Here is a 144,179-nt window from a genome sequence, read left to right on the forward strand (position 1 = left end):
AATAAAAAATGTGGCATTGGATTGAATTTTATATTGAGCCCCTCTGTGATTTTCTGGTAAGAAGCCTCTCTCGCTTGTAATATTTTCTTTATCTTTTGCTTCACTCCTTCACCTGCAAGGTTCTGAAGTATTTGATTATCTTTTTGTTATCTCCTTCTTCCAGTGCATCAATGAAATCATCAAACGTTTCAATGCAGGCAGTCCACAATGAGTCAATATTTTGTTTCTTGGCTGTATGAAATGGAAGCGGTGGTTTTAGGAATGCATATGCTGTTCAGTGTAATGTGGGACTGCCGGATAAACTAATAATAAGCGTTGAGGTTGGAGGTAGACGGATATGGAACCAAGATGATGAAAACCACACAAGTTATGTTATGTTAAAATGGGTTTTATATAGCGCTCAGCTACTCTGAGGAGTGTCCCGGCGCTTCAAAACCCAAATACGGAAGCAGGAAACAGACAAACAAGTGGCAAATCTATTGGACAAATAACCAGGACTTCAGATCCTTCCTGAAAGCTAACAGAGTACCATTCCTTCTCAAGAGAACTGTCAAGGCGTTCTACAGTAGGGGGGCCAGACATCGGAAAGAGCGACCTCCAATGCGTGACCGTTTAAAGACCGGGACCGACGCCAAAGCCAGGGAGGCTGACCGCAGCGATCTGGATGGTTGGTAAAAAGCCAGCCGTTTCCTAATGGATTTGGCACCGGACCCATGGAGCGCTTTAAATGCCAGTTAAGCGCCTTAAAAACAATCCGTTTACGGATAGGGAGCCAGTGAAGAGTTTTCAGGGAATCAGTGGCACTGGCTCTCCGATGGGGACCAAGAATGGCTCGGGCAGCCGAATTTTGAACAATTTGCAGCCGCTCAAGAAGATATTTCGGCAGCCTGAGATAGAGCACATTAGCATAGTCTAAACGGGAGCTAATTAAAGCCTGCACGGTGGTTTTCCTATGATCAAGGGAGAGCAAAGGGAAAAACTTTCAAGGCATTTTAAGCAGGCCGAAACACTTCCCCCCTAGGCCAAGGATCTGAGGCTTCATAGTGAGGCTGCTATCAATCTGCACCCCAAGATTCTTAGCCTTGGAAGAGGCCGCTGACGGAGGGAACATGGCTGCCGGCCACCACGACTGCCACCTGGGGACAGCAGAACAGCCGAAAAATAACACCTCCGATTTATCTGAGTTGCACTTGAGGCTATTGAGCTGAAACCAATCAAACAAAGCCCCAAGACAGCGTCTGATACTCTCACCATTAAAGTCAGAGCCCTTCTTGCAGGTAAAAAGGAGCTGGGTGTCGTCCGCGTATGAAACGATCTGGGCACCAAACGACTCTGCCAGTGCCGCCAGAGGGGCCATATAGATGTTAAAAAGAGTTGGGCTCAAAATTGAGCCCTGAGGAACTCCTACCTCCAGAGGCGGCACCTCGGCAGAGAACGGGGGGGCCCAGACCGTTTGGCGGCGGCCTGCTAGAAAGGACTTAAACCAGCTGAACTCCGTTCCCCGAAGCCCGATCTCCCAGTCTTAAAAGGAGACCGCCGTGGGGAACGGTGTCAAAGGCCGCCGACAGATCCAACATCACCAGCATCACCTTACCTCCCAGATCGAGAACCTCCTTAATAGCCTCGGTGACCTCCAACAGCGCGGTCTCCGTGCTCATATTGGCACGGAAGCCCTACTGAGTGTCATGCAAGATGTTATGGCTTTCAAAGAAAATGGAGAGGGAGGAGTGTACATGCTTCTCCACCACCTTGGCAAACGCTGGGATGAGAGAAATTGGCCTGTAATTAGCATGTATCAGAGGGTCCAAATTTGGCTTTTTCAATAGCGGCAAAATGAGAGCTTGCTTCCAGGCCGAAGGGACCCCTCCCACCCTGAGTGAAAGATTCAGCACCGGGTTGACTAGGGGGTTATTTACTGGAGCCATTTTTCCAAGAAATTTGGCTGGGCATGGATCCAAAGAAGAACCAGATTTTAATGTAGTGAGAAGGTCCAGCGAAGTAGAGCTGGAAAGAAAAGGAAAGGTAGAAAGGTTTGAGCCCTCACGAATCAGGGACGAAGGCAAAGAGGAGCTAATGCAGGGGGCTGGCCCCGAGCCAGATGCCCGAAAGGAGTCTTGAATGGATGTAATTTTGCTGGCAAAGAAATCAGCAAGTTGGGTGACCCAGGGTTCAGATTTAGAGTGTGTGAACGAGCTCGCAATCGGAGAGGTGAATTCTTTAACAATTGTGAATATTTCTTTACTGATATTCACAGAGGCCTCAATTCTTTTTGCAAAATAGGCTTTCTTTCCTATCAGAATACAACCATGGTATAGTTTAATCGATTCCCTGTAAGCTACTTTGTCTGAGTGGTCATAGTGGCGACGCCAGGCCCTTTCGGCCTTTTTACACGTCCGCCGCATCTCAGACAGAGCGGCAGTAAACCATGGGGCAGAGGCACGACTGATGAATTTGCGGGAGAAAGTCACCGGGGCTAGTTCATCGAGTCTCTCCGCGAACCAGGTTTGTAGGAGGTAGAGATCCGCCTCTAAACTACCTGACAGCTGGCATGGGTGAGAGGATAATGCCTGGGCCATCATATCTGGGGACACACTATGATAGGCTTGAGAGGTCTTCCGAGGACGACCCTGCGTCCTAGATGAAAGTTTACCAAAGAGAGGGATCTGAAAATTTACCAAATAGTGATCTGACCACAGAACAGGAACCGGGGGAGAAATGCCAATTGAAATAGTGGAGAAAACTTGGTCAAGTGTGTGGCCTTTGTTGTGCGTGGGACCAGAGAGGTAGGGGGAAAGACCCAGAGGGGAAGTAGTGTCCAAGATCTTAATAGCATCAACATCATTTCTCATGTCCATGTGAATATTAAAATCTCCCAAAAGCAGGCAGTGATCTGTTTTCATACAAAGTGCTGAAACTACGGCATGAAGCTCTTCATAAAAGGAGCCCATAGGACGGGGGGTCTGTAGATTAGTAGCCCTGTACAGGATTGCTGGGGGGACAGGGATAGGGAAAACCCAAGGGCCTCACACCCATGAATGTCTTCCGTTGGAATGATGGAACAAGTGAAACGCTTGTCCACCACCAGCGCAATGCCACTACCTCTTCCGTTATTCCTATCCTTCCTAAAGATGACATAATTAGATGGAATAGCGGCAGCTATGTCGGGGCCGGAGCACTCTACCAGCCACGTCTCGGTTAGAAAGAGACAGATGGGGTAAGCCTCAGATAGAAGGTTGTGAATGTCCAAGGCATGTTTACCTAAGGACCTAGTGTTCAAAAGTAAACAGGAACCATTTTCAGGCAGGTCACAGGGAGTAGAAACGGGGGCGTTGCCCGGAAGCCAACCACAACCGGGGCATCACCTTTTATTACTAGGTCTGCAAGGAAACACTATACAACAGTTGGCCGCATTGCCCCAGGCAGAGGGGTGAGAGAAGGCACAGGCAAAGGTAGGCAGAGAGCAAGATGTCACCCGGCATCCGCCTCAGGTGACGAAAATTGAAAAGAGAGTGAAAGGGCACACAGTAAAAATGAAAGCAGCACAAATGACAATTTTTAAAAAGCGTTAGCAATCAGCGCGAATCACACAGCTAAAAGTAGTTTTTTATCAGCAAGTTATAACCCGCTCGTCAGTACCCTGCATCCGCTTCAGGTATAGCGGAAGGGTTCGAGTTCGAGTAACAGTCAAAATGACAATGTATGGTCGTGGTTACCAAACAACTTAAATGGACACATACATGAAAAGACTGCCAAGCTTGCTTTTTAGCAACAGCTCCACTATCGTCTTGTGGAACATAGCGGGTTTAAACCTTGATAAAATACCTTGGTTGCTAGGTATCCAACCTTCAATAGTATGCCTACAGGAAACTTGGTTAGTCCTACTTTGTCTTCAAAACTCCAGCCACAAGGACCAGACGAGGACATTCAAAGGGAGGCCTGGTTATCCTGTTATCAGAAGAATTAAGCTGGGACCTTGAAATAATTCACCTAACTAGCCCTAATGTACAATGTCTTTACCTAAAGCACTTAGATAAAAATGCTCATGCTAAGTCAATATTTCTGTTTAACATTTTTGTTCCTCCTGGGTTTGAACACGATACAATACTCTTATACATATTCGACCAAATAAATATCACCCTAGGTTCAAAAGAGAATGCACAGATACTCCTATTGGGTGATTTTAATGCAAACATTTCTAATTCTTTACTTTTGGCATTTCGGAATTCTGTCCTGCTGTAACCCAGCACCAGTTTTACCAGACCATGTCAAAACTAATAAAAGAGGGAAAATCATATTGGAACATATCAAGGAAATCAACTGGATAATTTTAAACGGAAGAAAGAGAGGAGATGTGCCAGGTTCATATATGCAGAAGGGTCCATCAGGGTCATCTAGACTGGACTATATTATCAGCAGTTATGACTTATTCAATACATTTCGCAGTTTATCTACGCAATCTGTCCAAAGCAGTCCCCACGCAATAATTCGTCTGGAACTAGACCTCCATCTTCAGCTAGTTTCTATATGGTCTCTATCACAAGGTAGAGGAGAGGTATTAGTCAAAGCCAGCTCAAATATTTTGGAGTGGCGAAAATTTATTGGCTTTTTTAAAAACAAATACATTCATTGGTAGCAGTTCAAGCGTTGTAATTAGGGAAATTCGATCACATACATTCGGCAAACAGTGCAGTCGGCCCAGTTGGACTGGATGTGGCAATTCCAAAACACTAGACACGTACAAGTGCAGTTGGACCCTCACACAGGCACCATATTGAACCATTTACCCCACACCTAACCGAATAGTTCAGGGCATCCCTGGGCCTCGAAGAGAGGCTCCTCCTGCGCTCCACCCCAATCCACCCCCCTCCTCCACCTCCTCACAGTCGGCGCCTTAGCCTGGGACCGGAGCGTGGCTATATCCTTCTTCTCCACCACCACCGCTGTCCCCAGGAACGCAACACTCCCAACAGCAATCGCTTCGTGTCATGGGGAACCTCCCATCCGAGGGCCTGTGTAAGTTCGAGTTCTACCCCTCTCCAGAACGGCGCCAGGGCACTGCCATACCATGTGATAGAAATCTGCTGGAACAGACTCGCAGCGCGCGTAGGTTGGGGAGGGCCGCATACGGACCCGGAAAAGGCGTGCCGGAGTGAGGTATGCTGCATGGAGGAAGTAAAGTTGGACCAGGCGTAACTTGGAGGATGTTGTCAAGGTTTTGGGTGCCATAAGGGCATCCCGCCAATCCGCCTTCCCCAAGGGGCCCACCCATCCCTCCCAGCGATCCCGAAGCCGGTCCAGGGACAAAGGAACTTTGTTCACCAGTGACCGGTATATTCGGGAGACCCCCCCTTCCCCAGGTTCCCCATCATCACCTGGGCCTCCAAGGGACTGAATTCTGGGAGAGAGGTGGGGGATGGAATGTGAGTGTGGAGGGCGTGTCGGAGTTGGAGGTACATATAGTATTGGGAAGGAAGAAGGGCGTGACATTGTTGTAGGTCAGTAAAGGACCGAATGTGATCTCCCACCCACACATCTCCCAGTAGCGAGATCCCAACTAGGTCCCATTTACGGAAATACGCCAGGCCGTGAGCACCGTCCTGTGACAGGGGGAAGAGCCTGCGGCACCGGGCTACCATATAGAAATGCCTGGATCTGCGTGGAGTCCATTGCCCTGAGTTCCACCCGGTATGCTGGGTCAGACCAGCCGCCCGCAACCCAGTTGTGGATCACGATACGTTTTGTGGCCAGGTAGCAGAGGTGGAGATTGGTCACCCCCATGCCCCTGTTTAAGGGGGGATACGACAGTGTGCCAGGGACATTCGCGGCCTTCCTCCTCCTCACAAGAACCGGGTAAGAGCACCGTCCAATTCTCGGAACCAGCTACCTGGGAGGTGGATGGTGACATTTTGTAGAACGTAGAGAAAGCGGGGGAGGATCATCATTTTAAAGAGCGCACTCCTACCCTGGGGGTTAAGGGGAAGGGTCTGCCATTTCTTAAGGTCTGCCTTCATCCTAGTGCCCAATGGTGTAATGTTCAGGGCCCACTCGAGCTCCGGCAGGAGGGTAACCCATAAACCTAGGTATTTAAAGGATTGCCTTCAGAGCGGGATAATCGTCTGCCAGTCAAAGCATGTCCGAGAGGGATGCAATGGGACCAGGGTTGATTTTTCCAGGTTAAGTCGCAGCTCAGAAACCCGCTCGAAGGCAGAAAGGGCCTCTAGGCATCTGGGGCCATAACGGTCCGGGTCGGCCAGAAAAATCAGGACTTTGTCCGCATAGAGGACCATCTTGTCAATCTGACTCTGATCCCAGGCCCAGCCTCGGATAAGAGGGTCTTGGCGGATGAGTGCTGCCAGGGGCTCCATCGCCAGCGCAAATAAGAGCGGCGAGAGCGGGCACCCCTGAGGACACGGGCAATGGGGTTGCTGTAGAGGACTCTGATCAGGCTGCGGAAGGGACAACCAAATCCCATCAGTTCCAGCACCTCCTCAAGGTAGCTCCAGTCCACCGTATCAAAGGCTTTTTCAAAGTCGATGAAAAGGAGCGCCAGATATGGGGTCAGGTGGTGACGGTGAGCCATAGCCAGATGGAGGCGCCAAATGCAATGCGGGTACCCCTGGCGGGCATGAACCCACACTGATCAGGGTGGACCAAGTCTTGTAGGAGTGGGCGGAGCCGCTGGGCTATCGCGGTGGCAAAAATCTTGACCTTTGTATTGATCAATGAGATCGGGCTGTAGTCCGCATATTCCAGGGAGGGCGGTTGCGTCTTTGGGATGACCACAATAGTGGCCACGTCGGTTTCAGGTGGTGTGGTTCCATGAATTCGGGAACCGTGTCATAAACATTGTCGAATCATGACGATTTTGGTATCAATAGACCGAGAATGACGAGCATACTATATACGAGTGTTTTCGTCAGGTTCGAGTGACGTGATCACCCTGAAATCAGAGATTCCGTCCTGAACCCTCGGGTTCCATTTTGTGCATGACAGCCATTTTGTGGTTGCCCTCACATAGGCCGATGACTAAGGCCAAAACGAGTCTTAGGGACACGTACACCTTTGCTGACTTTTGTGTGACCTGGGCAAGCTGACTCCACTGCCCGAAGCCAAACCTGTTCGGCCAGTTCCTTTCCCTGTGGCCGCTCGAGATTAGAATCAAGGCACAGCATACCATAAATCCCTCATTGCACACAACTATGTCTATTCTTACTCACACCTGTCTGTGTTCTTTCTTTATGGCCTGCTTTACGATGAGGAGGTGCCCATTTTTATTAGGGGTCCGTCCGATATCTGATGAAAAATGTTGGGCCTTGCCGGGTAATTGATTGTGGGCTGGACAAACTGAAAATGGGCTTGTCATCATGAATCTGCTTTTCTTTGTCGTGAAAATATGTGAATGGTCAACTGTAAAATAAGGAATGTTTGCCTGAAGCGTAATATTTCGTATAAAAAGGGTTGACTGACTTTGTAAATTTGAGCAGTCTCCTACGAATACACAGCCATTGTACTTCGTGGACCTCTGTTACTGGTTGCAGCCAATAAATTTGTACTTTGACGTCACCAAGAAGTTGCCGCGTTTCTGTAACTCTGAGACAGGTGAATCTAGGAGATTTCAGGTGTTTTCTCCTGGCACTACTGGGTCCATAAAAACCCGGTTCTCCATTTGGCACCCAACGTGGGGCGATTTCAGCGGTACCGGTCCAAGCCAGAGGTTCGTGAGGAACTTCGTGTGAAAATTCTGGAGGAAGGCCGCCACTTCATCGATCCCTGTATGTCGACGTGGTCCGAAAGTCTTTGGTGCGAGGTTCCCCGCTTCCCGACGGCTACGAAGGACTGCTGCCCTGACTATCGCCCTGTCTTGGAGCTTTAGACGAGATGCAAGATGCAGCGAAGGAACTCGAGAAAGATCCTTTAATGTCGCATTTGTTGAGTTCGCCACCCCCTTATGCGCAGAGTGCTACAGCACCTCCGCTACCTATAGTTGCGCAACCACCGGTTGTGTTGCCTCCTGATCCTCCACAACCGCTAGCTCCAATTCAGTTGGCTCCTACTACTCTGGTCCTGCCTCCTCAAGGGCCACTGACTTTGCTACCTGCTTCACTACTTGCTCCGCCTTTAATTTCTGCATCTTTTTCGCCTGTTCTTGCTACATCCCCTACTACTGCTCCTACGTTGACTTATTCTCAGTCTGCTTTATCTCCTGACCTGTCGACCTCTCCTTCTGTTCGACAGAGAATGACCAACACTGTTACTAGTCTTTTCTCTCCTTTCTTTGGGTCACATAGTACGACCCCTGAATCGGAACGTAAACAGTTGCGTAGCCAACTGCCTGATTCACGAGAGAAAGAAATATTGGATCGTTTGGCGCGTAAATGGGTCATTCGCCCTTTAAGATATGATGTAGAATCTGTTATGGATGTCTTCCATCAATGGGAAACACCGAAGCAGATATATGTTTTCGATAAAATGTGTACTTTCCTTCGTGAAGAATGGGAAGATGATGATGTGGGACAGGCTCCTTCTGAGTTGTTCGAGATACAGTCAGAGTTCGCGAAAGGTACAATTGTGGGTTCCGATGTTGAAAAAGCAGTTGCGACGTTGTTGTCATTTAGTCGTTGTTTGAGCCTGATCCTTCTGTTAGGAGAAAAGTGAGACAATATCCAATGAGAGAGGTTCCTCCTGTATGGAAGGAAGCAGTTCAGGCCGATGTAGGTCTTGGTATTGTAGCTGCACCAGCCCATTTTCGGCGTGTTTAGGTACATGTTCCATGGAAGCGAGCTGAAGTTTTAGCTCTTAAGCAAACTTTACCTGACCCCCGTAAAAATCCTGCAGGGTATTATAAGGAATTATCACAGACTGCAGACTCCTGTATTATGAATTTAGCAGATATCGATATGTTGTTTGGGAATGTTGTTCCACAGCCTTTATGGGGATTGATTCGTCATACGGATCATGCGCAAGAGTTAGGTGACACATGGGCTAATATTAGTGCTGCAAATGATAGACAAGTTGGTGGTGCTAAGCCTGTACCCTTGGTAGCAGAACTCCCTGGTAAGATTGTTACGTACATGAAGACTTTAATGCCTGCTATGCGAGTGAATTGGGATAAATTGTCTGCATGTAAACAGAAGAAAGAGGAAACCGTGTCTGATTTCTTCACTAGGTTTGAAGAGACGTTTATCGACCACAGTGGTCAAGACATGAGTACAGAAGGTGGTCAACGGTTGTTTGTTGACAAGTTCGTACACAATTTGCTTCCCGAATTATGTAAGAAGTTGAAAGATTCAGAGAGTTCTTGGGCCGTTTCCTCTTCAGCGCAAATACTGGCTACTGCGCAGTATTACGAAAATAGAGATAAGGATGAGAAGGATAGAGCAGACAAGAAGACTAAAGAGTTGAAGACGAAAGTGCTTTTACAGCAAGCGTATCCGCCCCGTAATAACCAGCGTGATTATCAGCAGCCTCAGCAGCCTCAGCAGCCTCAGTTTCAGAAAAACTCGCAAAGGTTTGAGTCCCCTCAGCAGCGTTTTCTGGTAGGCCCAAATCAGTGTTCATATTGTAAGGAAGAGGGCCATTCAAATATAGTTGTCCTATTTTGTTACAGCGTATGAATGGTGTTTCTGGCGCTAGAGGTCGTGGTTTTCAGCAAGCTCCTAGAGGTAGGGGACGTGGAGGTTTACCCCAGAACGCGTGTTCCCTTCCCGCACAAAATTCAATGAATAGTTTTGATCAGCAGAATGGTGCATTTGGTAGGATGACTCAGTATTATGCTGACGACTACTATGTTGAAGGTGAGAATGCAGAAGGTAATGATTGCTAGGACAGCCATGGACAAAGAGAGGGAGTTGTTTCAGTTCCAGTAGATCAGAGTGGACCTTATGTTGAAGTGATTACATCAGGTGTGTCAGAGCCTTTTCTGTTGGATACTGGTGCTACGAAGAGTTCTATTATGCACTCTAAACTCCCTGGCGCACCTTTGTCTGGCTTACCGAATGTTTCAGTAGGTTTTTCTGGTGCCCCAGTTAGAAACCCGATTTCTAATCCTTTGTCCCTTTCTGTTGGACCTCGTGAATTCGAAGCACCCCTTATTCTGACGACAGGTTGTGGTGAGAACTTGTTGGGATTGGATCTGTTGAAAAGATTGTATGCAACATTGTATTGTTCTCCTTCGGGAGTACAACTTACACTGGGTAAGAAAGTGGTCTCTCCAATGTATTTATCAAAGGATAAACTTCCAACGTAATTTTCCTCTCTTCCTGATATTCTTTGGGCAACTGGTCCTAATGATGTAGGTCTCCTGGAGATACCACCATATGTTGTGACGTTAAAAGCGAACGTTAAAATGCCACGCATTCTCCAGTATAGGATCTCTAGCGATGGTGAAAGAGCGTTACTAGCGATCATTTATGATCTAATTGAGAAAGATGTAATTGAAGAGACAAGAGGTAACATTTGTAATAGTCCTGTTCTGCCTGTTTTGAAACGTACTGACCCTTCTCAGCCACCTGTTTACAGGTTTGTGATTGATCTTAGAGAGGTAAATAAGATTGTTGTGCCACAGTTTCCAGTTGTCCCTGACATCACTGCTTTATTGACAATGATTCCAGCTTCGGCGACTTGATTCTCGGTGATTGACTTGAAGAATGCTTTCTTCAGCATCCCGATTGCCGAGGAGAGTAGGGATATTTTTGGTTTCAGTTTAGGAGGACGGAGCTTCCGGTTCAAACGCGCTCCCCAAGGCTACTGTGAAAGTCCATCGATATATAGTCAGCCTTTGAAAACACAACTTGATGCAATCGTTTTACCCGATGGCGCTACACTTCTTCAGTACGTCAACGATTTGTTAGTTGCCGCCGATACAGAGGAAATCTGTAAGAAAGCTACTTTATCATTGCTACGTCATTTGTCTGATTTTCATCACAAGGTGTCTCTTTCGAAGTTGCAATATTGTCGACAAGAAGTGACCTACGAAGAAGATTGACTCCAGAAAGAATCCAAGCGATTGCAAAAATGAGTGTGCCAATTACACAGAGAGAAGTACGTGCTTTTCTGGGTTTTACATCATATTGCAGACAATGGATAGCAAATTTTTCTCTGCTGGCCAAACCACTGGTGGCATTGACCTGTAAAGACACACCGAATCCCCTCCCGTGGTCCGAAGATTGTCAGAAAAGTTTTTCCGAATTGCGTAATGCATTGTGTTCGGCTCCTGTGTTGGGTACCCCCGACTACAGTAAGCCCTTTACGCTGTATGTCCACGAGAGAGAGGGATGTGCGTTGTCAGTGTTGACACAATCTTTTGGGGACAAGCAGCGTCCATGTGCATATTTTTCGTCGACTTTGGATCCGGTAGCTAAGGCGTTACCGAGTTGTTTGAGAGCTACAGCGGCAGCAGCTGTTTCTATTCGGCAGTCTGCTGGTTTGGTGATGAATAACACGTTGATCGTGATGGTTCCACATGCAGTGGACACTTTGTTAAACAGGACCAAGACACAGCACTTAACTAGTGCTCGATTGTCAGGTTACGAGTTGACACTCCTAGCGAGTCATGTACACATAAAGAGATGCAATACGTTGAATCCAGCCACGTTATTACCGATTTCAGTAGAGACAGATGATGTTGAACAGCATGATTGTTTTCTCAGGACAGAGGAAGAAACAAAAGGGAGAATAGATCTTAAGGACACTCCTCTTGTGAAGTGTGATGGTACCTTATGGGTGGATGGTTCATGCTTCAAGCTTCCGAATGGTGATACGACTGCAGCATATGCTGTTACGACTTTGCATACGATTGTTGAAGCTGCACGTATCCCACATAATTCAGCCCAAGCAACAGCATGTGTGTTGTCGAAAGGAAAGAAAGTGACCATATATACCGACAGCCAGTATGCGTTTGGTGTGGCCCATAGTTTTGGGCGTTTGTGGAAGGAACGTGCGTTCCTCACGTCTCATGGTACGAAGATACAGCATGGTCAATTGGTGAATGAGCTCCTGGAGTCACTCACCTTGCCGTTGCAAGTTGCGATTGTGAAATGTAGTGCACACAAGAAGGTTACTGATGATGTTGGTCGTGGCAATGCATTTGCTGATGAAGTTGCAAAAGAAACAGCAAGGGATGTGATGAGTTGAATGTATGTTGCGGGCCCGGCGAGATGGATTCTGGATAGAGGAATGTGTGAGGATACGATAGAAAGTGTGAAGTCAATTCAAGCTGAAGCTACCGAAAAAGAATTGAGTGTGTGGAGAGAGAGTACGGGTAAATTGGATGCAAATGGTTGTTGGGTTGAATTGTCAGAGCATCAACGATGGTTGTTACCCGATGCGTACGTGCTTGCAGTGGTTACGATGGCACATGGAATGGCTCATATCAGTGTGAAAGGGATTTGTAAGTTCTTGGCTCCAGTATGGCAAAATGCTGGAATTCCTAAGTGTGCAGAGAATGTGGTCAAGAATTGTATGGTGTGTCTGAAATACAATCCTGGTAAGGGAACTCCAACTCCAGCTGGTCATTTTGCGCCTCCAACGTATCCGTTCGAGGTTTTGCAGCTAGATTTCATCCACATGGAAAGGTGCAACAACTTGAAATACGTACTCGTCGTTGTTTGTGCCTTTTCAAGATGGGTAGAAGCATACCCCCTGAAAGATAACACTGCCCTGTCCACAGCTAAAGCCCTTGTCAAAGAATTCCTCCCTAGGTTCGGTTTGCCGAGAATGGTCTGGAGTGATAATGGGAGTGAATTTGTGGGTCAAGTGATGAAGAAAGTATGTGAGGGCCTAGGAATCCGGCAAAAATTCCACGCTGCAAATCACCCCCAATCAGCTGGACTAGTAGAGTGCTATAATGGCACGTTAAAACTGAAACTGGCCAAGATACAAGCGAGCTCTGGTCTTAAATGGGCCGATGCTTTACCATTAGCACTTTTATCGACAAGAATGACTGTGCATTCGCGAGTGGGACTTAGTCCATACGAGATTGTGTTTGGTCGCCCGGCCAACATATGGGGAGTGCCGAGGCCGACAAAATACAGCGAGATTGAACATCCTGTACTGCTTGATTACTTATATGATTTGACGGCTAAATTGCGTGTTTTACACCAACAGGTTCACGATACTCTGCCTCAGGCTTCTACAGATCCAGGTCACATCATCGATCCTGGCTCATGGGTCTTAGTGAAAAACTTCCAGCGGACAAAGAATGATCAGCCCCGATGGACAGGCCCCTACCTAGTCCTTTTGTCAACGAGATCCGCTGTGCGAGTGGAAGGAAAGAAGTACTGGATCCACGGTGTACACTGCAAGAGGGTTCCTTTGCCTCTGCCGTACGACCGGTGGGTCCAGGAGGGTATTGCTGACTCTGAGACTGAGATTGTGCCTCGTTTTCTGCCCTTCAGCGATGCACGTTTAAAGGGGACAAGTTCAGAACGTGAAAGTGACAATCTTTTGCAAGAAGCTGTGCCACCGTCAATTCGATTGGACACTACAGAGCCTGAACTTTTGTTCCAAGACCAGACATTATCTGGAAAAAGCCGTTATAATCTGAGGCCGAGAACTATGGACAAATAAAATCCTTTTCTTTGCTATTTTTTTGAAAGTGCAGCTCTCTCATCTGAGAAACTTTTTTATTTTTGTTTTTCGAACCACCATCCGGGTTCAGCTGTAGGGTCGCGGGCGACAAGTCTTTGGAGTGCAAGCAGAAGACACAAGGTCGACGGTTCTGGTTGGTCCTTGGGAGTTCCCTGGACTGACAGGCGCATTCCTTAGCACGGAACACCCTACCTCCGCGAGCAGCAAGGCTAGAGGATGGAGTTTTTCGAGATGGAGAGACCTGCCAAAGAAATGAACTTTAAAGCCAAAATGTGTACAGTGATGACTAGAAAATGTTTTCTGATATTATGCCTTTTGATACTGTTTAGCGTAATGATGTTTTTTATAGGATATGTTTTATTCTCTTTTCGAGTGACATTTGCACCCACTACACAGCCCATACCTCCTTCTACTGTTTCCTCACATTCCTTTCACCCTTTTACTGAACAGGAGTCCGTTAGAAGATTAGAGTTTGTCAATAACTCCTTCGTTCAGCTTCTGCACCAACACCAATTAGTAGTGAACACGACTAACTGTTGGGTGTGTGGTCTTATGCCTCATACTACTGATAAAGGTATTCCCTACTTAGTCCTGCCATTCAGCCATAATGGTTCTGTGTGGGCATACAGAACGATGTTCATCTATGCTCGTGAAGTCCACCCCTTATGTTCTGTGAAAGACAATCCAAAGAATAGTGCTCTAGTTAAGGGTATAGTAGACGTGATTAGAGGAGCTATTTCCTATGAGACTATCCCGAGAGATGAGACACTAGCGTACATTGGATGGAACGTAACTGGATATGGAGTTAGTCTGAGTGAGAACCAGCGAGCAAAACGATCCTCCCCGATCTGGGTTTGTGAGGAGGTGCGGGTACTTACTCCAAGGAAGGGTATCCCACTGTGGTTGCCAGCGCAGCGTCAACCTCCCGGACTACGGCATCCATGTCCTTCTGCTATTTCCCTACAGGAGCGTGACCCGGAAGTACCGCCTTTGCACACAGGAAGGAAAGCACAAGAGCCAATGAAAAAAGGGCCAATGGTTTGCAGGGGGAGAGGAGTAGGAGAAGAAGACACGGGACCCGAGTGCAGGGAAGAAGACGCGGGACCCGAGTGCAGGGAAGAAGACGCGGGACCCGAGTGCAGGAAAGAAGACGCGGGACCCGAGTGCAAGGAAGAAGACGCGGGACCCGACTACAGCCGTGGAACAGGACCGGAGGTCGGAACAGCTGAGAGTCCAGACGACGAGGAGGAACGCTGGTTCGAGGACTGGTGGTGTCCGGAGGTGGCTGGGGAGCGGCCGTGACTCAGGAGAGTTACGGCGGGTGCATTGAGGGCGAGAAGGAGGGTTATTGTTGTTCCTGACACGGGGAGGAGGGTGGAATGGGCACGGTACCTTCATTATTTCTGTCACATGCCGTATCTTTGGTTATTGCAATACCTCACAATCGCCCTTCCTATCTAAACATAGATCCTGTTGCAGGACCCTATTCATGCCCTTTTTCTATCCATGCCCTTTTGTTCCTCTACTATGCGGGCACCCGACATTCATTGAGCACGAAGGTGTGGTGATGGTGTAAAACGACCACATTAATACTGGAATATATTCTTACGGTTCCCTTTGTTTTTTTTTTCTTTACTCCTATGAGCCTCCGTGGTACTCACCCCGGTCCAGAGGAAACAGGAAGCAAAACTCCTTTTCCCACGTTCAGCCCTTCCAGCTCACAGGAATCATCTGAAGAAGACGAGGAAACCCAAGGACAGACACCTCGCCCTATCACAACTTCATCCGTTGTTAATAAACCTTTTTCTAAGGGTCACTACTATCTGCAGGGTAATGGCAAGAATCCGAGAGCTCAGCTAGGGAAGAGTATCTGCAATGAGACAAATGTCTTTGCGTCTCAGACTTCCCCTTCGTTCGCTAAGGGTACCTACTTCATATGCTACGATAGAGCATACACATGGTTGCCCCCTGATTTCTCGGGCACATGTTTTGTCTCGTTCCTGCTGCCTCCCACCTATACAGCTGCGGCAGATTACCACAAGACAAGAATTGTTAGAGGTGTCTTCAGTCAGGAAGATACTACAGGACAAGAATTGGGAGATTTTCTGAAAGGTTTTCTGCCGTTCTGGGGACCTATGGTTAACAGCAGAAACATACGACAGTTAACGAGAGTAGTGGAGTCCACTGTAGTTGAAACTGCCGGTGCCCTTAGTAATTTGACTGCTGAGCTCCAGTCGGGTCGTCTTATGACTCTTCAGAACAGAGTTGCGTTAGACGTCATACTTGCAGATCGAGGTGGGGTATGTAAAGTGATCCAATCTAGTTGCTGTGTTTTCATTCCAGACAACGCTCCGACAGTGTACCAGGCCATTTCCAAGCTACATAAGATCTCTGAATCTATACACGTGGATAAAGGAGATTGGTCGTTGATGGGATGGTTCTGGGAACTGTTATCCGCCTGGGGATGGACGATTCTGATGGTCATTGGGATGATCTTAGCCATTCTTTTCCTGTTCTGTCTTTGTGTACAGTGTGCTACTGCTATGTGTGGCCTCTGTGCTACATCGTGTGTAAGGAAACCTGTATCGAGGGACGAGCTAAGTAATAGGGTGATGCTACAGCAACATCTCAATGATTTTATGAATATAGACCTGGACTCAGATTAGCATGAGTGTAGGTAATTGCCTATGTAAGGGCAAAAGGAGGGTCTGTGGTTCAGTGAATTCGGGAACCATGTCATAAACATCGTCGAATCATGACGATTTTGGTATCAATAGACCGAGAATGACGAGCATACTATATACCAGTGTTTTTGTCAGGTTCGAGTGACGTGATCACCCTGAAATCAGAGATTCCGTCCTGGAGGGGGAGAAGGAGGGTTATTGTTGTTCCTGACACGGGGAGGAGGGTGGAACGGGCACGGTACCTTCATTATTTCTGTCACATGCCGTATCTTTGGTTATTGCAATACCTCACAATCGCCCTTCCTATCTAAACATAGATCCTGGTGCAGGACCCTATTCATGCCCTTTTTCTATCCATGCCCTTTTGTTCCTCTACTATGCGGGCACCCGACATTCATTGAGCACGAAGGTGTGGTGATGGTGTAAAACAACCACATTAATACTGGAATACATTCTTATGGTTCCCTTTGGTTTTTTTTTCTTTACTCCTATGAGCCTCCGGGGTACTCACCCCGGTCCAGAGAAAACAGGAAGCAAAACTCCTTTTCCCACGTCCAGCCCTTCCAGCTCACAGGAATCATCTGAAGAAGACGAGGAAACCCAAGGACAGACACCTCGCCCTATCACAACTTCATCCGTTGTTAATAAACCTTTTTCTAAACCCTTACTGCAGCCGCCACGCCTGTTTATCAAACCTGCCCTCCCACAAGTGGTGTCAGAAGTGGGATTTGAAGGCGAAATGGAGGCTGCCCTAGAAAAAATGGCTGAAAACCAAGAACATTTAGGCAAAGTCATGGAAAGGTTTTTGACTGTAGTCGAGGAAGATCGGAGTAAGTTACAACAGGTACTTACCGGACAAGGACAGACCCATGGAGCTGCAATGGACAAGCTCACTGAAGCTCTAGGTCAACAACGAGGCCCTACCACCTTGCCATCTGTAGTGCTACAGCGATATGTAGCCGGGGAGGATCCAGATTTCTTTTTCAGCAACTTTGAGCGAATGGCGACTGCCGCCTCGTGGCCAGCCGATAAATGGGGCCAATATTTGGGACCTCTTCTGTCTGGGGACTTGCAAGCAGCCTATCAGGCGGCCACCCTACAAGGAGCAGTCCCATACGCAGAAATAAAAAAATGCATATTAGAAAGACTAGGAATCGATACGAGACTTATCGAATTAAGTTAAGACAAATGAAAGAAGGTCCTCAGGAGACTCCTCGCGCCTTGTATTTCAGGGTGAAGGACATGGCTGATCGTTGGCTTAAACCGTCGTCCACTGATAAGGACGGAATCATGGCCAAGATTTATATTGAACAATTTCTGACTTCTCTTCATCCACCCATCCAACGTTGGGTCCGACAACAAGCCAATCTTACTTTAGAAACGGCGGTTGAAATAGCAAGTGCTTATAACAGGGCACAAGAGTTCCAAAAGGGAAGAGAAGAGGTTATGGGGAAGACAGGGGGACATGTGACCCATCGACCAACCAGACCCCCGTTACCAAAGAAACCCGAACCTTTAGCTCTGATTCCCAGTAACCCTTTGCCTAGTGTCCCGTTTATTCGGCCTCCTACAACAGGACCCCAGTGTTTCCAATGTGGCGGGATGGGACATATAGCTAGATTCTGTCCACAAAAAGAGGAGCCCATGGAAATAGGATGGCCCGTAATTACTACTGTTCTCCCCCTGAAAGAAAACTGCCTCCTTATAAATGTTCAGTCTCCGTAAATGGACAAACTGTTACCGCTTTAGCTGACACGGGGTGTTTACACAGTGTAGTCAGACCACAAGACCTTGGCAATAGTATAGGTCCCATAGAGGGAATGGTGGCTATCAAATGTGTACATGGCGACACCAAACCATACCCCACTGCCCGTGTACTTATACAACACACTCAAGATACAGGGACCTCACTTACTGTGGGATTAATACCCCGCTTACCAGAACAAGCTATTCTAGGCCATGATTATGAGAAACTGCCTCTATTATTACAAGAGTTAATTTTATTTTAAATGTGGTTTTATCTGTAATTAATTTTAATCATTTGTAAATATTATGAAACAATGAGATTAATAATTTATTGTCATAACTGGTAATCAAATTCACTGATGTTTTAAAAAATGTGTTCTGTATTGTATCTTGCCTTTTATGATTTTAACAAAAATCGAATAAAGTGTATTTTGACTGACTGACTGACTGTCTACAAGAGTCACCCAAACGGGAAGAGGAGTGGTTAGCTTCCGCCCCTTCTCCAATGTCACAGAGAGAGAATGGCCACCTTCCAAACCCAGAAAAAGCAGGAAACAGAGGAGATCCGAGAAAGGGAGGGATCTCCTAATAATGCCAGTTATTCCAGTAGAAAACCCATGGGAAACCGATAGGAATTTCCACGCAGCCCAGCGAGAGGACCCTGTATTGCAGGAAGCATGGGACAAAGCACTTAAGGAAGAGGATCCACAGCACGTAGGTCCTTATTTTTTTGTTAAGAATGGCTTGTTATACAGAAAAAGTAATCCTGATCAGAAAGCACAGTTATTAGTTCCAGAACCTTTCAGAGAAAAAGTGTTATATTTGGCTCACAGCCATTTGTTAGGGGGTCGTTTTGGAACCGAAAAGACTGAGAGAACCATTTTGGATAATTTCTATTGGCCAGGCATATATAATCAGGTGAAAAGGTATTGTAAAGAATGTCATGTGTGCCAAAGGAATAGTCGATATCACCCCCCAAGAGCACCGTTACTACCTCTTCCCATTATCGAGGAGCCTTTTTGCAGAGTAGGTATGGATATCATTGGACCCTTACTTCCCTCTAGAAGCGGCTGTAGATATGTACTAGTCATAGTAGACTATGCTACCAGATTCCCTGAGGCCATACCTCTCCGGAGACCGGACACTGCGAATATAGCCAAAGCCACGATCGGTGTTTTTTCTCGGGTGGGTTTTCCGAAGGAAATATTGACCGACCAGGGGACCCCCTTTGTGTCAAAAATGATGAAGGACATATGTACACAGTTAGGGGTTAAACAAATCCGTACAGCGGCCTACCACCCTCAAACAGATGGGTTGGTTGAGAGGTACAATGCCACTATTAAGACCACCTTGAAGAAATTGTTAGACCTCGAAGCCCAGAAATGGGAAGAGATCTTACCCTTGGCATTATTTGCTATTAGATGCAAGGAGCAGAAAAGCACAGGTTATTCTCCCTTCGAATTGTTGTATGGGCACCAACCACGTACCTTACAGGACATGGCCCAGGAACAATGGGAGACTGAACCCAACAACATAAAACCCCTACATGCTTATGTCTCTACCCTAAAAACCCATTTGAGACAGATCAGAGACATTGTACGAAATAACCTTGAGAATGCACAAGAGGCGCAGAAGAAACAATATAATAAAGGGGCGAAATTGAGAACTTTTCTAGTAGGTGATCAGGTGTTACTTATGATGGCTTCCTCAGACCAGAAGTTATTAGGACAATGGCAAGGACCTTACAAGGTTCTTCAACAGGTCACTCCAGTAACATATCGAATTGAAACAGACAGCAACAAGAAAATATCCCAGATCTATCATGTGAATTTGCTTAAAAAATGGGACGGTCCCCTTCCGATAGCGGTACACCACGCGGAAACCCAGAGTCCCTTGTTTTCGCAATGCATAGACTCTGAACTGCCCCCTTCGTTAAAAATCGACTTGAGCAGAGCCTTAAGCAAGTCCGCCAGGGGAGTACACGGAGGGCGAGCTTCATATAGGGTTGCGTAGTAGCCAGCAAAGGTCTGCGCAATGGCAGCGGATGTCACCTGGTGAACCCCAGCGTCCGTCCGAATCTCAGGAATAATGCTGTTAACTTTGGGATAGGACACTAGGTTATGGAGAAGCTTGACATTTCTATCGCCCCATCCATAAATACATGCCACCGAAGAGCGCCAGAGCATTTTAGCGGACTCCATCGAGATCCGGCGAATCTCTTCGCGGACCATTGGAAGTTGTCGAGAGGAGCCATCGCCGTCATCGGTCAATTGGAGTCTTTCCAACCGCTCTGCCTGAGCCTCCAGCTGCGCGAGCTGGGCGGAGTGCTCCACACGTTTCACGTGAACCAGCCCTCTGGCAACACCCCGCACGACTGCCAATTTGAACCAAATTAACAAAGAAATTAATAGGATAATTGAGTTCCTGTCGCTTGAGGAAACCAACAAAGGAGCTAATCTAGTCTCCTAGTTTGAAAGTACTAAAATGTTGATATCAATACTATGCGGAGGAAGTCTCTTCCCATTAAAAATTGTTCCTTAAAAAAGAACAACTTGATAATTAACCTCCTTTCTAGGAAATTAAATAAGCTAACCAGTCTGCAATTTACAAACTTCTCTCTGGCTAGGAAAGCCGAAATTTCCACCCTGAAGAAAAGACAAAAAAGGTTCTGCTTGAAAGAAAATAGAAGAATGGACAGATACTGGGTAGATCTGCCAGAAGCAATGTGACAAAAAACACCAAGCCCTTCTGGGGCATAATTGCAGAAGCCAGTGTAAATAAAATATCCGACTGTAACTCCAGTCGCACAAAAAGAATGGATTGCTAACTTATCCAAACTGTATGGAAAAAATCTATCTACTATCCACATAGGGAAATCTCTATGGGATGGAACCTGTAGCAAGAACGATCAGCGGTTAAAGTTGCCACTGAAGACCAAATTGCCGTATATATAAAGAAAGCGAGAGATACAGCAGCAATGGGACCAGTCAGGATCCTGGGGAATATCCTAAAGGAAAACATCGAAGGATGGAGTCAATTCTTGTCCCCTCTATTTATGTACCGCAAATATGCCCCCTGAGCCTCGTGGGCTCGAACAAATGTGGCCCTCAACGTTGGAGTCCCGCTCGGCGGACTCAGATCAACAATTGCCCCCTGAGCCTCTCATGGGCTTAGATTACAATGTGCCTGTCCTTGGAGCCTCTTGGGCTCTGTGCAAGCATGCCCCCGGAGCCCTCGTGGGCTAAGTAAAGATTGCCCCCTAAAGTCTGGAGTCCCGCCCGGGGGACTCGTTAAGAAAAGGGCCCCCAACTGCAGCAGCACCACTGTGGGGGAGGAGGGGACCGGCAATGTGCCCCGACGCCCTCCCTCTTCCCGAAATCAATAACACGGGCCCCCACATACCAGGACCTGGGGCGGGGGCTCCTCCTCGGCGCCGCTCCTCTGCTGATCACTAAGGGGCTCTCCCCGGCTCTCGGGAGCCCCGTGGGAGACGCCGGCTTCTGTGGTGACGGGCCAGGGGATCCAATCCCTGCTCTTCTTCCGGTCTCCTGGCGGCCCCGCCCACGTCCTCGGCGGGGCTGCCTGACTTCCTGCGGGCCGGCCGGGGAGACTCTTGTTCACCCGGTCCTTCCTCTGGGACCGGGACTTAAAAGGGGAGTAGGCGAGACTTCGGGCAGCGTCTTGTGGAGGCGGGGTGGGAAGCGGTACTCCTCCCAGCCTGTAGTCTCACCCAGCGGTCGGCGGGGCTCTCCCTGACCGGAGCCTCTCTGGCAGGGAACGTTTCTTGCTGACGCCGGAGTGTGTATTAGTTCGTGCTTTAGTAGATGCGCCTTTTGATTGAAGCTCTTCTCGCACACAGTGCAGCGAAAAGGCTTTTCTCCTGTGTGTATGAGTTGACGCTCCTGAAGAACTTTCTTTCGAGTGAAGCTCTTTGCACATACAGAGCAGTGATAAGGCCTCTCTCCACTGTTTATTTATTTATTTTAAAAGTGTTATACAGCACTGGCAAGTCCCAGAGGTATCAGAGCGCTTTACATGTGTGTGTTCTTTGATGATGTACAAGGCTTCCCTTATAAGTAAAGCGCTGTGAACACACAGTGCAGTGATAAGGTTTCTCTCCGGTGTGTTTTCTTTGGTGCTGTTGTAGATTTGCCTTTTGATTGAAGCTCTTCTCGCACACAGTGCAGCGAAAAGGCTTTTCTCCTGTGTGTATGTGTTGATGCTCCTGAAGAACTTTCTTTCGAGTGAAGCTCTTTGCACATACAGAGCAGTGATGAGGCCTCTCTCCACTGTGTGTTCTTTGATGCTGTACAAGGCTTCCCTTATAAGCAAAGCGCTTGGAACACACAGTGCAGTGATAAGGTCTCTCTCCACTGTGTGTTCTTTGATGCTGTACAAGGGTCGACTTACGAGAAAAGTGCTTTGAACACACAGTGCAGTGATAAGGCTGCTCTCCTGTGTGTGTTCTATGATGCCGCACAAGGGTTGTCCTTTGAGAAAAGCACTTCTCACACACAGGGCAATGATAAGGTCTCTCTCCGGTGTGTTTTCTTTGGTGCTGTAGTAGATACTCCTTTTGATTGAAGGTCTTCTCACACATGGTGCAGTGATATGGTCTCTCTCCGGTGTGTATTAGTTCGTGCTTTAGTAAAGTTGCCTTATGGTTGAAGCTCTTCTCACACAAGGTGCAGTGAAAAGGCTTTTCTTCTGTGTGTATGCGTTGATGCTGAAGAAGAATTTTCATTTGAGTGAAACTCTTGGCACATACAGTACAGTGATGAGGCCTCTCTCCTGTGTGTACGCTTTGATGGGGCCTCTCTCCTGTGTGTACGCTTTGATGAGGTCTCTCTCCTGTGTGTACGCTTTGATGAGGCCTCTCTCCTGTGTGTACGCTTTGATGAGGCCTCTCTCCTGTGTGTACACTTTGATGAGGCCTCTCTCCTGTGTGAACGCTTTGATGAGGCCTCTCTCCTGTGTGTACGCTTTGATGCCGTACAAGGCCTTTCTTATAAGCAAAGCGCTTGGAACACACTGTGCAGTGATAAGGCCTCTCTCCAGTTGGTGTTCTTTGATGCTGTAAAAAAGTTGCCTTTTGAGTGAAACACTTTTTACATGTTTCGCAGGGATATTGCCTGAGGCTGGTGTGTCCTTTTTTGTGCCTCACAAGAAGTGTCTCATTGATAAATCCTTTGTCACACACATTACAAGCAAAGGGTCTCTCCCTCATGTGCATTCTGCGCTGTTTTTTAAAGTAGATATTTTGAGTAAAATTCATCTTGCCTCCGGAAACTTTATGGCTTTCTTTCCCATTCATACTTTCTAGATGTGATTGCTGTGCTGCAAAATAGAAAAAACATTGACAGTTACACATGGAAAATATTTCTTGAAAAAGCTGCATTGATATAATATGGAGAGGTGAACAGTTACAATTCAGGGAAAAAAACTAATATTCTAAGAAAAAGAGTCATACTTCCCTTTGAGACACAAATGGTGGCTAGTCCTACGCAAAGTGCGGTGACTTAGTTCTGCAGCAGGAGCATGCTGGGAAATCAAGTGATTCACAAGAACCACTGTTGGACTTGGGGTTTCTGGTTGGCTAGGGTAGGCAGCTAAGCCAGGCAGAATCCACCACTCTTGTCAGGGTAAACCAGATACACACCTGAGATAACCTGCGCTCACCATCTGGTAGCTTGGCGCAGAGCAGTCAGACTAGTTTAAAGAGGCAATGTGCAGAGCATTTGTGCAACACACTAACGCAGCAACGCAGTGGGTAAACCACAAAAGGGAATCCACGCAGGATTATGTAAAAATAAATTCTATATTGTACATCAAACAAGACCAAAATTACTTAAATCACACCGTTCGCGCAAATAATGCAGGTTTGACAGAGAAAAACACAAATTACTATGAAAACATAGGTCACAGTGCACCTGCGCTCCTATTACACTTCATACGGTAACTATAGTGAACGTGGTTGAAGTGTTTGCATTTAGAAACAAAAGGTAGGGCGCAGGAGCACCTACTAAACAGTAATTGAGCTTGAGTCTTCCAGCAGTTCTCCTCTATGGACGGCCCAGCGCCATTCTTGAGGTAATCTCCAGAGCAGAGACAATGCTGAACAAGAAATGCCCCTCACGCTCTTGCGAATTTGGAGCCCCTCAGGACGCTTGAATCGCGTCTCTTTGCCCAATGGAAACCAAGCCACCAGTGAAGGAGAGCCAACCTCACAGTACCTCGGTAGGTGCAGGGTCACTGTCCTCAGGGCATCTGTAACTTGCTAACAATGTTGTCATGTCTCAGGAGTGGGACCCGACATTGAGAGCTTCGTGCAGTATATGCGTTAAACCCAGAGGGCAAGGCTGGCTGGAATGAGCCTCAGAATGCTGGCCCGCCACATGTTACAGAACAACGTGTCATCCAAAGGCCTGCCTTGAAGGCTTTGTGCTGCTCATGTAGCTCTGCAGCCTTAGTCGCTGCACAGTACCACCTCAGAGCAGTACAAGTCTTCAGGGGGCTGTTCCTTGAGTCTCACGACCAGAGGGGCCAAACCAGTTTGTTCTTGGTGTCATCTGATGGTGGCGATATCTTGCCAGACTCTGGGGGTGAGGTTCACAATACGATTCAGCTGCATTGAGCACGTTGGCTCAAGGACGTGTTTGTTTCTCTGGTAACAACTCCAGGCGAAACAACACTGTTCTCACTGGAGAAAGCATTGTGGGGGTGATAGATAAATAGAGTAGGGGTGATAGATAAATAGAGTGAGGGTGATAGAAAAATAGAGTGAGGGCGATAGATAGAGTGAGGGCGATAGATAGAGTGAGGGCGATAGATAGAGTGAGGGCGATAGAGTGAGGGCGATAGACAGGGTGAGGGCGATAGACAGGGTGAGGGCGATAGATAGAGTGAGGGCGATAGATAGAGTGAGGGCGATAGATATAGTGAGGGCGATAGATAGAGTGAGGGCGATAGATAGAGTGAGGGCGATAGATAGAGTGAGGGTGATAGATAAAGTGAGGGCGATAGATAAAGTGAGGGCGATAGATAGAGTGAGGGCAATAGATAGAGTGAGGGCAATAGATAGAGTGAGGGCAATAGATAGAGTGAGGGCGATAGAGTGAGGGCGATAGAGTGAGGGCGATAGAGTGAGGGCGATAGAGTGAGGGCGATAGAGTGAGGGCGATCGAGTGAGGGCCACCGAGTGAGGGCGACCGAGTGAGGGCGATAGATAGATAGAGTGAGGGCGATAGATAGATAGAGTGAGGGGTGTACAGAGAGAGGGTGTAGAGAGAGGGGGTGTAGAGAGAGGGGGCGTAGAGAGAGAGGGGCGTAGAGAGAGGGGTGTAGAGAGAGAGGGGTGTAGAGAGAGAGGGGTGTAGAGAGAGAGAGGGGTGTAGAGAGAGAGGGGGGCAGAGAGAGAGGGGTGTAGAGAGAGAGGGGTGTAGAGAGAGGGGTGTAGAGAGAGAGGGGTGTAGAGAGAGAGGGGTGTAGAGAGAGAGGAGTGTAGAGAGAGAGGGTAGAGAGAGAGAGGGGTAGAGAGAGAGAGGGGTGTAGAGAGAGAGGGGTGTAGAGAGAGGGGTGTAGAGAGAGAGAGGGGAGCAGAGAGAGAGGGGTGTAGAGAGAGAGGGGTGTAGAGAGAGAGGTGTAGAGAGAGAGGGGTGTAGAGAGAGAGGGGTAGAGAGAGAGGGGTGTAGAGAGAGAGGGGTGTAGAGAGAGAGGGGTGTAGAGAGAGAGGGTCTAGAGAGAGAGGGGGCGTAGAGAGAGAGGGGTGTAGAGAGAGAGGTGTAGAGACAGGGGTGTAGAGAGAGAGGGGTGTAGAGAGAGAGGGGTGTAGAGAGAGAGGGTAGAGAGAGAGGGGTAGAGAGAGAGAGGGGTGTAGAGAGAGAGGGGTGTAGAGAGAGGGGTGTAGAGAGAGAGAGGGGAGCAGAGAGAGAGGGGTGTAGAGAGAGAGGTGTAGAGAGAGAGGGGTGTAGAGAGAGAGGGGTAGAGAGAGAGGGGTGTAGAGAGAGAGGGGTGTAGACAGAGAGGGGTGTAGAGAGAGAGGGGTGTAGAGAGAGAGGGGCTAGAGAGAGAGGGGTGTAGAGAGAGAGGGTAGAGAGAGAGGGGTAGAGAGAGAGAGGGGTGTAGAGAGAGGGGTGTAGAGAGAGAGAGGGGAGCAGAGAGAGAGGGGTGTAGAGAGAGAGGTGTAGAGAGAGAGGGGTGTAGAGAGAGAGGGGTAGAGAGAGAGGGGTGTAGAGAGAGAGGGGTGTAGAGAGAGAGGGGTGTAGAGAGAGAGGGGTGTAGAGAGAGAGGGGTGTAGAGAGAGAGGGGCTAGAGAGAGAGGGGGCGTAGAGAGAGAGGGGTGTAGAGAGAGAGGTGTAGAGACAGGGGTGTAGAGAGAGAGGGGTGTAGAGAGAGAGGGGTGTAGAGAGAAAGGGGGCTAGAGAGAGAGGGGTGTAGAGAGAGAGGGGGCTAGAGAGAGAGAGGGGTGTAGAGAGAGAGGGGTAAGGATATGCCTTCTCCAGAATAGTCCAGGGAAAAAGCGTTTGATTATCAATGTGCATTGGTTGTTGCGCTTACAGTTTCATGGCAGTCCCACTAGTGCAACACCCATCTCTCTATAGGAGAATTCCACACACGAAAATATTGCTGCAAATCTTTCTTGAGTGTAGAACACACTTTTTGAATGTCAAGTGGCAGTCCGGCTATCTTCACCTGTACACTAAACAAAGAGCTACATTGTTTTGCACTTAAACTGAGAATTGTTTCAAGTTGTGAAAGGAGGCCTAAGCAGATTCAACATGGAGAGTTCTGCTATATCTAGTACATCGATCCATTTATTAAATACATGATGCCGAGAAGGGGAGGGGGAGGCAGAAACTCCAGAGGACATGGACATAAAAGAGAATGAAGAGCTAGTTACCCTGCAGCCCCATATGTGCATGCCTTTTAGAAGTAAACTTCAATATTGCACAATTGTCATTGTCCCTTTCATTGTAAACAGCCACGGAGGAATCCTTTCTCGATGATTTAGACGATGATCAACTTAATTTGGTGTTGATTTGCCTCATTTGGTGTGACCGCTTAGCCTTGTGGGAGTACGTCGAATGTCACTGATGTAGCGTTTGGTCAGCCATTTTGTCTTCACACTGCAAAGCACTTACTTTTCTCTTCGGGTTGCAAGTTGTCACAAAATGATTCGCTTTACCACAGTCAATGCAAATCTGTCCAATGGTTGGACATTTACCTTAGTGTGGAAATGACAGTCCGTATCTGTAACACGTTTTCTCTTTCTGTGGAGACAGGACAGTGTGCCCCTCTGCCTTGGACTTTGGCTTACTTTTGTTGGTCATGACCGATGCACTTTGGGCGCCTACGGCCTCCATGTCAGTCATTTGGCGATAAGCACGCTTGTCAGCGCAAGCAGCCATGAGGACTTGATACAAGCTCAGTTTCCATCAGCATTCGTCGTTGAAATGCATACGACAGTCTTCCAATGATTACTCTGAGGAGGGTGCCCTCCTCATCATAAATTAATTGAATTTACAGTGCTTTAACAAACATCCAGTCTTTCAACAAACTCATCAATGGTCTTACCTGGTCTCTGGCATTCTTGGATGAATATGTATCTTTTATAATTCACATTTGTCACTGGCTTAAACTTGACATTAAAGGCCTTTTCGATTTGATCATATGTCTTTTCACTTTCTTGTAAATTCTTTTTCATGTCTTCTTTCCTCCTTCACCTGTCATATTTCTCAAGATACTTTCTACTCTTTTTCATCTATTGCATCTATGAACTCTTCAAAAGTCTCTTTCCATCCTTCTATCGCCAATATTGTGTTTTTTTGCGATATCAACCGCAGTTGGCGGTTTTAAGAATGCAGCAGCCGTATATACATTGAAGGACAGTAGTGCTCTCTCAGGCACTTCCTGTTGAACTTGATCAGACAGAGCTTCTCTAGCGCCTTGTGATGTGCTGGCTTCGGGGGCAGCCCCAATGCCTTTTGGAGCTTGGATCTCGTCCTGGCTCTCCATCGGAGCTCTGTATGTTATGGCTGTCTAAGGAGTTGTTCTGGGCCCCTTATGCAGCAGCTTTGGTGGTGGGCCGCTTCGTCTGGGGAAACTTGTAAAACCCAACCCGACCCGCTTTCTAGGACTGCTCTCCAACATGTTGTGAGATGAGGATTTGTTGATGGTTTAGAGAAGGAGATACATCTTTGTACACTACAAGTACATGAAAGCAGATAACACTGGTCGATTTTGTGCTTAAATGTTTCTTCACAAACACCTGGTTATTCTCTGCTTCATAGGTAGCTAGGGACGGGTTTTAGTATTCAGGAAGAATGGCGCACAAGCAGTATTAACGTAATGTATGGGTAGTATTGCTTAATGTAATGGTGCAGTAGGAAGGAGACACCCTCACAAACCCCTTAATCTGTATAGGAAACTACACAATTCGTGATAAAAATGGAACCTGCGCACACATATATAGTCATTGATCCAATGATCACAGTTATTCTAGGAAACAATTAATACAGTCCAGGCGGTGGAATCGTTGTTCTTAGTCTTGTCTGTTTTTAATAAAGCGGATGGTATAATTATTTGTACAGACAGCCAGCCGACACGTGTTTCGTTGTGGAAAACAGTGTTCAACTCCGCCTTCCTCCGGTGAGAATTCCAACCCGGCAGGGTAACCAAAAGGACTTCAAGCGTAGGTAGTATTGAAGGTAAGTACACCCACTATATGATGGCAGTTTGGATTATGGACGCCGAGTAATCCAAACGTGTAGGGTAATATGCAGGAACTGTAAATCCGACGTAAAATCAAAGACAGCGACACTGAAAGTCTACATGTCGCTGGACAGGAACTGAAGGAAACAGCTTGTAATAGAATATATGGCGCCATTACGCACATTAATACCATTACGCTATGCGGAGTAAGCAAACTAAAGGTGGACAAGGAAAGCAGTAATTCAGTACACATTACACTGAAATTCATATGCTATGAAGCAGAGAATAATAAAAATGTCCTCCTGAACGAACTGCCTCTTATTGTTAAGTTGCTTTCCCCTCGGCGTCCAAGGGGAAAGCAAATTAACAGTAAGAGGCAGTTCGTTCAGGAGGGCACGTACCCGTGTTACACCAGGACTCTACCGGTTGTTTCCTGCCACTTTGATATCGTGATTGGAATACTCGGCGTCCATAATTTAAACTGCCATCATATAGCGGGAAGAGTTGTTGAACACTGTTTTCCACAACGAAACACGTGTCGGCTGGCTGTCTGTACAAATTATACCATCCGCTTGATTAAAAACAGACAAGACTAAGAACAACGATTCCACCGCCTGGACTGTATTAATTGTTTCCTAGAATAACTGTGATCATTGGATCAATGACTATATATGTGTGCGCAGGTTCCATTGTTATTATTCTCTGCTTCATAGTATATGAATTTCAGTGTAATGTGTACTGAATTACTGCTTTCCTTGTCCACCTTTAGTTTGCTTACTCCGCATAGTGTAATGGTATTAATGTGCGTAATGGCGCCATATATTCTATTACAAGCTGTTTCGTTCAGTTCCTGTCCAGCGACATGTAGACTTTCAGTGTCGCTGTCTTTATCTTTAAGCATTTTATGCAGGCTGGCACTGTGCTTAGACTCCACCAGCGCCAGCATCGATTCTCCACTTCAACTGAGGCACATGTGGCACGCACGAGCAGTGTGCTGGACAACGGCAAACTCTCTGGAAGAGCGCTTTCAGTGTACGGGCTTCGTATCCCCTATCTTGTCACCAGTTATAGTGTCCTGCCAGCCCAGGTACTCGCCAATTACCAAGCTACACACTTAGAGTAGTTGAACACGTCTTGATTACACTGCGTGTATGTCAGAACTCAACATTCTACACGGCCTTTATCTCATCTCTCCAGCGCTTACGTCCTTACCGATGATATACCTTGGTAGTCACTTATGAACAGACCCTCCAGGATTTAGCAGTTTTTCGCGAAATCGGCACTTTAGTAAAAATGCAGCGATTTTTACAAAAGTGCCCGCGAAATCGGCACTTTTGTAAAAATGCCGCGATTTTTACTTGAAGTGCCAGCGAAAATTAAGGAGGTGGGGAGTGATGTGGGTCATTTTAAACGTTCAAGAATGTCAAGTTCAGTTGGCTTAAATACCAGACCTGTTTGAGGGTCTCAAACATGGCATGACCATTTTTCAGCTGTGCATATGGTGGAAAATGAAAAAGGAATGTGTATTTCTTATTTATTTTCACAATCATCTCATAATTCTTTTTGATTTCTTGCTTAAAATTTTTCTTTGCTTGTTCGATTTTGAACAAAGAAATGCGTTTCTTAAATAATTATTTTGTGTTAACTGTTCCGTCAGACTTTTTCCTGGCATGCATTTGTATTTCGGTGCAGGCACATGGGTCCCTTGTAATATGCGTTCAGGCAATACTCTGTGTGGGTCAATTAATTTCCTTGATCCCTGTTTTTCTCACTAACAATGTCCCAATTAAAAAAAAAATGTCATTTGGTGAAAGAGTAAAATTCTAATTCAAAAACTAGGTGCGCTGAGTAAGGGTGGGCGTAGTTCGCGAAGTAGCGCTACGCGAAGCTACACGAAGTGCACTTCGCACTACGCGAACTTCACGTAGCACTACGCGAGCTGCGTAGTAGCATGTTCGCACTGTGCAAGATGCATTTTCAATGATTGCACAGTGCGAACAAGCATCCGGCACTGTGCAATCATTGAAAACGGCATCTTGCACAGTGCGAGCTGTAGTTTTCTGCCACTTGAGTAGATTTTTACTCGAGCGGCAGCTTTCTCAACGCGAACTGGTAGTTTCTCATTGCGAGCGGTCACGAGCATGCACGACCACTCGCAATGAGAAACCTGACCTCTCGCATTGAAAGAGTCTCGCCGGGATGTCATTTTGCTTGCTCGCGGTCGCGAACATGACTTTGAGGAAAGCGAACAAGCAAAAAATTAACGCTGCACTACGCTACGCGTGTTTGCACTGTGCTACGTGCAGCTCGCGTAGTGCGGAGTTGCGCAAACTTCGCAAACTACGCGAGTGTAGCCCAGTGCTTCGCCCAGGGTTAGCGCTGAGTTCATTCTCGCTCATTAAGCAGTCCTACATAATGTCCGCGGGTCTCTCATTCTTAAAACAGCTCCAAAAGAATTTGGCATATGATCCCGCAAGCCAGGCGGCAAGAAATGAGCTAGTAAAATGGAGAATCTGCGAATCGAGGCTTCTGCCTGGGTTCATGGGTGAGGTCTCGTTATAAAGGGTCCATCGATGGATGGGTAAGTCAGACCCTCCAGGAGTTAGCGATTTCGTGTTTTGCAGCGAAATCGGCACTTTAGTAAAAATGCCGCGATTTTTACTTAAGTGCCCGCGAAAATGGAGGTGGGGAGTGATGTGGGTCAGTTCTTTCTCAATTTCTCAGGGTCTCAGTTACTCTTCACTGTTTGTAATGCAGAGGGTGGCAGATGATAGGCAAGGGAGAAAGCTGTACCCATTTAAAAAGACGGAGGATGGCAGTGTGACCTATTGGCAGAAAGAGCAAGAGTACAAGTATCGGCACGCGGGCAGGCACAGTGCGGGAGAGAGCACACCCTGGTAGCAAGCCACGCCGGAATCTGGTTGGGCCGCATCAGCAACCAGGGACTCTCTCAAATGCTGTGGGGCCTAAGTCCACTGCGCCCAGAGCTGCAGCCTCGGCAAACCGCCACCGGACACCCGGCCGTACTGGAACTACTGTCCTTAAGTGTGAGGGCGATGGCAGAATATGCCTGATATGGAGGGCTCCATTTTCGCCTAGACACCTGCTGCCTGTCGTCTCATGACCCATGGAGCCTGGGAGGGGTGAGCGGTGAACAGCAATGGATGGGCACGGGGGCAAGGCGGTGTGAGGTTGGGGTTTTCCGTAGCTTCAGCATCTCCTGCAGCTCGCGTCCATGTAGCTTCTCCTCCTATGCCGTGTGTCTTTCCATCCAACTGGTAAGTCTTCGGTTTGCAAATCACATAAGTTACTCATTCCATTCCAATTATAATCAACAGGAGCTAGTTCCTCCTTCTGTAGCACAAAGAGATAATCCCTGATGCATACTCTTAATTCGATGTATGTTTCTCTTTCTTTACAGTGTGCAATATTTTAGGTGAAGTTCCCTTTACATAACATATTTAGCATGTACACAATTAAATAAAGCATGTATTTTTGCCTATAGAGGGACATTCTAAATATATGATTATGAACTGGTTCAAAATACCAGTGAGAGAGAGGCTTAATAACCAGAACACTTACAAAGAGTTTTATTTTTTTAACACAACTATTTAACATACACTAAAGGTTTTCCAGTTTTTGTTTTTATATAAAAATCACATTGCTGCCCTATACATCACAGGAAATTACATCACATCAGGGCCTATTTCAAAGTGGAATACTCTGCTAAAACAGTTTCCATTGTTTTAAAGCTGAAAATGAATGATTATGAGTAAAATAACGTGCCGCAAAAATGCAGCTAAATTTCCATATTTGTGCTGCTAAATTTCCATATTTGTGCCGCTAAATTTGCTAATCCATGCCGCTATATCTTGGGTGATCTGTATGTAGGATCGATGCTACTTCTGCAAGAATAAGCTTGTTAGTTGCACTTGAAGAAAACAGCTATTGAATTTGTTAGACATGGCCCTCTCTACAGGGTAACCCCAAACTGGTGCCTTCACCATTCCTATTTTTGCTGAATTTGTTTCTGTTGGCCTTAGGACCTCCTGTTCTACGCCACTGTGAACCCATGTGGAACCCTTTGTAAAAGCTCTCAGGACCAACTAGGCTACCCCACTGGTACTTCCTAGCTGTCCGCGGCCAGGACCAGGCCCTTGGCCACCCAGATGCCACTGGTCCTTGCCCATCCACAGAGTGGGGGACGTTACCCCTAGCACATAGTAGCCATTCTCCACTCTTCACCCTCATCAGGGCAGTTGTAGACTGCCACTGATCCTCCAGCCTAGGGTCGGCACCCTCAGGCTGACCAGAAGTCACGGGCAAGGCTTTCCTCCTCCTACCTCCCCTCCTAGGGTTCCGCACTCTCGTCCATTTAAAGGCCCCCCTCAACACAACACAACACAACTCTCCCACCAGTTCAGGACCTCTCTACAGCAACTGGTCTCCCAACCTAAGGTCTAAACCCTCAGGTTACACCGGGGTCAGAGGTGAGGGCTCCCTCCCTCTACACCCCCTTCCAGAGTTCTGCACCCTCCCAACTAAAGCAGTACCCCTGGAAGCCAAACTGCTCAGGACACTGGTTACAGATGTCCCTCCTTCCAGGTCAGCAGATCCTGAACATGTCCTCCCAACCCAGGGACCAACCCCTGCCATTGAACACTTGCCTGGTATGCCAGAACGTCTGGGGGCGCACATAGCCTGAACCCCATGAGGGTAACACATGACTCATGTGTCGTGTGAAAGTCTGCCTGGCGCAGATCCCCCGACCCCTGTTTATCTGACAGCACGCGAAGATCCCCCAGGACAGAAGTGGTGGCACCATTGCCATTCATCAGTGACTCAGCCCTTCTGGCTGGCCCCTGACCCACTGGTTCTTTCACTGGGGAACACATCCCCCATTCACCCCTCACTTCGGACGTCTGTGCCCTCCCAACTGGAGCGATACTGCCAGACACTAGGAGATCCCCCTCAAATGGCTTCCTAGTAAAGCCTAGGCCCTCAACCTGGTGTTCCCTTAGGGAACCCTCCAGGCCCTGAGACTGGGTTTCGGGCACCTGGAGACACACAGCCCCACACTCATTCCTACTCCACTGAGACAGGACGTGAGCCCCTACACTCCTCCCACTACACTGGGCCCTAGCTGGGCTACACTGAACCTCTTCCCCCACACAGGACGGGAAGATACCCAAGCCACTACTATTGGAATCACTCTCCAATGCTTTGGCAGAACTTCGGGCACTTACCCAGAAGTGTGCCTCCTATGCAAGTTCCAAAGGATTAAAGGACTCACACTCCAACAGGTGTTGGCACAACCCTGGAAAATAACAACTGAGCATGTGCTCTCAGATCACCATATTGATCAGTCCCTCAAAATTATGTTCCGGGTTAACTGTCACACAATCAACTAGTGCATCATAACATTCATCTGCAAACTCCCCCCAAGACTGGTGAGACAGTTTCTTACTGTCCCTGAACTTCAACCTGTACTCCTCTTCTTGGGAACAAGGTACCATACTTTGGGAACTGGGAATGGGACTTCCAACAATGGAGTCCATACTGCTGCCAACACTGGACCCCACCCTCACTGGTGAATCCAGAAAACCACAACTGCACTCAGGGGATAATCTACCCTCCAGAGCTAATTTTTCCCTGGTTGAAGGCCCTCTCAGCCTCCGCCATCTTCTCCTACGCTGAGACCCTTTCGGTCTCTAGCATTTTCTCCTCTACCCTCAGCTCGCTATCTCCTTGGCATGCTCTAACCTGAGCTTCTCCAAAGCCACATGATGCTCCCTTTCTTCCCTCCTATCTACCCACTCCTCTGGGAATAGGGAAAGGGATGGGGCACTGCCCCCAACACTGGACCCAGCTAGAGACTCCCTATCTGTGGGGTCCTCACTATCTACTAGCGTTCCTGTCCTGTCATTTTCTTCCTCCCCTTCAGACTCCACAGGGCCCCCCTCAGACCCACCATGCTCTTGGCGTGCATCTAGGGCCCTCATCTCCTCATTGCGCTCACGTTCTCATTTGTCCTTTTTCCATTGGATCAGATTTTCCCGAAGTTTTGACGTGGTGTCTGACCCACTCACTGCTATGTCTCTCTCCTCACAGAACCCCACCAACCCCCACATACTGTATCTAAACAGACCATAGAAATTAAAGAGAGACTCCATTTTGGCAGGACGCTCAGAGACACGTGCAACACAGGAGACCTAGGTGCAAGAGCTGCAACAGGTGAACGTAATTCAAAAATTACACAGGGGAAGTGTGGCTCACTGGTTAGAGCAGGCAGACCCTGAAGCAGAGGTCAGACCCGGGACCAGGGTTCAATTCCCGACGCGGCAGGCTCTTGAGCTGAAATGTCAACGGACTCGATAATTCTCGCTTCGGTGCCTGCCCTAATCATGGGTTCACACTCTGCAACTCTGGGCATTAACTTGCTTAATCTCCACAACGGCCCCCCGCGGCGGGATGCCTGGCTTTCACCTTGGGGATGCCCTGTAGGGGCTATCACACAGGGAAAAGCCAGGACGGGTTCCCAAGGCAAGCGCCGAGATGCCTCCCGGTGATTCAAACGCTATATAAGAACATACAAAAAAAAAAAAAAACTTTTAGGAGAAAAAAAATAAAATAAAACTCGGAAACAATAATCCCCAAACATGTGATTATCTAAATGCAGGGTTTGTAGTGCAACCAGTTGTTGCTGTGGTACTGCGTAAACGCACATCCTATCCTCACCACTGACCACCAATGTTAGAAATGGGATCTCTGGTTGGCTAAGGCTTGCGCCAAAGCCAGGCAGAGACCACCACTCTAGTCAGGGCAAGGGAGTTACACCCCAAAGATAACCCCTGCTCACCCCCTTGGTAGCTTGGCACGAGCAGTCAGGCTTATCCCGGATGCAATGTGTAAAGCGTTTGCGCAACACACACACATAAAGCAGCAACACCCTAGGCACACCACAAAAGGAGCTCCACACAAGGTTATATAAAAAATATCCTTTGTAATGTCATAAACACATTAGAAACATAATCACATAACATACACTGTGCCAACTGGCACTAGGCAATATTCATATGGGATTATATACAGGACCAGGCCAATCGGGCCCTGGTCATAACCATCAGAACAGGCAAGTAAAACACAAGTAATGAAATAACCAGAAACTACTGATACCATAATGACCTCAGCATTATCACCTGCAATAAACACATTATGTCTGCATCACTTTGGGCATACACACATTACATTATCTCATTAAGCATAAACACATTAGGATAGACCTCATACTCATCACCTTTTAGCCTGGCGCCCTACAAACCTATTAGTCCCCCTGGCCAACTGGCCTTCTCAAATGGCTCAAATGCCCTATGTCCCAAATGTCAGGGCTGCTGCCAATGCAGCAGAATTCGCAGTGCGCAATTGCGCTGGGCAGAGAAGTGCATCTCACTCCTACCTCACTCAGAAATGCCCCCAAAGGAATGCTGGCCTAAACGTGGCAGCTGCCCACTACTTGCTGGGCAGCTGTGAAATCCAAAAAGATGGGTACTGGCACCCTCTGTCCCCCACTGGGACTCTAACAAAATAAATGGGCCCAAACGTTGCAGCTGCCTGCGCTTCGCTGGGCAGCTGTGGGAATGCACTGGCAGTCCTGGCACTCACTGTGCCTCTGGCGCCCAAAACAATGCCCCACAAGCAATGAGGATGGGCACTAAGCACATGGAAGTCCCGCCCTGGAACTCTGAAAACAAACTCTGCCCCAAAGGATGCGGTTGCTCACTGTCACACGGGGCAACTGTAACAAAATCTTGCCAACACGGGGAAGAGCACAGGCCTCTCGTTGGAGAATAGACTGGAGAAGGGCCCAAAACGTTGCAGCTGCCCGCTTCTGCGGCGCAGCTGAGAAAATGCCACAAGCACTGACAATGTGGAGTGGAGTGGTGTGGCTCACTGGTTAGAGGCGGCAGACCCGGGAGCAGAGGACGGCCCGGGACCAGGGTTCAATTCCCGATGCGGCAGGGTCTTGGACCAGGGTCAACGGACTCGATAATTCTCGCCTCGGTGCCTACTCTAACTAGGGATCACACTCGGCAACTCTGGGCATTAGCTTGCCTCATCTCGACAACGGCCCCCCACATACGCCGGGGATGCCTGGTTTCACCTTGGAGATACCCAGTAGGGACCATCTCACAGGGAAAGCCAGGACGGGTTCCCCAGGGGTCTACAGCGCAGAGATACTCCTTCGGGAGTCGATTCTAGCGCTTTAGAAACCCACAATCAATCAATGTGCCTCGAGCGGTGAATTCAGCACCCACTCACTCACTGGGGGTGCACTGGCAGATTTCTCTGGGTTCCGGTGGGTGGGGGCAGGCACTGACAACGTGCCTCGTCTCTCTCCCACCCCTGGGCCCCGCCTCACCTGGTCGGGCGGTCTCTCTCTTCTTTTGGTCCAAGGAGTGCGGGGTAGGCTCCTGTCTGCTTCTGGCTTCTTTCAGAGCGGCCCACCCACAACCAGGCCTCTCTGCCTGGCTTCCGGGTCACCGCGGGAAGCGCGGCGGCCCCTCTTGTAGATCCTCTGTGTACTCGGCGGCGGTCTCACGTGGTGGGCTAGAACAGGCGGGGTGGGCTCCGGTTTAGTTTTTTTTTTAAAGTACTAATACGTGTAAACAGTGGCAATGCGGGGTGGGCACCCGCTCTTTCAATAAAGATGATTGCGGGTGGGCACCCGCCGGCAGCACACACAAATGCGGGGTGGGCTCCCACTTCAATAAGGAGCTCAGGGGGGAATTCCACATGCAGGGATTCCCTCGCGCTGCAGCAGGGCCTGCTCCTCCCCCTTAGGCAATCCAAATATAGCGCTCACTAGGCGCTAGGCCACAAAAGTCCTCAAAAAGGCAGAAATAAGAGTCCTTGGTGCTGGGGAGACCCCAGCAAAGTGCAGACAGGCAGGTCAGCACCCAGCGGCGGTTCCTCCTGGCAGAGTGTCCTCCCAAAGTAAGAACAAGCACAACACTTTCATGGGGTCACAGCCCTACATTTATAGGACAATTTCCTTTATGTTACAGCACTGGGCTTGGGAAACCAGATACAACTGGTTTTGGAGCACTCTGTTTACCAGGCTCCTCTTCCCTATTGTTAGGTGGGGGCTCAGTGATCAGACGCACCACAGGGGGCTTTGTGGAGGGAAGGTACAGCCCTATTCAGGTCCCAGGTGCAACACCTCCCTCCCATCTGCATGCAGCTCTCTCTATTCATCACTGGGGTGACTCACCCTGTCTCCTGGAGCCACCCACACCATCCAGTCCCTGTCACTCACAAGCCAGACATGCAATTCACATCAGGCAGGCAGACACACAGCAATGCCAACTTCGAAAAGTGGCATTTCTCCACAAGTCACCATAAATCTGTGCACACCATTGCGCAGCATTTATTCTCAAGAGTTCATACATATTAAACTCGCCCCTGCACTCCTCTCATACCAGGAATTACCATGGACACACATATCCCCATGTATTCCAATGGGAGGGCAGGCCAATCTCACCACACGTACTCAGAGAGCGCACAAACTCTACACTGGGCCACAGCGCTAAAGTGCCAAGAGGACTAAAATCACTACCACCATGTCAGAGCTTAAGGCAAAAAGTTCAGGGGTGAACCTGCCAAAAGGACAAGCCCAGCACAGATTAAAAGTGGGTGGAGTCTAGGGAAGAGCGAGCGCCAAACTCAGCTTTAAAGTTACAAAATAAACCTTAAATGGCATGGCTGAAGGGGCGAAAGGAGAGGGGGTTGTTTGTAGTGTAGCCTCTGGTGTATGCGGCAGAAGGGGGTAGGGTTGATGAAGCAATAAGAAAAAAATGTAGGCTAACAGCAACATACTGGTTACCTTGGACTTCTGCGCATTATATACTAGTATCCCCAAATCTGGGGGATTGCCGCCTTACAGCATTTTTGGGAAATCGGAGACGCCACTCTACTTGAGCATTCTGAAATGCTAATAGATTTCATTACTGTTGTTTTGGCGAACAATGACTTTATCCGGAGAGTAGTATGACTTTACTGCAAGTTGCAATAACTTAGCATGGCCAGATTATCAGGCACAATCTGTTTTAGGATTTCACTCTATGCACTTTGCTCTTCACAGGGTATCCTTCAGGATCACAACAGTGTTCTTCTTTTTCTATCTGGTGGTGGTGACTTAACAGCTGCATTTCTTATCCCTATGTCGTCGTTCTAATTGTGTAAGATACTTTGTATATCCTCTTGCAGCCTTGAAAAAGTCTCTATGACAAAACGCCAGACGGCTGCCTGTCTGTCTGTAATGGATTTTATGTCTCAGACGCAAGAAAGGTGAATAATTGTGAAAACAATAAATCACAACAAACACCTCTGATCTTGCAGTACTTCTTTACAGGCCAGAAGGCATGGCCATTGGACTTCACGGAGTGCTTCAGTATTCCTCTGCTCATTTGAAAGCGAGGTGCTGGCAGGATAGGCCTCTTTGACTTAACGAGGGGGAGCAGCTGTCACTTATCACAGTTGCACATTACAAAGGCTCTGCACGAGCACTCGCACAAAGCAGTTATCACTGGTCTTTTGTGACTCCAGACAAGCTGGATCCAGGGCAAGGAGGAAGCGGATGCCTGACACGTCATGGCGGTGGAAGCCTCTAGAAACTCCTACTAGTGGGCTCCAGGTATAAATATTGGACTCCAGACTGCAAGAGAATACATGAGGTCCCAGTGCCACCTACTGTCCCTTCTGATACTTCATACCAGTAAAAACAGCTCTCAACAAAGTCCCACAAAATGATTGTGTCAGAGGCAATTTAATTCAATGACACCTAGTGACCCCTCCTAACATATCTCACCATTAAAATGAACTCTCAACCAAGTTCCACAATGCGAAAGTGCAAGATGTTCTCTTGCAAGTATACTGTGTCTTTAGATCTACACTGTTATTCTAAGCCTACATGGGGATTGTTTTGCCCATCTTATTCCAATATTATCTCGTGCATATACTGTCATCTCAAGTTGATGCTGCTTCCGATCCTACCATGTGCCTATAGCAGTGACCCATCCTTTGTGATGTCTACTAGTCTATGCTGATATTGATATACTACCTATGATGTGGGTGTATAACTTGCATATATGCCCTCGAATATAAAGGACGTTTCTGCAGACTTGACCAATAAACTCCATCACAACCACCAGCTCCTAGATACCGTGGCCACTAAGAACCCAGTCACATCAACAGACCCTAGGCGCTTTTCGGCATTCAAGGCCCCCTTTTCCTCAAAGGGATCCTACCAGATCGCCTTAGTGACCTTTTTCACACGCCTCTGACACTGGCATCCCACTCTTCCAAAGAAGTGCCCACCAACCGTCCACTGAAGGCCCAATGTTACAATCAGGCAGCCATCTCAGCTGTCGGAGGCTGCCTCTTGACCACTATGCACAGCTCTGAATGCTTCTCCTGAAGTCTAACTTTGGTTATCCCCAGAAACAACTTCTGAGTATCACTTCAACTTCGGGAGGGTGGAAAGATACGCTCCCATCTCATTTCTGCAAAACCTCTCCAAACATGCTGCTAAAAAGTACAAACACAAAATGCTTAAAGAACACCCAGAGACACTAATAACAGACATCTTCTACAATCCAAAGGGTTGCACCAACACTGGATGTGCGAGTGTCTCTTGGGGCACAGGTGTATGCTGTGATGCTACAGCGAAAGTTCTCTTAAGTTAAGATATAACACAATGTAATGTGTATCCTCAAAGTATTTTATTCATACTTCATAAATGCGACTTGCTTTTGATTTTATATAAAGTTCCATTCCATATATAAGGTTATATTTCGTATACATCATTCCATAATTTCATCATTCCAATGCATTTCGGCATAAAATGCCTTCATCGGGGAAATCTGCAGAAAAATAGAATAAGATTCCTGAACTTCTACCTCTAATTGTATAATGTGCCAACACATATTCACATGATTTACATGTAAAATCTAAACCTAATACCATCATTGTATACCATCTCTTCAAATAAACATTTCAAAAACTTTACATTCTAGTGTATTCCAGCGTCATGATTATATACAACAGTACTCAATTTATATAGAAGCACACTGTGGTTTAACCATCTAATTTGACATAGGGGGTAATCTTAGACAATGCCGCTATCAAGTATACTAGAACTCTCGGGTGAAATTCTCAACTCTTGCATCAAGTATTCATTTCTAGTTTACTGGATATTAGTCTGTTGAGACTACCTATCTGTATCAAAGAATCTTAGTTCTTTGGAATACGGTCTTATTTTCGTGATGGTATAGAGAGCGCGTGTTATGCTTCTAACGTTCAACATGATTAATAATGCGCTTATGTGTTACTTATAAACATTATGTATCTATAACATATGTTCAAATTTGATGTTTTAGAACAACTGACGTGTAGTGCAGACGTTGTAGTTTAACTCAAGGACACATCCCCCATTTTTCCTTTACTCCCTCAGTGATTAATTTTCTGTTTCTCTGAGAGTTTCTTAATTTACTTTTGTTTTATTTACATGAATTTTGATGCCAATTGTATAATACCGTGGTTAATATTGAATCAGGTACCCCGAGGGGAACACTTAGTTTTCATACCGCCTCATTCACTATCAGGAGCGCATTAACTTATACTCTGTGATATCACAGACCAGCATGTTTATATACCTAGCCGCATTTTGTCGTCTATAACTTTATTGTTAACATACGGGGAACACTCAGCTCGCGTAGGCAGACGGCCCCTTTAACAAATCCTGGCGCGTAAACCCATTCCCTAAACCCCACCCCCTATACAGCATCACAAGCCGATTAAACCCGGCGAGGTAACTTTGTGGCGGTCATCCTGCCATTCTGTTTGGATTCTAGCTGGTAAAGGATACAATATTACAACACGGTAAGCGCATTATTAAGCATGTCGAACGTTAGAAGCATAACACGCGCTCTCTATACCATCGCAAAAATAAGACCGTATTCCAAAGAACTAAGATTCTTTGATACAGATAGGTAGTCTCAACAGACTAATATCCAGTAAACTAGAAATTAATACTTGATACAAGAGTTGAGAATTTCACCAGAGAGTTCTAGTATACTTGATAGCGGCATTGTCTAAGATTACCCCCCTATGTCAAATTAGATGGTTAAACCACAGTGTGCTTCTATATGAATTGAGTACTGTTGTATATAATCATGACGCTGGAATACACTAGAATGTAAAGTTTTTGAAATGTTTATTTGAAGAGATGGTATACAATGATGGTATTAGGTTTAGATTTTACATGTAAATCATGTGAATATGTGTTGGTACATTATTCAATTAGAGGTAGAAGTTCAGGAATCTTACTCTATTTTTCTGCAGATTTCCCTGATGAAGGCATTTTGTGCCGAAATGCATTGGAATGATGAAATTATGGAATGATGTATAAGAAATATAACCTTATATATGGAATGGAACTTAATATAAAATCAAAAGCAAGTCGCATTCATGAAGTATGATTAAAATACTTTGAGGATGCACATTACAGTGTGTTATATCTTAACTTGAGAGAACTTTCGCTGTAGCATTACAGCATACACCTGTGCCCCAAGAGACACTCGCACATCCAGTGTTGGTGCAACCCTTTGTATTTTGATATTACTCTATCGCAGGGAGTAAACTTGGGAGCACGGACTAAGTGAAGAAAAAAACTGTTTCTTAACAAGTAGCAGTGCGCAGTCACATCATAATATCTTCTACAATCCAACACACGGAAGTCTTAAAATGGACTTCATCTTCTACACCACGAAACCCGCCAAATGGAGAGAAAACGTCATTCAACACCTTTATGTAACTAATGCTACCAATGTCCCTTATGGATCTAAACAAACTATATCCATATCCCAGACCTTTAGCGGAGATCTGTCCATAACTATATACAGAAATGGGAACATCCTAATCCAAGCCACTTAACAAAATTATCAATTTTCCACTTTCCGGCTCTCTGCGCCGCCATGCCATTCGCTCCCACCACCACCCCTCTACCCTCTCCCATTAATGCCCTCATCTACTAGCTGAACCATCTACTCCCAAACCCCCTCGCACTGCCCCCACCTCTACCTCCCCTACAGCCTCTCTGATCCCCAGAAACACTGAAGCTTCTGTTCCGATACCAAAACTACTTGCCCCTTCTGCATGGCTCACCTCCACTGCCCAGCTTGACTTATCTATCCCACCGGAATCCTCTCAGTCCTCCAACCACAGCAGGCTGGATACTACATTAGCCCAGGAGCGGCCTGTGCAGGTAAGAGCAGAGGGGGGCCGGGGAAAGCGACAGACAACGACAAGTGAAAATTAAATAAATCATTTCCTCCTCGTTATCGTCTTTTGAATCCCCCGCCCACCCGGTCCCACTGCTTTTACCTGCACCGGCCGCTCCTGCATTAGCCTCCGCCCCAAACTCTGCCGAGCTCCATCACACTCCACTTCCTACCACTGACCCAACCACCACTCAACTGATCCCTACAACAGCCCAGCCTGAACTCACTATCAACACTATTCTGGATGAAATCTCGTAAGAACGCAAAGATTACCTCCTTCCTGCCCCAGCTTCAAGCATCTATAACGAACACTGATCCTGCCATAACATACACTCTGATCCCCTATCCTTTACCCCTAGACAAACTATCCCCTATATCCATCACCAACTCAATCATAGATGCACCACGACTGAAATCACGCAACGGGATAGCTGAAATGCTGAGCAACACGTATGACAATGCCCCGAGCAAGCCTAGTCGCCGCCAGATCCCGGTCATCCTTGGCACGAGTAGAACCCCGAACACCACTCGTCCTCCCAGGCGGCCTACCCAAATAACAACCATCCAACCCTGTCAGCCTGGTCCAAGATCACTACCTACGCGTTGCTGCTTGCTACTAAACTGTCAGTCAGCAGTCAAGCATGCCACTCAAATAGCTGAAACCATCCTAGGACACAAAATTGACTTCTGCTTTCCAACTGAAACCCGGCTGAACGACCACTCATCCTCTTTTATCAATTTCCTCAACCCATAGGGCTTCTCAATCATCCGTACGACCGTTAGGATCGTATTGGCGGTGGATTAACCATCATACACAAAAACTTTCTGTGCTTAACTCCATTCCTCAACACGACATACCCTACCTTTGAATATGTAGGAGTTAAACTCTCATCCTAAGGCCCCAACTCTATCAAAATTCATGTCATCTATCACCCTCCTGGTGAAAAATGACAAATCTTTGAGGACTTAACAAAGCTGTTAACGCAAAACTACCTTAAAGGCAGTGCAGACGTTCTGCTAGGAGACCTGAACCTGCACTTGAACAACGCCGATGATCCCACAGTACAAGCCCCCTCCACCCTCCTGGAAGCGAACGATCTCACCCAACACTCAATAAACAAACTCATACCAAGGGCTCTACCCTTGATGCAATCATCTCTAAGCAGAACACCTTATCCCTCCGCTCTATCCTACCCACTGACTGGACTCACCACCACCTAATTCTTTTTAATCTCAATGCCTTCCAACCAAAGGCCCAACCCCAAAGTACCCGGCACAAGCACTGAGCGAGGAACATACATTGAATCTCCCAGGCAGAGTTAGAAGCTCATTAGTCAGTTCCCAAATTCCAAGGTGATGATCTCACCGCCCACTACAACAGAAAAATGGGAGAACTGCTTTACAGATGCCCCTTTGAAACTCAAGAAATCAAGAAGTATCCCTTCCAGATCTTGGTTTAACAAAGACCTTAACAAAGAGGCAACAACGCCAATTAGCTGAAAGAAACTGGAGACAACAACCCTTGTTAACACATCTTGCGATACCGGGAGCTAAACGCATAAAATACAAAACACACATCTTCAGAGAAAAATCCCCCTTCTTCTGAGTCCAACTTGACTGTAGGAGAGTAGGGTCTGCTTCCTATGGTCACCCCCACTTTTTGCTGTGATTCTCTGTTTTTTCGACTTTAGTGTGGCTGTGGGCCTGCTAATCAGACCCACAGCCCAGCTGTTACCTCTCTAAATTGATACCATGTACTTTAGGTACATACCTGATTGGGTACTGGGTCCCCTTTGTGAGCCCCTATATAGTGTACCATAGGTACCCAGGGCATAGGTGCATCCAAGGCCTACCAGGGGCTGCAGCATGTATTATGCCACCCCTGGCTGGCCATCCAAACTGACACCACAGGCTGATCACTCAGCTTGGGTAAGGTGGTGTAATCACCCCTTACTTAGATATAGTATATCTATATCTACCTTATATATAGACACATAGTAACCTATAAGTCACTCCTATGGCAGGCCTTAACAATCCTGGAGGCAGAGCGCTTGGTTCTATGTGAGAGGGTGCCCTAGCATGAGCTGAGTCCCTCTGCAGCTTTCGGAACCATGTCCTTATAGCTGTTCTATACTATAGCCATACCATATACTTTTAAGTGCATTATAATCCTCGCGGTTAATGCTAACTTTGGTTTGGCTTTATCAAAACATGTCGTGTATGGTGTCAAACACTTTGGAATACTACCCCCGCCAATTCTGGCGGTGGTGGTAGCATTCCACCCTTCTAGAGGAAAAAGACATGTATACTACTGCTTTACCCGGTTAAAGTTAAACAGAGCCTCAGCATCACAAAATGAATGCTGCTGCTACAGACACGAGTCTGACCTCCTGCAGCTGGGGGAAACTCCAGCAAGAGAGGCCTGGACAATAGGGTTCCTGTCGAGGGAGGTGCTAGCACCTCCCCAGACAGCCTGTAGTGTATTGGGGCAGCGTGGGTTGAATGGAAAGATGCTTTTCCATTCACTGCATGGGGCCCACAAGGTGCTCCATGCATAGCCCGTTTCAAACCAGTTGCTGGGGCACTCCAGCTGAGACTCGTGGCGGACACGAAAGACGTGGGACCGGACACCCTGGAGATCCTGCATTTTGCTAACTACATCGACTCCTGAGGTAACTCGCAGTTGTGCATTGGGGTACGAGAAGCCCCAGACCCGAGCACCATGGCCCGCTCGTGCCTTTCAGCTCAACGCGTCTTCCCGGTTGCTAGCCCGTTGGCTAGTGAGCCCTCTGAAGACGAACATTTGAAACTAAACTGCTTCCCTGGTTCCTCCAGGCTTGCTCTATCTTCCCTACAAAGGAGAAGCTCCCCAGACCTTGCTGGTCTGACCTGAAGCCCATCTTCACTTCCTGCGTGGATTGCGTTTGCCAAGGCTTGTTGGGTCCAATCCGGATACCAACACCGCAGTCAACTAGATCCTTCGTGGGACAGCTCGAATCCAGCTCCTGGTTGTCGTCGACACCTCCTGGTACTCGTGGCAGCAGAAACAAACTTCACCTCTTCACCTGATTGCATCACAACATCGCCTGGTTCCTTCCTGGTTCCTTCCTGGTCACTGGCTAGTGACCCAGACTCTGTCCCCTCTGCTTTCAGGTTCTTCAGTTCTTCGATCCACCCTTGGATCCACCCGGACACTCTTCCTTTGGCCGCCTGCAGCACTTCTTTTGCAGATCTCCATTGAAAGCATCGATGAAATCCGACACGAAAAGACACCTATGCAACCGGCTTCCCTGGGTGAGGTAACTCGAGTACTCCAGTACTCCCGTGGGTATTGACTCTCCAAGTGTCCTAGTTTAAAGGGGTTTTGTCGTAGTCCATCTGGAAGTGCCCTAAAACAGTAACTTTGTAACTTCTTCGTTCTCCATTATAAGTCAATGGTAACTCGTGACTGTGTTCCCACACTGCACGCGTCTCCTGTGGGTCTCCTACTTCCTAACCTTTCTTTGTTTAGTGTAGCCCCAGCGATTTCCTAGGCCCTAGGTCTATTCACTATTCCTGTAGTGGTCCTTATACCACTTACTTAGTATATGGTTTGTGAGGCCCCCAGGGCAAAACTGTATTTGTGCAACTTATTGTATGCTAATTGAGTAACTTGTGATGTACTTCGATCTCTGACCTCATAAAGAGTGTAGAGGGGTTGTGTTAGAAATAAATGCATATATATTTGATATATACCTTGTGTGGTGTCCTTTCATTTGGTATTCAAGGGATTATAATTGGTAAAACAGCTTGCTTTACATGCTCTCTGAAGTCTTAGCCTATGACTGCTGGCCCATGTTACCACTAGGATATCTTGTCTATAAGGTTGACTTTACAACCACCATCAATTAGGGTCGTTTAGACTGGTGCAAGGTGCCCACTAGAATAGTGGACATCATATGCCAGGCTAACTTCTCACATTGACCGTTCTAGGAACAGACCTCAAGAGCTTCTCAACATCATCAAACAGCAAACCTCCTCTTTCCCTCAACACTCAATAAATGACTCCACCATGCGCAGTGAAGAGTTTGCAACATTCTTCTCTGAAAAAATATCTAACATTGAATCTCTCTTGACCCACCCATCTCTCCGTCCTACACCAAAGTTGTCCCCCCTTACAAAGAGGGTCTACCCAAGGCCCTACCTCCAACTAATGGTCATCTCACCAAACGCACCCTATGCGCTCGCTCAGGCGCTCGCCCTTGGATCTGAGGAACCGGGTTAGAGTCTCGGTAATGTCGCTAAACCTCCTGTGATTCTGGGCAAATCACTTAATCTAACAAAAAAATTAATGTGTGTCCTCATATAACATAACTGGTGCTATGTAAAGCGCTCTGATACCCGGTTTGGTTGGGGTCAAGTTTGCGCTATATAGAACTTTGCAACAAAAAAAAAAGAAGTGCTCAAATTACTCGCTTGCATGAAACCAACATCGCACATTTCCGATCCCCTCCCTCCTGAGCGTGTCAATAATCACAGTCACATCATATCTCGACTGCATGAACCAAAATCTTCAACTCCTCCTTTTTGAGAAGCTCCATGCAAACCTCCCTCAAACTCGGCCAAGTTACCCCCTCATCAAACAACACAGACGCCGATTAGACCAACCTTAACAATTACAGACCTATATCTATTCACATTTACCTTCAGAAGTAAGTCTCATCAAAGCACAAGAGTGCCTGATGAACTTAGTAGTCCATACGCTGGTACTTTTCAGACTGGATTATTGGAACTCTTTCCTGTCTGGCCTTTCCAGAGAAAATTAGCATCACTAAGAGAAACGCTTCATACAGTTATCCACTTTGAGACAGGTCACAACATTTTTTAATCACATTTCTTCTATACTTCGCATCCTACAATGGCTTCCAATTGAAGCAACAGACCAATGTAACACTGGATGCATCATCCACGAAGCCCACCACAAATCCACACCCTCCTACGTGGTTGAAAAACTCAAAATCTCTGGATCTGAACAAGGATCGAGAATTCGTAAAGTCATCCTGCTGGAACAAGCGACATTCAGGCAAGAACGCTTTATAAAGCCCGCCTTCTCTGCCAGCGCTACAAGCATCTGAAACTCCCTTCCACAACCTCCTTGAAGAACCACAAGTCTTGCCACAGTTATCAAGCATTGGCATAGCCAATGGGTCTCGCTTTTGGGAGCTTATAAGTGTTTAGCCATGCAACAGTTGATGTTGTTGCACCAAGGATCTTGTGCTGCATAATTAAATACTTATAAGGTCCCAAAAGCGAGACCTATTGGCTATGTCAATGCTTGTTAAGGTATGTTGTAGAGAAAAGTAGCTGCTGTGTTCAAAACTGTAAATTTTGTGTGCAAGTTATGCTTAGTGTAGTAACGTTAGGACAGTGGCATGGTGTGGAATGTAGTGGTGAGTTGTGATATGATGTGTGCTGGGGGTACCGACAACGTGCCCCGTCTCTCTCCCACCCCTGGGCCCCGCCACACCTGGTCGGGCGTCTCTCTCTTATTTTGGTCCAAGGAGTGTGGGGTAGGCTCAAGTCTGCTTCCTTTCTCTTTTTTCCACCGGAATGCGGGGTAGGCTCCCATCTGCTTCCGGCTTCTTGCGGAGCGGCCCACCCACAACCAGGCCGCTCTGCCTGGCTTCCGGCTCACCGCGGGCAGCGTGGCGGCCCCTCTTGTAGATCCTCTGTGTACTCGGCGGCGGCCTCACGTGGTGGGCTAGAACAGGCGGGGTGGGCTCCGCTTTCGTTTTTTTTTTTTTTTTTAAGTACTAATACGTGGAAACAGTGGCAATGTGCGGTGGGGACCCGCTCTTTCAATAAAGATGATTGCAGGTGGGCACCCGCCGGCAGCACACACAAATGTGGGGTGGGCTCCCGCTTCAATAAGGAGCTCAGGGGGGAATCCCACATGCAGGAATTCCCTCGCAGCCTCTCACTGCAGCAGGGCCTGCTCCTCCCCCTTAGGCGATCCAAATATAGAGCTCAAGAGGCCCTAGGCCACAAAAGTCCTCAAAAAGGCAGAAATAAGAGAGTCCTTGGTGCTGGGGAGACCCAAGCAAAGTGCAGACAGGCAGGCCAGCACCCAGCGGTGGGTCCTCCTGGCAGAGTGTCCTCCCAAAGTAAGAACAAGCACAACACTTTCATGGGGTCACAGCCCTACATTTATAGGGCAATTTCCTTTATGTTATAGCTTTGGGAAACCAGATACAACTGGTTTTGGAGCACTCTGTTTACCAGGCTCCTCTTCCCTATCGTTAGGTGGGGGCTCAGTGATCAGACGCACCACAGGGGGCATTGTGGAGGGAAGGCACAGCCCTATTCAGGTCCCAGGTGAGATTCCTACCTCCCATCTGCATGCAGCTCTCTCTATTCATCCCTGGGCTGACTCGCCCTGTCTCCTGGAGCCACCCACACCATCCTGCCACTGTTACTCACAAGCCAGACATGCCATTCACATCAGGCAGGCAGACACACAGTAATGCCAACTTCTAAAAGTGGCATTTCTCCACAAGTCACCATAAATCTGTGCACTCCATTGCTCAGCATTTATTCTCAAGAGTTCATACAAACTAAACTCGCCCCTGCACTCCTCTCATACCAGGAATTACCATGGACACACATATCCCCATGTATTCCTATGGGAGGGCAGGCCAATCTCACCACACGTACTCAGAGAGTGCACAAACTCTACACTGGGCCACAGTGCTAAAGAGCCAAGAGGACTAAAATCACTACCACCATGTCAGAGCTTAAGGCAAAAAGTTCAGGGGTGAACCTGCCAAAAGGACAAGTCCAACACAGATGAAAAGAGGAAGAGCGAGCGCCGAACTCAGCTTTAAAGTTACAAAATAAACCTTAAATGGCATGGCTGAAGGGGCGAAAGGAGAGGGGGTTGTTTGTAGTGTAGCCTCTGGTGTATGCGGCAGAAGGGGGTAGGGTTGATGAAGCAATAAGAAAACAAGCATTTGCAATGCAATATGTCTCGCATTAGGAAAGTTTGAGATATTGGTATTGTAAATGAGCAATTTTGTATTTAAGTGTTGGTTTTGAAAATAGCTAAATTAATAGCTTTGTCATTTACAATTCCAATAGTTTTAACTTTCGCAAATGTGACACCTAGAACATTTGTAATGCAATATATGTTGTCTTTACGTGACTTAGATGTATTGATATTACAAATAACAATGGCTTTTATTTTTTTAATAATTAATACTTAAATAAAAGTTATTGTAATTTATATTGGCAATAGCTTAAACTTTTGTAAATAACTTTTGTGAAGATTATGTTCAGTGTATTTTATTGTGACGAAAATCTAAGAACAGAAGTGAAATATTAACATCTTTTTGTGACATTTGTAATAAAGCTTGAAACATTGAGAGAACATATTCGAACCAGCTGTTGTTGAATGGTTGCATAGATTGATGCTGTGGTGGCGACGAGTGATGCTGTGGCATTGAGTGATGCTGTAGTAGCGCATAGTGATGTTGTGGTGCCCCTGAGTGATGCCGTGGTGGTTCTGAGTGATGCTGTGGTGATGCGATAGATAGAGGGAGGGAGGGCGATAGATAGATAGAGGGAGGGCGATAGATAGATGGAGGGCGCTAGATAGATAGCAGTATGCCTGGTGGATAATGATTTTTACCACTGGTGTTTCAAAGCTTAAGACTAATTAAATCCATGTGAACACCAGGTTTGTTATTCTAAGCTGTCGCTCAGATGTTGCATAGAGAGCAGTCAGGACTTACTCCAGGGGGTGGTAAGGGAATTGGAGCTCGCATTCAGTGACAATCGTGTGATCACACTCAAACTCACTCAGTGTGCGGCTGATAAATATCTTTTCAGGTGCACTGATTCAAAGGGGGTTTAGGATAAAACCCCTAAAATGTCTTCAAATGTCTCTGGGCATGCAAAGTGTCACACAAATGTGATAATGGAGAGCTGCCCGCCCTCATCACAAACGTGGGAGGGCTGGCTCTGCACAAGTGGTTCACAAAGAAGGCCACATAAAATCAAACCTGTGGAAGGATGTGGAGTAATGGTCAGAGCCTCAAACTTTGGACCTGGGGAACTAGGTTCGAGTCTGAGTGTGGGCTCAACATCCTGTAATTCTGGGCAAATCACTTTATCTCCCCGTACCTACTAAAATTATAATGTATACTAATGTAGATGGTGCTCATATAAAGCGCTCCAATACCTTTGGGTCCAGTTCGCGCTATATAAAATCGCAAAAAAAAAGCATTTGTGCGCCCTCCAAAGCAGTAAGTGCACGAGTTTCAAGCTGGCTAGGGCAGCGCCTCCTTTCACCCGTAAGTGGTTGATAGAATGCGTGCCACTAAGCGCGGTGTGTAAGCGCCGATCAGGTACCATGTAGGGGGGCGTGCGTGGCTGTGTGTGTGCGCGTGAGCCCGTGGGGGGGCTCTGTGTGTGCGCACGTGCGCTTGTATGTGCCTGCTTCTGTGTGTGTGCCTGCCTGCGTGTTTATGTGGGAATCTGAGGCAGGGGGTGTGCACGGCACCGGCCTGGACGTGCGCGTCCACAGACACCAATCGCAGCGCGTGCCCGACCCCTGTCTCAGATTCCCAGGAGACGGGAAACTATAGTTGTCGAGCTGGACAAAGCTTCGCATTGTTCTCCAGCTCGACCTAAAAATGTGGACTGACAGCAACATACTGATTACCTTGGACTTCTGTGCATTATATACTAGTATCCCCAAATTTGGGAGGACGGCACAAGAGCATTGAGAGGTGCCTGCCGGGGATACACGCACCACTCAAGATATATAAGGTGGCTACGTAGTTCGCTGATCTTGCGGTGTTAAGCTGAAACCCATGGGAGGACTGTGGGCTGAGACAAACCACACCTTTAAAACAGATGGAAATATTGATGATAGGTCTGCTTGAGCATGGCAGCGCCAAATTACTGAATCTCCACAGCTATATGTACATGCCAGTCCCACAGACAGGAGATGCCTTCAATGGATTGGCTGGCGATCATGAAATACATACAAGTCCAGGATAAACTTAAATAACAAATCACTAATAGGAGGGAGGGGACCGCACCCACACGGTTCCACAGCATACATCCACCTAATAGCACTAGCAATACGCTGAAAGAGTCCTTTTTCTAGGAGTAAGGGTGAGAAGGAGGGAGTTCAATGTTCAAAGCGTTATTGTTCCATGCATGACAATACCAATTGCACAAGGAAACGGCCCCAGCGCTATAAAACACTGACGGGATGTCACAGGTAAACAAAAAAAATGGAACATAAAGAAATTGTTAGAGTTTTACGGCGCGGGCCGCGTCGAAGACATTGACGTGTGGTTAGCGTTGGTCTCCCCAGGTCCATCCACACGCTCCCTTGAATTGCAGAACCTCACGAGGTGGTTATTTTAAGACGCTCCCTTAGTTACGTAAAGGGACGCATTTCCGTGTAAACCATTGCTTGGCTTACTGTTCCGGTACCACGCCCCTTCCTTGCCTCCTTGTTTCAGAACAGCAGCTCTTTTCCAGCGTCGCTGCCCCGTTCCTGCTCGTTCTCATTGCCCGCCTCTATTCCAGCTCCAGGCAGATTTAGGTTCCTTTCCCTGCTTTCCGATTTCAACCCCCATTTGGAAAGCGCTGTGGAACCTCTCGGCAGTTACTACCTAAAAGCCTTTTCTTTCCCTCGCACTCCCGGCCCCCCGCCAGAGTCCCCGACATAGTTGGCGTTCACGGTCTCCTATCTCTCCCTCCTCACAGGGGGCTCTATTGGTCCGCCCTTAAGTACCTTGGAGGGTATCCCGGGTTATTGACTCGGCTCGTCTCGTTCCTTACAGTTTTAACCCTTGTGTTGACCGGATGGTCATTGCTGCTTAGCGTGTTATTTTCTACCTGGTTGAGAGTGTGCGCGCTCCACCTAGGGACTCCCTTCCTGGGCCGGGCGGCACTCCTCTTGAGAGTGTGGCTGCTCCGCTCTTCTTCCCCCTGGAGAGCCGGCCAGCACACCTCAAATCCAATCCCCTTTTTATTTGAGTTTGAGTGTATGGTGTGTATGTGCGTCCTTTGAAGGTCCTGCCCTGTTTTACCTGGCACCAGCATTCACAGGTGCATCTTGCCTGCTAAAGACTTCCATTAAGGCACCATTGGACTTCACTGGGGTTAGTGAGATTAATTATTAAGCACATGTCAATGTAAACTAAAGAGTTGAGTTACAGATTGGTTATTAGTCTATCACATGCCCTATTTTCTTGCAGCGTGATCCTACTGACATATCATCGTCCTCCTGTCTGTCCCCCCCCCGCCCCCCCCCCCCTCTTCGTATGGGGAGAGTGGTGGACACTCCTTGGGTTTTTCCCCCCATACTTTTAGAGAACAGCTGACAGAAGTGTTTTTCTCTGGGCATTCCTGTTACTGTTTTTTGGAAGTTAGGAGGATTTATCTTCGCTCCAGTGGAATCTCGCTTGTATCCTTTTCAAACCTGACAGAAATGAGTGAACGTTAAGTGGTTGAAGAATAATTAATACTATTTCCACGACATAAAATGTAAACTGTACAAATACGAAAATTACAATAAAGTTATTTATTAAAAGAATCACCATGTGCCCTAAACGGGTCTCTTTTGGCTCAAGCTTCCGCCGGGGAAGGGAGTTAGTTCAAAGGTCGGGTGAGGGGTGGGGGGAAGATGTGGCGCTACAGAGAGGCCGACTTCAGAACTGGGGGACAAGGTTCGACTCTCAAGTCAACATCCTATAGTTCATGGCAAATTACTATCTCCCCTAACAAAAAAAAAAATATTCTGTTAACGTGTGTATTGTAAAGCACCCCAATATATTACAGTCGGAACCTTCTATTTAAAAATGCAGGTTAGGATAGGAAAGTCTACAAAATCACATATCGGCCTGTTTTGTTGGGAAAATGGTGGCTACCGCCAAACTCTGCGTAACATGCTCCACCAGCGTGGCACTGTGAAACAACGCTTCCAAACACAGTAAACACCAAAGGCAAGGATGAGGAGGAGCACAAAGACACAACACGGGAGACAGAAATGATGGCGGCTGAAAGGAGAGGAAGGGAGAAGGAGCATGAGGGGAACAGAAAGTCACAACAAAGCCACACAGATAAACTTTACACTTATCTGCGCGTCTGTCTGGATAGCACCGGCTTTAAACCTAGACCCTAGGGCAGTTTTCAGACATTAAAGCGACGGGGGCACCCACGGGCGAGTAAAATAAGAACAAAAGAAATAAATGCTCAAACAGAAGTTGTGAGACTGAAGGGGAGAGGGCGCAAGAGACAGAGGTCGAATCAGGTGCAGTTTCAAGGGTAAAGAATGCCTCAAAGCACAAGAACCAGCCAGAGCCGCCAGTATTCACAAGCGAATCATAAACCACACACAGGAAGTTGTACATTTTGCCACAAACCTGGAGAAGATACCTACAACTTTACACGATCAGGGAGCTTTAACAAAACAGAACAAGTGGAAATGGAGTTGGAAAAACAAAGGGGTAGGGGAAAGGATCCAAGCATTGGGCGCGCGGCAGCGAAAGTTAAAGTGATCGCGATCAAGGGGCAAACGGCAGTTGTGTGTGGATCAAAGAAGCCGCATGCCCGCTGAGGGTAGGAGAAAGCTTTCACGAGCGCAAGAAGCCGCGACAGCTGTGCACGTCGAGCACGCTCTTGTGTGCAACTGGCCAACACCTCCACCCACTACGCCAGCCACACGCTTGATCCCGTCTTCTATTCCAGCAAGCACATCACCTTCAGCCACGCCACCGGACTCCACTCGACCGACCACAGCTGCGTACACTTCAGCTTCAGAAGAACCACGACCCACCACCACCCGCAACAGGTTCCTCACAGGAGCTGGAGCAAGATCACCGCCGAGCAGCTCACCACCTCCCTCAGCCAGAACCCACCCGCCAGCACAACGGACCCCAGCGAAGCAGCCCGCAACTTCACACAGTGGCTGTCCGCCTGCGCCGACGACCTCCCAGCAGACACAGAAGCAAGAAGGCCTCCTGGTTCACCGACGAACTCAAGGACTCCAAGAAGAACTGCTGCACCCTCGAGAAAGCCTGGCTCTGGGACCAGACCAAAGACAACATGACCGCCCTCAAACACGCCACCCGCAAGCACCACCAGCTTATCCGCACCACCAAGAAGGAATCTCTGAAGGAACGACTGGACAACAACACCCACGACAGCAAGGAACTCTTTAACATCGTCAAGGAGTTCTCCAACCCCAGCACCGGCAACAACGACATCACTCCTTCACAAGATCTCTGCGACTCTCTCGCCTCGTTTAGTCATCAATGGAGCACACACCGCTAGCCCCTCCTCCGGATCGCCCCACGGGACTCTGGTGCTTGTAGTTCTTTAGTGGATCACCCAGGTGGGTGCAAGTCGGTACTTGTTGGACTGATGAATCTCTAGACCCGATACATGTCCCGGGTTTTAGGATATCGCCCGAGACATGTCTCGGGTTTCGGGATAACTTCCCTCATCAGTAGAGAAAGATCGTTAGGGGTGGAAGAGAAGGCCGCCACACAACAGTCAAAGGCCTCGATGCCAGAACCGGCACGCAGGTGCGTCGTCCAAGAGCCCGTCGGCCCAAAGCTCAAGGGAGCCATATTGTGTTTAGTCATCAATGGAGCGCACACCGCTAGCCCCTCCTCCGGATCGCCCCTCGGGACTCTGGTGCTTGTAGTTCTTTAGTGGATCACCCAGGTGGGTGCAAGTCGGTACTTGTTGGACTGATGAATCTCTAGACCCGATACATGTCACCAGAGACCCCGACGCCGCCGGAACTAGCCTACACGAAGGGATGAAAGACATCGCCGAATGGATGAAGAACAGCCGCCTGAAACTGAACTCAGACAAGACGAAAGTCCTCATCCTGGGTTCATCGCCTGACGTGCACGCGATGCCATTGAAGGCAATGGAATGCGTGCATGTGTTGGCTGAAAAGCCAAAGCGATCGGAAAAGGTATTTTTGCCTTTGCAGCGCATGCGCGCTGCGAAGACGAGACCTAAAAAGAAAATCAAAATCTTCCTATTTGAGAGACGCTTTGAATAATAAATCTGTGATCGCTTTTCTGCATCCACTTTTCCAATGTATCCAGATAATAACTGTTTGAACTTTCTCCCCTGACGTGATCTGTGGGATTAGTCTATTGCTTATCTGTTATTTTATGGCACATCTAATCTGCATTTTGGTCTTTCTTTTTTAGAAAAGTGCTTCAATGCCCTTCAGCCAAGATTGTACTATATAAAACCACAAAAATAAACACATTTGGTATAATAAAGAGAAACAAGAAAAAACATCTTTTTGAAAAGTTTGTGCAGATTTGTCAAAAGATTCCAAAGTTATTAGCAAATAAATAATTGCTTTTCAATAGAAACTCCTATAACCACAAACTACGTGGGAGGGAAGGAAGGAAGAGGGAGAGAGGGAAAGAGAGAGAGAGTGAGAGAGAAAGATAGAAAGAAAGAAAAACAGAGAGAGGAAGAGACAAAGAGGGAGAGAGAGAGAGAGAGAGAGAGAGTGAGAGACTATTGTGTAAGTGAGTTTCAAATAATTTTTAAACATAAATTAAGATGTTAAAAGCAATCCCAATAATAACCTCTTGTGACCTTTGTGTTTTAGATCCAAGACTGCCAGACAGCGCTAAAGACATCTTGGGGATATTCAGAAAGCATCCCTGGGAATACATTCCCCCCATTCCTTACCATTGGATTTGTGGTTTGTAACTCACATCCGTCTCTCCCGCTGCCAAAACGTTGTTTACCGTATTCTTCCACTAGCATGCTTTCTGTAAAAAGGCCTTTAAATCTTGTTTTTATCTTGTCGCATTTGCTGTGCATTCAAAGACAGAGGTCCAATGTCAAGCTCTCTCTTTGAGAAAGCTTGGTGTTTACTTTTCTTCCTAGGACTTCAAAATTATAGAATTGATGTGTCATTTCTGCTGAGTACCCATACAAGAGGAGAAGGTGGAAGATTTTTTTCCTAGCACACAACAAAAAAACAAGCACTGGCAAAGCCGATTGGTCTTGCGAACCTACTGACTTTGCAAATGACTTTTAGCAGTGTCCCACCCCATCAGTCGAAAAAGAAATATCCTACTGCATTTTGCCGGGTTACAAAGATTGCCAAGTAGTTACAGAGGCCTACCCTTTGAATTTCAATCAAATGTGGTGGATATGATAAATGAAAATAGAATGCCGGGAACTGAGAGTTATTACTGGGCCATCAATAAACTCCTCAGGTGCTGCACCTAAAAATGCTGATATTATATTTATTTTCTGAACGCCGGGAAAGGGGACTATTGGTCTGCTCTCTGTTGCATGGAATCCCAGGCCACAATCAGAGCCTGAGATGTCTCTCCCCAGTGTGAGTATGTTATTTTTGAAAAGTAGTTTGGCCACGCCGCCGTACTTTACTTGACTATTTTCCTCAAGATACCACTAGCAAAGCGCCCAATAATTTCCAAATCAGCCTAAGGGCTTGCCGTCTTTCATGGTATTGGGTGTAAATGCCTGAGATGTCCTGATGGTTTTCTGCTTTAATATGGCCACTACGCAGGCAGCAGGAGCCCTCACACACCTTCTTCACAGCAGGCACCAGGTGTGTGTGGGGGGGGTCTCCCCGCACTCAGGTGTGTTATTCATTTATTATTTCAGTGTTTTATATAGCGCAAACATGACCATTCTGGGTACCAGAGTGCTTCACAATTCTATAGCATTGTACTTCTGACATTTGGTTTGATTAGTCCTTTAAACAAACTACCAAGTACATATATTCAATTTAAGTGGAAAGCATTTCTACTTTACAAATAATACATGGCCTGAACATTACAAAAGATCAACTTGCAATACAATACTGCTTTCTGCCCGGAAACGTTGTACAGTTGTGGCAGGATCGCGTCATGATGCTGCTGGAGAGAGTTGCCAGAAGATGCTTCAATGGCACGGCCCTCTGTACATGCCGATGTCCCCTCCACCCCAAGCCGACCTTCCAGTACCTTAGGTGCCAAGTTTACAGTTAACAGTGAAGTTTCTGGTCGGCAGCAGTAGACATGAGCACTTTAGTCGAAACGGCTGCTACCATTATGCGAAGGGGAGGTGGTGAAGGCAAGAAAATGAAGTAATTTGCTTTTGTAAATAACAAACAAGAAGAAGCAAGCAGCGATGAGTGAGACGGTGAGGAACTGGCTCTCTTTGAAGCCAGAGAAAGAACAGGCTGTTTAGGGTAAACATCATCTGACATTTGATCTCGGTCTGTGAATGAACAGCCAATGTGACGAGATATGAACAAGAATTACAGACGTTTACAAAAAAGCTTGGAGCGAGTGAAAAAAGTGAGCATATGAAGTGCTCTTATAAGCAAAAAATGGTTAGGGGTTCTGCCCACTTAACCCTCCCGTACCTGAGCAGGAGACATCCAAGGATGAAAAAGTAGCAAAAAAAGGTACTGAAGGGATTATTCCTTTTTTAATTTTCCAACAAGAAACATCTAATTATCTTGTGAAACACAAATAGAACATTAGAAACATATGTAGGTAAATTCATATACACACATATGAGCGGACATCTAGGGAGGGACGACAATCAACAATCTATATACAAAATATCACATATACATCATATACAAATATACAAAAACATTTACAATATCAACAAACATTTTATCTGTACCCTGAATTCAAAAGATATATACAAATATATATACACCAATTTAAGTAAATGCCTCCTCCTAATTTGCAATGGAGTGCACAACAAAGTGGTAGTCCCAAAAAGAAAGCACCAGGGGGTTAGAACATCAACCCAATCTCAAATTGTATAGGTGCAAAACAGAGATGAATCAAATCTTTTTAAGTTGTAAAAGGGGACTCCTTTCAAACAAAAGGTGTCGACGCAGTCGCGGTCGCGTTTCAGCCAGAAGATGTAGGCTTCATCAGGACATGGGTACTCTAATCTTGACGGTCCTGGCCGCGTCTAGGGACGGTATACCCGGTGAGACCACAGGGCCACCCACACGGATGGGGTGGGAGCCACTATCTTAGCCCAGGTACTATAAAAAATACCTTATATATATAATATGTCCGCTTGAAAAAGGGGTAGACTCCAAACATGCGTGGCTTAAATCACACGGTCTCTCTCAATTATTCGGGTGACACGAACAAACAGTGTTCACCTCGGCGTTATTCACTCTACCGGGAAGTGCTCTTAGGCAAAGAAAAAAAAAAAGTGCCTAAAGCAGTTGATATATGGGACCATTGCAAGGATACAAGTAACGGGACGGTGCTTCGTGGGAGGGAACAATCTACGAAAAGGAGGGACAAGTAGGAAAGATTAGCCATTTGGAAGCAAGGCTGTTTAAAGGAGATTCAAAGAAACAAATAAAAAGCAATGGGTGGGCAGTAAGCCCACAAAGTTAAGCGCTGTTGCGGCAAGACCTAAAAAAAAAAACCGGGCTGATGTTTCAGAATATATCAGAATTAGTACAAATGAAGCACATTTGTTTTGTATTACTGAAGTGTGGAGAAAAATATTTGAATATGATTGAAACACATTAATACACTAGGGGATGACATTTGCAAACATTATCATTTATGTGCAGTAAAACCATATTTCGGTGTAAATATAATGATCATTTCAATTGAAAATGTGTTGTCTGTAATGGCAGTGCGCTACCACACCAAGTATACTCCACACTACGCCACTCAACTCCACACCACTCCACTCCAATCTATGCCACTCACCCCATGAAACAACACTCCACACCCCTCTACTCCACACCACTTACCCCACACCAATCCACCCCACTCCACTCCAATCCACCCCACTCCACTAAAAAGTACCCAAATCCATCCCGCTCCAATTCACACCGTTCCAATATATCCAGTCCCAATTTACCCACCGCAATCTACCCCACTCTAACTCAATCTACCCCATTCTACTCCAATCTACCCTAATACACTCGATCTAACCCAATCTACCCGACTCCACCCCAATCTACCGCACTTCACTCATATTTACACCACTCTGCTCCAATATACCCGTCTACCCCATTCAACTCCAATCCACTCCACTCAAATTTATCCCACTCTACTCCAAAGTACCCCAATCCATCCACCTCCAATTCAACCCATTCCAATCTATCCATTACCAATTTACCCACCGCAATCTACCCCACTCTAACTCAATCTACCCCATCCCGCTCAAAACTACCCCACTCCACTCAGATTTACCCCACTCTGCTCAAATATACCCCAGTCTACCCCACTCCACTTCAATCTACCCCAACTCTAATCTACTCCAATCTAACTGACTTCACCCCAATCTACCTCACTCTACTTCAGTCCGATTTACCCAACTCCATTTCAATTTATCCAACTGCAATCTATTCAACTCATCTACACTGGAGAAGTGTGGCTCAGGGGTTAGAGGCGGCAGACCCGGAAGCTGAGATCGGCCCTGGACCAGGGTTCAATTCCCCGCCTCGGCGGGTCTTGGGCTCAAAAATTCCACGGACTCGATAATTCTCGCTCCGGTGCCTTCTCGACTCACGGGTTCACACTCTGCGACTCTGGGCAATAGCTTGCTTAATCTCCACAACGGCCCCTCGCGGCGGGATGCCTGGCTTTCACCTTGTGGATACCCTGCCAGGGTTATCTCACAGGGGAATACCAGGACGGGTTCCCTAAGCAAGCGCCAGGAAACCCTTTGTGGGTAGCTGTGCGCTATATAAGCTCAAATACATTTACATTCACACTCCTACCACAATCTACCCACTCCAAACTACCACAATCTATCCAACTCCAATCTACCATAATCTACTGCACTCCACTGTAATCTATCCCACTCCATCCTAATCTACCCCACTCCAATCTAACCAATTCTACTCCACCCAACTCTACCCAAACCTTCCTCATTCCAGTCGAATCTAATCCACTCCACCCTACTCCAATCTACCCTACACCACTCCATCCCAAACTTACCTATCCAATCTACCCCATCCAATCTACCCCACTCAAATCTACTCCCATCAATTCCACCACACTCTACCCCACCCCAACCCAATCTACCCTAAACCATTCTATATAACTCCACTCCATTCTACTCCAGTCAAATGTACCGCAATCCAAACTACCCCAATATACTGCACTCTAACCTACTCCACTCCAGTCTTCCCCACTCTACTCCAATCTACCTCATTCCACCCCACTCTTTCCCAATCTATCCCACTCCAATCCACCCCGATCCATCCTACTCCACCTCAATCTACTCCACTCCACCCAAATCTACCTTAATTCAATCTACCCCACTTGACTCCAATCTACCCCATTCCACTCTACCCCAATCTATCACCCTTCTATCTACCCCACCAACCTCATGCCACTAACTTTTAGCCATTTCGAACAGCAGTCACACAGGTGTACATAATGGCTAAAACTTGTTGCCAAAGCCAATAGCTTTCGGATAGGAGACACCTATTTGTTTTGCCAATGCTTGTTTTCAGTGTTTTTGTTTTCATCATATACACACGCAACAGTTCCCTGCAGCCAACACCAAGCAGGCACAGGTGTTCAACGGTGCCTGGGCACAGCAGGGCATTCCCTAAAGGGCCTGGCTTATGTTTCTTTATTTTTTATTTTGAAGGGTTCCCGGACACTTTCTTGGGGTTCTCGGACCCTTGCAAACTTGTGTATCCTTATTGGACATCGATAGGGTTTCAGACCGAGCAGCAGGTCTCCGAACATCACAAATGTCCACTAGCGTACAAGGCCAATTACTGTGCCTGCGCAGACACCTGCCTAAGGTTTGCGGACCTCAAGGGTCATGATGTGGAATCCAACCTCTGCTCAAAATCAGCAATTTCTTTCTACATTTTAACATTAGGCAGCCCCTGTGCCAGGGAGAGACAGGATGGCACCACAGCTCTTTATGGCTTCTTTAGTATTTTTACAGGATGCGGGGAACAAGTCTCTTCGTCATGTAATGGTTCAAGATGTAGTCAGCCAATCAGGGAGCTTCAGGTCCGCAGACCCAACTTTGGGTTTACGTATCCGAAATGGATGGGCGAAAAAGCTCCCTCATCCAATCGGATCCAATATATTTTTACAATTGGGTCCACGAGTCCAGATGCACGGACCATTCATGGGCTAAAGGTCCCGCTAGCTCTATCTTAAATGACTAGTGGCTTAATTTGAAGACCACAAAAAAACACTGCATGAAACTAGTCATGCCAATCCCAAATAGTTTTGTGCAGATTCATTGAACTGTTCCAATGTTATTATATGTCTATATATAATTATATTACATGGGATTCTGTAATCCCTGTATAAATGGCAGCCTCTAATTTCTTTATAATCAGGAATTTGTGATGCACCAAGTCAGTGATTATGAAGAAGAGATGTCAGAACTCGGCTTTTATAAGTTATTACAGCCGAGTTCTGAGGGCACAATGCCTGCTGCCAGCGCCAGCAGCTGATGTGAAAAGAAGGTCAAGTAACGAAGCATAATTGAAGCAGCTGTTTAAAGCAACAAACAGAACTTTGCTTTTATTACTTCTGCTGTATGTTACTAGCTTACAATGAGAAGAAGAGGGAATATGTTTATTAGTTTCCTTAGATAAAGAAAGGGTGGAATCTTTCTGCATGTTTCTACACGTTCCGAGCTACTGCAGCTTTTTTTTTTCAATGGACATTTATTGAACTGTTTCTAACATCTTTTTGCAACAAATATCTAACAGTTTTTATTTTTACTTTTGCACAAGAGGTTTTAAGTTCATTCTTCATGTTTGCTGCATATATAGGAGCTACGCACCAAAGTTTGAGGGAAGGTGATGGTGTGACCATGTATTATACGGGATAAAGTACCACCTGGTGCATATAATAAGATTATTGCAAGTCACCTCAGAGTTCCAAAACCTATTGCAAGTCACCTCAGAGTTCCAAAACCTTTGTGTATCTGTCTATCACGAGATGGTATGCACTCCTGGAGAACTCTGCAGTGACAACAACATCCCTGGTCAGCCCTGCTGTTGAGGCTGGGGGTCAGTATCGCTCAGTGGGTTCATTCCAAACCATAATCATCCCTTCAGAGACTTTCTAAAATCTGCCAACACGCATTTTGAAGAGGTTACTTGTGTTAGTATGCACTTCGAGAGACCATTTATAGTGAAACACATACCTGGGGTAGCTTCGAACAGCAATAAATGTGATTTTGTATTTCCTCTCTCCATTGATTCTTCATCTGCAGTATTTGTATCCAGTCCTAGGAATGATGGAGGCACACACTGACCCCGCTCATCAGGACAGAGCAGTTCTGCCTTGCAGTTCTGATGTTGATGCTGTGATTCAGGGTGCAGTGGTTCGAGTATGTAGTTCTGATCTGAACCCTCTGCATCAGTACAGGGAGGTTCTAGCTTGTACTTCTGATCTGAACGGCGTGCATCTGTACAGGCCGGTTCTAGATTGTCATTTTTATCTGGTTCCTGTGCTTCAGGAATCACTGACTCTAGCTCTCGGTCCTGTGCCGCAGTGTGCAGTGGTTCTAGCTTGTAATTCTGATCTGAACCATGTGCATCCGTATAGGCCGGTTCTAGATTGTCATGGTTGTCTGGTTCCTGTGCTTCAGGGCGCATAGATTCCAGCTCATAGTTCACGATTGGATCCTGCGCAAAAGGAAGTTCCTGCTTCAAGAATAGGTGTTGCTGTAGGCACTGGGTTTGTTGTGACCCCAAATCATCAAAGGACAATAGCCCAGACTCTAAGTGTTCGTCTGATAACTTCCCATCAGGTGACACGGGTTGTAGGCACTGGTTCGCCTGGCGATCTTGGAAATCAGAACACATCAATTCTTCCTCCAAGGGTTCATCAGGTCCATTCCCATCTGGCAGCGCAAGTTGTATACGGTGGTTTTGCTGTGGTTCGTGTCCATCAGGAAATAGTGGGTGTGGGCAGAGGTTCTGTTGCTGGTCCCAGTTATTATCACACAATGGAGATGGTTCTTGCTTCAGGGGCTCATCTGGCTCCAACTCTTCTGGGAACGCCGTCTGTACGCTCTGTTCTTGCTCTGGTCTCTGCCCATCAACAAATCCCGAGTGAAGACACAGCTTTGCCTCCTGTGAACTGCATGGAGGATCTGTCTGAGGGCACCGGGATAGAGGACAATCCTGCTGTACTCCATTTCTATCTGGAAACCCAGGTTGCATGCACTGGTCCTGCTGTGGGTGACGTCGATCAGGAAACATTGGCTGTAGACAAAGGTTTGGCTCCTCTGGACGCACTTGAACCTCAGTTGGCGAGGAGAGCGTACACTCCTGCTTTGGTGCATGCCCATCAGAGAACACCGGCTGAAGACACAAGTTCGGTTCCTCTGACCTGTCCAGTTGAGGTGTCGCAGGAGACCGGCTAACAGCACAATCTCTAATGCTCGCCGGACAGACCACCTCCAAAGACACTGCACCATTATCTAGATAACCTTGATCCTTTTCTACCCAGATTTTCTTAATCAGCCCAGCGACTCTAGAAGGTACGTCCTCCACAGTATTCATCAAGTTATCCAGTTTTGCTTCCAACTCCTCCAGCATGGATAGAAGGATAATGTGGGGCAGGTTCTCCGAAAGCGGTTCCAACTCATTGTCCCTCTGAGTATCTTTTCGAGATCTTGAATTTGAGACGTCATGAAGACATAAAGATGGGACTGTGGCTCTTGCGGATTCACGTGAACACTGCGCTGTCACTTTCTTTCCTGGAGCCCGTCTTCTCCCCATTCCGGTAAATTGATGTTCAAGTCTCAAGTGTCTGCAGAGGAGAGGAAAAGGAAAAAGACAACACGTTATCACAGGACAGTTGGGTCAAAATACTCCTTCCTGTCTCACCAACCCCAGTGTGATCAGAGAACATCGCTCATTTCTAAAACCAGAAAAGAATGAATCATTAAAATGTCACAATACCCGCAACGTAGTTCATATATTATGAAAGGCAAGGATTTGAAATGTGTTGTCAACCCTATGTCTGTTCCTTGGTCTGCTCAAATTGTGCACTGTGCAACCACAAAAAAAGAGAATATTCTAACAGCCTTGCAGCAATGAAAGGTTTATAGCACCCTAGCAGACCAGAGTGCACTCTCATTCTCACTTGCACTGTACTGCTCTCCTTTGCAATATTCAGTTCAGTGACTGAAGCACGCGCCAACATACCAAACCTCTACAGGATCTACAAAACGCTTGTTATGTCATTGCATATATAGAGAGCATGTTCAACCTGTGGTTTCTTGGAACTGAATCAGAAATACATTAAAGAGGAGATAACAAATCAGACCAGGAAAGAATCTAGTCTGAATAGGCTTGTGGGTTGTCAGCTTTCTGGATGAAAGGAGCATGTACCAAAGCTGCGTCCACCTGATCTGATCCTCTGTAATTTTGGAATAGAAAGTAAATTCAAGCTAGGAGATCTCTGCTTTTGTTCGGGTGTATGCATTTCCACCTGGTTTGCAATGAAGTGAGGAGCTTGACCTCTCACCCCTTTAGGGCTGAGGCAGAGGTTCTTAGAGGGGATTTGTTATTTCAATATAGGTGTGGCGCGTGCCCACCTCTGAAGATGATGTAGTACACAAGCTGTGTCGCTGTGAATTACTTGTAGTCCATGAATGGTGATAGTGGGTATTCTTACATATACACGGTTGGCATTATGCGATCTAAATAGGACTACAGCCACCGCTATTGACAAATACTAAATCTGGAGTGTTTAAGGATTACTCTATGTATAGATTTTATACTGGAATGGTGTGTTTCCAGTACGAATCCTATGCTAGACAGCACACACGCCTATGGTGTAAAGGTTTTGTGTGGCCCTAGGTAGATTGTGTACTAGTGCCGGGGCAGTGTGCAGCAGCGTGCTGTATTTCATAAATCTTGCTCAGCGCGGCTCTCTCCCCCTCGCACATCACAGTGCTGCACCTAACTGCTGAACTATGTTGCACTAAAAAATAATAAATATGCCCCGTAGTGTGCATGCGTGGTCTGCCCAGCCTCAACCCTCACATTCTCTTGTGCACACTTGGTCTGCCCAGCTTCAACCCTCACATTCAACTGTGCATGCGTGGTCTGCCCAGCCTCAACCCTCACATTCTCTAGTACATGCTTGGTGTGCCCAGTCTCAACCCTCACATTCAACTGTGCATGCGTGGTCTGCCCAGCCTCAACCCTCACATTCTCTTGTGCATGCTTGATCTGTGCAGCCTCAACCCTCACATTCTCCTGTGTATGCGTGGTCTACCCAGCCTCACCTCAGAGTTGAGTTCTGTGTGATTATAAGATAAACCACGTCATCTGTAATTCTACGCACTTGGTCACCAGCATTAATGATTGAATGTGTTTTACACCAAGCGCGTAGAATTACAGATGGCGTGGTTTATCTTATAATCATAGTGAACTTTCGCCAGCACTTATTTGGTTGGAAATGACAAGGTGCCGCACGTGACTATGCAAAATTAATGCTTTTCGCAAAAGCACGTAAAAAACTCAAGAAAAATGTTTAGGTTAACAGCAATGACGTAATGTTTAATTTACATACTGCATGATGATTTTAATGCAATGTCTCATGATGTATCTCCCAACATTGACTAAACAAGTCTGTTTTTCCAGCTCCGAGGACTGTCAAGCACCTTCAATCTGTTGTCACTGTCTATTACGTAGAGGTGTGTCACATGATATTGTATAAACACTGTGATTTGCATTGCACTCGTACTCGTGAACCAGGAGGTTTCCTCCGAAATGAGCAGAGTGACTTTGCTTGAAATAAAAACACGCTGAAAAGGAATACTTGTGGCCCTGGCATCGTTTGTGGGAAACCGGCGAAACGATTGTTGAGATTTGGGGTTCGCGACCCCGCCAAGGCCCGCCACTGAAAGCGGCTCGGGTTTAGCTGTAGGTTTGGGAAACATCCTTTACAACGCAACTTTTACCACGCAGTGTCTTTACGACGCAACTTTTACAACGCAAACCATTACAACGCATTGTGCTGGGGGGCGCTCTAGGATAGGCAATAGGTTTAATTTACTATCCAACACCTTCCCTACTATCCACGGGGACTGGAGTTGGAATAGTAAATTAAACTATTCACTATCCAGCGCCCCAAAGCACTATGCGTTGTAAAGGCATGCGTTGTAAAAACAGCGTTGTAGAGGCATGCGATGTAAAAGCATGCGTTGTAATGTCATACATCCGTAGGTTTACACATATATAGAAGTAGAGATGGACAAGGCAGGGAAAGAGAAATAAAGAGAAAGTTATTCGATTTTCACTAATGCGATGGCGAAAATCCTGAGATCGGTGCTTTAAAATTTGCTGCTGGAGTAGGAATGCCTATTGTGAAAGGGGATTTATTTGTAATTACAAATATTAAGCAACTAAAGCTACACTTTCAAGTGCTATATGTATAAGTCTTTTTATTGTAATGTTATGCACTAGTCCACTAAACTTAGAACACATAACCAATAACAGGATTTCCTGCAATAGGAGTAACAAGCTGACTGGACAGCCACATAAAACCTTTTTGCAAGAAAAAATATAGACTCAAACGCAAAAAGAAATATCTTCAGCAGTGTCTGTTCAAGCTTCTTTTGATAGTACTTGGCTGGTGGACTCTAGTCAGCTTGGGCTTTTAGATGCTTTTGCCGGCCCCGGGTTCTGAAGGTTTAACACAATTAAATATTTTTGGGGCATCACACGGACTTCAATGACCCTAAAAGCTGTAATAAATTCAAATGTATTCCAAATAGGGAGACCCAAATATGTGTTGCCCGGGCCCCACAAATTATTAGTATATCAATGAACTAGAAGTCAGCTTCATATGCTAGTTATGAATAAAACAACTACCATACTTTATGGAACAAAGTCCGGATATCAAAGGGTTCAACGTACAGAACTGTGGACAAAGGTGCCTAATAAAGACATGCATTCTGAGAGAAGAAACTAATACGGTTCTGTAAAAATATGCTTTTGTTTCCTCCTAGCATACCTCTTAATCCATTGCAGAGACAACCTCCCACTGAGTACAAACATCAAAAAACAAGGTCTGAGCAGGTATTCATGAAAATGAGTAACAACTCCACACGGACCCATTCTGGACGAATGTATGACGTTACAACGCATACATTTACAACGCATGCACTTACAACTTAGTTTTTACATCACAACATCCACTACAACGCATTCCATTAGATCGCATGAAACTACATCGCATTTTAAAAAACTACCTTTACAATGCATTCCATTACATCGCATACTACCTTTACAACGCAAACCATTACAACGCATATCATTACATTGCATTTAAGGTAAGGATTGGATAGTATGGGGATACAAATTACTATTCTAACTCCAGGGGGTGCAACAGTAGGGTAAGTTTGGACAGTGTAGTGGTAAACATTACTATTCTAACTCCGGGGGGTGCAACAGTAGAATAAGTGTTGGATAGTGTAGTGGTAAAAAATATTATTCTAACTCCAATGGCATGCGTTGTAATGGTATGCGTTGTAATGCCTGCGTAGTAGTGAATTGCGATGTAGTATCATGCGTTGTAATGCCTGCGTAGTAGTGAATTGCGATATAGTATCATGCGTTGTAATGCCTGCGTTGTAAGTGTAGTGCGATGTAATGGTTGCGTTGTAAAGGTTGTTTCCCATTGTGGATATAAAGGAGTTAAGACCACACACTGAGGCCACACTAAATCTTTGATGTATTATAACAAGGTCACAAAGTGACCCCCTTGTACAGTACACCTCAAGTCCTGAATTTCAGCAAGGATACATAGCATTCTGGGACATGTAGCTTGGATCTAAACACTGACATCGCCATCGCTATCCCTGATGACTATAAGATCACACGCAAGGACCGCACCGACCATACAGGAGGTGGAATCGCTATCGTCCATAAGAAATCTATCCGCATTTCTACCAGCTCCGACGCCAACCTCGCTAACTCCGAACACCTTCACTTCAAGATCCACATCGACCCCAAGACAACTCTTAGAGGCACCCTCCTCTACAGACCTCCAGGACCCCGCGCAAAATTCAGTGAAGACATCACGGACTTCATCACCCCACACGCGCTCCCCTCCAAAGACTACATCCTTCTGGGAGACCTCAACTTCCACCTTGAAAAGATCAACGACCGCAACACCGCCACCCTCTTAGACAACCTCGCCAACCTCGGACTTAAACAACTGGTCACTTCCCCCACCCACATCGCAGATCACACACTCGACCCCATCTTCACCTCCAGCAACCATGTCTCCTTCAGCCACACTACGGATCTCCTCTGGACTGACCACAGCTGCGTTCACTTCACCTACAACAAGCCGAAACCCATCATCCACCTCCAACCAACTCTACAAAGAAACTGGAACAAAACCACCACGGAGCAGATCTCCACATCGCTCCTTCGAACCTCCCCAGCCCTCTCTTCTAACGCCAACGAAGCCGCCTCCAACCTCACCCTTTGGTTATCCAACACCGCCGACACCTTAGCACCACTGAAAAAACGTCAACACAAACTTGGCAACAAGAAGGCCTCATGGTTCAACGATGACCTCAAGAAGTCCAAGAAACTGTGCCGCTCCCTTGAAAAGGACTGGAAAAAAGACCCATCCACCAGCAACAAGGACGCCTTCAAAAGCGCCATCCGTACTCACCACCAACTGATCCGAAAAGCCAAGGAAACAGCATTCAAGGATCGACTTGACAACAACGCCCACAACAGCAAGGAACTTTTCAACATCGTCAAGGAATTTTCCAACCCCTCGGCCAACTCCAACGACATCACCCCTTCTCAAACCCTCTGCGACTCCCTAGCCTCTTTTTTCCACAACAAGATTGCTGACATCCACAACAGCTTTGACAACCAACCCGGAAGCCAACCCACCCTACCATCTGCTGACCATCTTCCCCCCGTTAACACCCTTAACGCCTGGAACCCAATCTCCACTGAGGACACCATCCGCCTGATGAATTCCATCCACTCTGGATCCCCCACAGACCCTTGCCCTCACCACATCTTCAACAAAGCAGACTCCGTCATAGCTCCGCACCTCCGAGACGTCATCAACTGCTCCTTCAACTCCGCTACCTTCCCAGAAGACTGGAAACACGCTGAACTCACCGCCCTTCTGAAAAAACCAACAGCAGACCCCACCGAACTCAAAAACTACCGCCCCATCTCGCTTCTTCCATTCCCGGCCAAAGTCATCGAGAAAGCTGTCAACAACCAGCTGGCCGCCTTCCTCGAAGCCAACAAATCACTCGACCCCTCACAATCTGGCTTCCGAGCCAAACACAGCACTGAGACCGCCCTCATCGCAGCAACAGACGACATTCGAACTCTACTGGACAATGGAGACACAGTCGCCCTCATCCTCCTCGACCTCTCTGCAGCCTTCGACACAGTCTGCCACAGCACCCTTTTACAACGCCTCAGAAACATCGGAATACAAGGATAAGCACTGGAATGGATCACCTCGTTCCACACCGGAAGAACCCAGAGAGTCCGCCTCCCACCATTCAAGTCCGAGGCCTCTGAAATCATCTGCGGCGTACCACAAGGATCCTCACTCAGCCCCACCCTCTTCAACGTATACATGAGCCCCCTCGCGGCCATCGCCCGCCAACACAACCTCAACATCATCTCTTACGCGGATGACACTCAACTGATCCTTTCTCTCACCAAGGACCCCAGCACCGCCAAAACTAACCTACACGAAGGAATGAAAGAAGTCGCCGAATGGATGAAACAAAGCCGTCTGAAACTGAACTCAGACAAAACAGAAGTCCTCATCTTAGGTAAATCCCCCTCTGCATGGGACGACTCCTGGTGGCCGGAAGCCCTCGGAAAAGCACCCATCCCGACAGACCACGCACGGAACCTTGGCGTCATCCTGGATTCTTCACTCTCAATGAACAGACAAGTCAGCGCCGTATCCTCTTCCTGCTTTAACATTCTTCGCATGCTCAGAAAAACATTTCGCTGGATCCCCTCCGAAACAAGGAAAACAGTCACCCACGCTCTAGTCACGAGCCGACTGGACTACGGAAACACCCTCTACGCAGGTACCACCGCTAAACTCCAGAAGAAACTACAACGAATCCAAAACACCTCAGCCAGGCTCATATTAGACATCCCACGCAACGAACACATCTCTGGTCACCTTAAAGACCTCCACTGGCTACCCGTCAATAAGAGGATCACTTTCCGACTGCTTACCCACGCACACAAATCACTCTACGACATCGGACCAGATTGCCTCAACTCTCGACTGTCCTTCTACACCCCCTCCCGCCAACTTCGCTCTTCCAGCCAAGCCTTCGCCACTGTACCTCGCATCAACAAGACCACCATGGGAGGCAGATCCTTTTCATACCTAGCTGCCAAAACATGGAACTCACTACCCGCTTACCTTCGCCTCACCCAGAATCACCTAGCGTTCAGAAAGCAGCTTAAAACGTGGATATTTGACAAATAATCCTCCTCCCCTTCCTAAGCGCCTTGAAACCCTCTGGGTATGTAGTGCGCTATACAAATTTTATGACTTGACTTGTGTTTAAATATCATAATGCAATGTTCTTTAAAGAGCCATGGCTAAATGAAGGGATTCATATATGACAGTGGGCCATGTCGTCTCACAATTAAACATTACACATACACCTGCAGGCTGCATCCCCTGATGATGGTGTGAGGTCAGTACACCTGCCCCATGCACCCCCTGATGATGATGTGAGGTCAGTACACCTGCCCCCTGCGCCCCTTGATGATGGTGTGAGGTCAGTACACCTGCCCCCTGCGCCCCCTGATGATGGTGTGAGGTCAGTACACCTGCCCCCTGCACTCCTGATGATGGTGTGAGGTCAGTACACCTTCCCCCTGCACTCCTGATGATGGTGTGAGGTCAGTAAACCTGCCCCCTCCCCCCCAGATGATGGCGTGAGGTCAGTACAACTGCCCCTACCCCCCTGATGATGGTGTGAGGTCAGTACACCTGCCCACTGCACCCCTGATGATGGTGTGAGGTCAGTACACCTGCACCCCTCCCCCCTGATGATGGTGTGGGGTCAGTACACCTGCACCCCTCGCCCCTGATGATGGTGTGAGGTCAGTACACCTGCCCCCTGCACCCCTGATGATGGTGTGAGGTCAGTACACCTTCCCCCTGCACTCCTGATGATGGTGTGAGGTCAGTACACCTTCCCCCTGCACTCTGATGATGGTGTGAGGTCAGTACACCTTCCCCCCTCCCTCCTGATGATGGTGTGAGGTCAGTACTCCCCCAGGCTGTATTCACACCTCTTAGGTTGCCGATGGTTGCGAGAGGCTCACTTACCCCTGATGTGTCTACCATTGAAACTGAAGGTAACTGCAGCCAGGCTCCTCCTTCCACTGGACAGACAGACAGGCCCTCAGGGCTCCTCCTTCCACTGGACGGACAGACAGACAGACCCTCAGGGCTCCTCCTTCCACTGGACAGACAGACAGACCCTCAGGCTCCTCCTTCCCCTCGACAGACAGACAGACCCTCAGGGCTCCTCCTTCCTCTGGACAGACAGACAGACCCTCAGGGCTCCTCTCCTCTGCAGGAGGCTGGGGCTCGCTGCTGAAGCTGACTCTGCCCCCCGTGACCCAGACATTATCACACTCACAGGCCTGAGGAGAGCTCGTCAACATCCGGTACTGACGCTGACTCTGCCGCTGCTGACCCGGAAGCAGACATTACTGAGAGGGAGGGGGCGGGGCTATGGTATCCTGAGAGGAGGCTTCTTTCCACCTCCTCTGCTGATGCTGACGCTGCCCCCCTGACCCGGACACTGTTCCCCTCTCAGGCCTGAGGAGAGTCCATCTGCTCCGCTGCTTCTGCCCCGGGTGACCCGGAAGAGAAACTGATCATGCGTTTCCCACAGTGAAGAAGATGAAAAGTAAGGTAAACTCAACTGACAATACGGCAAAACATATTTAGAATTATCGTTGTTTTTACCTATTTGTTTAAAAAATGCATTATTTTCGAAAAAAATAAATATTTACAAGCATTTATTTCAAGGTAATATCTTTTAGTCCTAATGCTTTGGGTATGTAATTTTACTTGGCTCCTTACAACTGCACTCTGTTTCCACGGTAGTGGTAGCTCTGCAGATGTATAAGAAAGGCCAGGCTCTCTTTTCTGTCATAACAAATACATACTACACAAACCCTCCTAATGAGGTGACATTTGTGTAAGAAGATGGCTTTCTTTGAGTGTCACTTGGTACAGGAGGTGGATACACTCTTTGAGTTGTTTGGATTGGTGCTGGGGCTTCTCAGCACAGTTTGATCAGTTCATACAGAGGTGTCATTTCCGGTATATATATATATGTTTCCCTTGTCTTCATTGCTTGATTTTGCTTGTGAGAAAGTGTCACTCATAGCCATTAAAATGTCACTCGTAATTACACTGAAATTATCAAAATGTCACACATAGCAATCTGAAACCTTGACAGCTATGGGTTTGTAGGAAAGGTGATGGTGTGACCATGTATTATACGGGATAAAGTACCACCTGGTGCATATAATAAGATTATTGCAAGTCACCTTAGAGTTCCGTAACCTTATAAAGGAACTCTGCCTTCCTCGTTCCTCTACATGGTTATGGAACACCTTGTTGACTTGCAATATCCTTAGAAGGTGCAGCAGGGGGTACTTTATCTCTAATATATTTCCACTGAATATGGTTTGAGTGAAGTTATAGTTGGCTCTGTTAAAACGCCTGAATGGGTCTTTAAAAAAAATCAGAAATTCACTTAAAAACAAGGGTAAAATGTATATAGAGCCTTCAGAGCTCTCCCTAGTCGGGAGTACTAGGGCTGCGAGCATACTTGCGTGTATCATCCAATTCCTGTCGCTTTACTGATTAGAAAGTAGCGTTTTTATGCAATTAAACTTTTATGTGCAAAATAATTTGGGGGGACTTTTAAACACAGTGTTTTAATTGGGAATTGAGAGCAGGCACACTGACACCTACTCACGCTGTACTAGCTTTCTCTTGCCTCGCCTTACCGCTTTTGTTTTGTGGAAGGCGGCGGCGGGCGCCATCTTGGGTGTGGGCTGGGGCTGCGCTCTAGTCGCGCTGGCCTCCCGCCCTCCCCGGACTATTTAGCTGTGATCTTATCGCCGCTCGCTGCCTTCAGAGCTCTCCCTAGTCGGGAGTACTAGGGCTGCGAGCATACTTGCGTGTATCATCCAATTCCTGTCGCTTTACTGATTAGAAAGTAGCGTTTTTATGCAATTAAACTTTTATGTGCAAAATAATTTGGGGGGACTTTTAAACACAGTGTTTTAATTGGGAATTGAGAGCAGGCACACTGACACCTACTCACGCTGTACTAGCTTTCTCTTGCCTCGCCTTACCGCTTTTGTTTTGTGGAAGGCGGCGGCGGGCGCCATCTTGGGTGTGGGCTGGGGCTGCGCTCTAGTCGCGCTGGCCTCCCGCCCTCCCCGGACTATTTAGCTGTGATCTTATCGCCGCTCGCTGCCTTCAGAGCTCTCCCTAGTCGGGAGTACTAGGGCTGCGAGCATACTTGCGTGTATCATCCAATTCCTGTCGCTTTACTGATTAGAAAGTAGCGTTTTTATGCAATTAAACTTTTATGTGCAAAATAATTTGGGGGGACTTTTAAACACAGTGTTTTAATTGGGAATTGAGAGCAGGCACACTGACACCTACTCACGCTGTACTAGCTTTCTCTTGCCTCGCCTTACCGCTTTTGTTTTGTGGAAGGCGGCGGCGGGCGCCATCTTGGGTGTGGGCTGGGGCTGCGCTCTAGTCGCGCTGGCCTCCCGCCCTCCCCGGACTATTTAGCTGTGATCTTATCGCCGCTCGCTGCCTTCAGAGCTCTCCCTAGTCGGGAGTACTAGGGCTGCGAGCATACTTGCGTGTATCATCCAATTCCTGTCGCTTTACTGATTAGAAAGTAGCGTTTTTATGCAATTAAACTTTTATGTGCAAAATAATTTGGGGGGACTTTTAAACACAGTGTTTTAATTGGGAATTGAGAGCAGGCACACTGACACCTACTCACGCTGTACTAGCTTTCTCTTGCCTCGCCTTACCGCTTTTGTTTTGTGGAAGGCGGCGGCGGGCGCCATCTTGGGTGTGGGCTGGGGCTGCGCTCTAGTCGCGCTGGCCTCCCGCCCTCCCCGGACTATTTAGCTGTGATCTTATCGCCGCTCGCTGCCTTCAGAGCTCTCCCTAGTCGGGAGTACTAGGGCTGCGAGCATACTTGCGTGTATCATCCAATTCCTGTCGCTTTACTGATTAGAAAGTAGCGTTTTTATGCAATTAAACTTTTATGTGCAAAATAATTTGGGGGGACTTTTAAACACAGTGTTTTAATTGGGAATTGAGAGCAGGCACACTGACACCTACTCACGCTGTACTAGCTTTCTCTTGCCTCGCCTTACCGCTTTTGTTTTGTGGAAGGCGGCGGCGGGCGCCATCTTGGGTGTGGGCTGGGGCTGCGCTCTAGTCGCGCTGGCCTCCCGCCCTCCTCGCGTCCCATATATTAAGTAGCATGTCCAGACGGCGCAGCGGGCTGGCGCAGCGGGCGCGCGCCGAAGCCGCGCCAAAGCCAAGCCCGTCTGCGCCCGTCCGCGGCCGGACACGGCCCAGGGCCATAACCCTTGCCCCCCGATTGATGTACTCTTCCCGGCACTTAAAAGAGTTGAATGTTGGTAAGATTTGTCCGACCTGTACTATTGCCCCCCTGAAAGATGCGACGGTCACTCGATTATTTGTGTGTCCAGGCTGTGGATATCTTCTTCCCCAATCCAGTAGCCCTGCCCATTCTGGGATACAGGATGGCAGGTCCAATGTTGTAGTGAACAGAGCTTCGCATGGATGTGGAGCTGCGCTCATCAATACGCGCTCACTTCCATGTCATAGCTTTTATATCAATGAATTTATCGTCACTCATGATCTGGATCTACTGTTTGCCACTGAGACCTGGGCAGATGCCGGGTCTGGTCCGGATTTCTGTAATGCTACTCCGGTTGGGTACAGTGTAGTCAGACATGATAGGCCTGTAGGAAGAGGTGGCGGCCTTGCTATTATCTTTAAGGATAAATATCGTACCACACTCGATCCTATAAACTCGGCTAACTGTGAATCAGCCGCTTTTGCTATCAGCATTACCCCCAAGCAGGCACTAAAGGGTGTCATACTTTATCGTCCCCCTGGCCCCCGTAATTCTTTTCTTTCCTCCCTTTCTGACCTAAGTGACAATATTATATGTTCTGATACATGCACTATATTGGGAGATTTTAATTTTCACTTGGAAGAGCAGGACAACTCCGACACTGCCCAACTTACAACTGATTTTTCCAATTTAGGGTTGCATCAACTAGTCAAGGGCATTACGCATCAAGCTGGACATTCCCTTGATGGTCTGTTCACGAATGACCCTGGCATATCTGTATTAGATATCATCCCAATTACTTGGTCTGACCACAGGGCCATCATCTTTCAAATAGACATACGACCAGTTGCCCCTTTAGTCTCCAGGCCTGGAACCAGAATGGGCACTCGTGCCTGGAAAACTGCAGATATGCCTCAGATGCTACATTCCCTGGCTTCCTCCCGTCCTCAGGGTGGAAATACTCCGGCACTTTCGGCCTCAGCTTTTCAAGACTGGATCAGAAGTGCTGCTGACCTAGTGGCCCCAGAGAAAATCATGAAGCCCAACAGAGTATCCCCCTCAGCCCTCTGGTACAATGAAGATCTTCGACTTCATCGTCAACACTGCAGAAATCTAGAAAGGCGCATGTAGGAGAGTAGGGTCTGCAATCCTATGATCACCCAGATTTTTTGCTTTTGTTTCACTGGTTTACGACTTTCTCTGGCTGTGGGCCTGCTAATCAGACCCACAGCCTGGCTGTTCTCTTTCTAAATTACGATATGTACCCTAGGTGCATTTACCAATTGGTACTGGGCCACCTTATCAGACCCCGTAACGCAGGGCATAGGTGTACCCAGGGCCGCCAGGGGCTGCAGCATGTATTATGCCACCCCTGGCTGGCCTCTTAAATTTGACACAACTGGCTGCACGACAGCTGGGGCGAAGACGTGTAACCACCCTTCGCTTTAGGTATAGTAGCCCTATATCTAACCATACAATGGACACCCGAGTCCCTATCAGTCACTCCTATGGCAGGCCTTATCAATCCTGAAGGCAGAGTGCGTGGGCTCGTGTGAGCTAGGTTCAGGCCCGAGCCGAGCCCGGCTGCAGCTTGCGGAATCAAGACCCAATAGCTGTTCCATGATAACGCGTACCATATCGGTAACTCCGGTATCGCGTTATCAAAGCATGTCGAGTAAGGTGTCATACGAATCGGGGTGCTGCCCTCTCACCAATTCTGGCGATGAGGTTAGTATCCCACCCTTCTAGAGGGACACGACATGTACGTAACTGTGAACCCCGGTTAAAGTTAACTGAAGCCTCAGCTCCACAAAATGGATGCTGCCACCACAGACACAAGTCTGACCTCCTGCTGCTGGGAGTCCTTCCAGCGAGGAACACTTGGACAAAGGGTTTCCTGTCGAGGGCGCTGTTCGCACCGTCCCAGACAGGGTTTGTGTATTCTGGGTAGGTAGGGCTTTGGCGAGAAGGTGACTGCGGAGTGGCACCCCGGTGCTCACTACGCATCTGCCGGTTAGAACCAGTTCCAGGGGCGACAGCCCTGGCCTGGGGAAAGCCCGGCAGGGGAGAGGGGCGTAACTACCCCCCTTCCTGGTCCCACCCTTAGGGCAGGACCTAGTCATGTACCCACCCCTTTCTTTAGGATAAAGACCGGAGCGGGGACCCTTCCAAATTAGATCATCTTTGAATCAAGAACTACTTTCTACGAAAGGACACTCAAGACTCTTCTCAAGATTTCTCCCTTGTGGCTAAGGAGTAGTCACCCTGCGTCAGCGGGCACCAACTAAGAACTCTGCGGTTTGCTGCAAGTCCTTCCTCAAGGATCCGACGGCCCAGCTCGACGAGAACCGGCTTCCCTGGCACCTCTGACCTCTACCCACGTCATCAGCTCAGCTGTGATCTGTGGGTGCGACGAGACCTCGAGGGACCGGCCATCATCAGAACCTGCACGCTCTTAAAAACCAGCACGACCATCGAGGTAACTCTCTGGTGAGTGCTCTGGGGTCCGAGAAGCCCCGATCCTGAGCCGCTCTAGCACCGAAGTGCAGTCTCCCAGCATCTCCACGATCTGCGTGGGGCCCTTCTGCTCACTGCTCAGCACGTTGTCTGGTCACTCGCCGCTGGCTTGTGCCCTTCTGTGACGACATCCGAGAATCATCACTGCTGGTCTGGTTGCTCCAGACTGGCCCTTGCTTCCATCTTTGCGAGAAGCACCCCGGACCCTCCTGGTCCACTCAAGACGCCATCTTAGGCCCACCCCGTGGCCCTGAGATCTGCCAAGGCTTGTTGCCCCATCCTGGGCCCAGCGACGCCGACAGCATCATCCTTCGTGGGACAGCTCGCACCTCCACCGTGGTCGCCGACAACGCCTCCTGGTCCGTGAGACTGCAGAGCCTAGCGTCGCCCACTCACCTAGTCGAGGTGACGGCCAACCGGTGCCTTCCTGGTACCCTCTGACTACTGGCTAGTAGTACGAACTTGGTCCCCTCTGCTTTCAGGTTTCATCAATCTCCGATCCAGGCTTGGATCTCTACGAACTATTCAGCACTGGTCGCCGGCCAGCAACTCCTTTCTTCCGGCTCCTGGCTCGTCAGCGAAGACCCCGACGCCTGTAAGACTTGTGCAGCCGCAGCCCTCGTGGCTAGGTAACTCGGCATTTCGGTGCCTGCATAGCCTCCTTACTCTAGGGTCCCGAGTCCCTCGCTTCCGACTTGCCTTATCGGGTCCGCCCGAGACCTTAACCTTTCCGTGTCCTCGGACACTTGTTTTAATTGTGCACTTGAAGTATTTGCTAAAGAGATTTGGTTTGTGCTTAGTACCCTGTCCTCATAAAGAGTGCAGGGCTGTTGTGATTCTTAATAAATATCCTGTTTATTTTCATAACACTTGTGTGGTGTCCTTTCACTGGGTGTTCAAGGGGTACATGTGTGGTAAACAGCTGGCTTAACACGCCCTCTCGAGTCTTTAGCCTTAGACTGCTCGTATCCACGCTACTAGGATAGCTGATCTATAGGTTGACTTACAACCAAACACCATAAGGGTCGTTGGAACGATACATAGCGGTCGCTAGAATAGCGAACGTTGCATATCGGGCCAACTTCTCACATTGGTGAGCAGCGGTTGGGATTTGAGCTTGCTGTTGTTTTACCACACGTATCCTAAGAATATCTTGTTGAAAGATCGCACAAGTACTGTTAGTACATATAACTAAAAGCTTAGAATACTCTGAGTTCTACTGAACCAGCTGTTGTAGCTCCTCAAGGCTTAGCACACCTTGGCTACAACTCTTAGCAAGGGAACAGTAGGTAAACACATAGTGTAGGTAGGTGCATCACTTACACCACACTAGAAACAGTATGTCGGACAAAGGAGGAAACTCTGGGTCTCCCCTTGTATCAGTTGACCCTCCACAGGTCATCCCTTCAGGATATACTGTGCTGAGCTTCAAGGAGTTGAGACGGTTGTGTCACTCCAGGAAGATTCAGCAGGGGTCTAACCCCACAACATCCTTTCTGATTGGTCTCTTGGAGACTTATGATGCCAGGAGAGCTGAGAAACTTCGTAGCTCTTCTAATCCAGAAGGAGACATGCCTCCCCTCGAGGGAACCCGAGACGATCCTGACCTCATTCACCTCGCAACCGAGAACGAGGATGTGGAGGAGGATGAGGATGAGGATCTCTCTGGGGATGAGGCAGATAAGGGACAGGTAGAAGTCGTCAGACTTAGCAGGTCCAACTTAAGCAAACATGATAGCGGTACTGGGGGACCCCTGGGGCCACTATCAGGTCAGCTTAACATTGGGAACGGACGAGCCAGATCTCTGTCAAGAGGCTCTGGCAGATCCCTTCAAACCAATGGCTCTCACAACTCGTCTCAGAGAGGGATGACGTCCCCCCAGAGGAGAGTGTACGAAGCTAAGGAAAGGGCAGCTAAACTAAGGATTGAAAGGGAAGAACTTGCCCTGGCCAAGGAGAGGCTTGCCTTTGCAAGAGAGCAACAGTTAAGTGGGGTAGTCCCCACTGGTGGCAGCAATGTACCTAGTAATAGGGAAAAGAGTTTCGATACGAAACACCTTGGTAAGATAGTGCCCCCCTTTAAACAAGGGGACGACATCCACAAATGGATTACTGCTTTGGAGAGGGCCTGCACTGTGCAGGGCGTTCCCCAGAGTCAGTGGGCAGCTATCTTGTGGCTCTCCTTTGAAGGAAAAGGAAGAGACAAGCTCCTCACCACAAGGGTAGAGGATGCTAACAATTACCAAATCTTGAAAAATACGCTCGTTGAAGGGTTCGGCCTAACCACTGAACAGTACAGGGTGCTGTTCAGGGATACCCAGAAAACGCAGTCTCAAGATTGGTCTGATTTTGTCGATTGTGCCACTAAGGCTTTTGAGGGCTGGTTGCTGGGCAGTAAGGTTACTGATTACGAAGGATTGTATAATTTGATGATGAGAGAACAAATTTTAAACAATTGTCAGAACCAGTTGTTGCATCAGCATCTTGTCGACTCGGATCTGACCTCTCCCCAAGAATTGGGAAAGAAGGCAGACAGATGGGTTCGTACAAGAGTTAAACAGAACCAGGGCCAGAATCAAGGTGGTCAGAAGAAAGCAGACCAGAAGGGTAAAGATTCTAAAGGGGAACAAAGTGACCAGAAGTCTTCGACAGGTCCCCAATAACCCAAAGAGGGTGGGGGTCAGGCTCCCCAAAAGAAGAAAGAAGGCCAATCCAAAAGATGGTGCCAGTACTGTAAAAGTAAATCTCACTGGTTTAGTGAGTGCACCAAGAAAGGAGGAGGGCAGACTCCTGCCACTGCAGCCCCTAAGGCACCTGTGCCCCCTAGTACAGTCAGCAGTGGTAGTGCGCCTCCCAAGGGTTTAGTAGGGTTAACCCTGGGTTCTGAGGGGCGTGACAACTTAGTTGGCACACTCACTCAGGCTGTCCTTGTCAGTACAGGGGACGTGGACGTGTCCCCTGACGTAAGCCCCAATTCTTTGGGCAAATACCGACAGACGCCTTTCATAAATGGAAAGATGGCTCAGGCCTATAGGGACACTTGTGCCAGCGTCACCATGGTGACGCCTAACTTTGTGGACCCTGGACAGATCATGCCAGGTACAGAATTCCTGGTGACCAATGCAAGCAATGTCACTACCAATCACAGTATGGCAATTGTAGCTTTCTCCTGGGGAGGGGTAACTGGCCAAAAGAAGGTTGTAGTTAGTCCAGACCTCCCAGTGGATTGTTTGTTGGGCAATGATTTGGAGTCGTCACAATGGTCAGAAGTGGAGCACCGGACTCACATGGAAATGTTAGGTTTGCCAGCACATGTGTTCGCCGTGACTAGGTCACAGGTCAGGAAATGCCCCACTGAACAGGTGCTGGATCCTGGAACAAAGGACCAGACACCTCCCAAGAAAAAGAGCAGTAGGGTTAAGGCTGCGCCTTCCCCCTTGCCCCAGGTCGAGGATCAAGTCTCGGAGGAGGCTGACCTACAGGAATTGCGGGAAACTGAGCCTAGGGAATTCGAACTTGATCAAGTTGAATTCTTGGGTTCAGGGGGACCCTCAAGGGAAGACCTGGGGAAGGACCAGTTAGACTGCCCTTCTCTTGAACCCCTCAGACAGCAGGCTGCTGCTGAGGCTGCTGGGAACGCCACAGGTACCCACAAGGTATACTGGGAAGATGGACTCCTGTACACTGAGTCAAGAGACCCCAAGCCTGGCATGACCAGGAGGCTGGTTGTACCCTTGTCTCAGCGTGGTTTCCTACTTACCTTGGCCCACGAGATTCCCTTAGCAGGTCACTTGGGCCAGACGAAAACGTGGGACAGGCTCGTCTCACACTTTCACTGGCCTCACATGAACGAAGATACCAAGGAGTTTTGCCGCTCCTGTGTCACTTGCCAAGCCAGTGGTAAGTCAGGTGGCACGACAAAGGCCCCCCTTATACCACTGCCTGTGGTGGGGGTACCCTTTGAACGGGTGGGGATCGACATTGTCGGTCCCATGGAACCACCTACAGCATCAGGGCACAAGTTTATACTGGTGGTAGTGGATCATGCCACCAGGTATCCTGAAGCTATTCCCCTTAGGACCACTACAGCCCCTGTTGTGGCAAGAGCCCTAGTTGGAGTGTTCTCCAGAGTGGGCTTCCCTAAGGAGGTCGTCTCCGACAGAGGTGCAAACTTTATGTCGAGCTACTTAACTGCTATGTGGAAGGAATGTGGTGTTAACTACAAGTTCACTACACCCTATCACCCACAATGCAATGGGCTTGTTGAGAGATTCAACAGGACCCTAAAAGGGATGATTCATGGACTACCGGAAAAGCTTCGGCGTAGATGGGACGTCCTGATCCCCTGCCTCTTGTTCGCCTACAGAGAAGTCCCACAGAAGGGGGTTGGCTACAGCCCTTTTGAACTTTTGTACGGGCATCCTGTAAGGGGACCCCTGTGTTTGGTGAAGGAAGGATGGGAGAGACCTCTCAAAAAGCCTGCAACCAACATAGTGGACTATGTGCTTGGCCTCCGCTCGCGGATGGCTGAATACATGGAAAAGGCATCTGAAAACCTTAAGGCCAGCCAAGAACTCCAAAAAGCTTGGCATGACCAAAAGGCTGTCTTGACTGTTTACCAGCCCGGACAGAAGGTGTGGGTGTTGGAGCCAGTGGCCCCAGCAGCACTCAAGGACAAGTGGTCCGGGCCCTACACCATCCTGGAGAAAAAGGGAGAGGTCACCTACCTGGTCGACCTGGGTACTCCCCGGAGCCCCCACAGGGTGCTCCATGTCAACAGGCTAAAAGCATATGTCGACAGGAAGGACATGAGTTTGCTCATGGCCCTAGATGAGGGACAGGAGGAGGAGAGTGACCCTCTCCCCGACCTGCTCACTCAGAATCCTGACGATGGATCGGTAGATGGTGTTGTGTTTTGTGGCAGCCTCTCCGAACATCAACAGAGCGACTGTAAACAGGTTCTTCAGTCGTTCAGACATATGTTTTCTCTAACACCCAGCCAGACCGATTGGTGTACCCATGAGGTTGACACTGGTGACAGCTTGCCCGTGAAGAGTAAAATCTACCGGCAGCCTGATCACGTTAGAGACTGCATCAAGAGTGAAGTGCAGAAAATGTTGGAGCTGGGAGTCATTGAACCCTCGGATAGCCCTTGGGCTAGTCCCGTAGTTCTAGTGCCGAAACCTCACACCCAGGGTGGTAAGAGAGAGATGAGGTTTTGCGTAGACTACAGGGGTCTCAATGCAGTCACTAAGACTGACGCCCACCCAATACCAAGGGCAGACGAGCTTATCGATAGATTGGCTTCGGCCAACTACCTAAGTACGTTTGACCTGACAGCTGGGTATTGGCAAATCAGGTTAGCTGAGGACGCCAAACCTAAAACCGCATTTTCAACCCCTGGTGGGCATTATCAGTTCGTGGTGATGCCCTTCGGTCTGAAAAATGCACCTGCCACCTTCCAACGGTTGGTGAATCAAGTCCTTACTGGGCTGGATGACTTCTGCACGGCGTATCTTGACGATATCGCTGTCTTTAGCTCCACCTGGGAGGATCACCTGGTCCACCTGCGGAAGACGTTAGAGGCACTGCAAGCAGCAGGTCTCACTATCAAGGCCACCAAGTGCCAGATAGGGCAGACACAGGTTGTATACCTGGGCCACCTTGTAGGTGGAGGCCAGGTTCAGCCACTGGAGAGCAAGATACAGTCTAGTGCTAGCCTCATTTTAAAAAATTTCCCGTTTTTGCATCTTGGTTAGATTTATTTTGTTTTACCTTGTTTTTAACTTACTTTGTGCTCTGGCCCTATACTTGCACTATAATTGTGCCCCCACCGCGTTTTGGACGGATTACTTCACTTTCCGGTTGCCTGCTTGTGGCGCCGGTCGCCATCTTGGGGGGGGACTTGTCCATCACGTGCCACTTGCCTGAGCGTTCTAGCGCTCTGCTGGAGTTCAGGTGAGCTCCTATTTAAGGCGAGCATTTGTTCCTGCTCTGCCTTTGGTAAGGTGCCTTTGGCTGCATTGTGGCTGTCGGTATCACAGCGCGCTGCGCTAGCCTCATTTTAAAAAATTTCCCGTTTTTGCATCTTGGTTAGATTTATTTTGTTTTACCTTGTTTTTAACTTACTTTGTGCTCTGGCCCTATACTTGCACTATAATTGTGCCCCCACCGCGTTTTGGACGGATTACTTCACTTTCCGGTTGCCTGCTTGTGGCGCCGGTCGCCATCTTGGGGGGGGACTTGTCCATCACGTGCCACTTGCCTGAGCGTTCTAGCGCTCTGCTGGAGTTCAGGTGAGCTCCTATTTAAGGCGAGCATTTGTTCCTGCTCTGCCTTTGGTAAGGTGCCTTTGGCTGCATTGTGGCTGTCGGTATCACAGCGCGCTGCGCTAGCCTCATTTTAAAAAATTTCCCGTTTTTGCATCTTGGTTAGATTTATTTTGTTTTACCTTGTTTTTAACTTACTTTGTGCTCTGGCCCTATACTTGCACTATAATTGTGCCCCCACCGCGTTTTGGACGGATTACTTCACTTTCCGGTTGCCTGCTTGTGGCGCCGGTCGCCATCTTGGGGGGGGACTTGTCCATCACGTGCCACTTGCCTGAGCGTTCTAGCGCTCTGCTGGAGTTCAGGTGAGCTCCTATTTAAAGCTCACCTGACTCGCGCAGCGGTGACGCGCAGCGGTAGCGCCTGACTCGCGCCGGAGTCAAGCCAGAGTCCTGCCCGTCTGCGCCCGTCCGCGTTCCGGAGGCGTTTTGGCGGCGGGTGGGGCCCTGGCTACCGAGACGGAGTTTGCGGGACGCCTTCTCGATGCGGTACTCCTCTATGGAGCTGCGCTCCTTGCATGTCAGGGAGAGCTGCTGCCGCACTGTCTTTCCGGCCCGCCATAAGGGCAAGTTGCGTTGTCCGGGTTGTGGCTGGCATCCTACCCGGGTTTTGTCATCTACTCCGCCTATTGACATCGCTGGTGCGGAGTACGCCTGTATGTTGTTAAACACCAGGTCGGCTAGCTGCCACGCGCAACATATTTTTGAGCTCCTCGAGACTGAGAGACCACTCTGCCTCATGTTGACGGAGACATGGTGGGGCGAATCGTCTAATCCTGATGTGGCCATGGCCATTCCGCCCGATTATGACATCTTCAGGAAGGACAGAGCAAAGGGCAGGGGCGGCGGGGTTGCACTGATGGTAAAGAAGGGCACACCTTGTACCATCTTGCCCACTGAGGACATCCGCGGTTCGGAATCGCTGGCTTTCTCTATCGTGCTAGCACCGCACCAATCAGTGAAGGGACTGCTAGTTTACCGCCCCCCTGGTCCGCTTGGGACGTTCTTTGCTGACTTAGATTTGGTGGTGGCGGGCCTAGCCCTGAGAGCAGAACATTGCTTAGTGGCTGGGGACTTTAACATCCGGATGGATGATCCATCGGACCCCGCCGCTACTAAGCTCTTGGAGGCTATGACGCCGCTGGGACTGACCCCACACCTACAGGGTCCTACCCATGAGAAGGGGCATACCTTAGACCAGGTTTTCTCGACCTCTCCGCTGGTTGTGAAAGAGATTCTTCCGGTCCTGTGGTCGGATCATTGGCTTGCCAAATTTGTCATCAGTGGCAAGGTGAGGGCATTGAACCCTGTCCCACAGCAGAGGGGACGAGCCTATAGAGCATTCAGCAGGGTGACCCCTGAGATGCTAGCCCAGGCTGCTGTGACTCACCCTTGCCCGCGGTCGGGTGTGCTGGAAAGCGACCTGGAGGCCCTGCAAAAGTGGCTGACGGAGAGGCTGAACGACCTGGCCCCTGCTCTGCCCCCCCGCCCTACATCTAAGCGGGTTTCTGCCCCTTGGTTTACCTCGGCTCTGTGGGCTACGCGGCAGCAGTGCAAGGTAGCCGAGAGGGCCTGGCGGGCACACTACGACAGCAGGGACAGGTCTGCCTACAAGGCTGCGGTTAAGGCTTACCATCGCGACATCCGCCTCGAAAAGAAAGCCTATTTCGCGGGGAGAATCGAAGCTGCTTCGAACTCCAGCAAGGAGATTTTTACGATCGTTCGCGAATTCATCTCACCCCGGACCACCGCTTTGGAGGTGGGCCCTGTAGAATCCTGGGCAGCAGATCTGGCGTGCTTTTTTACAGGCAAGATCAAACTCATCCAGGCCTCCTTTCCTTCGAGTGGATTGGTTACACGGCCGGTGCCAGAGGAGGGCATGCCCCCCTCAGTCATGCAGGGCGCCATATTGGCTGAGTTTCCTTCTTTGCCAGCCTCCGCCTCCCTTGCGCTCATGGGCAATTTAAAATCTGGGTCCCCGCTTGACCCCTGCCCAGCTAAGCTTCTGGGTAAATTGGCGGAGGTGGTTAACCCGTTGGCTCACCCTCTTCTCAACCTTTCGTTGAGCTCGGGAGAGGTGCCGTCATCTTGGAAGCAGGCAATGGTGATCCCGTTGCTTAAAAAGCCGGGACTTGATCCGAAAGCCCCTGTTAATTACAGGCCTATTTCGCTGCTGCCGGCTTTTGTAAAAATCTTGGAAAAGCACGTTCAGTCGGTGCTCACCAACTTTCTGGAGTCCCATGAGATCTTGCACGACTCCCAGTCAGGCTTCCGCTCAAACCGCAGCACCGAGACCGCGCTCCTTGAGGTTTCGGAAACCATCAAAGGGGTGCTGGATTCCGGGGGCAAAGTCATGCTGGTGTTGTTGGACCTGTCGGCGGCCTTCGACACCGTCCCCCATGAGGGCCTGCTCGCAAGACTCTTTGAGATCGGTCTGCGGGGGACGGTGCTCAAATGGTTTGCTTCCTTCCTGGCTGGCCGCCGGCAAACGATCTGGACATCATCTGACACCGCTGTAATGCCGCCTTTGGGAGTCGGGGTCCCTCAGGGCTCTATTTTGAGCCCGACCCTTTTTAATATCTATATGACCCCTTTGGCGGCGGTGGCGGAGTCTTTTGGTGCCCGGATCGTGTCGTATGCCGACGACACTCAGCTCCTCTTCTCTTGCGAGAGGGGGGCTGACTTTGACGGGGAGAGGATCCAGAATTGCCTTGGGGCTGTGTTCGCATGGTTTCAACTGCACAGCCTCAAGTGCAATTCCGATAAATCGGAGGTTCTCTTCTTCGGGTGCGATTCGGAGCCCAGCTGGCAGGCCTGGTGGCCCATCGACATGTTCCCTCCGTCCGGCTCTTCTCCCATGGCTAAAAACCTGGGGGTTAAGATCGACAAGGGGCTGACGATGAAAGCCCAGATTCTGGGGGTAACTGGCACTTGTTTTGGCTTGCTAAAAATGTTGCGGAAGTTTCTGCCTCTCTTGTCTGAGGATCACAAGAGGCTGACGGTGCAGGCCCTGATAGGCTCCAGGCTGGATTATGCCAACAGTCTGTACCTGGGCCTACCAGAGTATTTGCTGCAGAGGCTTCAAGTGGCACAGAACGCGGCGGCCAGGGCCATTTTTGGCCTAAGTAGACGCACCAGCGCCTCTGGGTTGTTGGTGAAGCTACATTGGCTACCCATCCGCAAACGGATTGCCTTTAAGGCGTTGACCCTAGCCTACAAGGCTCTCCATGCGGTGGGAGCCAAACATCTGCGAAAGAGACTCACTTTCTACCACCCTACTCGCGCGTTGAGATCGGAATCTTTACTTCTCGCGGCGGTTCCGCGTGTGAAGAGGGCCCGCCTAGGTGGCCGCTCCTTCAGTCTTTTGGCCCCACAGCTGTGGAATTCCTTACCGCTCCCTTTGCGAGGGGCGTCCAGTCTTCTTGAATTTAGGAAAGGCCTCAAAACCTGGCTGTTCTCTCAATAGCCTTGCCGGTTGCCCTGTTTCTTTTGTGGACTTTTAATTTGTTTTTATCTGTGTTGTGTTATTCTGTAATCAGTTTCACCTTACCTAAAGCGCCGGGATTCTCTTTTTGAGTAACCGTTGCGCTATATTAAATAAAAAATAACATAACATAACATAACAGTCAATCAGGGACTGGGCTCCTCCAACCACCCAGACTCAGGTTCGAGCTTTCTTGGGCCTGACTGGATACTACCGGAAGTTTGTCAGGAACTATGGTTCCATCGTGACACCATTAAACGAACTGACAAGCAAGAAAATGCCAAAAAAGGTTCAGTGGACAGCGAGCTGTCAAAAAGCATTCGATGACCTAAAGCAGGCCATGTGCACGGCGCCTATCCTCAAGAGTCCGGACTACTCCAAACCATTCATTGTCCAAACAGATGCTTCTGAGTTGGGTGTGGGAGCTGTTCTTTCTCAACTGAATTTTGATGGTCAAGACCAGCCCATTGCTTTTATAAGTAGAAGGCTGACCCCTAGAGAGAAGAATTGGTCAGCTATTGAGAGGGAGGCCTTTGCTGTGGTTTGGGCCCTGAAGAAGCTGAGGCCATACTTGTTTGGCACTCACTTCAAGATTCAGACCGACCATAAGCCCCTCTTGTGGCTAAATCAGATGAAGGGTGAAAACCCCAAACTGCTTAGGTGGTCCATTTCCCTACAGGGGATGGACTTTACCGTGGAACACAGACCTGGTACTGATCATGGCAATGCCGATGGGCTCTCCAGATATTTCCACTTAGAACAAGAAGACTCACCTGGTCAAGGTTAGCTTAGTGTTCCGACGTTTGGGGGGGGGTCATGTAGGAGAGTAGGGTCTGCAATCCTATGATCACCCAGATTTTTTGCTTTTGTTTCACTGGTTTACGACTTTCTCTGGCTGTGGGCCTGCTAATCAGACCCACAGCCTGGCTGTTCTCTTTCTAAATTACGATATGTACCCTAGGTGCATTTACCAATTGGTACTGGGCCACCTTATCAGACCCTGTAACGCAGGGCATAGGTGTACCCAGGGCCGCCAGGGGCTGCAGCATGTATTATGCCACCCCTGGCTGGCCTCTTAAATTTGACACAACTGGCTGCACGACAGCTGGGGCGAAGACGTGTAACCACCCTTCGCTTTAGGTATAGTAGCCCTATATCTAACCATACAATGGACACCCGAGTCCCTATCAGTCACTCCTATGGCAGGCCTTATCAATCCTGAAGGCAGAGTGCGTGGGCTCGTGTGAGCTAGGTTCAGGCCCGAGCCGAGCCCGGCTGCAGCTTGCGGAATCAAGACCCAATAGCTGTTCCATGATAACGCGTACCATATCGGTAACTCCGGTATCGCGTTATCAAAGCATGTCGAGTAAGGTGTCATACGAATCGGGGTGCTGCCCTCTCACCAATTCTGGCGATGAGGTTAGTATCCCACCCTTCTAGAGGGACACGACATGTACGTAACTGTGAACCCCGGTTAAAGTTAACTGAAGCCTCAGCTCCACAAAATGGATGCTGCCACCACAGACACAAGTCTGACCTCCTGCTGCTGGGAGTCCTTCCAGCGAGGAGCACTTGGACAAAGGGTTTCCTGTCGAGGGCGCTGTTCGCACCGTCCCAGACAGGGTTTGTGTATTCTGGGTAGGTAGGGCTTTGGCGAGAAGGTGACTGCGGAGTGGCACCCCGGTGCTCACTACGCATCTGCCGGTTAGAACCAGTTCCAGGGGCGACAGCCCTGGCCTGGGGAAAGCCCGGCAGGGGAGAGGGGCGTAACTACCCCCCTTCCTGGTCCCACCCTTAGGGCAGGACCTAGTCATGTACCCACCCCTTTCTTTAGGATAAAGACCGGAGCGGGGACCCTTCCAAATTAGATCATCTTTGAATCAAGAACTACTTTCTACGAAAGGACACTCAAGACTCTTCTCAAGATTTCTCCCTTGTGGCTAAGGAGTAGTCACCCTGCGTCAGCGGGCACCAACTAAGAACTCTGCGGTTTGCTGCAAGTCCTTCCTCAAGGATCCGACGGCCCAGCTCGACGAGAACCGGCTTCCCTGGCACCTCTGACCTCTACCCACGTCATCAGCTCAGCTGTGATCTGTGGGTGCGACGAGACCTCGAGGGACCGGCCATCATCAGAACCTGCACGCTCTTAAAAACCAGCACGACCATCGAGGTAACTCTCTGGTGAGTGCTCTGGGGTCCGAGAAGCCCCGATCCTGAGCCGCTCTAGCACCGAAGTGCAGTCTCCCAGCATCTCCACGATCTGCGTGGGGCCCTTCTGCTCGCTGCTCAGCACGTTGTCTGGTCACTCGCCGCTGGCTTGTGCCCTTCTGTGACGACATCCGAGAATCATCACTGCTGGTCTGGTTGCTCCAGACTGGCCCTTGCTTCCATCTTTGCGAGAAGCACCCCGGACCCTCCTGGTCCACTCAAGACGCCATCTTAGGCCCACCCCGTGGCCCTGAGATCTGCCAAGGCTTGTTGCCCCATCCTGGGCCCAGCGACGCCGACAGCATCATCCTTCGTGGGACAGCTCGCACCTCCACCGTGGTCGCCGACAACGCCTCCTGGTCCGTGAGACTGCAGAGCCTAGCGTCGCCCACTCACCTAGTCGAGGTGACGGCCAACCGGTGCCTTCCTGGTACCCTCTGACTACTGGCTAGTAGTACGAACTTGGTCCCCTCTGCTTTCAGGTTTCATCAATCTCCGATCCAGGCTTGGATCTCTACGAACTATTCAGCACTGGTCGCCGGCCAGCAACTCCTTTCTTCCGGCTCCTGGCTCGTCAGCGAAGACCCCGACGCCTGTAAGACTTGTGCAGCCGCAGCCCTCGTGGCTAGGTAACTCGGCATTTCGGTGCCTGCATAGCCTCCTTACTCTAGGGTCCCGAGTCCCTCGCTTCCGACTTGCCTTATCGGGTCCGCCCGAGACCTTAACCTTTCCGTGTCCTCGGACACTTGTTTTAATTGTGCACTTGAAGTATTTGCTAAAGAGATTTGGTTTGTGCTTAGTACCCTGTCCTCATAAAGAGTGCAGGGCTGTTGTGATTCTTAATAAATATCCTGTTTATTTTCATAACACTTGTGTGGTGTCCTTTCACTGGGTGTTCAAGGGGTACATGTGTGGTAAACAGCTGGCTTAACACGCCCTCTCGAGTCTTTAGCCTTAGACTGCTCGTATCCACGCTACTAGGATAGCTGGTCTATAGGTTGACTTACAACCAAACACCATAAGGGTCGTTGGAACGATACATAGCGGTCGCTAGAATAGCGAACGTTGCATATCGGGCCAACTTCTCACACGCTGGAGGAAGCTCTATTGCCCTATAGCCAGACAAACTTATAAAGATGCCCTTCAGGTTTACAAAAAGGCAATCTTGGCCCGAAAAACTGAATTTTTCTCGGCACAAATTAAGACCGCGGCTAATTCGGCCAGAGAACTCTTCTCTGTTGTCACCAGCTTGTCCACCCCCCCTGTTGGGCCTGAAGTGGAGCCCTCACAGGCTTTCTGTAACGAATTAGCAGCCTTCTTTATCACAAAGGTTGCAGATATATATGCTTCCTTTGAAGATAACTCTAGAACTGAATGTAGAGGTGGTAGCGGGAAAGAAGCATTGTCTCACTACAACCATGACCTTTTTCCATGCTTTCTACCCGCCTCACATGAGGATGTGATTAAAATCGTCTCTACCATCAAATCGGGCTCCCCACTGGATCCTTGTCCCCCATCCGTGATGTTAAAACTCACAGAAGTGATTTCCCGCCCTCTCATGGAGATTTGCAATATTGCATTTTCGACAGGCCAATTTCCAAGTATATGGAAGAACGCTGTCATAAAACCCCTCCTGAAAAAACCTTCCTTAGATCCCACAGCTGTTGCAAGTTACAGACCGATCGCGTGCCTGCCCTTTCCTGCCAAAGTATGCGAATACCTGATGAATAGACAGCTCTCAGAGTTCGTCGAGACTCACCAGCTTCTCGACGATACGCAGTTTGGGTTTAGGAAAGGGCATGGAACAGAGACTGCCTTGATAAAGGCCTCTGACGAGATCAGGGTGATCATGGACCAGGGAGGGGCGGCTGTTCTTATCCTTTTGGATTTGTCAGCAGCTTTCGACACGGTCGACCATGCCACCTTAGTCGACCGTGTCACTGCTTTGGGGATTAACGGTTGCGCCAAGGATCTTATCTCATCGTTCCTGGCAAACCGTACCCAGACAGTAAAGTTGGGAGATTTCTATTCCCCTATCTCTGCACTCCCTTGTGGAGTCCCACAAGGCTCCTCGCTAAGTCCTATGCTTTTTAATATCTATGTAGCGGACTTGGCGAGGATAATAAAGGCCTATGGGATACAGCTTACATCGTATGCAGACGATACCCAGCTGGTGCTGGGTATCCACAAGGATGGTCCCACTGTAGCAGCCAACTTTCAGAAAGCTATGCTTGAGGTCAGTAGCTGGATGGCTCAGAACTGCCTTCGCCTTAACTCGGATAAGACCGAGATCATGACCTTTGGAAGACTCTCCCCTGAATGGTCTTCTGGTTGGTGGCCAGAAATGCTTGGCCCTCCACCTGTCCCAGTAGAAAAAACCAGAAACCTGGGAGTGATCTTCGATAACAAGTTGGCTTTCGACCTCCACACCAACAAGGTTGTGTCGTCGTCTTTTTTCATTTTGAAAAAAATCAAGAAGCTGCTGCCTTATCTCCCGCCGTCAGCTGGGAAGACCCTGGTCTCTACCCTAGTCTTCTCTAGGATAGATTATGGGAATGCACTTTTCCTTCATACCCAGAAGCGTGTCACAATGAAGCTGCAATCTATTCAGAATGCGGCTGCTAGGATTCTTCTCAACATCCCTCGTCGCAAATCTACCACTCTTGGTATTCGTCAGCTTCATTGGCTGAGAGTGGAGAGCCGCGTCAAGTTTAAGGCCCTCTGTATTGCTTATAAGGCTGTACATGGCACTGGACCTAGGTTCCTGGTTGAAGCTTTCCAGCTGTATACTCCTAGGAGGCAATTAAGATCGGCCAATAACAGTCTCCTCCCGGTGCCACGCACAAGATCGGTTGCCTGGGGAGACAGGCGCTTTCTTGTGGCCACTCCAAAACTTTGGAACCTCCTGCCACTAGCCATCAAAACTGCCCCGAATCTGATGAGCTTCCGCAGGCTCTTGAAAACATGGCTGTTTAATCAGTAAGAGGATGACTTGATGATAGATTCCAGTTGCTCCACAGCGCCGAGACACCTTCGGGTATTTGTTGCGCTATAAAAGTTGCGTAAATAAATAAATAAATAAATAAATAAATATATGGTTAAGACTTAAAGCCAAACAAAGTCCTGAAATTTGCAAGTTATGGTTAGAACCACAATCCGTCAGTCACACTATGGGTGTGCAAACCCCAACTCAGTATGTTACGTGTGATGATGCGATGACATTTTACACAGTTAGTGTATATTTTATTTACTTATTTTATTTAATGCATTTTTATAAAGCGCGGACTTTACCCGAAGGTGCTGCTGTAGGGAGATCATGGCTACTTTTGTCTGCCCATAATACAATTAACTCTCTTTACTGAGCTAGAGGTTGGGAGGTTGAACTCACAAGTGACACATAACCAATCACTTTGTGTATATATCTACCATGAGGTGGTGTGCACTCCTGGAGAACCGTGCAGTGGCAACAACATCCCTGGTCGGCCCTACTATTGAGCCTGAATTCAGACTAGGATTTTTCTATCTGAAACTGGAGATGACTGCATCTTACCCAATGTAACTGTGCAACTGGAAACGCAGTTCCCTCTCTGGACTGCACATGTCTTCTATTCTCAATGAACACCACATCACTTGCATTGACTATTACGTGTGATTCCGGCCAGTAATTCCTCCCATGAATAGCGCTATTTCCAGTTCCTCAGCCAGGAATAGCGACGAACATTGAAGGACGGGAGCTACTGGCCTCCTTGTCTCATGCAGAGTCCCATAACCAGGCCTGTTTCTGCACAGGAAGGATGCAGTCCTGTGTGGAAACAGAGAAGAGTGCAGGGATACATCTAAAAACTATTTTTATTATTTGCCTATTAAAAGAGCTTTGCATGTGCAGTTTTGCCTTTATATTCTGCAAGTTCAGTAAACCTGCCCCCCGGCACCCCCTGATGATGGTGTGAGGTCAGTACACCTGCACCCCCTGATGATGGTGTGAGGTCAGTACACCTGCACCCCCTGATGATGGTGTGAGGTCAGTACACCTTCCCCCTGCACCCCCTGATGATGGTGTGAGGTCAGTACACCTGCACCCCCTGATGATGGTGTGAGGTCAGTACACCTTCCCCCTGCACCACCTGATGATGGTGTGAGGTCAGTACACCTGCATCCCCTGATGATGGTGTGAGGTCAGTACACCTTCCCCCTGCACCCCCTGATGATGGTGTGAGGTCAGTACACCCCAGGCTGCATTCACACTCCTTAGGTTGCAGATGGTTGTGAGAGGCTCACTTACATCGGCTGAAAGCGAGGGTGCCTGCAGCCAGGGCTCACAGGAAGAGAGCGGGCGAGGCTGGGCTCCACTGCTGGTGATGACTCTACCCCCGCTGACCCGGACACTGTTCTACCTGCAGGCCTGAGGAGCTCAGCAGGATCCGGCAATAGAGGAGACTCTGCCACCGCTGACCCGGAAGCAGACATTGTGAGAGGGAGGGGGCGGGGTAATGTTGTCCTGAGACAAATGCTCCCTCCGGCTTCCGCTGCTGGTGCTGACTCTGCCGCGATTGACCCGGAAGAAGGACTGTGTCGGTGTAATGTTACTTTCAGAAAACAAAGAGGCTTTAAACATCCTCCGCGCGGAGCTGCCTCCGGTCACCCGGAAGTGAATCTGTTCAAGAGTTACATATAGTGTTGCCAGATTGGGCGACATTATTTCCAATTGTGCGGGAAAAACCCATGCCTGGCAGGGGGCACATTTTTGGGCTGCTATTAAGCTTGTGTGCTCTTTTTTCTTGCTTGGACGTGCGCCGACCACGATGAAGACGTGGCGTGCGCCTATCACAGTGGCCAGACAGTCCGGTGGCAAATGAGCGCGCTGACATCAGAGCAGCACAATGCTAATCATTGGCCGAGGACCCAAGACCACACCCACACTCGCGTGAATTGTGAAGTGCTGTACAGCCAAGACACACCTTGTCTAGTATTAATGTGAGTCCCCAGGGACACAGTTAAAAGTTCAGTTATGGTTCTGGCTCCAATGCGTTAAACCCATCAGGGGTAACAAGTGCTATATGAATGCAAACCTTTCTTCCCCTCACTCCAAATAACTGACTAATATCCACCACTCAGATTACTTTCACATTTCACCATATTAATTCACCACTAGGCCTTCATGGGCTTCCGGAGTAGCGTGCTTCAACACCCCAAGCGCTATATAAACACAAACCTTTTTTCCTCCTCTATCCTTCTACTATCCTTCCGAATCCAGATAACTGACTAACATATCCACCACTTAAAAAATGTACTTGCATGTTTAACTATAGATGGGACATGAGTCCAGGGGTGTAGAGGGGAGGTGAGTCCAGGGGGGGGGGAGGTGAGTCCAAGTGTGTAGAGAGGAGGTGAGTCCAGGGGTGTAGAGAGGAGGTGAGTCCAAGGGTTTAGAGGGGAGGTGAGTCCAGGGGTGTAGAGGGGAGGTGAGTCCAGGGGGAGTGGGGAGGTGAGTTCAGGGATGTAGAGAGGAGGTGACTCCAGGGGTGTAGAGAGGAGGTGAGTCCGGGGGTGTAGAGGGGAGGTGAGTCCAGGGTTGTAGAGAAGAGGTCAGTCCAGGGTTGTAGAGAAGAGGTGAGTCCAGGGGTGTAGAGGGGAGGTGAGTCCAGGGGTGTAGAGGGGAGGTGAGTCCAGGGGTGTAGAGGGGAGGTGAGTCCAGGGGTGTAGAGAGGAGGTGAGTCCAGGGGTGTAGAGGAGGTGAGTCCAGCGGTGTAGAGAGGAGGTGAGTCCGGGGGTGTAGAGGGGAGGTGAGTCCAGGGTTGTAGAGAAGAGGTGAGTCCAGGGGTGTAGATGGGAGGTGAGTCCAGGGGTGTAGAGAGGAGGTGAGTCCAGGGGTGAAGAGAGGAGGTGAGTCCAGGGGTGTAGAGGGGAGGTGAGTCCAGGGGGGGAGGGGAGGTGAGTCCAGGGGTGAAGAGGGGAGGTGAGTCCAGGGGTGAAGAGGGGAGGTGAGTCCAGGGGGGGGTGAGTAAAGGTGGGAGGTGGAGGTGAGTCCAGGGGTGTTGAGAGGAGGTGAGTCCAGGGGCACAGAGGGGAGGTGAGTCCAGGGGTTAGAGAGGAGGTGAGTCCAGGGGTGTAGAGGGGAGGTGAGTCCAGGGGTGTAGAGGGGAGGTGAGTCCAGGGGTATAGAGAGGAGGTGAGCCCAGGGGGGATGGGGAGGTGAGTCCAGGGGTGTAGAGAGGAGGTGAGTCCAGGGGTGTAAAGAGCAGGTGAGTCCAGGAGTGTAGAGAGGAGGTGAGTCCAGGGGTGAAGAGAGGAGGTGAGTCCAGGGGTGTAGAGGGGAGGTGAGTCCAGGGGTGTAGAGGGGAGGTGAGTCCAGGGGTGTAGAGGGGAGGTGAGTCCAGGGGTGTAGAGGGGAGGTGAGTCCAGGGGGGAGGGGAGGTGAGTCCAGGGGGTGGAGAGGGGAAGTGAGTCCAGGGTGTAGAGAGGAGGTGAGTCCAGGGGGGGAGGGGAGGTGATAAGCAGCTGTCTCCAAACGTTCATAGTGTCATAGCCTTGTCATTCCCAAACCTTTTTATCTCTGGTTGAGGATTGTATGCAACATTTCTCTAACATGTTTACTTGTCTTCCTCTGCTTTGCGCATATATACTCCTCGATCCTGATGTTATTCCTTCAGGACCTCTTCTCTAAGTCCTCCTCCTTTACTGAAATATTATATTTATTTTCCCCAACTAAGTTATGTGGCGGGGTTATTGCTCTTGCTCAGAGAATCTGTTTGTTTGTCGTCTCCTACAATGACTTCATCTTGTCATCCAACTCATCTGTGTCCCTTTGTATGTCGGCTTCACAGAAACTTTCAATTTATAATTCACTCTCACACTGTTGCACCAACTGTGCGACACAACAAAATTAAAACCTTAATGGGGAGATTGATTCACATACCTTCCCCCTGGTAGAGACCACTTCAGCACCTAGTATTATTTGACACAGGGAGTTCTCCACTTTATACCCTGAGACTTCTGCAACCTCCTTTTGGGGTGACTAGATCTGGTTAGCTGAACAACGTCAATCCTGTAACAAATTTCAAACATCTGAACCTCTAAGTTGGTCCAGTACCTCTGCCATTACTCCCCACTTATTTGTTAATGGTATGGTTCCTGCCCCTCTTAAAGACACCACAGCGAATCCCTTGTTCTGGAAGCCAGGAGCAGATTCCTTGGTTTAAAAAAAGTTATTACCAATATCGTTACTTTCTTTTGCTCTTAGCTGGTGTAAAGGTTTGTAGCAAAACCACTTTCTCAAGGACACTAGGGCATGATTGAAGGCCATCACACAATACAAAGACAGAGCCTCTACCGATTATGGATGAGCTGAAATGGGAGCAGGAGCCAATGCTTTGTTCTCGTTAGATCTCTCTGCTGTCGTCCACAGTTGAGTACTCCATCTTGGGGAATCATGTTGAGGCTTTGGGCATCGGGTGCTAGGCCCTAAAGAGGTTCATATCATTCTTTACAGGCTGAACACGTATCGCCAGATTGGGCAACTTTTCGTCCAACACATTGCATGCAATTTCAGAGTGACTCGTGGGTCCTCAATCTCGGCCCATTTGTTCACCAGCTATGTAATCCCGCTTGCTGAAGCTTTACTTGAGAAAGGTGTTAGAGCATTTATGTGTTCTGACGACACCCAGATCTTGCTGTGTTTAGACAGTTAACTCTCCCCTCACCTCACATTCCACCAAACCTTGCCTGTCTATAGCAGTGGCTGGGTTGCAATAAACTAAAGTGAAACGCTGAGAAGACAAACGTTCTGCTTATTAATTGTCATAATGACTAATGGCTTGATGCCTACTAGCCTTCGGAGATGGGCACTCTTCCACTCTTTGCTCAAAATGTGTAGAGCTTGAAAGTAAAGATCAACAGTGCTTTCTCGGTCTGGCAAGGTCTGTGAGTCGTGTCATTGTGCATGTATCATATTAAACGCCAGAAAGAGATTGCCTCTTATTTGACACTAGAAAGCAGGCGCCTTGTAGCAGCAGCATAGATTGGGTCCAGTTTGGACTGGTCGAACATTCTCTACTTACAGTTTCCGACAGTCCACAAGAATGTTTATTTTGAGAGCCGAAAACATGGCCAAGGCCTTCTTCTCAGTAGTGGAATGTCTACATTCAGCCTCCGGCAAAGCCCTAGATGCAAAGGCAATCATGACTTGCTTTCCGATCATGCCGCTGTTTCAGTTCCACTCCTGGGCCCTTGTCTCTGGCATCCGTAACAACGCAATGGGGCAAAACTATGTAGACTATGAGCATTCACAAGACTCTCCATAATATCTGCAAATTCTTCTCGTATTCCCTACTCCACACGTAGTCTGCACCCTTCCTCAGCAGGGCTCACATGGCACAAGTAAATTAGGTACAAACTGAGAATAGAATGTTTCTCACCAAAAACGTGAGTGCCTCTTCTTTCTTTATGGGCCTAGGTATTTCCTGTATCGCTTTAATTGATTCATCTTTGGGGCAGACCCCATCAGCAGAGAATACGTGGCCTAGGTAGCTTCTGACCAGCACATTTGTATTTTTATCTGGGACTTTAAATCTATTATTCCTCAATGCTCAATTTCATAGAGAATATCTGTTATGGTAATGCTTGCCAAATTTTAATAAAGAATTACAAAAACATAATAAGTCCGTTAAATTATAGGGTTAGGTTTGATGAGGTCATACTGATACATTTTGAAGCTTTACAGATCAGCTCTGGATAGGGAGTCCTCTCTGGCAGGGCAGAGCGGACCTGCATGAAATCTCACCATATCACGTAAGGGCAGCACTGAGCGGGTTTAGATGTGTAGCAGGGTAACTCCTGATGTCCTCGAGGACAGGCTTGACCTTGAGCATGGTAGATTCTCTCCAGCTCTTGAGACAATTTAGTTCTTTCGAGCCATTAGCTGGACTGAATAATTTTTACTTAAAGCTTAACCAACGTGTGATGAGACAGGAAGGAGTATTTTGACCTAATTGTCCTGTGATAATGTGTTGTCTTTTCTATTTTCTTCCCCTTCACAGACACTTGAGGACGTGAACATCGGAATTCCAGAATGGAGAAAAGGCGGGTTCCAAGACAAAAAGGAGAAGTGCAGTGTTCACCTGAACCAGTAAGAGTTGCACTCCCTTCTTCTCCTATCCATAATGTGCCTTCTTCAAGATCCCAAACTGATGCTCAGAGGGACTGTGAGATGGAACCGCTATCGGGGAACGCACCTAACATGATCCTTTTATCTATGTTGGAGCAGTTAGAAGCCAAACTGGACAAATTGCAGAATACCCTAGAGGACGTGCCGTCAAGAGTCGCTGGGCTTATGGAGCAAATCTGGATAGCAAAGGGTCTAGATCACCTTGTAAATGGGGGTTTGTCTTTGGAGATGGCCGGTCCCGTGGTGGTTAGAGATTGTCCTCTCAGCAGGTCCCCTCCGATCAATCTTTCAGTCAGGGCCAAGGAGGTGAACCCATGCCTTCAATCAACATCTTCACCTGGTCGTGATCCACAGCCGAATCAGTGTCTTCAACCTACGTCTCCTCATGGGCATGAACCACAGCAGAGCCAGTGCCCCCAACCTCTGTCTCCGGTTTCCCCTGGACCACGGCAGGACGGTACTGTCTCCAGGTACCCTCCTCCAGATGTTCAAGTCATCTCAGGTGAGCCAAGCCTTCGTCTTCCACCAGTGTTTGATGATGGGCAGGAACCACAGCAGGACCAGTGCATACAGCTAGTTTTCCCAGTTGAACAGGAACAAGAGGAGCACGTGAAGAAGGAACCATTGTATGCAGATAGTTGGGGCCCACAACAGAACGTCTGCCTGCAGCCACTGTTTCATGAGGGACTTGAGCCACAGCGAAACCACTGCAGCCAAACAGTGCTATCAGATGGGGAGGGAACAAGTGAACTCCTAAAGCAAGAGTTGTTGTGGTTTGAGGGTGAGGATCAACGGCACAACATCTGCAGACAACCAGCATTTCAAGAAGACCAGAGTCTGCAGCTCAACACATGTCTGCAGGTGCTCTCTGATGCACATGAACCACATCAGAACTTAAAGACCGAACCAATGCACCTTGAGGCAGTCAGTCCAGATCGCGGCTATAAGCTAGAACCACTGAGTCCTGAGGACTACGATCAGAACTACAAGCAAGAACCACTGGGCCCTGAGAACCGAGATGAGAACTCTGACCTACAACCAACATGTGCTGATGCACAGGGCCCATCTGGATCCTCATCCTTCCTGCCACAGAATGCTGCTGATACTGATGGAGCTATCGCTAGAGACCCACTGGAGAGAGGAAATACAGACGCAGATGGATTGCTGCCCAAAGCCATCCCAGGTATTTGGTTTGTACTGAATGAACATGCAGAATGTCGAGTAACTTGTACAGTTCTGAGGGAATGTAGCATAAAAGATTTCCAAAGTTGATGTTTCCATATTTTTAGTAAGACCTGCAGGGGGCATAATCTGAGTTTTATGGAGTGGCATCTTTGTGGGGGCCTTGAGTACACCAGAAGCGGTCATGTACCTAGTATCTCCTTTATTTTCGCAAAGGAGTTTCTCCTTCCCGTTATGTGATAGGCTAAGAATTGGGACTCTGCACATGAAAAATGAACTGAATTCTGATATGTGCATGAGACGCCCCATTCCGGGCTCAGGAATTATGTGGCAGAATCTGTGATTTCAATCCAAGCACCGCAATACTCCTCGTCCCCTGAGTGTGAGATGAAAGTGAGGTGTTATTCACAGAGTGTAATATTGCCCTTTTTTTTTGCTAGTGCAAACTAAAGCACTGATGGGGCTGGGTCTTTGTGATGTTCGAGTGCACAGAATATAAGAGGATTTCTGGGTCAGTCAGGGTCTGACGCTTAGAAGGGAAGGAAGGCAGTGTGAAGAGGACAAGTGATCTGTAATTCAGGTCTGTAGTGGTTGAATGGGTAGGGTAAGACCCGCTTCACCCAGAGCCTTCGATAAGAAGTGGTCTTTTTTCTGAAGTGTGTAGGTACTTGCAAATAGAACTGGGGGGCCTGCAGGTCAGAGAGGGCCGGTTGTATTATAACATACTACATCATGTAGAACAACGTACAAGGTCAAGGGAGTTTCAAGATTAAGTGTGGTCTGTAGGGTTAGGTGCACAGTACAAGGTGTTCTGAATATCAAGCTGGGTTAGTTGTATTACCGTATACAGGATTGGGAGATATATTTTCTTATGTTTATTTTATCTAATATGGGCTCCATTATAAGGCCTCAGCTGTGTCTCCATAATGTTTCCTATTACATTTCCTTCACTTTTTCCTCCCTTTAAGTCAGCAATATCCGCGATTAAAGAAACTCTGGTGAAGGGTGGGTGAAGTAAATGGTGATTGCTCTGAGTTATGTGGAATTACTGTGGAGATTTGGCATCTGATTCCCTCAGTAATTCCAGAGTACTATGATTGCATAATATTATTGGTTCTGTGATCATGTTTGTGCGAATAATAGCTTTACAATATCACATGTTTCTTTTGAAGCCCAATTTATCTTTATTCCTTCTTTATTTAGCTATTGTGTCTCAGCCCCTCTTTAGACATTTCAGTGCACATTACAAGGACCAAATCATGCAAATGTCCGTCTCTCTGCACAAAATGGTGCAGTGCAGTGTGTTGCGATAAGCTGAAAGCATAGCCCTTGCAGCATCTTCCACTTTGAAAAGGGCCATGAAAAAACCCTGATTGACCAATCTGTTCATCCTCTCTGCTTGGCCATTACTCTGTGGGTGATGACGACTAGCACATTTATCTTAATACCAGTTCCATCAAAATACTGCTTCATTTCGAACAAGACAAACTGTACACCATTATCCGATACCAATTCACACAGAAAACCCTCACTTCCATGTACAAACCATACTTTCAACCAATTTGACATGTACTCCACAAGCACAATGGCAAATTTCTGATGCACAGCAAGCATCTGAACCAGACCTAAAAAATCTTTACATTCATTGGCCTGCACTCTGTCAGGAAAACCCACTTCTGTCATAAGCAGAACACTGTATATCATCCTTTTATCATTTTACAAACAGCTGGTAACTCTCTAATGGATTTTACCACATCCCTGTCCATGGCAGGCGACCAGTATTGCATTGTCAGTCGTTTGTTGTTGGATATCACACCTAAATGTCCTTCATGGCTCTCCTCTGACAGTATGAACTTGGCCATCGGTCTGCAGTTCACACAACAAATCGCTTTTCTTTTGGCTATTCTTTCCTCATGAAATGAATCACTTTCAATAAAATAGAATCTTCATCCAATGTCTTTTGCCCACAAACACGCACACACACACTCTTTACCCGGCCAACAAATACTTGCTGCAATACATTCCACATCTTCGCAGTCATTCTCTTTTTTCTCATGTTCCACATCTTCCTGCCCTCAGGGCAGTCAAGGCAAGCAATCAGTATTTTTGACCCTCTCGCCTGCAGTGTGTTCATTCTCAAAATGATGTTTCAAACTTAACCTCACCAACCTGGCAGTAGCCTGCTGGTGTACACATTATTACCATTCAAAAGAGGTTGATCATCAGTTCATATTCTGAACTTGGTCCCACATAAGGATGACTTAGCCAGGTCATTTATAGATTTATTTCTGATCTAATGAGTGAATTTTCGGTTGAGATCAGTTTTTGTCTGTCTCTGTATATATCTTTTAGACATTTCCCTACTTCCGTCCCACAGCAGGGAAAGGTCATCTGTATCCCCGATCCAAATCAGCGTATGGTTTGTCATGTTTTCATTTCGTGATGTCCAGACCACCCGTAATGTGCCCGGGTTAGGCCCGTTTAGCGAAGTGGCTCATTTCATATATTGTCCAATGTTTTACAGGATCATTTCTGCTGTGACCTTTTGCACATATTTGCATGCACGACAATGTTGGATTTGTTTCTCTGAAACTACTTTGTTTACACATCTAGCTTCGTACAACATTATCACGATGCCTCGAACACCATGTACAAGGCCTCTTGACGCACTATGTACAAATGTCATCTCTATCTTCATTCACGGAGTGACAGGGCTATCTACATATCTATAACATTGTCTAATCTATACGTACATCACAAGATGCTTTCTATTATAAATAATGAGCATCCCATTAGATTAGTAGAGGTGGCGCTACAGCTGACACCCAGGGTCCGTGCAGGCTGAGACTTCACTATGCAGCGGACTGGCATCTCGGTGGGGGGTGTTCAGTTTGTAACCAATTTGTGGCCTGCATTCTCTCCTGTCATGTCCCTTAGTGGGGATTCTTGGCTGCACACCCACACACACTCTAGGTACACGCAGAGTAGGGAGTGCGTAGTAGGAGTACGCCGTGGCTAGGGCGACTGCCTCCGGAATCTGGGGATCACGGTTCGATCCCAGGGACCAGCGGCAGATTAGCCCAGCACCATGTGACTCTGGACAATAGCTTGCTTAATCTTCCCGACAGCCCCCAGCGCCTAGAGACCCTTACGGGTGATTGTGCGCTTTACAAATGTGGATTATATTATTTTGCTGCCTTGCTCATATGCCTGCATATATACACGGTTTTAGCACCATGGTAGAACTATATCTACTATTTACGTGCTTGTAATCACTTTCAGCTGCTTCGGTCTACAGATTTCTGCAGCTTATGTATTCTATACAAGAATAACGTTGGTTCAATAAATAATTGAAAACGTCCCACTGTGTATTCTCTGTATATTTCTCTGAGAGCAAGTAAGCTTGAGTGACTGAGCAAAAGGTTCTGTTCTGTTTCCAAGATCCCTGAGGGGTCAGGGCTCTCACGTTCAGTGGTTGCCAGAAACCATTTGCTTCCTGGTAAGGTTAGGGAGTCTTATGGTGGCACTGTGAGCTAGCTGGTCTCTAGGCCAACTCATCCTGCGGAGGTGCCCGGAACCAGTCTAGGCACCTCATCCAAAGTTTATGTTGTCCAACAAACGCGCAGGTCCTACGGATTAGTGGGAACTACACCACACACCTGTTCCTTCCACCAGACCACAAATACATTTGCAGAGCTGGGAGAGCAGGTGCCCATTGCTGTTCCTGAGATTTGTCTGTAATATCTATCTTTAAATGTGAAAATATTGTTATTTTGTCAAAAGTCATGGTCCTAAGCATCCATGTATAGTCATATGGAGATATTGGTCTATTGCAAAAAGCGTGTTCTTATGCTCTTAGACCTTGCGTATGTTGTATGCATAATTAGCAAGATCACATCCTGGGTAATTGTCAAATATGATTGTCTCCTGTGTATATCTTTTGTAGAAAATTCTCTCTATCTATACAATGTGATGGGAGGCTCTCCACAAGAATCAGCAATAAATGGTTTTAGTTTATTGCTGTGCTTTTCAGTGAGCTATTGTTGGAGGGCACTATACGCCCCCCTTGTTCTTGCATACATTTGTTACAAGGTAAAAGCATGGTAGAGTAGAGGGTAGTGTTTTACACAAATGAAAATGTTGCCATTCCCATTTCACAACAATCCGTATTTAATAATTATTGAAAAGCCTTTTGTTCATAATTGGAAACAATCATTAAAACCACATTCTTGCCCCTTATCGGATGACATTGGTACTTATGTCGTCATTACGTAATGTCTTAATGGCCTCCTTTTGTCCATTACTCAAGTCGGATCTGATTCTTCCCTTCTTGCCTTGACTGGTGAACAATTTATTTGAACAAGTCTTTGGCGACCAAGTCACTAAAGACATCCAGATTATCATGAGGCAAGGAGGAGTTATATGTAGCTTGCTTTTTGAAGCGAGTTAGGCTTCCCTGATCTATCTGGGCCTCCTTTCCAAGCAACGCTTCCCGCTCTTTCGTTGCACATATATTTCCATTATCCAGACCAGCCAATGTCATGGAGTATCAGTGTCTCTTGAACACAAGTCATGTTTTCTGAATTGGGCTTCCCTATTCTCATGTTCATTGGCTTGGGTCTGATTTTATGTTAATATCTTAGAAACGGAAATATGTCAATTCTACATGAACTGTAATCTAAGTCCCTACTGGGGCAGAAGTATAAGCCACGGTTCTGGATATTTAGTTCATCCACTGTCAGTTAATGTTGGGATGATTTAATAATCATATCCCGCCTTGTTCTATCACCTTTCTCTTCCTATGGGGTGAGTTATCTTTTTGTCTTCCATTTGCTCTTGCCTGTCTTTCTCTTCCTCTGTTTGTGCCTCTTGCTTTTGTTTTTCCTTTTTTATGATATTCCATTGTCCGTCCTTGTCTGACAAGTAGGTTTGTTTCCTAGGTAGTTGCTAGCAGAGTCGTCTGAGTCACCTTCTGATCTTGATTCTTCTGTCAGAAGTTGATGTCGTCTTTGTGTCAATCAAATTTTGACTGCTCTCCTTACTTATTCGTATCATCTTACAAAGTTTAAGACTCTTCCAGGACAGTAGTCTTGCTTTTCCCTTTAAAATTTCCTCTTTTGTAGCCTTTACCTCTTTCTTATCACTTGTTCATCATTCTCATTGTCCTTAAGTTCAGCTCTTATTTTCAAGTGCAACAAATGTGAGGTTGGAGAACTCCATCGGACTGCAGACTTAGAACTGTAACAAAAAAAACAAGTTAGCAGGCCTTTTCCATCTATGAACTCATGATCTGGAACAACATCCCTGCATCCATCAAGACCGCCCAACATTGCTCCCGTTTAGGAAAGAGTTGAGGACTTCCTTCTTTAAAAATAATTTATGCTCATCTTTGGCCCTAGCTTTAGGTTAGGTTTGCAGTATAGAAATAACATATACATACATACATAGAGAAGCTGGCCTAGCCTACACTAACGTTTGAATACTTTTGAAAAAACTCCTGTGAAAATGTTCATGGGAGAGTTGAGAATAGTTATCCCATCAGAGCACCCCTGGCATCCAGTTAAGATTTTAATGTTGTCTTATCAAGAGTAAAAAGGCCACCTTTTAAGCCACTACGTCACTGCAAACCTTAATGTGGACAGTTGTCTACCTAGTAGCAGTCACTTCCTCAACCAGTTAGCAAAATACATGCCCCATAAGTAGATGAACAGTTCCTGCAAGTTTACAAAGACAAAGTTAAATATGCATCCAGTGTTAAACATGCACTCATGCTCTGCATTATCAGAATTGAAAATGTATGAAAAAAAGACTGTTTTTTGCACCGGCACAGTTTAGCATATGGTTGTCTACACAAGCAGAGACTAGGGGTGGGCGGAATTTGCGTAGTCGTGTTACGCAAAGCTGTGCGAAAAAAGTCTCAGTGAGCGCGCAGAATTCTGCGAACACGCGGAATGGCTTCTTCCGCTCATTCACAATGCTTTTTCCCTGTTCCCGAATGCTGTTTCCATGCTCGGGGGGAGAATATCTTCCAAACACACATTTTGAAAGTGTGAGCAAGTAAACAATTCTGCGAAGCCGCGGATCTCGGAAGTTTTGGCAATTCCACTTTCTCCGAGGAATGCGAAATTACCCAAATTCCACAAATGCCGCAAGTGGAACTGAATTTACCCACCAGGCCTAGCGGAGACTCCACATAGAAATACTACAGTCTGAGTCCACGTGTGATAAAAATGCAACCATGGCTTTTCTACCCAACATACCTCTAGTAGATATTTGTAAAGTAGAAACATGTGGTTCTGTGCATCCTTCTCAAGGTGCTGGGAGGTGGACGGAGCAGCTCCGGGTCAGTCGAAAAGCCAGGTCTTGAGGTCCTTCCTGAACATGTGGAGGATCGGGGAGCGTCTGATGTAGACCGAGAGCTTGTTCCGGGATTTAGCTGCGATGTAGGAGAAGGCTCTCCCGCCGGTTCTGTTTCTGTGGATGCAGGGACCTCTGCCAGGGTGAGGTCTGTGGAGCAGAGGTTCCTCTTGGGTACGTGGACATCATACTCGGTCATTGAGGTATGTAGGTCCAATGTTGTTCAGGTGTTTCTAGGTGTGGGTGAGGAGTTTGAAGGTGATCCTCTTCTTGACGGGGAGCAAGTGGAGGCTTCATAGGTGTTGGGTCATATGTTTGTGGCGTGGTGTCCCTAGAATGAGACTGGCCGCGGCATTATGGACCTTACCGATTCTTTTAAGTTATGGCACAACCTGTGATGTGCCACAGCTTGCTGCAAATGGAAAATGTTACTCTCTTGCAAATACTGTCAGCTTGTCATGTTGCAGGCTCACATGCATCACCCACTTGCTGTATGGTTGGAAAGTATATAGGTTGCTCAGATTAAGCAGTTTATTGTTTTGATTTTACAATGTAAGCAGTTGTACTCCGATGGAGAAAACAACACAATGATTTTAATTGGAGTCTGCGCGCTGATGCATTATGCCTTTCTGGTATGGGATTACGAGCGTTCACTACATGTGAACGGTAGACCTACACGCAGCAAATGATTGTTTACAGGTAGTAACATTTTCCTTCCTTCCTGGATATTACTGTCCACCTTTCTCATATTATAACCTTGCATTTCTTTCAAGAAATATTTCCCATGTATAATTCTCAGTGTTCATTTCATTCTGCAGCACAGCAGTCGCAGACAGAAAGTATGAATGGGAAAGAGAAACGTAAAGCTTCTGGAGGACGGAAGAATTTTGCTTATAAAATGACTGAAAGAAAACACCAAGGAATACAGAAGAGGGAGAATTTTAACAATAAAACACCACTTGCAAGGCAGAAAAGAATACGCAACGGCCTAAGAGCTTATGCCTGTGTTGAGTGTAAGAAGACATTTACTGGAAAGACGCGTCTTTTACTGCACGAGCAAACACACACAGATCGGTATCCCTACACTGAGCATGAAATGAGGTTTGCTGATAAGGCAACACATGAAAAAACTCACAAAGGAGAGCGGCCCTTTCACTGCAATATCCGTGAGAAAAGTTTTACTCAGAAGGGAAATCTTCTACAACATCAAAGCGTACACACAGGAGAGAAGCCTTATCACTGCACTGTGTGTTCCAAACCCTTTTCTCAGAAGGTGACCCTTGTACGGCATCAAAGAACTCACACAGGAGAGAGGCCTTATCACTGCACAGTGTGTTCCAAGTGCTTTGCTCATCAGACAAACCTTGTACTACATCAAAGAACTCACACAGGAGAGAGGCCTTTTCCCTGCACTGTGTGTTCCAAAAGGTTTTCTCGGAAGGCGTACCTTGTACAGCATCAAAGCGTACACACAGGAGAGAGGCCTTATCACTGCAACGTGTGTTCCAAGGGCTTTACTCTTAAGACAGCCCTTGTACGCCATCAAAGCATACACACAGGAGAGAGGCCTTATCACTGCACTGTGTGTGAGAAGAGGTTTTCTCGGAAGGAGACCCTTGTACGGCATCAAAGCATACACACAGGACAGATGCTTCATCAAGAGCAAGAGCTTTAATCTTAAGGCACGCCTGGTACGCCATCAAAGAACACACAGGCAAGGGCCATGACGCTGTACAGGATATGGAAACTGCTGTAAACAAAAGGTGGTGCTCAGCAGCATCAAATAACACATACAAGTAGGAAGCCTTCTCAAAGCACTGCACAAAAACCTTCATTTAAAAAAAGAAATGTGATCTTTTACATCATCTAAGAATCTACAGCTGAAGTTAGACCTCCTATGACATCTAACGATCCTTCCGGGGCGAGATCCTCCTTGTCCTCTGAATGTCAGAAAAGTTTTGAGTTAAAGGACAAACTCTAACGTTCGCAGCGTCTCCAAACAGAATGTAGCTTCTTTAACGTCATTAACGTCCCTTCACCAAGCCACGAACTTCACAGAGGCTGCTTCACTGCGAATTAAACCTGTCAGACTCTCATGAAATGTGTGCAGTGTTGAGGACATGTTACCAAGTGTGGATCATAAACTATCCTGATAGACATAACTTCTGGGATTCAACAAAAAATTATTGAAAGACCTGAGCACATGGGAAAAAGAAACTAGGAGAAGAAATAGGAATCAAAAACCACTTGAGGACAAAAAATGTAAACTCCTTTCATCACTAAAGCAGGAACTTCTACTCCCTGTCAGTATCTTCAGACCGGCTGTGTAAATATTCTGTACAACCCATCCAGCCTGAGAGATCAAAAGAGGATTCATGGCTGTCCAGATTCTAACAACTTACAAAGGTGGCACCAACCATATCATTCTGCAGTTTCAACTGCCGAGACCGGTACACAATTCATAATGTTTTGAGATGGTTTATTCTGGTGAGAATTATTTTTTTTTTAATCAATTTTATTATCATTTTGAAAAACAAACAAAAAGACAGCATACATCTTACACAGTAAAGCCAATTCCATCTCCAACAGACAGTAAAAAACCCAAATGTGTGGGTAGGAGTATTTATGCAAGCCACCCAAGCTGGAAAGCAGCACCCCGTTACATGGTACTGCCAAAACTGGCAATTTAAAACAGTAGGTTCAGCCATTTGCCTCAAACTCTAAGAAACCTCGCGGGACAAACATGTGTCTCAAAGACGGGTTCCTCCTGGGCCGCGCAGCAATCCACTCCCTGGTGCCACTTTCGCAGGGTAGGGGGGTTGGGCTGGGCCCAGGCCACTGCAATATCTCGTTTAGCCACAGCGACCGCCGTTCCCAGAAAATGTTTGTCCTCTCTTGAGCCGTCCAAACCATCAAATACACCCAGGAGAAGACGTAAGGGATTGTGGGGAACCTGCCGACCCAAGGTCTGTGTGAGCTCAGATTCCACCTCGGACCAGAATGGGTCAAGGCCTGGGCAAAGCAAACAATATGATAGAAGTCGGCCGGAGTTTGACAGCTATTCTGGTGAGAATTAAATACCCAAAAACGAACTTTCACATGCAATACAAAACAAAGCAGATTGTCAGATAAAGACACTGTAAGGAGTATTTCATCTCATTCTGTGATGTGTTTTGTGAGGTCAGTTGTGTCCTGTTCTAGTGTGAGGGGTGAGATTGACATCTAGACAAAGGACACTGTCGCAGTGAGCTGTTTGCCAAGAATGTCTTATTTTACGCAATAAATCTTTGCTAATAAACCAATCTGCCTGCCTGTTCCATGTGGTGATGAGACGGGAGATACTTCAAACTCATCAGTAAGTTCAGAGTGTCTGTTTTCTATCTTGGTGATTACTCTGTCCCGGAAGAGGGTGGGGAGGAACGTACGTGCCCCTGCAGCCCTTCCACCACCAGCCCCTCAGATGGGAGGCATTCCAGTGTGTAGTTCGCTCCTTCACTGTGTTTATTAGAGTAGTGCAAGCGTTACAAGTACAATTTGCACTGTTGATGTTTCCAAAGACAACTTTTGACGTTTAATAGTGTAATTGCTTTGGGAACACCTTTGACCCTTGAACCTTTTCCTTCACTGAGCGTAATGATTGGTTTAAAATAGTCTTGTGACTCTGGACTCTGTGTCTTTTGTGAGCGCACAAGGCTTGCCTCCAAACCATTATATCGAAGCAACAGCACTAGTGTATGGAGTCGTGAAGCATCCTGGGGAACGCTGTGTGTCCCCCACAAGATCCACCCATGGTCATCAGTGACCATGAAGCAAGGGACAGACAGATGCCTGTTGCGAGGCTTTGTGCGAGGCTCCTCTGGGGTCACTCAGACACCCGTTCCCAGGTCTCCACCCACATTTGGCCATGTGCTGGAGCTGGTAGCAAGCCCTGGATCTGCAGTGACGTGTGTGTCTCCAGGAATGTACTAAGTGGTAATGGTGGCATGTATGTGTGTGCAATGATGAGACGCCCTGGGTGCTAAGTGAATGTTGAGACTAGGAATTGGGGGCCTCAGCTGAAGCTGTGATACTGGTTTATTGTCAAGAGCAAGCCAGCGGGTCACAAGATTGTTACAGCTGCGTTGGCACATTTACGACATATCAGCCAGACATAAAACTTTATTCTGCTTACATAGGCCATAAAAGTACTAGGTACAAGCATCTGAGACTCAACATTCATGTAATAAAACATAGTGATATTTTTGCACCACATATTTGTCCCGCACAGTAAAATCAGTGTGAACGGCACCACGCACACTGCAAGAGGGTGCTGCTTCTTTCCGCTGCTTGAATAGAAGTTCTACTAGAGCGGCAGCTTCCTCAACGCGAATGGAAAGTTTATCAAAATGAGTGCTAGTGCCCATCCCCGAGCACCTGCTTTGAGAAATCTGGCTTGGAGATGGTCTAGTGCTGGATTTTCCTTGCTCACGCTCGCCAATTCACATTGGTGAGCGCGAGCAAGGAAAAGTTTTTAATTCCTCCAAGTAGTCCGCGGAGTGCGGAATCTCCCCAAAGTCAACGAACAGCACGGAGTTCACCGCCCAGGCCTAATGTGTATGTATCTGTATATAAGTGTTGAGAGAATATTTTTTTGACCTGTCATGTCAAGAATGTAAATTTTTAGTAAGCACATATAGGTGAGAATAATGCTTCTTTTTCTATTGCTGAGTTTGCACAGCAACCAATGAACAGTAAACTTAACAAGCATTTGCAATGCATCGGTCTTGCCTTTGGGACCTCATATGTATTTAGCTATGCAGCACATTAGCCTGGGTGCTGAAACAGCTACTGTTCTTTAACATGGAGCGAAAGTAAGCACCAAACTGCGTGACACGCCAGGTATGGGAACAAATGGAGAAAAAAAGGGCCTTTCAAATGGAAATGGTATAGTCCAAAGCTCTGTTTTTAATATAAAATCAGGGCCTTTGGTGGTCATATCACTGAAAATACAAGATTTGAAAAAAATATTATTGTCTACGGGTGCTTGTGGAAGACAATTTCTATGGACTGGAATCTAGAGAATCCTAAAGTGATTCTGGTATTTAACTGACTTCTGCTTGTCATTTTCTTTCAAAAAAGTTAAATAGAGGCAGTTGCCAGAAATATTAAAAACAGAAAGTCCCTCAGCAGAAAGCAATTTTTCTATTTTATTGACCTCTACTGGTCCATTTTTATTAAGACAGTTAAATAGAGGCAGTTGAACAGAAAAAAACGGAAGCAGACAAGTCCTAGGGGTGATCTCCAGAACCCACAAAGTACATATATGTATCCACTAATATATAAGTATATACTAAAGTATATACAAGAGATCTTGCATGGTCCACCTAAAAATGACTAGTTGTCGGATGCTTGAACGGAATCAAGCATCCGAGGACCGGACCGGTTTCGAGGTAACACCTCTCATCAGCCCGGCTAGCTTGACTCCAGTGGTGTGGAGTGCCTGGGACCCACGTCTGAGCATCCCCAGCGCACTTATGGCGAATTTGCAAACAAAACAGGTGATGGGCCGAATGTGGATCAATGTCACACATTCACCAAGATCTGGGCCCAAATCCATCGTTTTTTTGCACTGCACACCACCCTGGGTTAGACAATGGCGATATGCAAATCAGCTCTGACCCTGTGCCCCATGGGAACAGTCCAGTCCGAACTACAAAAGCCATGTCCTTCCCAGAACGGAATCAAGCATCCGAGGACCGGACCGGTTTCGAGGTAACACCTCTCATCAGCCCGGCTAGCTTGACTCCAGTGGTGTGGAGTGCCTGGGACCCACGTCTGAGCATCCCCAGCGCACTTATGGCGAATTTGCAAACAAAACAGGTGATGGACCGAATGTGGATCAATGTCACACATTCACCCCAGTCCAAAGATCTGGGCCCAAATCCATCGTTTTTTTGCACTCCACACCACCCTGGGTTAGACAATGGCGATATGCAAATCAGCTCTGACCCTGTGCCCCATGGGAACAGTCCAGTCCGAACTACATAAGCCATGTCCTTCCCAGAACGGAATCAAGCATCCGAGGACCGGACCGGTTTCGAGATAACACCTCTCATCAGCCCGGCTAGCTTGACCTATGTGGCATAAAGCCTGCCTGGTCCGGGTAGACCAGATCTGTCACATACGGGAGTAGCCGGTTCGCCAATGCCTTAGCCAGTATTTTAGCCTCTATGTTGAGCAGAGATATTGGGTGATAAGAGTCATGCCTATCAGGGGGTCTGCCCGGCTTCTGAAAGACCACAATCTCGGCATGACGCCAGTCAGGTGGCAACCTACCCCGCGTCCGCGCCGCCTCCAGTGCACTCCGGTAATGGGACCCCAGTAGGAGCTGAAATTTCTTATAGAATTCACTCGGGAAGCCACTTGGCCCCGGTGCCTTCCCCGTGTTGAGCTGTCCCAGTGCGTCTCCTAGTTCTTCCGCTGTAAGGGGGGCGTCGAGTGCCGTCCTAAACTGAAGGTTTTTTAAATCAGTTTTTTGTGTGGCATCAGGGTACATGTGTTAATGTACTTATGTGGAAGTTTTTTATTGTTTTATAGGTAAGTGTTAAAAACGCATGCTGAAAATAAAGCTGTGTTGTGGTGGCGCAGGGGAGAGACAAACATGTTGTGTACCCCTTGTAAAGCCAGACTCTCATAAATATAACGAAACGTAACAGTGTGAAGCATGTAACTAACCAACAAAATGCACCTAGACATTTTATATCACATGAGGGAAACTAATGGCTATTTGCAAAATTAATATATTAATAATTGTAAACGAGTCATACTAATATAGAGTTACAATAATATACATTTAATTGAATAAGCATGTGTAGTTATGCTTTAAATAGTGTATTTATATGTCGTGGCAAGGGAAAATGCACTTGCTAAGTAAAATGACGCTATCTGTGACGCTTATGCTAGGTAACAACTAACTGGGAACATTAGAATGGTGGGAGGTAAACAGAAGGGCTATAATTCTGCATTAGTTCTCATTGAGGCCTAGGCGGCCTGTCTGTGGAAAAATTATTGATATTTGAAGCGTTGACATCAGTTTGAAAGAAAAGGCCTCCATGCATGCCCGTTCTGAAATCAGAAGTAAATAGAATGGCCTGTACCTGAAGCGAGGTATGTCAAGGTCAGTTGGGCCTAGGGCACGGAAGTGTGCCAAAGGATGCCTGCATCTAAAACCGGGAGAAAGGAACAGATGGAGAAAAATATCAAATTGTGTAACAAAAAGGAGAATGACAAGCATAAATCGGAGATGAATGCCATGAGAACGTTTTAAGATGACTTTGCTGGTTTAAGCGAGGATTGAATGAGGTGATCATCACCACCCGTCTAATGGACCAATCAAAATGAACTGTGGACCCTAAAAGGCTCAATTTTAAGTTAGTTAGTTAGAGAAAAAGGGTATAAAAGAGCTTGTTCGAGAGAGTGAAAAAAAAGGAGCTTGCACCACTGATTTGATTTTGCACCACGACATGCTGTCGGTTTGGACAATTATATGGTGCTAGCGACTTTGAAATATTTTTGGACTTGAACTTTTGATGAAGCAGAGAAGAGGATTGAATGCAGAATTTTATTTGTGCAAGGGAGGCATTGAGGAGAATAGAGAGACAGTTTGGGAACCTGCGTGAATCTGTTATTTTCATATAACAGAGGGTAATATCTTTTCTAAATTTCATTTTTCTTTAACCCCTTCCACGCTGATGACGAGCTGGGCTCGTCATGGCGTAGCCTCCTCGCACGCTGATGACGAGCCCAGCTCGTCACGTAACATGCGATTTTAAACATCTCAGCGTGCGAGCGGAATTCCGCTAGCGCGCATGAGGTTAACATGTACTAAATAAATTGCTTAAACTTTGCTTGTCATAATAAACTTTAACAGTTCCTTTCTTAAATGAAGCAGGTAAAATTTAATTCAAACTTAAACTTGAGTCTGATTATGTTTTTTAATTTTAGATAAATGTCATAACAGAATAGAATAAGAAATGTTAAATGATTATAGGATTACTCTGATTGAGCTGGTCTAAATCGCCATGAACTGACTTCTACTAGCTTCGGAGTACTTTAATGTATATGTGTCCTATTTTCGAATTAGCACGATGAACAAAACTTTATAAATTTATATAATGTATAAAGTGTAGAATCTAGGTACCCCGCTAACCAGCAGCTCGCCTTCTTTTCACTGATTCGGGAGCAGTGTGATGTGTGTGTATGTGTGACTCGCAGTGGTATGGGCCCCATGAGTAGGAACAGTTGTTCCTGAGTTAAGTGACATGATTATAAAGGGATGTTGGGGAGCTCCGCTAGATCAGTTGCATGCTTTGAAGAATGAGATGGTGTATAGGGAAAGGTAGAGAGAGGTGGAGATTAGTCAGAGAAAGAGTGAAGAAATAGAAATGTTTAGATAGAGAGAAAGAGAGAGCTAGGGAGAGAGAGAAAAAGCGAGAGAAACCACGATATGTAAGGTGGGCTGGGAGAGGTCACCTGACAGAAGAGCTCTGGACTGCTAAGCTCGCTTATTTTGTGGTACTTGAGGGTATGTGGGAGGTACAGAAGTATATGTGGAGTCTGAGGCCTCAAATATGTCCCCTGGGTAGGGAGTGGTCACCCTGGCGATGAATTCTGGACTGCTAAGGATATGCACACTTGTGGGTGTTTGAGGGGAGGATGAGGGGAGAACGGTTGGGCTGAGGGAGGATACTTGCTGGTCCAGTTAAATTATAAGGAACAAAAGCAGACCAATGTGCACCCAGCTTGATCAAATCTAAATTACTGCTTGATATAACAAAGCAGGCTGGTAACCAGACACACTATTTGAATAATGCCTCTTGTCCCAGCAGGTCTGTCTCCATTGTGTAGCTCCCTTCTATTATGTATCATGAGGTGTGAACATTCCATGGTAAAGTGTGTGTAACATATACAAGCATTGGCATAGCCATTAGGTTTCGCCTTTGGGTCCTTATAAGTGTTTAGCTAGAGTTCTTGACTTAGCCAACATTTTTAAGCTATGTTGTAGAGCAGTGATGCTGCAGGCAACTATGTCAGCCTGTTTTGAAATGAGAGAGAAAGAGTAAGGAGTTGTGTGTGTGTTGATAGCAAGATGAAAGTTGAAAGTAACCAACTAACCAGTGTAACTAATTCATGGGATTTGAAAGCTTCATTCGCTTCGCAGGGTGTTCTTGTTTTTTTTTTTTTTATAAGTCTTTTTATTAAACAGTCTCAACATTAGGGACAAATTCACAGAATTACTTGAGGGTTACAGTGGAATCAGGTTACATATAATACAGCAGCATGATGCATCGGATTTCACGGGGATGGGGGATCATCATCATTGACATCGCGGGGAGGGGTACATACATCGCCTGGGTATGTATTCCAGGGTGTCCAAATCTTGGACCATTTGCGGGGGCAACCCCGGGCCACATAGACTGTTTTCTCTCTTGGCATACACCAGTCAAGATCTCGCTCCCAAGCTATGACCGTGGGCGGGTGTGAGGCTTCCCAGAGCAGTACTATATTCCTCTTGGCAATCATACAGCCAAGCGTGACCCATTTCGTAGTGTAAGTGTTGAGGTCGGTAGGTTCCCAGATATTGAGGAGACACCTGGGCGCCTCCAGTCTGATTTCTACCCTCAACACTTCACTCATGACCGTGTAGATGCTGCGCCAGTATTCCTGAATTTTCTCACAATACCATAGTATATGTATGAATGTACCTAATTGTGTGCATCCCCTCCTACAAGAGCCGTCCATCAGTACACCCATGTGCACCGGTTGGGGACCAGTTATGTAAATTCTATGTAGGATCTTTAGTTGCACCAGTCTGAGTCGTGCTGGGATAGAGACCGTTTTAGGAGAGGAGACGGCTTCCTGCCAGGTTTCATCATCTAATTCTATTCCGTCCTCAGTCCACTTGTCTCACAGTTTCAATAGGGGGCTGTCGATATTGTTAATGAGTTTTCGATATGTCAGGGAAATGGCTTTGTCCTCTAGTGGGGAGGCGTCGGGTGGAGTCGAGTCAGCGGGAAGTGCCTGATTTGTAGGTATCCGCATACTGAGTTTGGAGAACGTCAAAAGGTTTCACACACCCCGCGTTCCAGAGGTCTTTGACATGGGAAATGCCTATTAAGTCCCACTTATCAAATCCTTTTGTATTTCCCATATATCCAAGTTTTTGTGAGTCCCACAGAGGTGTGGCAAGAGTCAGCTTGTTATGTCAGCCGAGTGATTTCGTAGCAGAGTGCCATATTTTAACGGTGAGGTCGGTGGGGCGGGTGAGTGGGTACTTATTTGGTGTTGAATAAGAAGCCCTTGAAAAGGTCCCGTTGGGTAAAAGCCAACAGTCCATAATGAACCCAGGGTTGTCAGGGCAGCCATATGTGCAATGATTGATAGCTGTTAGATGTGCAGCCCAATAGTATTTTTTAATATCAGGCAATCCAATTCCTCCATCATACCAGCAAAGTGGCAGCTTTTTCATAGCAATATGTGGTCTCCCTCCCCATAGGATGTCCCTCAGGAGCCCTTCGAGATTTTTAAAATACAAGTTTGGGACGAGGTCGGCTGAATTCTGCAACCCGTACAGAAAACGGGACAAAGACATCCTTTTAAATAATGCAGCTTTGCCCAATAGTGAGAGTGGGAGTGACTTCCTGTGTGGCATGTCGCGTTTTAGCTGCTCCATTGGGGGAAGTAGATTGCGGGCGTATCGAACTGATGGGTCTAGGGAAATAAATATGCCCGAGTACTTGAAGTCTTCTGAGACTACTGGCATCGGGCAATTACGGGGTAGAGGGGGAGAAGACCCCACAGGACATACAGAAGTGATTTTTGCCAATTTACTCGAAAACCAGAGTACCTTCCAAAAATATCTAATATATCAAAATTATATGCTATTAGGGATCTCTTAGGAGACGTGAGATAAAGGAGAATGTCATCCGCATATAGGTATATCCGGTCCTCTCAGTCCGCTGACGAACGCATGCCGCAGATCATTACGTCTTTAAGGATCCACGCTGCAAGTAGCCCGAGGGCCAGAGCGAACCGTAAGGGAGAAAGGGGGCATCCCTGACTGGTCCCTCGACTGAGTATAAAGGGCTCTGACTTCTTGTTATTCACAACTATCTGAGCCATCCAGCGCCAAAAATGTGGCCAAATTCCAGTTTGGAAAGTACTACAAAGAGATAAGGCCACTCCAGTGAGTCGAAAGCCATTGTGGCGTCTAGAGAGACTATTAGGGCAACCTCAGGTATAGTCAGTAATCTGCCCAAGACTCCATGCAGTCTGAGCAGGTTGAGAGCAGTGTTTCTTTTAGGCATGAACCCTGATTGATCTGGGTGGACTAAATCGCCTATCACCTTGATCAGTATAGTGGCAAGTACCTTAGCTAGAATTTTGGGTTCAACATTTAGCAGCGATATCGGTCGATATGAGGTGCACTCCGTTTTGGGTTTCCCTTCCTTGTGGATTTTGACTATAGTGGCAATCCTTTGGTCATATGGCAGCGAGCCCTGTTTAAGGCTGTCCTCGAACATGGATTTAAGATAGGGGGCCAATTTGTCTGGATCGAAGTTTGTAATGCTCAATTGGAATGCCGTTTGGACCCAAAGCTTTCCCCGAGCGCAACGTTCTTATTGCTGTTGCTATTTCATCAGCAGTTAGTGCACTATCCATGAATGCGTGTTCTGAGTCTGACAGCTTCAGGAGGGAGATGTCCTTAATAAGATCAGCAAAGTCTGTTTCAGGGTATGGTGCCACCAAGCTATATTCAGTTTGGAAGTGAGTAGCAAAGTGGTTAACTATGTCTTAAGGATCTGTCACTGGGGACCCGTCAGCACTTTTAATTTCTGGCACGAGCCTGCTGGCCTGCTCTCTCTTGTACAACCAGGCGAGCAATTTGCCAGCCTTGTCACCCCAGTCATATATCTGTCCCAGCCTATCCTGTCCCAGTAGTTTGGCACGGTGTCGGGCATGCAGGTATGACCTGGCTTATGAAGGACGCAGCACACTACTTTCACAGATTTCAATAAGTCTTTTAATGGGTAGTCACCAAACACGGCTTCCAAAATGAAAGATAATCCTTCGCTCAGGAGAAACAAAAGAGTATACAACAGCCACAGTCTCTTCTTGAAGGGATGCCTTTCCTACGATTAATCTTTACACAGGAGTATGACGTCCTCGTTGTAGGCGTGGAGGTTCCAGGGAGGGATGCCAGGGCACAGCAGGAGTTATTCCCAGCATGAAAAGAAAAGAAAAACAAAGGCCCATGATTACTGGCAATTCTGGGGAACCATCGGAGTATACGCTCGTTGTGGCCACGATTCCTTTGTAGCCACGTCAATGGGGCATGGTCCATATATAAGATAAAGGGTCTACCTTCCAAATAATACCTAAGCTTGTCAACTCCCCATCGAACCGCTAAACACTCCTTCTCGATGGTGGAATACGCCATTTCTCTGGGGAACAGCTTTCTACTGATGTAGAGGATGGGTTTTTCGATACCTTTGTTGTTCTCCTGTGAGAGAACAGCCCCGATCCCCACCCCAGAAGCGTCCGTTTGAAGAATAAAGGGTTTGTTAAAATCTGGTGACATCAATATCGGGGCGGAAGTGAGGAAGGTTTTCAATGTGTGGAACTCTACCGATTCCTTATCAGAGGGGGCTGGCAATTTGGAAGACGAATGGTTCTTCTTGAGGAGATCTGTAAGTGGACTGGCTATTTCTGCAAATTGGCCGATAAACCGTCTATAATAGCCCACTAAACCCAAAAACGCTCTCAGGTCTCTTTTGGTTTTGGGATAGGGTACATTCAGGATAGCTTTCACCTTTTCGGCTTGGGGTTCGATCAGACCATCACCTAAGAGGTACCGAGGTACTTCACCTTTCGAAATGCAACTCTTGATTTCTTTACGTTAATGTGAAAGACAGTATCCCGGAGACTAGCAAGGATCTTTTCAAGGTGTTCGAGGTGTTCCGCCCAGGTTTTACTAAAGACGACGATATCGTCTAAATAGGCGGAAGAGTATTTATGGTGCGTGGACAGTACCGTGTCCATGGCCCTCTGAAATGTCGCTGGGGCGCCATGTAAACCAAATGGGAGCACGGTAAAGTGGAAGTGCCCATGAGGAGTGGAGAAGGCAGTTTTCTCTTGATCCTCACGAGCTAGAGGAATTTGCCAATATCCCTTGGTGAGGTCAATAGTAGTGATATAATGAGCCTCACCAAGACGTTCTAGCAACTCGTCCACTCTAGGAAGTGGGTATGCATCTTGCTTGGACACTCTGTTTACCGCACGGAAATCGATGCAAAACCGAATGCTGCCATCCGGTTTTGGCACCAAAACCACTGGCGAAGACCAGTTACTGTGCGAAGGTACTAACACCCCGGTTCGTAACATTTGATCGATTTCGTCTTTAAAGGCTTGTCTCCTAGCTTCGGGTATACGATAGGGCTTTTGTTTCACCACAACCCCTGGGTCAGTGGGGATGGTATGTACCGCTATCTGGGTCTTTCCTGGTTGGTCTGAAAATACATCCTTATACCGAAGCAAAAGGGAAAGGACGTCTTCCTTTTCTTGTTGGGTAAGGTCGGGGTTGACAGGGGTGTCGTGCACAGTGTGAGCGACCGTGTGGATGGTGTCAACCGCTTGTGGAGGTTTACCCAGCCATTTCTTCAAGATATTGATATTGTACATTTGAGTTCTGTTTTTAGACAACCGTAGAATATAGGTGGTTCTCCCTATCTTCTTGACTATCGGAAAGGGACCTTGCCATTCTTTTTTTAATTTAGGAGTAGACATGGGGAGTAAAACTAAGGCCCAATCCCCAACATCCAACTCCCTCCATTTTTTTCCTTTATCATAAAAAACCTTTTGTTTTACCTGAGCTATGGCTAGATGGTCATGGGCCAGGGTTCTCAGTTTATGGAGTCTGGACTGTAGCTGTCTGGTGTAATCTAACAGGGCTTCTGCCTCTTGTGCTCCTTCTTTTTCCCAGCTGTCCTTGGTTATTTCGAGTAAGGACCTTGGGCTACGTCCGAACAACAATTCGAACGGAGATGTACCTAGGCTGGCTTGTTTCTGACTACGGAGGACAAAAAGTGCCAGGGGTAACAGTTGATCCCAATTTCTACCATCCCCAGACAGAAGTTTTTTTAGAGTGAGCTTTAGGCTCCCATTGTTACATTCTACCAACCCATCTGTCTGAGGGTGGTAGACGGAAGTTTTGATGTGGGTGATCCTAAGTTGTTGACAGACTTGCTTCATCAGTCTAGAGACAAAGGGAGTCCCCTGGTCGGTAATGATCTTCCGGGGAAATCCCATTCGGAAAAACACCTCAACCAACCGTTGAGCTATGGCGGATGAAGTAGCGGCCTGGAGGGGAAACGCCTCCGGATAACGGGTGGCGTAATCAACCAACACCAACGCGTATTGATGTCCTCTTGCTGACTTGGGTAAGGGACCTATCAGGTCCATCCCCACCCTATCAAAAGGTTTTCCGATAATGGGAAGGGAAGTCAGCGGTATTGCCGGGGGAACGTAGGGGTTACGCCTTTGACAAATCTGACATTCCTGGCAGTATCACTGTACTTGTGCGTAAACTCCCGACCAAAAGAAGTGTTGAAGGATGGCCTGTCCTGTTTTCTCCGCTCCTGAATGTCCTGCTAACAGATGGGCATGTGCAAAAAATAGAATTTGGTCTCTGAAATCCGTAGGGACCAAAACCTGGGGTACCCCATCGGGTTTTGCTAGCCGATACAACAACCCATTCTGTTCTATAAAAGTGGGGTAGGACCTAGTTAAGGGATCCTGACCTGAACGAGCTGTTTGCCATGCATTGGTAAGACTAGCATCGTTTAACTGTGCTGTTCTAAAGTGTGTGTCCCTAGCCCAGGGTTCTGATACCAGAAGGGCGTTGTTAGGAGGCTGTTTAACAGCGTCTCTCATAAGAGAAAGAAACCCTGGATTATCAGTGCCTATAAAGACTGGCTCAGGCAAATGTTCTAAGACCCCAACCATCACCTCTGTCGTGACTCCTGAGGTACTACAAAGGGATATCCTGGCTAATGGATACTCCTTGACGTCCCCATGGACACACCTTATGTGAACAGATTTCCCTGCCAGAAGACAAGATGGGGATACATATCCTTTTCTAACTACGGATTGTCGACACCCAGAGTCAAGCAGAGCCTTTGCTATTTTTCCACTGATGTCTACACTCACATAGAAGACTGGCCCTGTTTCCTGGGCATACAGGAGGGAACGGGGTGCGTAGCTCACGTCCATGGGTTCTTCTTCTTTCTCCATTTTCTTCCTACAATAGCGTGCTAAATGCCCCCATTCCCCACAGTCATAACACTGTGGGCCTGAAGTCAGTGGTATCTCAGGCCTAGGGAGACGAGGACGCGGAAGTTCTACTGGAGGTTTTGTTATTTTCTTCTCTTGTTTTCCTAGTACGTTGCGGTTGGGTTTTTCTGGTTCCTTTATGGGGGGCCGGCCCTGGGTGCGTGCATAGCTTGTAGCCATTTCTATGGCATGCTCAAGAGTCAATCCAGTTTGTTGTTTTAGCCACCGCTGTGTTCCATAAGGTAGAGCCTCCTGGAACTGCTCGGGATAAATTTTATTCATGACTTCTTCCATACTTGAGTCTTGTGGTTTCAGCCACAAGTCAGCTGCTGCTTTTAATCGATAGAATAGCGTTTTGGGAAGATCTCCAGGGCTCCCTCTTTCTTGTTGAAATTTCAACCTGTGTGTTTCTTAATCAACACCCAACCGGTCTAAGATGTACTGTTTCACGAGACCATAGGCAACAGTATGTTAATGTTAATGTTAATGGGGGTACTTTTATAGAGTGTCCCGGCGCTGGAGATCATCACAGACCCAGAGTGATAGGCAAAACGGGAGAAAGAGCTAAGGGCAGATTGGGATAAGTTATTGCGTGAAAAGCAAAGTCTTCAGATCCTTCCTGAAGGCCAGTAGGTTGGTGTTGGATCGGAGTGACAGAGGAAGAGCATTCCATAACCGGGGGCGAGATGTTTAAAAGAACGCCCCCCGCAGCGCGCACGTAGGATCACCGGGGTGGCCGCCCTGGCCTGGGTGGCGGATCGCAAGGATCTAGAAGGCAAATAGAAGCTGATCAGTTTCCGGAGATAACAGGCACCTGTACCATGAAGGGCTTTGAAGGCAATGGTCAAGGCCTTAAAAGTGATCCGCTTCTTAATGGGCAACCAGTGAAGAGCTCTAAGAAGATCGCTGGCCCTGGCTCTCCTAGAGAGGCCAAAGATGGCCCGGGCCGCAGAGTTTTGCACAACCTGGAGGCGCGCAAGAAGGAGGTCCGGAAGGCCTAGGTACAGTATGTTGGAATAATCTAGGCGAGAGCATATCAAGGCCTGTACCGTGATCTTTCTATGCTCTAAAGATAGGAGCGGCAGAAATTTCCTAAGCATCTTCAAGATCGCAAAACACTTGCCGGCCAGACCAGCCACCTCAGCTTTGAAAGAGAGGCTGTTGTCGATCTGGATACCCAGATTTTTAGCAGCCCCCGAATCGCTGGCGGGAGGGGACATGTCTTTACCGTCTTTATTCACCATTTGATACGCTGCTTGCGCTTCTCCAGTCAAGAGAGGGGCAAGATAGAAGGGCCATATGTCCCCGGGCCAAGCACTGGCTCTAGCGGCCCTTTCAAAGTTCAAAAAGAAGGCTAAAGGATCTTCCCCGGTAACATACTTTTGCAGTGGAATGACAGTTCCTGGGGGAGGGGCAGTGGCTTTTTCTTGTCCCAGTACTGCCATTAAATGGTTCTGTCCTTCAGCTAGTTTAATAAGGTTGTCGGCTTGATTTTGTATAGCAGATGTGAACTTGGCGCGGTCTGCTTCGGCTTGCGCGGACGTTTGCCCGATGGCCCACTCGAGCTTGTCTTGGTTCTCCTTCATCTGCTGGATTAGGGTTTCCATCTTGTATCAGATGGCGGTTCGTCGCACCAAACACTCCTATCTGGCTCGCCAATTGTCGGGCATGCAGGTATGACCTGGCTTATGAAGGACGCAGCACACTACTTTCACAGAGTTCAATAAGTCTTTTAATGGGTAGTCACCAAACACGGCTTCCAAAATGAAAGATAATCCTTCGCTCAGGAGAAACAAAAGAGTATACAACAGACACAGTCTCTTCTTGAAGGGATGCCTTTCCTACGATTAATCTTTACACAGGAGTACGACGTCCTTGTTGTAGGCGTGGAGGTTCCAGGGAGGGATGCCAGGGCACAGCAGGAGTTATTCCCAGCATGAAAAGAAAAGAAAAGAAAAACAAAGGCCTGTGATTACTGGCAATTCTGGGGAACTTAACCTGAGAGAGGGGAGTGGGGAGTGAGGGAATCACCAGGGACCAGCACCAAATGTGACTTTCCGTAACGTACAACTGTTGGAGCTATACGTGACAAAGACTGCATGTGCTCGGGAGATGAAGGACCGTTTACAACACGAAAGTCAGCCCTGTGACCTCCCTCAGTCCTCCCCCCCCGTATCCGCCCGTGAAGCAAACAGCCCCTTTAGCCGTCCCCGTACCTTGTCCAGCCACACTTCTCCAGAAGTGCGGCGGGCGGCTCGTGGGAACGTTGGCCTCCTGGCGTTCCTTCTCGGCTGTGCTCTCCGTCTTCTGCTTCCCCTTCGTGGCGCTGAATCTTCTCCAAACTGCTCGGCGTCTCCTCACTCGATCCCCGCCCGGCTTTCGCGCCGTCTTCTTCCTGTAGGCAGGTTTTCACCTCTGTCTCGTTCTCTGATTGGGCATAAGCCGGTGACGTCACGACTGATGAGTCCTCCTCCAGGAAAGCCCAGGCCACATTAAAGGGGCCGCAGGAATCCTGTCCACGGGGCGGAAATGAAGAAGTATTAAAGTCCGGCTCCTGTCCAGTAGCCCCGTGACACACGGTCAGTGACTAACGCCCGGTATTCATCCTGGCGCAGACCTAAGGAGTGAAGGGCTTCAGGTGTGGCGTCTGAGGTAACATCCTGTTCCAGACGGTAAAGCTCCTGTTCTAAGTCGGAGATTTCTTTCACCCTATCTTTTTTGGAACCTGCCACTAAGGAAAGGGCCTGCCCACGGACCACCGTTTTGAAGCTTCCCACAATATTTGGGGGGACTCAACTGTGTGTTCATTCTCCAAAAAGTATGCATCAATTGTTTTGGTTAGTCCTTTCCGTATTTTGGGGTTCTTGAGATACCAGGGGCTTATTGGGGCGACCAGTCCCACCTGTGTATAGTCTAGAACAATATGAACCCACAGAGGGGAGTGGTCGGAAAGGCCTCTCGCCAGGTGACGAATTTCATGAATATCAGTGATTTGCGGAGCCTTGACAAGTATATAGTCAAGGCGGGATAGGCTGTTGTGCGCTCCTGAGTGAAAGGTGTGCTGTATCTTATTGGGGTTGTATGCCCTCCAGCCATGTATGAGCCCCATTGCTTCTAAGAAACTGGAAAACACATGCGCAGCTTGGGGGGTCGTGCGAGGGGGGTGTCTATCTAGAGCACCCGACACTATTGAATTAAAGTCGCCTCCAAGCACCAGGTGTCCGTCAGGCAACGTCAAGGGTATCACACTTAAGTCTGTGAATGTTATGCCCTGCATCCCTGGGGGCGAGTATATTGACATGAAGGTGATAGATCTGCCCTCCCAAGAACCTGTGATTCCAACATATCTACCCCGGTCGTCTACATACGTGGAGGTGAGTGAGAGAAGAAACAACTTTTTTTGCATAATGCCTACTCCCCTGGAGTTAGAGCTGAAGCCCTCGTGTGCCACCATCGAATAGCCCCACCTGTGCATTGCTTTGCACGTGTTGCCAATGAGGTGCGTTTCCTGAAGCAACACAATGTCCGGTGATAGCCTCTTAATATACTGTTACACTGCACTCCCATTGATCATTAAACAGGTCCCCACTAGTGGGTTTACATTTATACATCATGTTGAACATCACTGGGGCAGCCGCCACAGTCCGGAACTGTACCATCAAAAAATTGTCAAGAATAATAAACAAAAAACACAAAACAACTAAGGAAAACACCCCAACCCAACAACCCCCCAACCCGCTGACCTACTCTCTGAGCTCAGAACTGCCCATCAAAAACTTGCAGAGTGCCTGTCGCCCTAAAAATCAAAGGAAGAAAAAACAGAGCGGGAAAGCAGTGTGCTCCGCGTCCTGCCCTATGCTACGTCACTGTCGTTGTTGAGCATTAAACGTAGAGTTGTAGATAAATCAGCAAACCCCTTCAAATAATGCACAGTTATCCCCCCTCCCCTACGTGCCCAGCATCATGTTCCTATCACCTCTCAAAGAGGCGACCATCGTCCGAAACTCCGCCTCAGCTTGGGCCACTGTCTGCCTGGACTTCGGCCACACGCTCCGCTGGGTGTTTAGTTCCTTGTTAGTCAATCCAGTCCGTAACTGCCCCAGGACGATCAAAAAACCACACCCTCCCCTCCACCTTGACTTGGAGGCGCGCTGGGAACAGCATCGAGTATTTAAGGCCCCTTTCTCTCAGGTCACATTTAACAGATAGGAATGACCTCCTTTGCTTCTGTACCCTTTGCGTGAAGGGAAAAAGGAGATTTCGGCATTATCACATTGGAGGGGGGCGTCGGCCCTGGAATTCTGGAGGATCACATCTCTGTCCCGTTAGTTTAAGACACGAGCCAACATGGAGCGCGGGGGAGTGCCTGGCTTGTGACGGCCGCCCGGGACCCTGTGAGCCCGCTCGATCACAAAAAATTTACTGAGGCCTTTGGGTTGCAGGTGCTTGAGGATAAGGTCCTCAACGATCAGGTCAGGAGATTTCCACTCCGATTTCTCCGGAACTCCTATAATGCGGAGATTCTTGCAGCAAAGTCGGCCTTCATAATCATCCAGCATGAGGTCCACGCGAATTCTGGATTCCTGCAGTTCCTGGACCTCCCTCTGTAATTGTGTGACATCACCCACCAAGCTGGTTGTCGTGATTTCCACCTGTTTCACTTTTTCGCTGAGTTTCCCACTGGCAGCTCTGTTTAGGTTGACGTCGCTGGTCACTGAGTCCAGGGAGGTCTTGATACCTGTGATGGCCATCATGACGTCTTTAAGGGAAAGCTCAGGCTCTCCTTCTCCATGGCCTCCCCGTGCTGCTTCATCTGATGGACGTCCCTGTTGCACGTCTTTGGTCACTGTATAATTGTTCCAGCTTGTTGGTCTGGACTGGTCTCAGTCCCCTGGCCCCCGTCCCCTCACCGCGCTCCATAATTGCAGATGAGGTGGATCACAAATGGATGCGGATTCTTGAATGTGGTGGGTGAGGAAGCGGCCTGCTCTAGGACAGGTTCGACGATAGTAACACTGAAAGTCTCCCACCCTATCTCAACCACCACAGGGATGAAGGCAATGCAGGTAAACGCATTAGGGGGACCTGAACCCCGAAGCCACTCGTCACAGTTCAATCCGCTCCTGACCTTTCCAGTGGAAAGAGGGGCGTGGGTGACCCACCGATCTCTATGTGAGGGGGTTCCACAGGAAAACAACAATGGTAGAGTTAGAGAAGCCCAGTCGCCACCTTCGAAAGCACCACCCTCGGCGCCCCTCAATTGACCACAGACTGGAGCGCAGACAGGTGTTATAAGTGTTGTCCAGTAAGGCCTCAATCAGTGCTGCTAGCGTGGCTGCACGTGATCCTCCCGTCATAGATTCCCTTCCTGGTTGGAGCGCCATAGTGCCGCGGGGTCTCGGCGCCACCGCCTTGAGGTGACTGGATGACTGGGGCTTTCAGTTGGGAGGGTCGGAGCTCTGCTTCAGGTATCTGCATGTGCCTTGCCATTAAGGATTCCGCGGTTGGCGCTCTACAGTTAGCCCCACTGTGGCGTACAGATTAATGTCCCCAGCGCATATCAACAAGGCCAAAATCACTCCTCCTAGCTTTTTCTGGGGTGACCCTCGGCACAGGCCCCCTGCTGTAGATGGAGCGCAACAGTGTTGTGCACCATTAGCGCCTATTCAGTGCAGTGGTAGAACATGTGTGCCTGGAGATCAAAGGATCTGTTGCTGTGGGCCCCAGCTGCAGGCTTTAGTGCAGGCCACGAAGAACAAAGGCAAGGAGAGCCCACTAGGTCAAAACAGGCCGATGGGAAGGCATCATTATTCCCATCAGGGGCGCGCTGCCTGATTCCAGCTGTTTTGCAGCCTGCTCGCCCCGAGTAACAACCACTGTGCCCTCTCACAACGGCTGCACATCAACAACGGGCCGCAGTTCCCCTGCTGCTCCGTGCAGCGACGGTCCCTCCAAGAGCCTCTGTCTCACGAGGCTCGTGTTGGCGCTAATTTCTGTGACAGCCCAGCGGGGCATCAAACGTCCAGATCACAATGTGCCTCGGTCTCGGCCTCGCAATGATGAGCATGCAGGCCGTGATGGAAGACGCAAGTAGAGGAGCGCCACTAAGAGAGCGAGAAGGGGTTGGAGCCTAAGTCTGGCATGTGACACGTGTCACTCTGTCATGTGGCATATGCCACATCTGATGTGACATATGCCATAGATTTTCTACTTGGTCTTTCATTATTATCAGTTGAGCATTTCCAAAGGACTATGTTTCACTCTGCTAAAATAAATAAATTGTTTAAAAAAATAAAAATAATATTAAAAAGTAATTTCCCGAGGTGGGGTTTGAACTCTGGTCAAAACTCACTCAAAGCCCCTGTACAGTCACAGTGAGCCACCTACTCTGCTGAAACTTCCACAGCCAAAGGTATCTATGTCATAGAATAAGGTTGCCAGTCCTTCCTCTATTTCTATTGTCTTTGGACAGTAGATACCAGAAATCTTCTCTCGATTTACATTCTTTAAATACAAATAGCCCTTCCTTTCATACAGTCTGCCACTAGCCCCATGCATTTCCAATTCTTACACAATCATCCCCAAATTCTCATTCCACTAAATAAGTGATTTCTTTCATAGCAAACCTGTACCCCCTATCCACGTGCCACACAGCATGCCATTATCAATGCCTGACATGCGCTATGACTAAGGAGGCCAAAGTTCTCCCAGATACTGCTAGGGGGTCATTTACAAAGGCACAGCTTTCATTTGTGGAATTTAGAAATAAAATGAAAAAAAAAAAAAACGATTTTCCCCAGCTGGGGTTTGAACCCTGGTCAAAACTCCCTCTAAGCCCCTGCACATTCACAGTGAGCCACCTACTCTGCTGAAAGTTCCCCAGCCAAAGGCATCTATGTCATAGAATAAGGATGTCAGTCCTTCTTCTATTTCTATTGTCTTTGGACTGTAGATACCAGAAATCGTCTCTCGATTTACATTCTTTAAATACAAATAGCCCTTCCTTTCATACAGTCTGCCACTAGCCCCATGCATTTCCAATTCTTACACAATCATCCCCAAATTCTCATTCCACTAAATAAGTGATTTCTTTCATAGCAAACCTGTCCCCCCTATCCACGTGCCACACAGCATGCCATTATCAATGCCTGACATGCGCTATGACTAAGGAGGCCAAAGTTCTCCCAGATACTGCTAGGGGGTCATTTACAAAGGCACAGCTTTCATTTGTGGAATTTAGAAATAAAATGAAAAAAAAACAAAAAAAGATTTTCCCCAGCTGGGGTTTGAACCCTGGTCAAAACTCACTCAAAGCCCCTGCACATTCACAGTGAGCCACCTACTCTGCAGAAACTTCCCCAGCCAAAGGCATTTATGTCATAGAATAAGGATGTCAGTCCTTCCTCTATTTCTATTGTCTTTGGACTGTAGATACCAGAAATCTTCTCTCGATTTACATTCTTTAAATACAAATAGCCCTTCCTTTCATACAGTCTGCCACTAGCCCCATGCATTTCCAATTCTTACACAATCATCCCCAAATTCTCATTCCACTAAATAAGTGCTTTCTTTCATAGCAAACCTGTCCCCCCTATCCACGTGCCACACAGCATGCCATTATCAATGCCTGACATGCACTATGACTAAGGAGGCCATAGTTCTCACCTACTTACTTACTTTTGAAGCGGAAGGCATCACTCACGCTGTAGCCTATCAGCCCAGCAGCGCACCGGCCTCCCAGCCCACCTCTCGCCGCACCCGCTTCGCGGGTGCCGCTTCGCTGGTGGGCGCTGGTAGAGGCAACATCTTCAAGGACCAACGCAGGACGCCGGCGGCAAGGCGGTAAGGGGCGCGAGGAACCAGCGGGGCTGCGAGTGTGCGGGGACTTCATTTCCCAGAAGTCCCTGCAAGACCAAGGAAGAGCTTCCGGTCCGCTCTCCCTGCTGGCCCGCCCCCCGCCCATCAAAGCCAGTTAAAAGCCCTCCTCTTCCTCTACCCTGTGGGACACCTACTTACTTACTTTTGAAGCGGAAGGCATCACTCACGCTGTAGCCTATCAGCCCAGCAGCGCACCGGCCTCCCAGCCCACCTCTCGCCGCACCCGCTTCGCGGGTGCCGCTTCGCTGGTGGGCGCTGGTAGAGGCAACATCTTCAAGGACCAACGCAGGACGCCGGCGGCAAGGCGGTAAGGGGCGCGAGGAACCAGCGGGGCTGCGAGTGTGCGGGGACTTCATTTCCCAGAAGTCCCTGCAAGACCAAGGAAGAGCTTCCGGTCCGCTCTCCCTGCTGGCCCGCCCCCTGCCCTTTACGCCCCCTACTTAATAACATCTTACTCCCGCAGCGCGGGACGCAGCACGGGCGAAGACTGGGCAAAGACAGGGCCGTTTGAGGCCGTTCGAGGACGGCAGAGGACGGCCCCGGCCCTGTCACCCTGTACTTTACTTCGTTCCCGCAGGCCCCCACGACTTCGGACGTACATCACTGAGAATCACGATGCGTCCCAAAACTAGAAGCACGTCTAAGAAAGCTACACTGGTGACACAAGTGACCGGTCCTATAGACCTTTTCATATCCAGGGTAAACGACACCATTGATAAGAGTATTATCCTACTGGAGAAAAGAGTCTCCTTGGACCTCATGCAGGCCAAACGATCCTCGCTCGGCTCACTTGCCACCGCAAATTCCTGGTTGCTAATAATTGCTCTTTACCACTGCCACTAACTATCGTTCCTACGATGACTGTTCCAAATTCTGTAGATTTATCCGTAACCCAAACAGACTCTGATCAATCATATGTCGACCTTGAAGCAACCCCAGACTTAGAAGCCTGCCAATCACCGACTGAAAAATTAGACCAGAGTGCCATTAGTAATCCCTTACTACCTGATCCAGTAACGACCTTAGAACCAACAAAAACAAGGAAAAACACCTCCACCCTCCCTAAGGCTATGCCAATTATCAAGGAAAAACCTAAAACAAAAACAAAGAATCATAATCTGATCACGCCCATCCCAAACTCCTCGGCAGGTATCCCCTGTTGGGTGGAAAACATGGTCATGGACCTAAAATCAGACCTCGAAGCTAATATTACAGCACAGATCAAACCCCTAATATCAAAGTTGGACAGACTTACGTCACTAATCAATACGAAATGCAGTTGTAAGGCAAGCGGGAACGGTCCCGCTCCAACGCACGGGGCAAAGGAAATACTCCCAAAAAAACCATCTAGTCTCAAACAAATAACAGGTATAACAAACAAGCCTCACACTTCACCAACCAGAAAAGCGGCAGTAACACAACCCCTAGCTAAAAAAGGGAGTAATCTAGATGCCCCCCAAGACATTCCGGTCGCGGTACATCTCCCCCCTGCTACACAAATAGGTCCAGCAGGTCAAACTAAAACAAACAACCGACAAACAAAAGGAAATACCACCATTCCAGTAGAGACCCCCTCCCTAGAAAAACCACCAGAACTGAAGACCAAGCAGTCTCGGCCCAAAATAATCAATTTACCCCCGGAAGCTTCTCCCTTCGTGGTGGTGTTAACAGCTGTTCCCCCACTGAAGGAGGGTGTAAGAGAAACTTTCGCGGAGCTGAGGAACAAATGCGCCCAGTGGCTCCAACTCCACAAACCCTTACCCGCTCACATCAGGGGTGATATCTTCTCCGCACGCAGAGGAGATTGGGTTGGCAGAAGCACGAAGGCAATAGCGGGAGATGTCATCAGCATCAAATTTAGGGAGATAGGGGCATCAAATTATATCTGCAATTCACCCAACAGAGGACCAGCCACCCAAATAAATCCCCTTCCCTTGTCCTATTTCCTACCCCCATCTTCAAGGCAAAATTTTCCCTCTCCCGTACTCCCATTAAACACTGGGCCCATAAATTCCTCTGAATACAATATGTATCAATACCAGCAGCACCCACACTTGCCACGATTCCCACAAATTCCACAACAATCAGTTCTCCAGTGGCAACCACCCGCCCAACTTCCTCAACCTATACACCTTGCTACCCAACCACCTGCTCATCCTCCTCAATACCCATATCATACCACCCAACAGTGGTGGCAACCCCAGCAATCCACGCAACACAACACTCACCTATGGCAGCAGCCGCGGCAAGGACGGTTTCCCCCATTCAACCCACTAGGCCTTAATCACCAAGGCAGAGATAGGGACGAATGGAGTGGACAGGAACACTGGAGAAAGTACAGTGACCCCACACGTTGGGATAGCTGGAATGGCATACAATTAGCAAACAGGTATAGCGCCTTGGAGTGCGTCGATTGACTACCACAACCACAAGAACACTCCCAAATCCACACAGACCTATCGGAACCCACGGTCTCCTCATTAGTCCCTCCAGACCCAGAGATTCCTCCAGCCCCAGAGATCTTTAACGAATCAAAAAGAGTAAAAAGCTCAAGGGACAGTCCAACAATCCTGAGCCTGATCTCGTGGAACATCGCTGGACTAAGGACAAAAATAGAGGATGGGACAATCATGCACCACATGCATAATCACCAAATAATATGCATACAGGAGACATGGTCATTACAAGAACATCACCTGCAGGGGTACAAAACGTACTCCTCTCTCGCGCAGTCGGGACACACAGGTAGACCAAAGGGAGGTCTGTGCATCTATGTAGCCAACACTATCCAAAACGCTAAAATAAAGGTTATAGAACTGGCATCTAATTTGCAGATCCTTGGTCTTTTCCTCCAGAAAAAAGAGTCAATGGTTATCATCAATTTTTATAACAACCTGGATGAACTGGACTTTGAGGGAGTCCTGGCCCACCTCCACGAAAAATTAACTACTCTCAGAATGAAACAAGGAGAAAGAGGCCCGGCCGCAATAATATGGGCAGGCGACTTCAATCTTCACGCCTGTACCCAACCAAAAAGAAAATGTCCTGGCATGGTGACAGAAGATGGCCTCTCACTCACCCATTTCTTGCATAACAAAATGGGTAGACAAATGAATGATCTCCTATCCGACCTGGATCTCCAGATAGTAAACACTCTGGACTACGGGGATAACTCACTTGCACCTACTTATACAGGAAGAGGCTACAAAACCACGGTAGACTTCATAATTATATCAACATCCTTACAACTAAGAATAAAAAACTTTGAAGTCAAACCGAATCCTCAAAGTGACCACGCAATATTAACCTTGGAAGTCTCACTAAACTATCAACAATGTTCTCCAGTAATAATAGCCAATGCATTGACCCAGGAAAATATCAATATGGATAAAGTAAACGGGTACTCAATAAAATGGGGAAGGATAAACCCAGAGGAACTCACCAAAGAGTTAATAAGATCAGTCTATCCCCAAATCAAAATTTGTTTGGACATAGCAACTAAGGACGTGGAGCTTCTAAATAACTTTGCCCAAATTATGGACAAACTAAAGGTTTTACTCACAAAAACACAAAAATCCGGTCCATCCCGGCCCAAAGGCTGGTTCAACCAAGAGTGCACTAAGGCTCATACAAAATTGAAGCTAGCCTTAAACAAAAACGAAAGGGATCCCCGCACAATAGCCACCCTCAGAAGTGAATATCACAAAATTAGGAAAAAGAGGAAAGAGGAACTGAAGCAAGCGCTGTGGCATGAACTCCACACCAGTGCCCAAGAAAAAAACTCTCAAGCCTTCTGGAGAATTATAAGAACTCCTTTCTTGGCAGACGACACTTGCCCAAAAATCGAAGCTGCTATAGACGCTGCAACTTGGGTATCACACTTTACCAGCATCTTCCAAAAACCAACCTCTGATCAAGAGACGGAAGAGGAGGAAAAAACATTCCTACCATACCCTATAGACATAAATTTTGAAATCTCTGAGATTCTTGTGGCATTGAACTCAACCAAAAAAGGAAAAGCTCCAGGGCCGGACGGAGTCCCGGCAGACTTTTTTAAACACCAAACAGAACTTTGGGCACCGATTTTAACAAGGGTCTGCACCGCTACGGCAAAATTAGGAATTCTGGAGTCATGGACAAGGTCCATCATGGTGCCGATATTTAAAAAAGGTAACCGTATGGACCCTGCCTGCTATCGCCCAATTTCTTTGCTGGACTCACTGGGAAAAATAGCAGGAAGAGTGATTTTAGAAAGACTTCAGGACTGGGCGGAAGAGAGAGGCATCCTATCCGACCTTCAATTTGGATTTAGAAAAGGACTAGGTACTGTGGAACAAGCCCTAAATTTATCGATAATCTTTGGAAAATATGTGCATGCAAAGAAAGCAAAACTTTACATGACCTACGTAGATTTGTCCGCGGCTTTCGACTGCGTCTCCCATACAAAATTGTGGTCCCTTTTAGCACAGATGGGGGTAGATCCATCACTCCTGAACTTTTTAAGGGAACTCTATTCCAATCCATCCGCAAGAGTCCGCTACGGGACAAAGGGGGAACTGACGGCGTCTTTTAGAGTAGAGCGTGGGGTCAGACAAGGATGTGTCCTGGCACCCTTCCTTTTCTCCCTCTATACCAACAACTTGGAGGTCGAGCTCCTGAAGGGTGCCCGTGATCTTCCACTGGCCAAACATCGCCCGATCCCCGCTCTACTCTACGCGGACGACGCCGTCCTCCTTGCACAAACCCCCCGAGAACTCCAAAGGTCCCTTAATAGATATTCGCAGTTCATGAGAACCCTTGACCTTCATATAAACGTAAAAAAGACTTTCGTAATGAAGGCTGGGGTTGGGAGGAAACAGCAAAACTCCATCTACCTTGGCAGCCAAAAAATAGACTCTACAAATGAATACTGCTATCTGGGAGTCATGATAGATAATAAACTCTCCTGGAAACCAGCAGTAGAAGCCAGAAAACATTGTTTTAAAAGAGCAATAGCCGCATTGGTGTCATTTACACAAAAACTAGGAAAACGTCCGCCCAGGGAATTGATAACCATATACAAAGCTAAATGTCAATCTACAGCTTTATACGGAGCAGGACTATGGGGCCATACGGACGTCACCTCTCTGCAAATTGCAGAAAACAAGTTTTTCAGATTCCTCTTATCCGCCCCCAAAAGTTCCTCGACTTACGCCTGCCACTTAGAATTGGGGGCACCATATATCGAAGATCTTGCCAAAATTCAACCACTCCTCCTTTGGCGACGTATCTGGGCGTCAGATAAAAACGACATTACAAAAACAATACTGGCGGATGCAATATCTCTGGACTACGTTTTAAAAATTAAATGGCTAGCCTATATCCGGACCTTTCTCTTTGACCTTGGAATAGAAAAATATTATTCAAACCCCGAAAAAATTGGAGAACTCTCAAAAAATAATTTTAAAAAACGAGCCTTGGACCATCTGGGTAATCTAAGACTACAAATAGAAGCTGGGAAACAGTCGGTGCAGCACGCAATAATGGTTCAATCTACCCTTTTAATGCAGCCCTATTTAAACCTTGACATTGGTACCTTCGAACGATTTCTCCTGATAAGATTCAGACTGAACATATTTCACAAACTGGTAGCTTTCCCAACGCCAAACGTTTGGGACCCAAATCCACTTCCATGTCCATGCGATGGGATATCAGGTCAAACCACCCTTCATACTGTTCTGTTCTGCAAATTTTATCAGGAACACCGCAAACTTTGGTTACTAACTCTTTTAAAATCTTGGGGTCTTAGACAATGCCGAGTAGCCATGTTGAGCTTGCAGCTTTTGGATACCGAAGCCACATGTTACCATGTTCTTAACTTTCTGAAATGTATATATGGACACAGGAAAAACCTTTAATTATAATAGTACTGTATAAATTACCGAAACTCCTTTTTTCTGTTTTTAAGTAATCTGTAATTATATTTCACTGAAGATTTTTTATCTGTACTGCTTTTATGGATCTTTAAAATCCGAATAAAGTTTATTATTATAGTTCTCCCAGATACTGCTAGGGGGTGATTTACAAAGGCACAGCTTTCATTTGTGGAATTTAGAAATAAAATGAAAAAAAAACAAAAAACAATTTTCTCCAGCTGGGGTTTGAACCCTGGTCAAAACTCACTCAAAGCCCCTGCACATTCACAGTGCGCCACCTACTCTGCTGAATGTTCCCCAGCCAAAGGCGTATATGTCATAAAATAATGATGTCGGTCCTTCCTCTATTTCTATTGTCTTTGGACTTTAGATACCAGAAATCTTCTCTTGATTTACATTCTTTAAACACAAATAGCATTTCCTTTCATACAGTCTGCCACTAGCCCCATGCATTTATTATTGTTACACAATCACGGCACAGGGAACCCCAGGTGCCACCCAGATTAGGACCCCCCTGGCATAGGTAGAATAGGATGAATGAAACATCTGGCCCGCCATTTTTAGGACAGCTTCTGGGCACCCTCTTCGTTCAAGTGGGTCTCCTGGAGGCACGCAATGGAGACGCCATGGCGTCGGAGGAATAAAAGGACCCTGTATCTTTTAGTGCAAGTGCCCAATCCACGCACGTTCCAAGTTAAGAATTTAAACCTCATGACAGGAGATCACGCCCAACCTGGCCATATATTACAAACAGCGTGTTACGCCACCCACGGGCCCAACCAGCATCCAGGCCGGGGGACCTAGCCCATCTGATCAGCCATTCAAAAAACAGAAACACAGTACTCTCGATGCCAGCAACAATTTCCCCTCCCAACCCCACCAACCCCCCAAGCCCCCCCAACCCCACAACCCCCCCATAACATCTACCCCCTCCCCCACCCACGAGCAAGATGACAGCAACAACAAAACACGCTATCCTGCCCTCCCCCTGCTGGTGCCAGGATGTACACAGCCACCCTATTCGTCCCATCCAATACACACACACACACACACCCAACCAAACACCACCCACCCCCCTTCTAGCTCCCCATGGGACCCAGACGTACAGGAATGAACCTGGGCTTGGCCGCCGGCATCAGTCCCAAAGCAGGGCCCTCCCCAGCCAAAATAAAGACAGACACCGCCACATAAGGTCGTTCCAACGGGATACAGGTCCTACGCTCCTCTCTGTCATTCAAGCTCGAACAGCACGGCTCCCAGGTACCTCATACAAACTCAAGGCCCAGCACTAAAGCCCCCAAAGCAGAGCACAACACTCTTCACTCCAACAGTACCTTACGACAGAGCCGTCCCCTGCAGCAGTTCAGACATTCCAGTCTCTGGGATCACCGGAGCCATAGAGTCTGTACCTGGCACAATGTCCTGCAGGGTATCTGGAACCAACACGTCCCCAGGGGCGGATGCGCCCGAGGACTCTGGACCATCCCTCGCCAAGGAAGGTCCCAACGTCTCCGCCTTCCGCATCGTCGTCTCTGGGGATGGTTCCCCCAGGTCTCACGGGGCCCCCCTCACTCTCCTGAGGGCATGTCGTCACCCCTGTATCTCCTGCCACTCCCACACCTCAGCGGGCTATTCGAAGAAATGCGCCCGGCCCTGAGATATCACCTTGACCTTGGCCGGATATAACAGCATATATTGTAGCTTCATCTCCTGGAGCTTCTGCTTGACTCCCAGGTAGGACTTCCGCTGCTCTTGCACCTGTTGGGTGTAATCAGGATAGATGCATATGCGGCTGTTCTCAATGGTGAGAGACTCCGTCTACCTCGCCGCCTTCAGAATGCAATCCCGGACTATATAGTTCAGGATCTTCGCAATCAATGCCCTTGGAGGCTCCCCCGGGTGCGGGGGGTACCATGGCCCTATGCGCCCGTTCGATGACAAATACATTTGATAGCCCATGCGGGCACAGTTGAGTCTGAATGCAGTCCTCCAGGAAGCGCTCGGCATTCCCCGCCTCCAATCGCTCCGGCACACCCAGGACTCTAATGTTGCTGCGGCGCGCCCTACCCTCCGCGTCCTCAGCTCTTCGTTCCAATGCGTGCTTCATAGAGGTGAGTTGCATGACTGTCTTCTGGAGGGAAGCCACCGATACCTTATCCGCCACTTTGCGAAGATCCGTTCGCAGGGGTTGACATCAAGCGATACAGTCTCTATCTGCCGCTCCAGCGCAGAATGGGAGCCCTGTATGGCCTTCAGCAACTCCGCCCGGGAAGGCTCCGCCGGCACATCCGCGCACTCCTCTTGACCTCTCTGCCCCGTAATCCGTTGCGACGGCAGACGCTGGGTTGTATACTGTGTGATACTATTAGGCTGAGTGGATTTCGACATCCTGTCCTTACGCAGAGCCAGCAGACCAGGCACTCAGCGACCACCGCAGGGGAGCACCAAGGATTGTATACGGGTACCTCCGCTCAGTAGCGCGCCTCCTGGTCGCTCTTCAGGTCACTGCCATTCCGCTCCCGATCTCCCATCCAGCAGGACCAGGCTGTAGCAATGGGGTGGCGCACACAAGGATCAAGCACTACCTGAGTGCGTCCCCAGCGAAATTCAAGATTAACAATACTATGTCCACACCAGTTCCTGTAACACTGAGTGTCCTTCAAGGATCCTCCCTCTCCCCTACTCTGTTCAATATACTCATGGAACCACTTACCGCACTACTTCAAGCATCTAATGTTCAATTTCACATGTACGCAGACAATACCCAGCTCTACCTTAAAATACACACCCTTGATGACATCAAAATACTCAACACAACGCTTAGGAACATACAGACTTGGCTGGCAGAGAGTCACCTCAAACTTAACCTTCAAAAAACGGAATTCCTCCTAATAGCGCCTCCCACCAAAGTCCCCCTCACTCAGTCCTGGCTTAACCATCTCATTGTACTCAACGTTCAACCTACTATTGTGGACTCAGCGAAATCTTTAGGCATAACCCTTGACTGCAATCTCAATATGCATCATCACGTCAGCAATGCAACGAAGGGAGCTAATTTCCAACTCAACACATTGCGGAAATTGAAAGCTTTCCTTCCTCCCAATGACTTCAGAACTGCAGTCCAAGCCCTAGTCATCCCTCGAGTGGATTATAGAAGTGTTGCCCTCTGTGGTCTCCCCATATCGACAACCGCACCATTAAAAGCCTCTATTAATGCTGCAGCCAGACTAATCATGGGCTCAAAAAAACTTTCACACATTTCTCCTGATCTAAAAGCTTTGAACTGGCTGCCTTACGAAGCTAGAATACATCTGAAAATCGCCTGCATGACCCACAAGGTTATACACCAAAACTCCCCCAGCTACCTCGCTCAGAAACTGACAATCTCGGGTGGCTCAAGAGTGACAAGAAGTGCAGACAATCTTCTTTTGAAACCTCAGAGATTTCACAAGAAAAAACTTATAAATGCTCCTTTCAGGGATGGCGCCCAGGATCTGGAATGCCCTCCCTCCAGAAATCAGACTTATCTCATCCTTGGCATCCTTCAAAAAAGAAGTAAAATCTCTCCTATTAGCTAAAGTTACCTGAACTTTGACTAATGTAATCTCGTAACTCAGTACTCTTCCTCCTATGACTATGTATATTGACCACCTATGCACCGTTGCTACCTTACCTTGTTTCTTTTTTTGTAACAATTTGCTCATCTTTGCACAAAATGTTTTGTTTAATTATTACTCCTTGCCTTTTTATCCCATTCTGTATGTAAAGAGCTCTGATATCCGTAAGGATCTTGTTCGCGCTCTATAAAACTTTTAAAATAAATAAAAATAAATTAAATTCACTATCAGGACATGCCACACACACCAGCGCATGTCCTACCTTTCACATACAGTGCACCCTGCCCATGGGGGTACATTGGACCTACCTCGAGGCGACTTACATGTAGAAAAGGGAAGGTTTAGGGACTTGCAAGTGTGTGCACTTGCCAATTCGACATGGCAGCCCTAGGCTGTGGACAGGCTACGCAATGGCAGGCCAGAGTTACACTTTACAGGCTGTTTGCGTGGGTGGCACAATCCAGTGCTGCAGCCCACCAACAGCATTTGATTTATATGCCCTGGCACTCGCAGTGCACTTTACTAGGGACTGACACATGAATCAAATAGCCAATCATGAAAAAACCAATCCATAACACAGTTTACACAGAGAGCATACTTTATCACTGATTTGGAGTGGTTAAGTGCCCATAGTCCTAAAACCAATGCACACAGGTCAAGAAATAATAGGAGGAAAAATCTAAATATTTGGGGATAACCCTGCAAACAGGGCCATTTCCAACAAGCAGTCACACACATGCAAGCACAAACTCCACTCAATAGCAGTCACACACATGCACACTCGACTCACGAGCAGTCGCACACACTCCACTCACAAGCAGTTACACAAATTCAAGCGCAAACTCCACTCACGAGCAGTCGCACACTCCACTCACGAGCAGTCACACTTATGCATGTGCACACTCTACTCACAAGCAGTCGCACATAGGAGCACTCGAGCTCTTCCACTAATGTTATGTGAATGTGATGGCATGCAAACAGCTCCTTCATTCTGCAGGCAGAATGCGTGGTGAGCACAGTGCGGGGGAGACACTCAGAGTGTGAAACTCTCTGATGGATCCTGTCTGGATTGATCTGAAGGGTTCAGGAAACAGAGGAAAACTATGAAACAAAGAAAACAGCAATGTGGGGACGCCATTTTTTATTCCATATATAAACACAAGCCTGCCAATTTTCAAATGAACCTGGATAGCTCAGTCGGTAGAGCATCAGGCTTTTAATCTGAGGGACCAGGGTTCAAGTCCCTGTTCAGGCGGTTCGTTTATTTTACTTTTTTCACATCTATGATTTCTATTTTTGTTCTTAAAGGCCAACGCTCCTAGTAGAAATAATCTTTGCAAGCTCTTTAAGGTTGGAATTCGCTAATTGCTCTCCTTTTCGATATTCAATGTTGTCTCCGTAGCGCCACCTCCTGTCTGTCTGTCACTGTGCACCGGTTTCAACGAGTGATAATCGGAAGTGCAGTCGGTGTGCAGCCGGATCCCACTCGGGCTTCTGCTCGTTGACATCTCTGCTCATTATCAGATACTTCTGTTTTGCATCTTATAAATGTAACAAACTTACTATATTCATCCTCATTCATCGTCTGGACCGCCCTAAGGGAAAAGGTGGAGGCATTGCCATAATTCATAAAGACCAGTTCTCATGCCGTTTTCAAGGCAGTCCCCTCCTTGACTGTGAAAACGTCATGTTCTCCATCCAGATCTCCCCTTGCCAAACTATGTCAGGCTTTCTCATCTACCGCCCCCCAGGACCACTTACGGAGCAAGCTTACACTCTGGCCGCTACCAACTCTTCATGTTTGATCCTGGGCGATCTGAATATCCATTTCGATAAAAAGGAAGCCAAACCTACCGCCGACCTGATCGCAAACCTCGAAATTCTTCAATTAAAATTACTAGGCCATCTTCCCACCCACACTCTAGGACATCTGTTGGACCCGGTTTTCTCCAACATCAACGATCTCACTGTCCTCGACCCCATCCCAGTCCCATGGACCGACCATCTCCTAATTCCTTTAAACTGGCAGATTACTCGCGCTCCTCGCCCCACGGCCCCTCCTAGCAAGCCCTCACGATCATGGTCAAAACTAGATGTCGAAATCTGGAAACAACATCTAGAGAGATCCCCGCCTACTCTTGACACCAACCCCATCAGTGCTGATGCAGAATTCTCAGCTTGGATAGGCGACACTCTGGACAAAACTCTCCCCAAAAAAATCTCCTGCAATCCACGGAGTAAAGCCACCTCCCCCTGGTTCACTGACGAATTACGGCTTCTAAAAAAAGCTTGCAAGAAATCAGAAAGAGACTGGAGAAAAAACTTTGACCTTACTAGAAAAACTGAATACAAAACTACTCTTCTCACCTACAAAAAAGCACTCAAAACCGCACAAATCAACTACTTCGAGGACAAAATAAAAACATCCACCAACTCCTCTCGAGAAACGCTTCAAATAGCCAGGAAACTTCTCAAAATACCGGAGCCCCCCCCCCTGGTTGAACCCTCAGCCACCCGCTGCAACGAACTTGCTGAATTTTTTAATTCCAAAATTATCAACATCATCAAATCACTTCCCCCTACCTCTTTGGACGCCCACACAGCCCCCCCGGACGTCAACCAGCCCACTCCGCCATCAATAGTATCTACTATTCAGCTGTCAGCCTTCACTCCGCTCACAACTGACACTACCCTTCTCATACTCAACTCCATTAAGAGTGGTAGCCCAACTGACTCTGCTCCACTCAACATTCTGAAACTATTCGGATCTACCATTCTACCCTATCTGATAAAACTAATTAACAACTCACTCATCCTAGGCATCGTCCCTCCCAGCTGGAAAAGAGCAATGGTGAAAGCATTGCTCAAAAAACCTCACCTTGACCCTCTGGAACTTGGCAATTACAGGCCAATTTCCCTACTCCCAGGTATCAGCAAAATAGCCGAGAAACACGTCAACCACAACCTTTCCCAATTCCTCAAATCCAATAAACTTCTGGAACCCTCCCAAACGGGATTCAGGCCAGGCCAAAGTACAGAGACTGCAATATTGGTGGTAGTCGAGGAAGCAAGGAAGATCATGGACTCAGGAGGGTCAGTGGCAGTGATCCTCCTGGATCTCAGCGCTGCCTTCGACACCGTCAACCATTCAATCCTGATCCAAAGATTCAGATATCTTGGAATTGCAGGTACGGCTCTGGCTTGGTTAGAATCCTTCCTCAAAAACAGATCCTTCCAGGTGGCAGAGGGCACCTTCACGTCCAGACCCACAGCCATCAGTTGCGGGGTACCCCAGGGCTCATCTCTGAGCCCAACCCTTTTTAATGTTTATATGTCCCCCCTCGAGAAAGTCGTCGCCCCTTTCGGAATTAAACTTCTGACTTATGCTGACGACACTCAACTGGTGGTCTCCTTAAGCCAACAAGACCACTCCATTCCCAACCTCCATACCTGTCTAATCGAAATAACGAAATGGATGAGCAGCTCCCACCTCAAGCTAAACAACGAAAAAACAGAGAAAATTTTTTTGGGCAACAAATCTCTATATCACTCCATATCCATATGGCCTTCAGCCATGGGCCCTCCACCTGCGCCTAAACCAGAAATTAAGAGCCTTGGCATTTGGTTAGACGAAGAGCTCAACTTTTCAGCCCAGGCGCGGAAAACCGCTGGAACATGCCATGGCCTTCTTAGATCAGCAAGGAAAATCTTACCCTTGCTTCCAGCACAATCCCGCAAACTTCTTATCCACGGCCTTGTACTATCCCGTCTGGACTATGGCAACGCCCTTTACCTGGGGGCTCCCAAAAAAGTTCTGGCAAAACTTCAAACAGCTCAAAATGCCGCAGCCCGTATCCTTACAGGAACCCATCGCCGCTGCTCAGCCAAACCCTCTCTGAGGGCCCTGCACTGGCTCCCCATTCAGGAGAGAATTCAATTCAAAGCTCTCTGCACGACCCACAAAATTCTGCACGGCAAGGCCCCTCCTATACTCCAAAACCTTATCTCACCTCACACCACCTCAAGAACGCTCCGTTCCTCCAACTGCAATCTCGCCTCAGTACCTAGGATCAGAAAAGCCCGCTCTGGCGGCCGAATGTTTTCATACAACGCGGCTAAACTATGGAACTCGCTTCCCCCAAACCTTAGAGCTCAACCTAACCTTCTCTCATTTCGCAGAGCACTCAAAACATGGCTTTTCCCATAAGGCTCGCCCCACCAGGTTCTTGTTATTAGCGCTGGGACGCCCATGGGTAGCCGTGCGCTCTACAAATCTGTAAAATAAATCAATAAATAAATGAAGGAATGTTTCCGATTCCTGAGTCAAGGCCTAGCCGGGAAATGCATCCCAGCCCCTCTCAGCCTGAGGTG

At 47.7% G+C, this 144,179-nt stretch overlaps 2 protein-coding genes across 2 annotated transcripts; one reads left to right on the forward strand and one right to left on the reverse strand.

Moving 5' to 3' along the window:
* Positions 1–21,987: 21,987 nt before the first annotated feature.
* On the reverse strand, positions 21,988–72,571 carry LOC147736837 (uncharacterized). The gene is made up of 3 exons (XM_086953826.1): positions 72,451–72,571; positions 63,263–64,878; positions 21,988–23,354 (listed from the first exon to the last, which is right to left on the reverse strand). The coding sequence occupies exons 2-3, from the start codon at positions 64,845–64,847 to the stop codon at positions 22,039–22,041; spliced, it is 2,901 nt and encodes a 966-aa protein (XP_086809952.1). The 5' UTR covers positions 64,848–64,878; positions 72,451–72,571; the 3' UTR covers positions 21,988–22,038.
* Positions 72,572–73,022: 451 nt separating this feature from the next.
* On the forward strand, positions 73,023–110,237 carry LOC147736838 (uncharacterized). The gene is made up of 3 exons (XM_086953524.1): positions 73,023–73,044; positions 99,363–100,673; positions 107,848–110,237. Exons 2-3 carry the CDS (start codon positions 99,395–99,397, stop codon positions 108,702–108,704), a joined length of 2,136 nt encoding a protein of 711 aa, XP_086809650.1. The 5' UTR covers positions 73,023–73,044; positions 99,363–99,394; the 3' UTR covers positions 108,705–110,237.
* Positions 110,238–144,179: the final 33,942 nt, after the last annotated feature.

This window comes from Lissotriton vulgaris, chromosome 1_2, assembly GCF_964263255.1.
Source record: "Lissotriton vulgaris chromosome 1_2, aLisVul1.2, whole genome shotgun sequence".
NCBI classification, from domain to species: Eukaryota; Metazoa; Chordata; class Amphibia; order Caudata; family Salamandridae; genus Lissotriton; species Lissotriton vulgaris.

Excerpts from the sequence above, each read along its gene's own strand:
- LOC147736837 (XM_086953826.1), bottom strand. The coding sequence starts at position 64,847 with ATGGGGAGAAGACGGGCTCCAGGAAAGAAAGTGACAGCGCAGTGTTCA. Across the intron at positions 23,355-63,262 it reads GCTGTTCGAAGCTACCCCAG|CACAGCAATCACATCTAGAA; the intron begins GTATGTGTTTCA and ends TCTATTTTGCAG.
- LOC147736838 (XM_086953524.1), top strand. The coding sequence starts at position 99,395 with ATGGAGAAAAGGCGGGTTCCAAGACAAAAAGGAGAAGTGCAGTGTTCA. Across the intron at positions 100,674-107,847 it reads GCTGCCCAAAGCCATCCCAG|CACAGCAGTCGCAGACAGAA; the intron begins GTATTTGGTTTG and ends TTCATTCTGCAG.